The 144,179-nt window shown below is 35.2% G+C and overlaps 11 protein-coding genes, 1 long non-coding RNA gene and 1 pseudogene across 13 annotated transcripts; 6 read left to right on the forward strand and 7 right to left on the reverse strand.

Annotated features, from left to right (window-relative positions):
* Window positions 1-13,635: 13,635 nt before the first annotated feature.
* Window positions 13,636-17,867, reverse strand: LOC110794473 (serine/threonine-protein kinase AtPK2/AtPK19). The gene is made up of 6 exons (XM_021999456.2): window positions 16,832-17,867; window positions 15,635-15,717; window positions 15,424-15,544; window positions 15,134-15,307; window positions 14,459-14,566; window positions 13,636-14,355 (listed from the first exon to the last, which is right to left on the reverse strand). The coding sequence occupies exons 1-6, from the start codon at window positions 17,486-17,488 to the stop codon at window positions 14,071-14,073; spliced, it is 1,428 nt and encodes a 475-aa protein (XP_021855148.2). The 5' UTR covers window positions 17,489-17,867; the 3' UTR covers window positions 13,636-14,070.
* Window positions 17,868-18,452: 585 nt separating this feature from the next.
* Window positions 18,453-21,739, reverse strand: LOC130460655 (uncharacterized). Its single transcript, XR_008920583.1, has 3 exons — window positions 20,902-21,739; window positions 20,507-20,689; window positions 18,453-18,777 (listed from the first exon to the last, which is right to left on the reverse strand). It is a non-coding gene; the product is annotated as an uncharacterized lncRNA (long non-coding RNA).
* A 2,062-nt stretch (window positions 21,740-23,801) lies between these two features.
* On the reverse strand, window positions 23,802-47,604 carry LOC110794472 (transportin MOS14). The gene is made up of 27 exons (XM_021999455.2): window positions 47,197-47,604; window positions 45,252-45,329; window positions 45,056-45,118; window positions 43,299-43,346; window positions 43,042-43,188; window positions 41,044-41,175; window positions 40,523-40,563; window positions 40,322-40,413; window positions 39,652-39,779; window positions 38,152-38,227; window positions 37,563-37,683; window positions 37,372-37,471; window positions 36,801-36,882; window positions 36,311-36,393; window positions 35,750-35,869; window positions 32,499-32,550; window positions 30,096-30,251; window positions 28,906-29,032; window positions 28,750-28,831; window positions 28,567-28,655; window positions 28,409-28,483; window positions 28,269-28,323; window positions 27,319-27,438; window positions 27,148-27,240; window positions 26,926-27,071; window positions 25,236-25,413; window positions 23,802-24,384 (listed from the first exon to the last, which is right to left on the reverse strand). Exons 1-27 carry the CDS (start codon window positions 47,326-47,328, stop codon window positions 24,106-24,108), a joined length of 2,895 nt encoding a protein of 964 aa, XP_021855147.1. The 5' UTR covers window positions 47,329-47,604; the 3' UTR covers window positions 23,802-24,105.
* A 10,719-nt stretch (window positions 47,605-58,323) lies between these two features.
* LOC110794471 (polynucleotide 5'-hydroxyl-kinase NOL9) lies at window positions 58,324-66,995 on the forward strand. Of its 2 annotated transcripts, none has more exons than XM_056829217.1 (10): window positions 58,324-58,454; window positions 60,419-60,653; window positions 61,683-61,780; window positions 61,907-61,940; window positions 63,558-63,727; window positions 63,814-63,997; window positions 64,743-64,923; window positions 65,092-65,191; window positions 66,343-66,470; window positions 66,731-66,995. In XM_056829217.1, the coding sequence occupies exons 2-10, from the start codon at window positions 60,466-60,468 to the stop codon at window positions 66,782-66,784; spliced, it is 1,137 nt and encodes a 378-aa protein (XP_056685195.1). In that variant the 5' UTR covers window positions 58,324-58,454; window positions 60,419-60,465; the 3' UTR covers window positions 66,785-66,995. The 2 variants fall into 2 exon arrangements, with proteins under 2 accessions (XP_056685195.1, XP_021855146.1); XM_021999454.2 differs by having other exon boundaries at window positions 58,325-58,454; window positions 60,440-60,653.
* A 10,259-nt stretch (window positions 66,996-77,254) lies between these two features.
* Window positions 77,255-81,445, forward strand: LOC110794470 (wall-associated receptor kinase 2-like; annotated as a pseudogene).
* A 152-nt stretch (window positions 81,446-81,597) lies between these two features.
* LOC110794447 (probable myosin-binding protein 5) lies at window positions 81,598-86,819 on the forward strand. Its single transcript, XM_021999428.2, has 2 exons — window positions 81,598-85,073; window positions 85,603-86,819. The coding sequence occupies exons 1-2, from the start codon at window positions 84,287-84,289 to the stop codon at window positions 86,535-86,537; spliced, it is 1,722 nt and encodes a 573-aa protein (XP_021855120.1). The 5' UTR covers window positions 81,598-84,286; the 3' UTR covers window positions 86,538-86,819.
* A 1,589-nt stretch (window positions 86,820-88,408) lies between these two features.
* Window positions 88,409-93,893, reverse strand: LOC110794469 (uncharacterized). Its single transcript, XM_056827983.1, has 5 exons — window positions 93,615-93,893; window positions 93,396-93,528; window positions 89,518-89,642; window positions 89,240-89,386; window positions 88,409-88,771 (listed from the first exon to the last, which is right to left on the reverse strand). The coding sequence occupies exons 1-5, from the start codon at window positions 93,801-93,803 to the stop codon at window positions 88,637-88,639; spliced, it is 729 nt and encodes a 242-aa protein (XP_056683961.1). The 5' UTR covers window positions 93,804-93,893; the 3' UTR covers window positions 88,409-88,636.
* A 3,357-nt stretch (window positions 93,894-97,250) lies between these two features.
* LOC110794467 (5-formyltetrahydrofolate cyclo-ligase, mitochondrial) lies at window positions 97,251-103,085 on the forward strand. Its single transcript, XM_021999450.2, has 8 exons — window positions 97,251-97,605; window positions 100,379-100,519; window positions 100,894-101,058; window positions 101,626-101,667; window positions 101,760-101,805; window positions 102,131-102,201; window positions 102,680-102,806; window positions 102,887-103,085. Exons 1-8 carry the CDS (start codon window positions 97,266-97,268, stop codon window positions 102,903-102,905), a joined length of 951 nt encoding a protein of 316 aa, XP_021855142.2. The 5' UTR covers window positions 97,251-97,265; the 3' UTR covers window positions 102,906-103,085.
* Window positions 103,086-103,239: 154 nt separating this feature from the next.
* LOC110794468 (germin-like protein subfamily T member 2) lies at window positions 103,240-104,241 on the forward strand. The gene has a single exon (XM_021999451.2). It carries the CDS (start codon window positions 103,446-103,448, stop codon window positions 104,088-104,090), a length of 645 nt encoding a protein of 214 aa, XP_021855143.1. The 5' UTR covers window positions 103,240-103,445; the 3' UTR covers window positions 104,091-104,241.
* A 1,739-nt stretch (window positions 104,242-105,980) lies between these two features.
* On the forward strand, window positions 105,981-106,959 carry LOC110794505 (germin-like protein subfamily T member 2). Its single transcript, XM_021999481.2, has one exon. The coding sequence runs from the start codon at window positions 106,158-106,160 to the stop codon at window positions 106,800-106,802; it is 645 nt and encodes a 214-aa protein (XP_021855173.2). The 5' UTR covers window positions 105,981-106,157; the 3' UTR covers window positions 106,803-106,959.
* Window positions 106,960-107,821: 862 nt separating this feature from the next.
* On the reverse strand, window positions 107,822-113,458 carry LOC110794466 (transcription factor bHLH79). The gene is made up of 7 exons (XM_021999448.2): window positions 112,664-113,458; window positions 110,214-110,405; window positions 109,942-110,007; window positions 109,684-109,752; window positions 109,286-109,357; window positions 108,265-108,382; window positions 107,822-108,111 (listed from the first exon to the last, which is right to left on the reverse strand). The coding sequence occupies exons 1-7, from the start codon at window positions 113,009-113,011 to the stop codon at window positions 108,062-108,064; spliced, it is 915 nt and encodes a 304-aa protein (XP_021855140.1). The 5' UTR covers window positions 113,012-113,458; the 3' UTR covers window positions 107,822-108,061.
* A 17,072-nt stretch (window positions 113,459-130,530) lies between these two features.
* On the reverse strand, window positions 130,531-133,550 carry LOC110794465 (uncharacterized). The gene is made up of 2 exons (XM_021999447.2): window positions 132,679-133,550; window positions 130,531-130,916 (listed from the first exon to the last, which is right to left on the reverse strand). The coding sequence occupies exons 1-2, from the start codon at window positions 133,342-133,344 to the stop codon at window positions 130,761-130,763; spliced, it is 822 nt and encodes a 273-aa protein (XP_021855139.2). The 5' UTR covers window positions 133,345-133,550; the 3' UTR covers window positions 130,531-130,760.
* Window positions 133,551-137,093: 3,543 nt separating this feature from the next.
* LOC110794464 (uncharacterized) lies at window positions 137,094-142,085 on the reverse strand. The gene is made up of 4 exons (XM_021999446.2): window positions 141,545-142,085; window positions 140,111-140,224; window positions 139,330-139,611; window positions 137,094-137,658 (listed from the first exon to the last, which is right to left on the reverse strand). Exons 1-4 carry the CDS (start codon window positions 141,995-141,997, stop codon window positions 137,458-137,460), a joined length of 1,050 nt encoding a protein of 349 aa, XP_021855138.1. The 5' UTR covers window positions 141,998-142,085; the 3' UTR covers window positions 137,094-137,457.
* Between the last annotated feature and the right edge of the window lie 2,094 nt (window positions 142,086-144,179).

Genomic DNA, 144,179 nt, shown 5'->3' on the forward strand with positions numbered 1-144,179 from the left:
ATCTCATAGAGTAAAATTTGAACCAAGAGCAAATCCTTGTGTCTTCTTAGGCTATTCTCCGGGCCAAAAGGGCTACAAATTGTTCAATTTAGTGACAAACAAGATGGTCGTGTCTAGAGATGTCATTTTCTATGAAAAACATTTTCCATATCATCTTATTCATTCTTCTTCTACTACTACTTCGTCTTTATATCCCACAATTTTTTTTTCTTCCTACTTCTACCGAACTCACTGTTCTATCTGATATCGTTACTCCTGATTTTCTTAAACCATCTCCATCTCATTCTCATTCACATAATAATTCTGAGACTATTTCTACTTCTCACAATTTCCAAAATTCTCCTAATTCTCCAAATTCTTCTTTGGAATTGTTAGGTTATGATTCATATGACAGTTCATAAATCATGCGGAAAAACCATAAAGCCAGGAAACATATTATTTACACATAATCATTTAGCATAGTTTAGATGCATACTCTTTGTTGCGTGCCTTCCCTAGCTGCGCCCGAACCGAACAAGAACAAGTCTTTAGGACTCCAAGTGTCGTCCCTCCGTAGATAGTCCACAGCACGTCCGGATCCGCCTTAAGATTGACCAACTAGAATCGCCCTTAAGGTTCTAATATTTTCGGTTAGGTAGGCAAGAATATTGGCTGATTTTTCTGCTTAAAAATCTTAGTTTTGAATACTTAAAACTTGTGTATAAATAATGACCCCTAGGCCTTTATTTATAGAGTTATGGAAAAGGAATCGTAATCCTAGTAGGATACGAATTAATTGAAATTAGAATCCTACATGAATTCTATTTAATTAATTTATCCAATTAGGAATAGGAATTTAATCATACACTAACTCTTGTAGATTTAGGAATCACGCATGAGCACAAACTCACACACACACGGCAGCCACAAGGGCTGCCCATGCGCGTGCGAGCAGCAGCCCACGCAGCGCGGCCCACGCATCCGTGGCCTTGGCGCGCGCTGGGCCTGCCTTGCGGTAGGCCTGGGCGCTGCCTTGGCTGGGCTTGTGGCGCGCGTGCTTGCTGGGCGATGGCCCGGCTTCGTGCTGGGCCTTCGTCCGGCAGGCCTCGTCCGATGCTAATTCGTACGATACGCTTCCGATTAAATTTCCAGTTCCGGAATTTATTTCCGATACGAACAATATTTAATATTTCCGATTCCGGAATTAATTTCCGTTTCGAACAAATATTTAATATTTCCGTTTCCGGAATTATTTTCCGATTCCGGTAATATTTCCGATTCTGACAATATTTCCGTTTCCGGCAATATTTCCGATTCTGGTAATATTTCCATTTCCAATAATATTTTCCGATACGTACCATGTTTCCGTTTCCGGCAACATCTACGACTTGGATAATATTCATATTTCCGATACGATCCATATTTTCGTTTCCGGCAATATCATCGTTTCCGGAGTATTCATTTCTTGCCTGTGACGATCTTAGCTCCCACTGAAACCAAGATCCGTCGGTTCCGAATATTCATAGATGGAGTATTTAATGCCATTAAATACTTGATCCGTTTACGTACTATTTGTGTGACCCTACGGGTTCAGTCAAGAGTAAGCTGTGGATTAATATCATTAATTCCACTTGAACTGAAGCGGCCTCTAGCTAGGCATTCAGCTCACTTGATCTCACTGAATTATTAACTTGTTAATTAATACTGAACCGCATTTATTAGACTTAACATAGAATGCATACTTGGACCAAGGGCATTATTTCCTTCAGTCTCCCACTTGTCCTTAGGGACAAGTGTGCATTTCCTAATTCCTTTGTCGCTCGATGCTTGCTCTTGAACATAAGGTAAGAGTTGTCATCCTTATTATGTCCAGAGGTGTTCCTCGGTTTCAGAGTTCAACTGATCAAATAAACAGATAATCATAGCCTATGATTCATCCGAGCACGGCCATGCATTTCACAGTTTCTAGCTCTCCGAGTGGCCTTGTACAACTTTTAAGCATCTCATCCCGATTTATGGGAGGACAATCCCAATCTTGCGATCTTGAGATTAGACTTCGTTTGATAGGTGATTACCTGAGAGTTGCCTTTATAGCCTCCTTTTACGGTGCGACGGTTGGTCAACGTCAAAGCAACCAGTTCTCAAACAAGTAATCTCAAATCACTCAGGTATTGAGGATTTAGTGTCTAATAATTTAATGAAATTTACTTATGACAGATTTTCATCTCTTACAGTAAAGTTTCATAGGTCTTGTCCGATACTAGTCTTCCCAAAGTAAGTATCTATGCAAATGATTATGACATTGCCATGTCCACATAGTTCAAGAAACAGAACTACTAGTCATCTTGCATTCTAATCGTCTAACGTTTTCTATGCGTCCAATTTTATAGAAAACTCCGAATAGGGACCATTTTCAACCTTTGACTTTCAAGTTCACTTGATAGACATTTCTTAGTCACAGGACTGGTCCTGACAGTCTATCTTGAATATATCGTCAAATTTGAAGGGACTCATCATTTAATACTAAACCAAGATTAAATGGAATATGAAAATACATTTCATATATGATAAATGTTCAACCCCAATGTTTTATAACCATGGGCCTCAAACCCATCTTCTAAAACAATTCATGGAATTCAAAGCTATGCTTGATTTCCAGTGCTACAACGTGAGTGTTGCTTCTCACTTGTTGCATAGGTTTAGTTATCATGCTTTGCCAATCTTAATATCCTTTTCATCGAATGTTCTTCGAGATATGATGATAAGATCTTTTCGAGTTTGTTTATTATGTGATCTAGTCTTTCTTACTTCGATGGTGGTTTTACTCATTTTGCAATGAAGAACCATCAAGTTAGCAGACGTTTTTCTTGCTTCAAGAGTGGTTCTACGCATTTTTCAATGAAGAACCATCAAGCCAGCAGATAAGTGATCTACCCAAGTTCAGTGAAGAACTTTAAACACCCCTGTTTTATTGCTTCTTAGGCAATAATTACTTTTACTTCAACTGTATAGGTTGCTAGTGATGCTTTGTTTGGATTTACCTATCCAAGCAGTTCATAGATATGTGGAAGACTCTCCAACTATATCTTAGAACATAGAAATTAATATTTTAATTTCCCACGCAACAACTCATGGTCTCCAACCCATGTTGCCATTTCAAAACACGATGCTCTATAGCTCGTCCTTATCAATGGTTAACTCCAAAGGGTCTTGCTTGATCCTTTGCCAGTGTTTATGCGTGTAGCATCAATATTTAGCATATCTTTATTTCCTTGAATCAAGAACTATTCCTATGTACCTTTTCAAGTACCATAAGTATTCTTGATCTCAATCTAGTTGATCTTCACTTAGATCAATAGAGACTGGTATATGTTCGTCATGCCTAAAGTCATACGATACGTTTTTGGCGATCCTCATATTATATCATACATGATAAATTCTTTTGGAGAATAATTCCCAATTGAATTCTATTCATGTAACTTTAGCTTATCTAGTTTCAGTAGATACTAAATCCAGCTAAATTCTTTGACATATAATATAGGTTAAGAATCTTATTTAGATCCTTTGATGTTTAACTTAGTAAATGCTTATACATAGTTCAAACATCCTTTACTTAGATTTATTCACATGGGTCGAATATCTCCAATGGAGACTTTCGTGTTTGATTTAGTAAATGCCATTTACTTAATCCAAAACAATATCATAAGATCTTTGTGAATAGATCTTAATACCCAGTATGTACTAAGTTTCGCCTTGGTCCGTCATTGATGAATAATCTCAAATCTAAGTATTTAGCATTTGAATGTTATTTCACAATAGAGAGATATGTGTGTGATACACATAGGACCAAATAAGTTTTTATGTACTCCCACTAAACTTCTTATATATCTATAAGAATCATGTACATTTTATGAAACTAAAATACTTATTAGCTTCACTAAAATACATTTCTAATTCCCAATTGCTTGCTTAAATCTGTACTTTAGATTTCATAAGCTAGCTTTCTTTTTCAAGCATTTATTTGGATCCACAAATCCTATGACATACCATGTACATAGTTTATTCCAACATTTGATTGAGGAATACGTTTTGTCATCCAATTGCTATATGTACCAATATGCAATCATTGCTTGAATTATAGACTTGAGCATTACGATTATGCATGAGGTTTCAACACAATCCATGCCATGAATTTGCTTGTAACCTTTAGCAACTAATCTAGCTTTGTGTGTGAACACAATTCCATGTTTGATGGTTTTTATCCTTAAAACAAACTTGCAACCAATAGGTGTGAAACTATTCTTGCAAATCAACAAAATTTCAATTTTGTCATCAAAACATTGAGTATGTTTTATGGCCTCTAACCATTTAAAACATTTGAGTCTATATATGGCCTCTAACCATTTTAGGGAATCTGGGTTTCGTCATAGCTTTCTTACAAGTCACAAACTCATTAATCTACATGATAATAGTTTGACTGCAAGTTGTAGGTTTCTTCACTATTTAATAGAAGAATCTCATAGTTTCATTGACCTGATCTCTATGTTTCTTCACTATCTAATAGAAGAATCTCACAGTTTCAGTGACTTGAATTCTATGCCTACTTGGGTATAGAACATCAAACAATAGAATATCAATAGCCACTTGAAAGTCCTTTGAATATTCTGTTCTCCTTGAAGCGCTTGTAAAGTCTTCTAAGAGATATCTATTCTTTAAAGCCACTTCTAAAGTCCTTAAAGAATAAGTTCGGATTTTCTGAAGCACTTCGAAAAGCCTCCGGAATGTCCGTTTTATGTTTGTTGTTCGCCTCGAAGACTTTCGAGGTCTATTTTCTCCCACTTGTCATTTTGGAAACGAATCTCCAAAAGGACATTATTTCGAGCAAACAAACATTATGTTCTCAAAAATTCGTGGTAGAAACAATACCCTTGTGTCTCATTTGAATAAATCACAATGAAACATATATCTAGACTTGGGCCTTAGTTTGTTGAATAACAAACACTAAACTCCCACTGAGTTTAGCAACTCTTTAGATATATAATTATGAAAAGATATCCTGAAATTACTTTTCAATAGCTTTGACGAATTTGGTTTAGTTTGGTGGTAGTTGAGCATTTTGTTTTAGAAATTATAGGAAAAGTTTTTATGATTCATCATTAATCGAATCAAGTACCAATTGACTTCGATTATTCCAACTAAGATATGCCATATCTTATGGAGCTAGATTGTGAAATTACAACACACAATCATTGATAATCATATTTGGTCTCAAGTAATCATCAACATGATCTAACCTAGATCTTTATGATTTCTTGCCAAGTGGATTTTATACTTCTGAATCTTTGAACTAGCCAAACAGATTCAACTTATATCACATAAACCTATATTCACTCAAATCCATGCGAAATAATAAAGTCATAAAACCTTTCTTTAGCTTTGAACTCTATCGTCTAGGCGTTCTAACAATAGTTCATATTCTTTGTTACTTTCAACAAGTAAGACTAGCTTGTCTTAAGTTGATCTAGAAATCAACCAACTTTCAAAAGTCCATCAAAATAGAGCTTATGAATGTTAACTTGTTGATATGGTCTAAGCAACAATGCCAAAGATTTAATGGAACTCAAATCAAGGGTTTGATTTGAACCTAGTAAAGTTCTTTAAAGAGTTGTTTGTTTTAATCAAGCATATTGACTCAACCAGTAATTGACCATTTCATTCAAATAAACAAACAAACAAGCATTGTTTTTGTTCTTCTGAATGTGAGTCTTTCTGTGTTTGAAGCAGAAATTTAGGTATGCTGATTATGGAACAAAATAGCCATTAACTTCCAGCCTTTGAAAGGACTTAAACAAACTAGATGACCCTACAACTAATGTAGCATTGCCATGCTTCATTTCCCACTTGTAGGTCATTGGTGTATCCTAGCTTCCATTATTTGAGTTATTACCGAAGTAAGAACCTCAAGCGGTATATGATACCAAGGAAGTTTGATTGCTAGGTCACTTCTCTTTAAACATAAATTTATAGGTAGAAACGGAATCGTAAATTCCTTTCATTTGTTCCTCGTTTTCCTATTTCTTGTACCCTTTCTTATAGTCTTAAGAATTGAATTCTTTAGTGTTGACTTTTATACTTTGTTAGACATGTCCAATGTCACCAACAAGGTTCTTTACCATTTTAATTTATCTTGAATATTCTGTTTCAACTAGATGATCTTACCAGAAGCTTCTAAAGTTCTCTAAGCATCGATCTATTCGAATGTCTAGGAACTAGACTCATTCGAGAATTAAATGGAAAAAGGATTTTAGGTTGTTAACCATTGGTAAAGCTGAGCGTTTAAACTCAATGCTTTATGATCTCAAAACCACATTGTATTTTGAATTCACAAGCACCAATCGGTTTGCCATTCGACTTTGATACTCGAAAACAACCATAAAAGTCGATATAAGAAACGTACATTTTAAATTGCTCACTTTCTCTCATTTCCGTGAATCGTTCTTGGATTCACTACCAATCGAGGAAATTTACTGTTACCTTTCTAAAAGGATTTATTGCAGTGCAAGATATTTAATTATAAACAATAATTAAAACATACATTGAAGCATGCAAAGTCTAAACATTTATCATGAATAATAACTTGAAATTAAAGCAACCATGCAATTCAAACAAGTTATTAGCATTTTATTCGATTTTATTGTTCCGGCAGGTGTGAATAAAATGATTCCAAGACCCTAAAATCATTGAAGAACTAAGCACAGTTTGTCGACTTAATCCTAAAACATCTTAGGTAAGCAAAAGCCTTTTGCTAATAGTCTAGAAACTATTCTTGGTTGATAGGTACGTCTAAGAACTTATTAGGTAAACCTATCGATTTTGCCACGACATAAAAGGACTCCTTACTTATATCGTTGAGTTTCACCAAAACTAACATGTACTCACAATTATTTATGTACCTTGCCCCTTTAGGACCAATAAGTAACACCTCGCTGAGCGAAAACTATTACTAGATTGATGTAAAGGATATCCAAGCAAGTGTATATTTTGGCATGGCACCTTTTAACTCAATTTTTAAGTTTGGAACTTAAGGCTCTTACTATGTTGGTTAGATTTTAAGTGAACTAAAATCCTTAATCATGCAACATAATCAAGCTTTTGATCTCATGCATTTTAAGACATATTTAAAAGCAATAAATAACTTAAAACATGCATAAGATATTTGTGATCTAGTATGGCCCGACTTCATCTTGAAGCTTTGACTTCAAAGTCCGTCTTGAAAATCTCCGTGGGAGGCACCATTTTCTTCAAATAGGATAAGCTATAACTAATTACAACTATTTGATGGTTCGCAGACCATATTTGAATTGAAAAATAACTTTGGTACTTTAGACCAATTACATTCAAATTAATGGTACGCAGACCATATTTTCTATCCTATTTGGGCCATACTAGTCACTTTATAACCTGCAAAACAGTACATATACAATATATACCATTCACCCATTCATTATCATGAATGGCCCACGTAGCTGGTTAGTAAAACACATTATGCATCACGTAAACATTTGCAGCAATTAATCAAGGGCACCAATAATCTACCAATTATTCAGTCCTTATTAATTCTAATCAAGTTGTTTTAACCTTAAGGATTTGTAGACCTAATCAAGAGTTTATGACTAAAAAGCGCTCCCACTTAAACCAATAAATTCATATGCTTTACCAATTTTAAACATAAAAATGTATTTCTAGTCTAACCGGAAACATACAAATTTAATTAAAATTTAAAGCTCATATCAATTTATAATTGAATCCAAAAATTTAATTTAATTTCAGTCGTATTTAAATTAATTCATGATTTTAATTTTAGTAAAATAATTAGAATAAATAACATTTATTATAATTATAATATTCAAAATTAAAATCCAAGAAAATAATTCAAATTATTAATTTTAAAATTAATTAAAATTACGTGAACTGAAATTTTCAAATTAAACATTCAAAACGATCTAATCGTAACGCAAACACCCTACGCGTTGCACGCCCATGGACCGTACGCACACAGCCATTGCTGGCCATGTGCGCGCAGCCCATGCGCTCGTCGCATAGCTGCTGCTTCCCTATCGCAAGCCTCCGCACGCATTGGTGCTCGCTGCGCGCGCCAGCGCTCATCGCACGCGAGCTATCGCTCGCAGTGCGCGCGCGCGACATCGCTCGCTGGGCGCGCGACATCGCTCGCTGGGCGCGCGAGCCATCGCTCGCTGGGCGCGCGACATCGCTCGCTGGGCGCGCGACATCGCTCGCTGGGCGCGCGACATCGCTCGCTGTGCGCGCGAGCCATCGCTCGCTGGGGCGCGCGACATCGCTCGCTGGGCGCGCGACATCGCTCGCTGGGCGTGCGACATCGCTCGCTGGGCGCGCGACATCGCTCGCTGTGCGCGCGAGCCATCGCTCGCTGGGGCGCGACATCGCTCGCTGGGCGGGCGACATCGCGCGCTGTGCGCGCGAGTAATGCTGGGCGCAGCGCTCGTGGCACGCGAGCTTGCGCTCGCTGCGCGCGAGGCTGCGCGCTCTTGTGCGAGGCAGCGCGCGTTGTGGCGCAGCTCGCTTGCTGCCCACACGCGACTGCCTTGGCTCGCCCTTCGCCCATGCCCATTCGTCCATTGCTCGTGGCACACGACACAAGGCAGGGCTGCTGCCTTGTGCTCGTGCACTACGCCCTTGCTCATTGCATTCGTGCCGCACGGGCGACGAGCTCCCTTGCTCGTCGTCGCATGCCCGCATTATACAACACCCCTTAAGGGTAACACGAAGCGTCCATTGCTTCGTGCGTGCAAGTTTTATGAGCGAATCGCATAAAAATTTAAAATTTATATTTAAAATTAATGACAAATTAATAAATAATATTAATTTCATAATTTTAGGGCGAAAAATCGAAAATTTATTATCCAATTGATTTCCGATTGTTATGGATTCAAGTCTAGGTCATAAAAATTTAAAATTTATCGTAAATTTACAATTTTTATGGTGGTTTTTAATCATAGGTTTCTAATTAAATTACAATTAATTATGAAAATCAAATTAATTCTAAATTATTCTAATTTTCAACAAATTAATCATAATTAATAATTAGATTGCATAATTAACAAGACTAGGCATTCAAACTTGTTAAACATATGCAGTAGGTCAATCAAAAATTCAAGATTTATCAACAAGAATCGCAAATATTTAATTTAACATCTTAAATTTACGAAATTTTGCATTCGAAAAACTAAAACCTTCGAAAAGTCATAGTTAGGCTTCGAATTTGAGAATTCTGGGTTCGGCAGAAAAAATTATTTTTGTCAAAATTTTAGAATGCCTTTTACATGCGGAATTGACACAAAAATCACTCAATTCGGATGAGTAACGAAGAAACTGCCGAAAAACTGCGTACGTATAATTAAATAAACGCAATTTGCAATTAATTAACAATTACGAAAATTAATCACCCCTTTTAATTCTTGCAAATTTGTAATATTTAACCATGTTTATGCAAATTAGATTATGAAAATAATAAGGGGCTCGTGATACCACTGTTAGGTTATGATTCATATGACAGTTCATAAATCATGCGGAAAAACCATAAAGCCAGGAAACATATTATTTACACATAATCATTTAGCATAGTTTAGATGCATACTCTTTGTTGCGTGCCTTCCCTAGCTGCGCCCGAACCGAACAAGAACAAGTCTTTAGGACTCCAAGTGTCGTCCCTCCGTAGATAGTCCACAACACGTCCGGATCCGCCTTAAGATTGACCAACTAGAATCGCCCTTAAGGTTCTAATATTTTCGGTTAGGTAGGCAAGAATATTGGCTGATTTTTCTGCTTAAAAATCTTAGTTTTGAATACTTAAAACTTGTGTATAAATAATGACCCCTAGGCCTTTATTTATAGAGTTATGGAAAAGGAATCGTAATCCTAGTAGGATACGAATTAATTGAAATTAGAATCCTACATGAATTCTATTTAATTAATTTATCCAATTAGGAATAGGAATTTAATCATACACTAACTCTTGTAGATTTAGGAATCACGCATGAGCAGAAACTCACACACACACGGCAGCCACAAGGGCTGCCCATGCGCGTGCGAGCAGCAGCCCACGCAGCGCGGCCCACGCATCCGTGGCCTTGGCGCGCGCTGGGCCTGCCTTGCGGTAGGCCTGGGCGCTGCCTTGGCTGGGCTTGTGGCGCGCGTGCTTGCTGGGCGATGGCCCGGCTTCGTGCTGGGCCTTCGTCCGGCAGGCCTCGTCCGATGCTAATTCGTACAATACGCTTCCGATTAAATTTCCAGTTCCGGAATTTATTTCCGATACGAACAATATTTAATATTTCCGATTCCGGAATTAATTTCCGTTTCGAACAAATATTTAATATTTCCGTTTCCGGAATTATTTTCCGATTCCGGTAATATTTCCGATTCTGACAATATTTCCGTTTCCGGCAATATTTCCGATTCTGGTAATATTTCCATTTCCAATAATATTTTCCGATACGTACCATGTTTCCGTTTCCGGCAACATCTACGACTTGGATAATATTCATATTTCCGATACGATCCATATTTCCGTTTCCGGCAATATCATCGTTTCCGGAGTATTCATTTCTTGCCTGTGACGATCTTAGCTCCCACTGAAACCAAGATCCGTCGGTTCCGAATATTCATAGATGGAGTATTTAATGCCATTAAATACTTGATCCGTTTACGTACTATTTGTGTGACCCTACGGGTTCAGTCAAGAGTAAGCTGTGGATTAATATCATTAATTCCACTTGAACTGAAGCGGCCTCTAGCTAGGCATTCAGCTCACTTGATCTCACTGAATTATTAACTTGTTAATTAATACTGAACCGCATTTATTAGACTTAACATAGAATGCATACTTGGACCAAGGGCATTATTTCCTTCAGGAATTTCATTCTGAATCTTTTCCCCCTCCCTCCTCTCATACTCATTCTCCTTCTATTCAACCACATACTACCCCAGTTCAAGTTTTCACACCTGTCAGACGGTCTACAAGGCTAAGCAGGCCTCCAGGTTACTTAGACGCTTACCAATGCAATTATTCAGCTGTTGATTGTACTTCTCCTGCACATTGGTGTAATCTGATTTCATTTAATCATATTCCTGAGATTTTTCAAGCCTTTATTTCTCAACTTAGCACAACAGTTGAGCCGACATCTTATTCTGAAGCTTCTATTGATACTAATTGGGTTCAAGCTATGGAAAATGAATTAGCAGCTCTAGAGAAAAATGACACTTGGGATATTGTTCCATTACCTAAGGGTAAGAAACCAATTGGGTCCAAATGGATTTACAGAATCAAGAAGCATTATGATGGAAGCCTAGAAAGGTACAAGGCTAGGTTGGTAGCGAAGGGATTCACTAAAAAATTTGGTATTGACTACCAAGAAACTTTCTCTCCAGTTGTCAAAATGACAACTATCAGATGCATTTTGTCTCTCGCAGCAAATAGGGGTTGGGACTTGTACCAACTAGACATCAACAACGGTTTCCTTCATGGAGAGCTTCACGAAGAAGTGTACATGAAGATCCCAGAAGGTGTTTCTCATGAAGAAGGGCATGTTTTTAAGCTTAAAAAGTCCCTATATGGCCTAAAGCAAGCTAGTAGACAATGGTTTTCTAGGCTTCATGCTGAGTTGAAACTAAAAGGCTTCACACAGTCAAAGAATGACTATCCTCTTTTCTTGAAGAAAGAAGGTGCACATGAAACAGTTGTGGCTGTGTATGTTGATGACATTATTGTCACGGGAAACGATCTTGATGCAATCACTAAGTTAAAGCAGCACATGCATAAGGTTTTTAGCATAAAAGACCTGGGAAAACTTCATTATTTCCTAGGGATTGATGTTAGCTATTCTGCCCAGGGCATCATTCTGCCCAGGGCATCATTCTCACTCAACACAAGTTTACAAAAGAGTTACTTCAAGATTGTGATTTTGATGTTACAAAGCCTGTCTCAACTCCATTGCCTTTGAACCTTAAGTTGGTTGCTGATGAAGGTGCTTTGTACTCTGCACCAGACCAATATAGATGCATTGTTGGGAAACTTAACTTCCTTACCCACACAAGACCTGACTTGGCTTTTACAGTTCAAAGTCTCGGTCAGTTTATGCACGCACCTAGAGTATCTCATGTTCAAGCTCTTCATCATACTTTAAGTTACATTGCTGGTACCATTGGACAGGGAATCATCCTCAAAGCAGCAGATAAACTAACCTTACAAGCCTATTCTGATTCAGTCTGGGCGTCCTGTGCAGATAGCAGAAAATCGGTTACTGGTTATGTGTTGTTACTTGGTCAATCTCCGATCAGCTGGAAATCTAAAAAGCAAAGTACTCTCTCTAAAAGTTCTTCTGAAGCTGAATACAAAGCGATGTCTCACGCATCATCAGAGATTACTTGGGTGGTCAGACTTCTAGAAGAACTTGGCATGTCCGATTTGAAGCCTGTTACTCTTCATTGTGACAACCAGTCAGCGCTATATATTGCGAAAAACCCGGTATTTCATGAACGCTCAAAGCGTATCGAGATTGATTGCCACTTTACCAGAGATAAAGTACTTGAAGGTTTGATCCAACTAACTTATCTTCCTACTCAATCGCAACTTGCTGATCTGTTTACCAAAGTGCTGCCAAGACTTCAGCATCGATACTTGCTTTCCAAACTAGGAATAACTGATTCTCAGTCATCTCCTAGTTTGAGGGGGATGTTAGTGAGTGAATTCCAGCTGGAACCTAGTTGTCATAAGTTGACAACACAACTTAAGTCATAATTAATTTGTAATTGCTTTTTAGCATTTTTGTCTTATGCATATTAATGCATATGGGATTGCTACCAGCATTAGTATTGGACATCCCTTGTAAAAGAAACACTTTTTTCATTTCAAGAAATAAGATTGCTCTTATTTTCCCCTTTACCAAAAGCTAAGCCCTACGCTGATTTCATCTCAAATCCTAAATCTTTTAACATGAAAAGATCAAAGTTGACAAACGTGTTAAACGCTTGTGTAGAAATGAAAATAATAATAAAAAAAGCTGAGAAAGTATTCTATTGCAAAAATTGATGTAAATGATCTTAATTGTGGATACCTTTCTTTAAATAGACTCACCTATTAATTAACTCATGCTTCAAAATATGGTTTATGCACTCGGATGTACAATGTTTACTGTGCACCATATTTTTAAATGAGCATATAGTTCAAATACAAAGAACTATATTGTTCATACCCAAAGAACATATAGCAAATGAACATATAGTTCAAATATTCTACTTGTACATGTACATTAAAATCATTCTTCATGTTCATTAGATTCTTAATGAATGTTGGTGCACAAATGAGCATTCTGCACCCGGGTGTATAATCCAAATTGCGAAATTCTTGCCTCAACCTATCTGGCAATAAATTCCGGCTATCCCCACATCGGCAGGCACAACCTATGCCAGTCCGGCCATCAATCTAGTGAACCAAAATGGTGTTTGGTTTGTGCTCTTTCTGTGTAGGCACCAAACCATCTACCCAAGTTACACCACCATTCAAGACCAAGTTTCTACACTTCATATTGCATAATACTATTATTATCCAGAAATCAGATATTAAGCAAAAATTAAAATAGCCATTTCGGATACTAGGCCTCATACATCTGAAAGAATAATGATGAGAATTTCAATAATTTCTGTGTATATTCTTCAAAACCGTCTTTTTCTCTATTCTGAACTGGTTAGAGATAAAGTTTACATGCATAATTAACCTCCCTCGTCTTCCGACCTTTGCCAATGGCAGGATACAATCCTCCAAAGTTCGTATCCATTATTGACAAAATTTACAGTCTGTTTCAGTAGTGTTTCACCACCTTTGTCGACTGTAAAAATAGACCGCAATTTTCTCCTATTGCTATTATAGTACAATTATCACAATATCTGCATTCCATCCAGTGAGAATCTCCTCTCTTCTTTGTTAACTGTTGTGAGTTTGTCCTGCCATTTCCAACCTCGAGTTTATGTGGGCAAGGAATCATGTTCTTTGCTGTATCATTCAGATGAAAGCCACGGGTTGGGAGCAACATAACTATAACCTACAAAATGTTCATTACCGGTGGGTGTAGAAGCAGGTGAGTCGTTTGCTGGCATCGTTGTCCAGCATTTGTCAAAGTTGGCAGTGCATTCCTTTCCGTTCACATCTGGTTTGAACTTTGGCTGCAATTCTTTTGCCTCCAATTTCTTCCAGTTGATAGGACGGAACCATTTGTGGGTCTTCACTTCATCCGATCCACCGGGCCCACTACCAAGCCTCTTTGAAGGATCCTTTTGCAACAGCTGCAGAAATTTGTACATACAGGTGAAACTTGAGGATAGTAGACAGGGAAAATAAGCAAAACAAAATACGAAGTACTTCACAATTTTAGGAAGGTACACTTACTCCTCTTAGCAAAGAATGTGCTTCAGTGGATACCATTGATGGAAGCTTAACTTTCTCATTAATGATTTTCTGTTGGAGTTTCTGTCTGTTGGCATGTGAGAATGGAGGCTGCAGAAATAGAAAATAATATCTAAATGCCTCGATAAAACAAAGCTAATTCTAGACCTAAATGTTGATATATCCTGAAATCTGACATGCATTGTAAATCAGGAAGAGCAGCAATTTGCTACTCTATTGATATAACTTTCATTGAAAAATAACAGAACTAAGGTGCTACGAAATATACTCATAACACACACCGGAATTTACATAAACCACACAGAATGCGAGGATATGTTTTAGTCTAGAACATCACCTCATTCTAGTATTTTACTCATTTACTGATCGCTATTCTGTCAATATGTATCCTGTCTTGTGCCATACGTCTATTAATTATAATCTATGTTACGAAAATAAGCATCATGCTTTCCATCTTTAAACGGAACATTAGTGACAAAACCAAGGACACTTTTTCTGCCAGTAAACGATAAATATTGGAACTACTTGTGAACATCTATAATTTTTTTCACTATTAAATACCACTTCATGAAAAAATAAGTTTATCTGTAGTATTGATTGTATTTTCATACTTCTGAAGTGTCAATGGTTGAAACTCTTGAAAGTTATATACTTTACCTTCCCACTTAACATTTCATATAACAGGATTCCGATACTCCACCAATCAGCATTCTTGTTATGACCTTTGGCTTGTATGATTTCTGGAGCCATGTATTCCATGGTTCCACACAAAGAATTTGATCTGCTTGATTCATCAATTTCTTTGGCAAGTCCAAAATCAGTGAGTACAATCTGCACACAAACACCATTTTTAGCAGGAGGCATAATGTATTTTGGAAACGGAAAGATACCAAAAATAAATGCATGTAGTCTATCACAGTATCACAGATTCACAGCATCCAACTTACATGTCCATCAGCATCCATGAGAATATTTTCAGGTTTGAGATCTCGATGCACAATCCCGTTCTTGTGAAGATGCGACACAGCAGATACTATCTCAGCAGTGTAAAGTCTTGCCTGATCCTCACTATTCGAAAACAAATTCCAAAGCTAAAAATAAATCAAATGAACCGGCAGTAATTGCAGTTGGTTTATTAAAGCTCTAAACATGACATACCTGAAAATCCCCTGTCTGTAGAGATGAAAAAACAGGTGTCCTCCATTTAAAAAATCTAAAATTAGATAAAGCTTCGACTTTGTCTGCAAAAATGAATGAGGATTATGAACAAGAGCATACTACAAGAGTTTGAAACAAGTTACAACTTGGAATTTCCATTTTGCTAAACAATCTTGCTCCATCAACAACAAATGCATTATAGTATAAATCATACAAGCAACTGCGCAAGTACTTAGATCCTAGCATAGACAATCAGCTATGACTTCCTAATCACAAAATGATTAAATGAATAAGGTCTTCCAAACATCTATAGATTGCAGTAATCACCATACACCACAAAAATCGACATGCTACTTTCCCAGCAGCACCACAACACCAAACTGACCAAGATAACTCTTACAAGCTGGACTACATAATTTAAGCTCACAAAGTCCAAAGACACTAAACTTTAGAGATAAATGCCTCATGACATTCTTCTCAAAGATCGCATCCCAGATTCTATAATATAACTCTTGACATGATCTTACAAGCTGGACTACATGATCTAAGCTCAAAAAGTCTAAAAGACACTAAATTGATGAGATAGATGCCTCATGCCATTCCGCTCAAAGATCACATCCCGAATTCTACAATATTTAAGACTCTTAACATGATCAAGGATCCAATAGTCAGTCTAAAACGAAAGAAGATCCAAATGGGATAATGTTCTTGAACGGAAATCAAATAGTGGAACCGCCAAAGAGTGGAACCTACTGCACAAGCAAACTAAAACCAAATTCACCGCAAAACAACATGTCATTGCCTGTGGCCTGTAATGGTGCAGATCTCAAACTAAGCAGTAGTTCCACACAATGTTACCTAATTCCCTAACCACCCCACGAACAGAAAAAGCAAATCATAACATAAAAATGGTACCTTTTTGGTCTAATTTAGCTAATTAGGTAGCGAATTGCAAACCCGTACACAATCTCATACTAGCGAATCAGGTAACAATGGTTCCCCAACAAGAATAACACAGTTCTAAGTTCTCTAACTACATGCTTACAGTTTATAAATAGAAACGTAACACTAATTACTACTGGCTCCCTACGAGTTTAGTTGTCACGTTACGAGTTCAAATTACACTATCAAGTGACAATTACTAGTTCCCTTCCATAACATGAATTAAAAGAGAGAAGGGGGAAAGTGAGGGGTTACCTGAAAAGAGTACCTAAGCTGAACAATAAAAGGATGATCAACTTTGGTAAGAATATCCCTCTCAGCTTTCATATAATCAACATGATTCTTCTTAATAATGTTATCTTTCCTCATAACTTTCATGGCCAAAATACCATCGCCGCCGCTGCCATCACCACCACAACCCCCTTTCTTTCTAACCTGAAACACCTTCCCAAAAGCCCCTTTCCCAATTACCCTCAAAATCTCAAAATCCTCGGGACCCACTTTCGAAATAACCCCATCTTCTCTCTCCTCCTCCTCCTCCTCAATGCACACCAACTGTTCGATAAAAGTCCCATCATTCTCATCCCTTTTCACCTCGATTTCATCATCATCATCCGTGATCTGGGATATGATTTCTTCTGGGATTTGGTGAAAAGGTTGAGAATTAGGTATGTAACGAGGTGAGGGCCCCAGGAAAGAGTGAGTACGGTAGTGAATCACTGGTGGGTCCCTCGGTAATGGAGCTTGGGAAGAAGATGAAGGAGTTGGGTTGGGCCCAAAAACATCGGAGAAATCGAATTCTTCAGTAGGAGGTGAAGAAGATGATGATTTCGAAGGTGGGATTGTTAGGGTTAGCTTGGATGCTAGAATTTTGTGTAGAGGTTTGCTGGGAATTTGAGATGTAGATACCATATTTGTTGTTGGGTTAGAATTAAATACAAAACAAAATTGAGAAATTGAATGATTTGGGATGGGGAAAATCGATAGAATTGTGGGTTTGAAAATTGGTGAAGTCAGCCAAAAAAAATTGGATTGTTTCTGGCTGACGGGAATGAATGCAGGTTACATCTTACAGTGCGAGGGAAAGAGGAGAGTGTGGGGAAGAAGACAGCCGCAAAAGATACACTAACTGTAACAGCTTTCAATTATTGTGACTTGGGGAATGTATCATGAATTTATGAGTGATGGAGGAGAGAGAAAAGGGAGTATTGTTTGTAAAATTGTGAATAAAAAGGTCATAAGTTCATAACTTGAAGACGAGATTAAGGTGAGATTCCGTATAGATAAATTGCAATTAGGTTATGTCAATAAATTCTAATCAATTTGTATAAGTTTATTTTTTAAAGTTTACTCCGTTCTTGAATATTAATCCCTTTTGGAATCTTGACACTATTTACAATTGAAAAGAACTAATTTATTTCCAATATGTACGTCAAAACATGTTCATGTGAGATCTTATTTTGTTCGTCTATGTAGTTTAACAATATCAATTTTTATATTTTTCTAACATATGTATTTGGAAATATTTACGTTTAAATATTGAGTTGAAACGAGTTGAAAAGTAAAAAGTGACTAATATTTTTTTGGTTCTACTACGAGGAGTTCCCACCGCCATTGGCGAGGTAATCTCCCGTGGGAGTTTGCATGGGTACCTCGATGGGCCCAAATTTTTGGCTGCATGCATAGGTATACCTATGCATGCAATTCTGCATGCATATGAGCTACAAATATTTCGTTTTAGCAGTTTTGTGTGATTTCTCCTTTCTTTTTTTAGTCCATTATTCTGTGTCCTCTTTTTTTTTTTTTTTTTTGAATTTTTCTTTTAAAAAAACTTTTTTTATCACACTTGTTTTCCTAAAAAAAAATTTGAACATTTGAGTAAGATACAAGAAGCACACATAAAAAACACACAAATGAACATTCATGTTTAAAAAATGAACATTTCATTTATTTACTTCTACTTCCAATTTTCTCTTTCTATATGCTTCTAATTTTTCTGCTTCCTTCCTTTCGGCTTTCACTTTTTATGTACATCGGTCTCTTTTCTCTTTCTATCTGCGACCTTATTTCCAGATTCTTTTCTTGTTGCTTCTGCCTTCAATTCTTCTTCAATTCTTACAACATCTCTTCATACCATATCTTCCATTTCTAAATCAATTTTTTTTTCTTTCGTTGCCGCATTCTTATTAACATTTACCTTCCTGCAAGAAAATCATAATGTTTTTAGTTGAACATTATTCTGTTTAAGGTGAATATAAGACTTGAGAAACTGAACATCACACAAAAGTGTTTCTTATTTATGAATATATCATAGTTTTATAAGTTGAATTTAGTTGAACATGATTCTTTATAAATTGAACATGAGACTTGAGAAACTGAACATCACACAAAAATGTTCTTATTTGTGAACTATCATCTTCTATAAGTTGAACATGATGAATTATAAACTGAACATGGAAATTTTTAGACAATGCCACTTTTGATCTTTTAGTAAAGAATAATGAACATCTGCTTATAAAATCTGAACATTATTAAAGAATACTGAGCGCTTACATAAAAAATGCTTTTGAAAATATCATACTAGTTTTATAGGTTAAATTTAGTTGTACATAATTCTTTATAAGTTGAACATGAGACTTAAGAAACTGAACATCACACAAAAATATTGAACATATATTAATTTTATAAGTTAAATTTAGTTGAACATGATTTTGTGTAAATAAAACCTGATTCTTTATGAATTGAACACGACAGTTGAAAAACTGAACATCGCACAAAAGTGTTATTATTTGTGAACATCATCTTTTATAAGTTAAAGATGATAAATTATAAATTGAACACAACAAACTCATATTTAATATTCAGCAATAATTACCACAAGTACAACCACCAATAACAACAATCCTAACAAACTCATACTTAATTCTTTATAAGTTGAACATGAGACTTGAGAAACTGAATATCACACAACAGTATAGAAAATATATTAGTAAGTATTGAACATATCGTTTTATTAGTTGAACATGATTCTTTATAGGTTGAACAAGAGAGTTAAAAAACTGAACATCACTCAAAAGTGTTATTATTTATTTCATCGACAATATTAATTTGAACATGAAAATTTTAAATCAAATAAGATCTTAATTTGAAGAGTTAGCGATTAGCAGCATTCAATCGACAGTGTACAGAAAGCTATCTGCTCATTAAGTGCATTTCCCAGGCTATCAATAGATCAATAATATATCTATATGATTGTCACCACAAGCAAGGAGATGAAAGATACTGGAAACTAACAGGAATAGACCAAACCTAACTAAAATTACCCTCGAAAAATCAAATCAGAATTTATAAAAATAAGAGCTTAATTTAATCTTTAAAGGTTAAAATTGGGAGCAAGAGAATTACGCAAAAAAACAGCAACGATGACGATCGAAGAACTATTCGGTATCATATTTTGCGTAAAATTGAACATGATTCTTTATAAGTTGAACACGAGAGTTGAAAAACTGAACATCACACAAAAATGTTATTATTTGTGAACATGACTTTTATAAGTTGAATTTAGTCGAACGTGATTCTTTATAAGTTGAACACGAGAGTTGAGAAACTGAACATAACACAAAAATATTGAACATATATTAATTTTACAATTTGAATTTATTTGAACATGATTCTTTATAAGTTGAACATAAGTTCTGAGAAATTGAACATCACACAAAAAAGGTTCTTATTCGTGAACATTAACCGGGATATATTATGTTATTGTAACATTTGTTAATATCAAAATTCATAGAGTACATGACAATTACCATTCAACAATTTCTGACAGGCACAAACCATAAAAAAGGACAATCCACATTTTTTTTCTTCTATTAGCCACATTACAATAGTAATGAAAAGGAAATGAAAACACAAAGGGATGAAATGTACCATGTGTACTTGAGCACGAACCATAAAGCAACTGAACACAAAATTAGATCATTGCATCCTCTGCATCATCTTTTTTGGCTTCTTTACAAAACTAAAATTGTGCTTCCTGAGGTAATTCACGCATCTATGAGATTTATAAATCGCCGACGATGAATCAGCTCCAGAAGCTCAAGAACATCTGACCTAAATCAATATCAAATCATATTCGTTAGCTCAGCTCCGTCAATCTCGTGTTCCTTGCTCTCTGAAAAGATCGAGAGAGCAACAAATGTTCTAACCGGAACGGAAGAGATCCAAACTCCGACAAATAATTACAAAAACCACTAATTAATTTTAGCAAAAACTCAACAAATTGCAATCGCAGTTTCGGAGAAGGAGAGAGAAAGAGAGATTACAGATGAGGAGGATGAGCTAGCTGCGAGTGCGACCACGGTGAAGGAGGCGAGAAGGACGAGGAGCGAAAAAGGAAAGGACGAAGAAACATAGAAACATAACGCCGACGATGGAGGTAATTGCTGGGAGAAACCACCGAGAAAATCAATGTAGCTGATGATATTATGATGGAGGTGGTGGTGGCGCCGCCGGTGATTTGCCATATCAGTAAAAAAAATGGAGAAATAAAATGGAGTTAATGAGAGAGAAGATGGTGAGAGGTCAGAGGAGAGAGAAAATGGGTATATGCTGAATTTATGGGTGATATTATGATGGAGGTGGTCTTTAATCCAGAAACGACGTCGTTTTATCTAGTATGCACGCATAGATGCGTAGATAGGTATCTATATATTAATAATTCGATGGGCATCATCCCTCCCAGTTGAGATTTTTTCCATTCCCAAGGCTCGAACTCGAGACCTTTGTTAAGGAGCAAGAGACCCTTAACCACTCATGCCAACCTCAATTGGTAAAGTGACTAATATTTAAGAACAGAGGGAGTAGTTAATTTCAATAAGAGCAAATAAATTTCAATTTTCAAACGGTAAAAAGAATTTGACAATCCTAAAAACAAAAATATTGTCGTATTTTTTAGTGTGAAAGAGCTAGAAAAGCGATACTTTCGTATAAATTATCGACTGGTAAGGAGATAACTCTATTTAAAGACTTTTGTGTCATTTGCACGTTTGGGTCAAATTATGAGATAACTCTAATTTAAAGACTTTTGTATCATTTGCGTGCACAATAGACTAGAGAGGGGTTTGAGCATTTTATCCATAAAAAGAGTAAGGAATATACTTTACTTTGTAATGATCCTCTAGAGAGAAAGGTACAGAGTAATATACTTGGTAATCAACTTGATACTTTTACAATATTTCCTTTAAAAGTTATTGGCCATTTATTCCCCTTTTTCTCTCACTCACATGCCATTAACGACCCTTAGAATTAACATACACCAAAAAATAGGCTCCGTTTTCGCTTGGTATCGTTTTTTATTTCCAATTTTATACTTTTTTACAAAACTAAAAACTAAAATATGAAAATCACAAAAATATTTTTTTAGTTTTTTGTTATCAGCTTTCAAAATCAACATGATTATTATAAGTTGACTATTTTTCAGTTCATGATTCAATCTAAATCATATGAATTTTAAAACCAAAAAACCAAAAATATGAAACTGATAGTGATGTCGAACGAGCCCTTAAATAAAATCCAAAACGGTAAAATCTTTAATGACATATACGAACAAATATATTCATGTAAATCTTACTAGATTTGTCTCAATTTATATTTTCAAGAGTATCAAGACATCTAACTTTTACTTCTATTTTAATGATTTAAAAAAAATAAAAATTGCCCAAAAATAAAAAATAAAAAATAAAAATTTGCCCCAAAAAATAAAAACAATTTGTTTTTGCCCCAAATAGAATTTTTCTTTTTGCCCCAAATCGATTTTTTTTTCCCCAAATCATTTCCCCTACCTAGTGCGCTTATTTCTTTTTTACCATTTCTTAATATTAATTATAAACATTACCAAATTTAACTTATCAACATCAGTGTCTGTAGCTCAATGGATAGAGCATTTGTTGCCAGAGCAGAAGGTCCTAGGTTCAACTAAAGATGGCTGTGGGCCGGCCCGAAGCCCGACCCGACCCGACCCGGCACGAAAAAAGCACGGCCCGACACGAGCACGCAAAAGGCACGGCCCGGTACGGGCACGAAATCGTGGGCCGTGGGCCGGGGCCTGTACCTTAATTTTTAGGAAAAAGCACGACAAAGCACGGCACGAATCGACCCGGCACGACAAAGCGCGTTAAATTTAGTCAAATTAGCCTTAGGAAAGGCGGCCCGGCACGAAAGCACGTGGGCTTGGGTCGGGCCTTATTTTTAATTTTTCGGCCCGACCCGGCACGACACAAAACAACGTGGGCCTGGCGTGGGCCCGGCACGGTTAGGCCCACAGCCCGTGGGCTCGGCACGAAGCACGGCCCGGCCCGGCCCACAGCCATCTTTAGGTTCAACCCCTACTACCTGACACGCTTATTTTTTTTTACCATTTATAAATAGTGATTATAAACCACTATCTCAGATAGCGGTTTACTTAAGTCAACCGTTACCTCAGATAGCGGTTTAGTGCCGGTTCGTTAAAAAAAATACCAGTTTTAATGCTGACGTGGACGATATGGTGGGAATTAAGTTAAAAAGTGGCGCATTTTGGGAATTTGACGTTCTTTAAACAATATTGAATGAAATCGCTCAGCATAAAAGTCAAACTGATTACTAAAATACAAACTTTTAGGAAAGACGGTCTAACGGTTAGACCACTTTTATGCATGCACTTTAACTAATTAGTTAACTGCTGAAACCAATTAGTTAAGTTTGAAATTCAATTAGTTAAGCAACAAAACCAGATAGTTATGCAACCGAACCTATTAGTTAAGCACTGAACCAATTAGTTAAACAATAAAACTTACTAGTTAATCAATGAGATCAATTACTTAAGATTTTATGAATTTTAGTTATTAATAAGTTTGTTCGAAAATGATAACTATTCGACTCATAAATTTAACTATTTATTTTTATACCTTAACTATTTTGTTATTTAATTAGTTATGATTTTATTACTTATAGTTATGTTTTACACTAGTTTAGTTAGTACCAAAAAAAGTGGTCTAACCGTTAGACGGTCTTACACAAAAGCTTTTGTTACTAAAAACCCAGAGGGGATGGAGTAGTTAGTAATATCAGTATTCCCGGGAACGATTTCCCTAGTTCAAATATTACCAACAAAATTTTAACAAATTTCCAATAAAAGGAAAAAGTGGAAAAAGTGAACATTAAGTGAAAAATTGCACTATTAAAGTGAGAAATGTCTCTTTTGATTATAATTTACATACGTAAACCACAAAAAGATTACGGCAACAAATAATTAAAAGCACAAAATTTCAAAGTAATAGATACAAAAAAACCCTTCATTTCACCTCTTTCCCCAAGCCACAAACCACTAAAAATTGTGGGCTATATAACACGTATCAATGAAAATAACAATAGATACAAAATGAAGCATATCGAGCTGGTCTAAAAGGGCCTCCTGAAAACAGCCCCTCAATTTGTGTACTCTTATCAGCAACAAGCTGTGTAAAATCTGTCATATTTTGAACATTGTACTATACTCTATGCACCATATTTAACTCTAAGGGTTTCAAAGCATCTTGAACAATATCTTGCACCGTTCGATTACGCCGGCAAACATCTGAGAGTTCCTCAATTGGAACCATGATATCATTATTTTTAGCCCCAGATTTTGCTTCAGACAACGCTTGCAGGAATCTCGAGCTCTCAACTTCTGTTACTGCCGTTTTTGGAATCAATGAAACGCTTTCCCTGGCCCATTCCAGAGCTTTTATGTGATAAACTCGAACTAGTGACAGAAGTGTATAAGTTACCTGGAATATAAAAGGGTCAACTTAGCTTGTCAGAAAGTTTGGTGTATAGAATCCTTTAATGGGAAGAAGAATAGAAAGGGAACAAGGAGTGGGAATAAAAGTACTCTATTCTCACAGCAATACATTACCATAATAGAGTATATGACAACTTGGAAACCGAGTTTGGAGCTTAAAGTTGTATTTTTTTTTCACCTCAAATCTAAATTCTTATGTTCTGAGATACAAGTTTCATTTGGCTGTAGGTTGGAAAGCTTGAATGATCTAATCTAAACTCCGCTTTCTTCTACTTTTTCCTATTTTATATTTTATGTTAACCAAACAAGAACTTAGGCCTTGTCTTGTCTGAACCTAATTAAATTCATTAAACCTGAAACTTTTTGTTTAGGTGAAAAGAATACAGCCTAAAACGTGAGAATTTGTGGTCGGTGAATACCGTGTGGTTTTGGAACATTAAATTGTGTACTTTTCTGGTAAAGTACAACAACAGTAATAGTTAATCATGTCATTTTTCAAGTTTCTTAATTCCTGTGAAAAATGTCAAAGGGGCACTATATTATGGGACGGAGGGAGAATTAGACTTGGAAAATCAACAACATAAAGACCATATTTCTGTAAATGAAAATTTAAAAGCTGGAGCGTTAGAAGTGGGTGTTCTAGTTAATTTGTTATCTATTCGACTATTCCTTATTCTTATCACAAAACCAAATAAGGGAAAGTCAGTGAATTACTTGATGAATACCCAATCAGTAGTTCTCTCTCCCATTCCCAACTACACTCATTTCCATTTCCATTTAACAAATATACTGTGAAGGAAACATTACTGTACTTGGCCTCGTTCAGATGGAACTTACTGTATCGAAGCGGTTGTTTGGGAGAGCTCCTGTCAAGGACGCTATCAAAATTCTGGTTATAGTTGCTCCTCTGGGAACAATCACACTATCCCTGATCGACTGATATTGCAAACCCTCATGTGACTTTGTGAGATCAAAGACATCAGATAAGAATGACAATATGGAATTTGAAGCCTCCCTGCAAAAGTAGACAAAAATAAGCACAATTTATCAATTATATAGCTAATTGCAATTTGCAACTGAAATTTCCAATAGAATATTAGGATGAGATTGCACTCCATGACTTGTTAACCAACCCTAGTCAATACCAGTGAGGGGAATCATGATCGAAATTAGGGTGGTATGGGGTTACAACTTGATACCTACAATGTGGTCGATTCATTTGAAGATGAATATAATCACTGTCACTGATACCTGGAAGTATGGTATGAGCCAAAACCACCTTCCCCTTAAGGTATCTAAACCCCATACCTTTGGGGGTTTGAGGTATGGGTTTTAAATTTAAGAGTATAGTTTTGTCAACCAAACATATGGTATGGCTTTATCTACCAGAAAATCATGAACCAATCATCTCCCCTAAAGAAAGCTGGTTACACCAATAATCATCTCAAATGCAATGAAGCCAAAACCCTAACTAACCCAAACCCAAAGTCCGAGTACACCTAATCTAAAATGACCTGAAATTCAGATCATTGAAAAAGTTTCACTCGAAATAACCTATCAAACCGAATATAAAAATACTATTAAAATTATTTGTCTGAATTATGTTAATCTCCCCTTCAATTAATCCAAAAGCTAATTTTAGACCAACATACTTATTCAAAAAAAAAAAAACTATGAACTTTTAGGCTTTACTTTGCAGTTTGCACTAACAGTGTTTCAATCATCTAAACGTATGTCAATAAAACCAGAATTATCCAGCCTGATATGCAAAATTCTAACTTATCTAACTTGAGCTAGTCCGAAATCCAATTAAACCAAATTCAATTCAACTTGTATTCTTCAGCCAGATGTACGGCAATTAACAAGCTTTGGCAACAGACCGGTTCATGATAATGTCTCATAGAAAAATAAAATTAAGTATAATAATAAAAGGCCATGCAACTTTTGCTCACGTGATTAGTAGGACAAATTAAGTGTTTATGAAGCAAACAACTGAACAAGGTTCCTTAAGAAGAAAAGTGGAAGAAGAAATATCATGCACACATGACCAATAACATTTCACGCATTCCAGAATAAATATATGTTTCTAAGAGCCCTTCTCATCCTCTACTGGATGGGAAAAGGAAGGGGAGCAGTGAAGGAGAAGCAGTTTGAATATTACACCACTGTTCTCATCAAACTTGAGCTATGCGCACAAGAGAGCCTTTATAACTTTAAAAAACGAGCAGCCTCTCGGAAACTCATTTTCCCCTCAAACCCCAACTAAAGGCCCCAAAAGACAGACTGGAAGCTTTTGCTCAGAAACTCCTTCTGAGAAGGCTAGTGAGTAAACATTAAAATTTGCTACCCTCTCAAACCCCAACTAAAGGCCCCAAAAGACAGACTGGATGCTTTTGCTCAGAAACTCCTTCTGAGAAGCTAATATAGTGAGTAAACATTACAATTTGCTAAAACAGTACCATGTAAAAACGGTAATAGACAGAAGTAACCCTATGTCAACAGAGAATGACATATGAAAATATAATACCTGTGTTGGACTGTGATCCCAATCATAGCACAGTCTATTAGTGAGGGAAACACCGGTGACGGGATGAATATCTGAGGGCAATATCGGATGCACCTCGACGCCAATAAAAAACAATCATCAGCTATATCTGGTCTGGTGGTAAAATCCTGACAAATGCACAAATATGATTAACCGACAACACAGCTATCACAAAATTACAGAAGATCATACCGCAGAACATACACTAATTGTGGCAAGGAGGCAGGCTGTTCTTCTAAAGAGGGCTTCAACTAAGTTTCGCAGATAGTCCGAACAAGATTGGTCCGACCCAAAGATCTGCCACATAACAATTAGAAGGTAAGCTGAAATGAAGAACTCACAACCGCCTTGAATTCAAGAAAGAAATCAATATACCTTTATGACTTCACTGGAGAGATACAGAAAGCACGGTTGGTGCTGGTGCTGATAGAGTCCCTGAATCTCCTCTAGCATGGCGCCAATTGTGAGGCCCATGTAACTTCTAGAAGTTCTTACCTTCCAAAATGAAAAAAATGAAATCAAGTCAAATGCAATGAAAATTAAAAGAGCTAAACTATTCCTGAACTAACCAAAAACATCAGAACAAGTGGATAAGTATACAAGTATATTGTACTCTTCAAACTCAGTGGAGAAGAATTCCAGGACATTACATGAAGAAAGAATACAATTACATTAAAGACAGACAATGTATGGGACCAGGATGACACTCTTTAAGATGGTTGCTAGAAACAACCTCTCCACTTGGTTTTTTTGGCAATTAATCTCTTCACTTAGTTACAGGCCATCAAACCACTTGAATGAAAACTTTAAGTTATCCCATGAAATAAGTAAAAGATGGTTCATCACCCTCTCCTACTCACCGTGAGGAGTGTAAGGCTAGTGGATCTCAGATATGGCGACAATAAGAACTTGGTGCAACTGAATCAGATTGATGAATAAAGTGTTTCATAGAAGAAGGTAAGCCTCCAATCCTCTAAAGAAATAAATTAACAGAATTTGTTTTGCTTTCATCGGTTAACCACACGGCTCCAAAATCTTACATTGTGTCCTCATGACTTCTTGAGTAGTTGAGTGCAATTAAGAAACAAAGGAGAATAGAAGCTTTTCTTGAGCAGAATTAAGAAACAAAAGAGAAGGGAAGTTTTCAATTTACTCATTCTACTTTCGGAAATATTTAGGTGAATCTAAACCATAGATTTTAGCATTATACAAAGTTACAAACTGAAGACCTTATATAGCTAATATTTAAAATCTGAAATCCTTGAAATCTAAAATTCTAAATCCAGAACTCCAAGTACAGCCTTAACTTATTCAACAGAACTTACAGCATATTTGCATGCCTTGCAGAGAGCTTCCATAGTTCGCATGTCCCATGCACGGCTGTGGTCAAAGAAAATTCAGAAATGGAGAACATTGTCCTGTTACCAAATACCAACACAATCAAACATGTACTACCCATACTTACACGTCAAAGATGGCTTTAAAAATCGGCCAGAGCCTCTGAATAGCATCTGCTACAGCTTCAGGGTGATTTACATATCTAAAACAATTTTAGTTTCAAAATAAGAACCATTGTTTAGGGTCTAAAAGGTGTTTAGATCACTAGAAATATATCCATTTTACCTAAAAATATATGCCAATCTATCGATATGAATAGTAAGCTCACGGGCACCTTTCTGTCCCAGACTAACTGATCCTTGATTGATCATCTCCTGATTGGTCAGAATAAAAATGGCAATATGCATTAGATAAAGGATGAGCGAGCAAAAAATTTAGAATTGAATTTCAAATATAGGAAAAACAAACCTGAAGAGGAGTAACAACAGGCAGGCATAATGCTTCCAGGGCCTTCTTTGCATGATCTGGAGGAAGTTCTGTAATGACCATGCTGCATATCATAAATACTATCAGACTACATCAAACAGACAATCACTTCCATGACAGTTTATAACAAACAAATACCTTAATGCTTCAACTAAATGAAGAGAATCTTCAGCAGAAACTCTGAAGTTTCCACCTTCTGGATAGACAGCACTTTGGTAGATATGGAAGAGGCCGTCTAAAGATCCACAGAGCTTCTTCCGACAATCTACGTGGATATTATTTATTATTCAGAGACTCAGAAACCATGGAATGTAAACTGTAATGCAGATTTCATTATCTCAGCAGATGGGAAAAAAGAACATCAAAACTATTAACTTTCAAGACTAAAATTATAGGGGAGGAGCTTATGATACCAACAAGCTGCTTCTGTTTTAGGTATACAAACAGCAAATAGAAAGAAAATTACGATCGAATTTCCCAAGTAAGAGAGTCTGTAAGGATTTGAAAATTAGCGTCAAACAAGTAAAGTAGTCTTCCCTCAGATTATAAACGCTGCAAAAAAGGATGCTGTAATGATGCATGGCAGATATTCATCACCTAAGGAGGATTATTAAGCTGAGAAAATACAGGGGTGAAGATAGAGGCTAAACAGGATTCTAGCCCAACCAGGGTGCAACTTCAACAAGGAGAGCCCATCAGCCCACAACTAGTTCAAATGTTAACTCGATTAAACATTTAAAACTGCAAGCTACGAAAAGTCGAAAAGGTGTTATAACTGATGCGAGAAAGATTAAGAGAAATCAACATATTTGATGTGGTTCACTAACATGTTAGCTACGTCCACAGGCAAAAGAGAAGAAGTTTGTATTGATCTTGAGGATCATTCGAAGCAATATGCATATTAAAGGCATATCAAACAAAAGGGAGTGTATACTGCAGCACAAAAAGCTAATTCTTTTGTTTAATTTGTCCTTCCACCCCCCCACTCCACCCAAAAGTAAATAAAACAAAGAGATAATACTGCCAAAACAAAGTTGCACATAAGTATGGCGCTGCTAAGTCAGACACACAAAAACAAAACTTTTCTGATAAACATACAGATAGAGTGGCATGTCACTGGTTAAATAACATATTCAGAAACACGACATCTAAAACAGGATTGACTTGTTAAAAATTGCTCATGATTTTATATTAATCTCAAAATGCCTACACCTTCATCTTTGAATGACTAATGTAACAAGAAAGGGATGCCCTGAACAAAAATTAACATCTAATGAGAGAAGGAACAGAAGGAAAGAGTAAAATCAATACACGGCACAAGAACATACCATCACAAATGTGTCTAAACGCCAATGCAGCAGCTGCTGCAGTATCTTCAGATGTGCTCATTCCCCTCATAAGAACGTCAACCAGCGAAGGAAGAATTGAAAGTCCATTTGATGAAGCATCAAGCCATTTTGAATATGCTCCAATTGTCAAGCACACTGAAAACAAAAAGTTCACAATGATTACATGCATATCACCCAAACATTTTCAGTTTAAACATATATTCTTCATTATTATACATGTGATTGAAAAGAGAGAGCAATGTCAAAATTTTGATAATTAATTATATCAAACAATTCCTATCACACTGGAACTAACCCGAAGTATATGCAGAGGGGTGTTATTGGAGAAATATAACTTCATTTGGGGCATGAAGCCACCAGAATACCCAGTTTAAAAAAAGAAAAAGAGGGTTCCCCCCACACCATCTTTAACGGGAAAAAAAAAAGGTTCCCCAATGCCAATCACATACATCAGATCACATGTGGAAAATATCAACAAAGTTCAGTTTTATCTAAAAAGCTAGTGAGGGAGAAGCAGAAGGGAGCAATAACCAATTACATATTTACACCTCTTTTATTTTTCACATTTTTTTGCCTCATATGATACTAACAGTAAGCACAGCGTGCACACGCAAAGGATTCAAGTAAAATGGCATCTTCCCATATAACATGAAGTGACCTGTAAGGCAAATGCTGAAATCTGACCCTTGTTATTATAACAATAAGGTAATCATGGGACTTTTTTTATAGATAACCTATTAGGTGCTGCTAGCTGTAGTTGTGCAATTGTAAGGCAAATGCTGAAATCATGTTGATCTTTACTACATTTCCTCGAGCACTTCTATCTTTCTTTTGTGCAGGAATTTGAACCAATAAATTGTTTGAGACATATAATATATCGTTGCAAATACTTTCAAACAAGTACAAAATGAATATTGTTAGAACTGGTTAAGGTGAAAAAAAAGTAAAACCTAATTTTTAGAAACTGAATCAAGAAATTCAATGAACATTGCATATGTTTAGAGATGAATACACCAGTGACAAATCAAATAAACATGAAACTGAACATGAACATTTAACAAATGAACAATAATGGTCAGTATGAATTCAAAGAAACATCAAATCTTATCAAAATGAACAAAAAGAATAAACGAATATCAGCGAGGATAAGGATGAACATAGTACTCTTCACAAATTATGATTGGTAAAATGAATCATGCGGAGTGTTCATCATTACCATTACCCCATTGCCTCAAAGAGGCTCCCGCAAGAAGCGGGGTAAGGGGGGGTCGGACGTACGCAACCTTACCCCTGCAATTGCAGAGAGGTTATTTCTAATTGACCCAAAAGCAATAACGGGACGACAACGGGATGACCATCTTCTACTTCATGGAAAGTAAGCGAAGAGGTATTAAGAGCCATTTTGATTAAGTCCATTACATCCCACAACCAAAAGAACAAATTAATCTTTGGCTCCATCCGAAATGGCTCATGCGGAGTATATGGGAAATAAATGAACATCCGTGCAAAAGGAAATCTCTTCACAACATTTCAAAAAAAAAAAATGGCACAATTTTTCACAGATTGCTTATGAGTAATAGTCTAGGTTAAGTTGAATGTACATGTCCGTTTTACACCTTATTGGTTCTCATTAATTGTTATCACTAAACTACCCACAGATGCTCATTTAGTTGCACTCAATATTCACTTATACGATCTCAATTTTATTTAAATTACTTCAAGATGCTCTTACTCACTCTTGCACATTGATTAGCTATTACATCTGTATTTGAATGTAATTCTAATCAAAAACTTATTATGCCTCATTCGTTTTCTCTAATGTTCATTAAATTATCTTTAAATACTTATTTCTTAAAAAAAATCGTTTTGCAAGTTCCTTTTTTCATTCTAACTGTATTTGAGTTCTTGTTCATGTGTAAAAAAAAAAAAAAATCTGATCATCATACAAGAATTCATCAAAATTATTCAATGGTACACTCAACATGAAAGTACCTAAAGAAAGCTCCACAAAGATATAGTACAAGCCACAAACAAACTATTCCAAAGTAGTATACAGCCTTAAAAGCTCACATTCACAATTATAAGGAACTTCAAACACATTTCAGATATACATGTCAGCAATTTAATAAAACAGGCTCATAGGTCAACACTGTTAACCAGAACAAGAAAATACTTGGCATAAAAAAAGCAAATATTAAGATGAACAAACAATGCACAATACTATCCATATTTATGGTTGCGAACAAAAAACCAACAATTAATCCATCAATCCAGCAAAAAATGTGTATGAACGGGTAGCATGTTTAGAAAACAAATGAACTTATTAGTAAACTAATCCATCAATTTTATGAGCGGGTAGCATGTTTAGTTAGAATGCCGTACCAGTCTGAAGTAGTTGAGGATGATGGGGAAGCTTTGGAATCAATGACATAACCTGCAAAAATGTGTAATTCACCTCAGCAGATAACATTAAGTAAAAATGGATGTCAAATCCTAGAAAGAAGCAAAAATTAGTAACCTCGCCCTCCCAATTAACATTCACTTTGCCAAAAATTCAGTTCAAATCTATCTTCCCTTTCAGAAACTTATAATACAAAAGCAAGTTTGGACACTAAAAGCTGTTAAGACATTCTCTGGTACAAGAACACCTCATGAAGCAGACAACAGCTTTGACAATTGTTTTCCTAAAACATTTATTGCGCTTTGACATTCTTATCAACCCCTCAGGGAGGTTTATCATGAGCAATGGTTCACAAAATCTTAGCGACCAAAGAATGATGATTGGTCACACTTCAGAGAGAGAGGGGGGTGGAAGAAAAAGGGAAGCACAGGAGGAACAGAGTTGGTACTCTTCCAGCCATTATCTCCAAGCAATATATCTAAAACCCTTGGTGGCGAACAAAGAGAGGTAACTGTTAGCCCATCATTATGGCTTGGTTTACTCTTTCTTGTCATTGATACATACAGTAACAGATCTAAAACAAATTCAACAAAACACCATCAGTATAGCAGTTGGCATACTAGTTTCACAGGTGTGTATGATTTTCTATACTTACACAAACGAAAGATTTTTTACCAAGGACTATATAAACCATATTATATTAGTTTCTCAATAGAACCTTAGTTGTCTTCCCTTCGCCTAATGGAAAGGTTAAATGTGGACAGCAGAAGTTAAAAAAAAAAGAATTAGAAACTATTCCAAAAGTTTGGAGATGGAAGTATAGTTATAAAAGATAAAGTGAAGAGACAACAAAGTAAGAACAAAAAGTTCAATTTACTACAAAAATCAAATGCAACCAAAAACATATTTTTTATCATGACAAATATCAATTTTTGTCTTTTCTATCTATTTTTCTCTGACACAGCAAAACTAGGGATCCAATTAGGGTTCTGAAGGGGGCATGAGCCGCATGATTGCCAAATACATCACGCCTCTTTTAGCATGTTACAGAACTTCCTACCAGATGAAGTTCCTTTGCTGTCATTCAACCACACCATAGAATCATGATTTCTGGATGTATATAATTCCTGAAGATCATGGTCAAACCTAATAAAAACGAGAAAATTTGTTCAGCTTAGAGAAACTTTGTTTACGTCACAAGTTTGAGTGTTTTTATAGAATTTATGGCTAGACGCTTCTGTGCCTACTTCCTAACCCTCTTCTACACAGTGGTATTCTGTTGGTGTTTATGATATTGGCAGATACAGATTAGGAACCAAGCTGGTCATGCTTTATCAAAGCAGTTAACTTATACTATTTAAACACCAGAATGTCAAATATTATTCATCTGTAATTTTTCAATTTCCTCTTACTTCCATTTGTTATCCTTCTCATTAATCTTTTTCAAGATATTATTCTCCCCGCCATGCATGTACGCCGTTGCATGTAGATGAGCTAATGTGATGCCCAGTAAACCAGAAGGCACGGACGAGGAGCTGAGGTGCAAGGCTCAGAACATGATCTTTTCCAATTTGTACCGTCAAGGCTCTTCAGGCACGAGAAGTATGCCTGTTCAGATTATTGTCTATTGAAGTTTTAATTAAAAAAAGGAAACAATCAATTATATTGTCTTTGTTATGGAATACCATTTTGACGATATACTACAGTGAAATAAGTGATTTTGATAGCTCCTTTTATTACAGGAGTGAATGCACCTATTTCTAATGCAAATTCTTATGTATCCCAAAACATAATCAGCCAAGTATCTCGTCCCCCTTATTCCTCTTAACTCCATCACCATCCCCATCATCAATGCAACAAACCACATACCATGAATTACCTGAAATCATCCACTACAAAAGCCCAGAACCAACTGCCAATCACAGTCATGCCAGCTGCAGCAATCTACTTTGTGCAAGCTGCACAAGTAGACTAGCCTCCTTCCCAAGCTCGATGAAGAAGACTAGTCTATCCATCCAGAAAGCACGAAGTAAAATGATTTACTATTGGAAGAATAGACTGCAAAAAGTATAGGTCTAGCTTCTCCGTGTAGCTTACGTAATGTAGGTTGATTTACTTTGGGCATCCGGCAATTATGCAAAAGCATGCTCTTTTCCAGAAATTAAGTTTGACCTTTTGACTGTTAGTTACCCCAAATTCGCCATTTTATAGGTCACAACCATCCCCTGCTGTGATTTTGATACAGTGGCTTTCTCTTTAAATTTATTTGGTGAAAAAAGGAGAAGACTTTACCCTACAATTTGAGTGTAAAATGAAGGGTTAGGGTAAGAAGAGAAGGGATAGGGAAAAGGTTAAGTGAGAAATTTCAGTGACATATTTAGCGCCTCGCGTTGTCTAAAAGTCGTTACTAACTTACTGAGTACAGAACTTTTTATAAATAGCAGTTTTCAAATCAAGCAACAATATGCTTTGCTTGTAATCTCCATTTGACTTGTGCCTAGGCTCTAGAACCTCCACTACTCATCAATGTATTTCACACCTTTCAAAATACTGGATACATTTGAACTTTGTGTACTGAGCTTGATTTCTCTAGTTGAAACTGCATGCCACATACTCTCCTTTTCTTACAATTACATAACAATGGGAAAAATTAACAAGAGATAAAAAAAACCAAGGGGAAATCCTACTAAAAATGAGGGTTTTGAACTTTTGAAATAGCTCTTTGTCATCCTTACCATGGTTTTCTTAAGGCCCAATAGGTGATATACATTGGATAATAAGTATTGGCATAGCAACATGACGATAATGTTTTCTAAAGGGTCATACATATTGAGCAATAAAGCCGCAGCTAATACAAAGACTATGTGATTTCCGCCTTTATGCAACACCACATCTCAAATGAACAAAAATTACCTAGCATGGAATTGCTTGTTCAAAACTTGCAGATTACTTTTAGAATTTTATATCCTTATTTGAGATATCTTACCCAACCAAGGGTGGGAGTTTCTTTGGAAGCATTGGTGTAATGGTGATGTAGACGTTGATGACTATCTGGCGGTAAGTAATTGTGGGATCACTTTAAACTGATTAAAATGATATCAGGACCAACAAGTTTAACATTATTTTCAGGCAAAAAAATTTGAAAAAAGAAATTGATAAGCAAGAAAAATCTGAATAGTAGCTGAATCATCATATTCAAGTTCGAAATAAAAGCTAGGGAAATTTTTTGAACCTGAGGCATCACTTCTGCTTCGACACTGGAAACATAGTCTGCTACAGCCCGTATACAGTATAAAGCAGCCTCAGCTGGACGCCACTCACTACTTTGATCATTTACACAGCTGGCCGCAGCCTGGGATATTGATATCACAAAAGGTGGTGATTGTTAGTCCATGAACTTAAGATGCTTCAATATGAGCCAATCCATTAAAAAATCATACAGCATCATTCTACTTCAAACAAGTTCAAATAGAAGTATATTATATCACTATCAACAACAAGAAAGAAAGGATTCGATCATTGCCGGGTCTGGGTAAGTGAGCAACGACTGTGTTTAATAGAGAGGCTCTTTAACAAACAAACAAACAAACAAACAAACCACTAAGATATCATTTTCAAGCAATAAAATATTAAATTGAAGGTATCAATTTAAAAATAATCATAAGACTAAATATAAAAGCAGTCACAGCTTAGTTTGCAATTTATGTGATTATATAAATGCTGGTATGACATAAAAGAACTTATACATCAGCGGAAAAAGGAAACAGTTACAGAGAATACAGTGATATCACACCTGAACAAGTTTCATGTAAAGGATTTTCAACACTATATCACCGCCCAGAACCAGTGCTGCATCAACGAGAACATCTGCAACAGCTGGAAGCATCAAGAAAGAGGTCAATTCCAGTAGAAGAACAACCAGTCAGTAAATGGGGCAGAAATGCAGGAATCGGTGGTTAATCAAGTTGTGTTCCATTCTTTATAACTATCCAGCTGGCAAGCCACAAGCCCAGAAGCCCCATATATTCTTGCTTTTCCTTGAAAAATAAGTCTAAATTTAGAGCCAGTAGAAACAGCACCACCATAACAAATAATACTACAGGCCATAAGGATCAAACTACTTGTGAGGATTGGTGAGAAGTTAAAAACATATTGCATCAACAAAATTTATGACTTGTTTGTTGGAGCTGGCATTATGCTGTTGAAATTTAAGCCAAGCACTGATTAAGTTTATTTTTTCCGGAAAAAATAACGCATTAAAAAACTTAGATGATGGGTATTACCATATCTTGTTTGTTTAAAATCCTTGAGGTCCTCCCTTGAAAGCTCCATATAATCATCAGGGTATTGAACCCGAGAACTAACCTGGCAGTAGAAACATTAAAATGATGTAAGCCATTGACAAAAGGCTAAAAATTAAAGAACAAAACTAATATTGCTTCACCTAAAGCCCAACAGTCTTCAACCAAACATACATGGTTGAACCACACTGCCAAACATGTTACTACAACACATCAACATAACCATCAATATCAAAACAATTATGCTCAACAAAATTTATCTAGCCAGGCAAAATTACATGTTCTTAGAGAATTTATCAAGACATCACAGATAATTCTAAACATATGGAGTTTTATAAAGAAACTAAAGACCGCAATTTATAGTTTTAATATAAAACAAAAGAATATATTTCATGTTCTTTTATTAAAATGTCATGTTCTTTTACCTATGCACATATGTTCTTTGGGTGCACCATGCACACTAGCACCCTTGTCCACAGTCCACGAATTAAAGACCGGTAATCATATCAATGTTCACAACAGTTTTCACAAATTTTAGTACACTAAAACTCACCAAAGACACTAGAGAATCGTATGATGCACGAAAAATTAGCAATCTCCTGTTTCTCTCTGCCTCAATCAATGCTTCATTACCCAAAGATAGATATAGGTCCCTGGTATACACAACAACTGTTTAAGAGAAGCTCCACTCAAATACAACCCTAAAAAAAAAAATTAATGAAGTACTTGATGCAAGAATTCCACCTTTCAACCAAGTAAACCTGTAGATTGTGCCAGAAGTTAAAGGTCATTGAAGCAATATCAAACTCCGAGTGTGAAGCAACTTCAAGCAACACTTGCACTATCATCATTGACTCATCCGAACCTAGGAAAGTAATTAAGAGATAAATAAGCCGTAAGTTTTAGAAAATAGAACAGAGTAACCTGCAAGCAATAATGAGTCCATGTGACAAAAAATGCCTAGGTAAGGTTGTGATACATCACTTTCCTAGAAAAAGGTTGCGATACATCCATTACATTATATTTGTGGCACATTTTTTTCTCTTTTAGCCCCTCGTATGGCCTCCAATCAATCTAATTAAGCGAGACAATAGTTAAACGCTCCACCTCAATTCACCTCCCGCAAAGAGTGCAGGAAAAAAAATAGATAGTGGATAATATATGGGATGTGATGGAAGGAAGAAAAGAGAACCATGGTTTTTCAGAAAAACTTCATTTTCCCAAACTTTTCTGACTTGAAGCAAGGACTGGCTTTATGTTTCAAAAGGAATTAAACATCATGAAAACAGCCAATAGCTTAGCATAAAAGTCTAAACAAGAGTTGCATGCCTACCAGTTGCAATCAGTTGAACATAAGCATCGCCCATGTCAGCAAATAAACGGCCAATGGCCTTCACATCTTCTTCATCCTATAGACAGAAAACATTGACAAAAGTTTGAGATTCAATCCAAAATTGTACAGATATCAATAGCAGACCTTCGTCAGCTGTAAATAAACGAACAGAGAAATATCCCTCCTGTATTAACTTCAGCATCACTTGGCATAAAAATGACAAAATACATGTTCCATCCTATACAGCCTAAAAATCAGAAAGCTTCCAGCTCCGTAAACTGATAAGCACAACAATATCAGTTCTAACAAATGGTCAAGAACTAGTAAGACAATGGAGCCTTTGACACAATCATCGTCTAATAACGACCCACGGTTTCTTCCATTTAACTGAAGTATTTGTGCCAGATAACAGACAATCAAATGGGTATTAACATGCTATGAACCAGCCCAGATTAGAGAACGAAACAGAGGGAAGAGAGAAAAAAGAGATTAAGAGAGTTCAGATAATATAAGCTGAGACAAGATAAGTTGAATCGAGCAGAGCCAAATTGTCAAAAATGCACAATGGATACATACACCGATAGGCTATTCACATCCAGTATGATGCATGCACATATCCCTGATTCCTGTACCTTAAAAAATTTACACCACTTGTATTTTATTATAGGAATAGATTGTGGGTTATTCTATAGTGAAGGGGTATAACTTGTACAAGGACAAGAAAATATAAACATGGGGCCTGGAGGTACATTGTGCATTACCTAACAGTACCAAGGTACCTTAGTTTAAAAAAGCGCGCCTAGGCACAAGGCTCACCTAGGCTCAGCCTTCGGCGCCTTTGAGCTCTCCAGGCTCACTGATGTCAACCAGGCGCGCGCCTTCGTTCGCCTTTGTGCGCCTTAGGTAAGGCGCAAGGCGCAGCTCCTTGTGCGCCTTCAGTCTTCAGGCGCAATAAGATGGCGTGGATCTTTTATTTACATTTTTTTCATTTTTAATGATATAAACACACCCCATGTAACCTATCAACTGTCATATCTCTACAACCTTAGCTTTTTGGGTAGTGGAAGTAGCATAATATGAGTTAATTTTCATATTAACAACTTGTAATTACCATGGAAGGTTCTAATTTTGGCACTCCATCGACGGGATCACGCAATGCTTATGAACCGGCAAGAAAATATGGCACTCCAAAGAAATATGTTGTTTTGAGTATAAATTGTGTTAAACTTTTTCTATACTGAATTTTAAAGTTTATTAGAAAGTAATGTGCGCCTTGTATCCAAAAGGCGCGCGCCTGAGCCTTGCGCCTTGCGCCTAGGCTACATGACCCTTGTGCGCCTTAGTGCGCCTTGCGCCTTTTTAAACTAAGCAAGGTACATGGTGAAAACTCCCAAGAAAGAAAATAATTGAATACAATTGTTACAATAATCAACAAGTAAACTAAAAAAGTTATAACCAATTACAAGTTAGAATGTACAGAAAATGAAAAGTTAAAAGTACCTTTGACGGATCATTAAGATAAGGCCTGAGACTCATAACTCGAGGTACTATTACTTGGATTAATGGCATCTGGCACGAAACATCAGAAGAATTTCCCACTGCTGAACAATGTATCAACTCAGAAACAACTGTAAAATGACAAAGAGAATATTAAACTACAATACAAAAAAAAAAGAGTTCAACTATGAATCACAACAAAAATACTCTTCAACAAAACAAATAAATCCCTACTGCAACAAATCAGAAAATGATTAATTACTAAGAACTTAACTGTGAATTTACAAAGTGGTTAAAAGTAAAATCAAATTACTAACATTCTCCAGATCTTCCTTTGCGATCAAATGAATAAGAATTGTAGATACCGAGTACAACTAATCTCATGGTAAACACGACGTAAACATATGAGAAAAGTAATAACACGTGCATTATCAGGAACATACGTAGTTCAACGCATTGAAATTTAGAAAGAAATATAATAATTGTATCAGTAAAGGAAATCAACAAAGACACCAGAATAACAGGTGAAGGCCATATAACAAAGCTCAAATATTAGGAAAATAGAATTCTCAGGCACATAAAATGTCCTTGTAGACCATACATGATGCACCGTGATTTTTAGACATCACAAGCATGAATTCATTACATTCTGATATGCCTATGATGAAATTACCATTAACAGCAGCCTCAGAGAGTATATCAGAACACAAGCTAGACAGAGCTGTAAGAACCAAAGGGTGATTTGCAAGCACAGATGGAGAAAACCTGAAAGAAAAGCAAATAAAATTAGCCCATTAAAAGAACAATTTCAAATGCTGAAGCAACAACACACGTTAATCGTGACAAATTGGCTTTTTGGACCAGAACCACACACCCACGTCTCAAGCGAAGCCATGAAGCAAAGGCCTCAAGAACCTGAAATCAATCAGCCAACCACCATATCAACAGGGGAAATGAATGCACATCGACAGGAACCTTAAATATTTAATAATATATCTCAGTAGCTTCTATCTACAGTACCTAAATGTGACTTGTCTGTATAAGGGTTCGAGATCAGTTATTTTTCCACAAAGGCTAAAATCACTAAGTTTCTTTTAAGCCTCAATTTTAGAATGGATCTCAATATATATATATATGAAGTATCTCCCACCTAAACATACATATAGCATGCATCAAAATATCTTATAAGTTATAACATTATCACAAAAATTAGCTGCATTTCGCATTAGATGGCATATACTGAGCTAAAAGCAATCAATAAAACACTATTTGAAGGATGCTCGGATATTGAATGTGAAGCAGCCAAAAGAGCCCAGGAGAAAAGATATACATTCCTAAACCTCAGACAAGCCCTGATAAAACAGAACATATTAGATGCAAGATTGAAAATTCCACCTGTTCTTTGAGTTCACTGGCGTTCAGACAAGCAGTTAATAAACTTAGGGAAACCTCCATAGCAGAAGAAAGCTCCTTCTCAAATTGGCGCCGTCTTTCAGGCCGAGCTGATATTCTGTAATTAAACACCTCCTATTTCATGCATAAAGAATCCTCTGATCAACAATTGATGTTTCAGGTACAACTGATACACTCTAATATTACTGGATTTCCGGCACATCAACTGAAAAAGAAACTTCCGAAAGCTATCTTGCCCCCCATGTGTTTAACAGCAATAATAGAAAATGTAGGAAACATTGCAAGAAAAAATGAAACCAAAAGAAGATTACATTCTATGGAGTGAACAGAACATCTTACAACAAGCTCACTAACAAACACGTCTTCAGTTCATTTTTAGTTGATTTTTGACACTATTCATATAATCTATTTTGACTATCAATTGTGATTTATACAACAACAACAACAACAAAGCCTTAGTCCCAAAATGTTTTGGGGTCGGCTAACATGAATCGTCGTACGAGATCGTCATTGTGGCCAATCAAACCAGAATGGAGCGGTAAGTTAAAAGAATAAACAAGGAAGAGGGAGAAAGTGGAATTAATGAAAATAAGATAAGGGAATACATATATATATATATATAAAGATAAGGGAATACATATATATATATATATATATATATATATATATATATATATATATATATATATATATATATTTTACAGAAAAAGTATTACTCCCTCCGTCCCAGAATAGTCGTTACACTTACCTTTACACAAAGTTTTAGGTGAAAAGTGGTTGTTTGGTTATCAATTGTTATTTTATTGAAAAAGTAGATGTGATAGGAGTTAGTAGGGTATTTTTTTAATTGAATGAGAGAGGGTGTGGGGACAAAAAAAAAGTTAGTGGGAAGAGAGAGACAATAGAATAATTGTGGGGTCATTCTTAATTTAGAAGTGTAATAACTAATCTGGGACGGACGAAAAAGGAAAGTGTAACAACTAATCTGGGACGGAGGGAGTATAAGGGATAACAAAAATAAGTAAAGTTTTTTTAAAAAAAAGTAAAATAAGTACATTTCAAAAAAAATTAAAAAAAAAGAAAAAAAAAAAAGAAAATAATAATAATAATAATAATAATAAAATAATAATAATAATAATAATAATAATAATAAAACAATAACAATAACAATAACAATAACAATAACAATAACAGTAACAATAACAGTAACAATAACAATAACAATAACAATAACAATAACAATAACAATAAATAAATAAGTAAAAGTAAGAATAGTCAAAATGGAAGTTGTATAAGTCAAATGAAGTCATAAATGTATATTCTCTCCCTCCACTCTCCTATCTAACGTCATATTTTCCTCAATCCCAAGAAAGCTCATATCCTGCTCAATCACCTTCCTCCAAGTTTTCTTAGGTCTTACCCTAGCCCTTACAATTCTATCACTTTGCCACCCTTCTAGGCTTCTAGCCTCCTAACCGGTGCATCACTTGATCTTCTGCTTACATGCCCAAACCATCTTAAACGATTTTCCATCATCTTAAACTCAATCGGTGCAACCCCTACTTTCTCATTGTATAGATTTATAACATCAATTTTTTATAATTTTTACTCATTGGTAATTAAAGATAAATTATTGAAATATTGCATTGGCAAACGTGATAAAAGAAATGTGTCAACTAAAAAAGAACCGGGGAAGTATTTATAAACCCTTACTTCCTATTTTTACTCAATTTCCGGCCGTTAAACCAAGAGAATCACAAATAAGCATTTAAAAATTAATGTTTTCACCTAATAAGTTTCATGAAACGTAATTTCAGATCAAGACCAGTATGGTCATATAAGTTTAGATGAGGGCAAAAAGTCACATAAGTTCCAATAATTTCATAGAAGTGAAACTCAAGTGAAAGAACGAAGCCCAAGTCAACAAGAAAAAATATTTTCTTAACCAAGAGGAGACAGAAACAATGCGGATATGTATACCTCAGGCAGAACCTTCAGAAGCTCCAAAAAACTGGGTATGCATTCTGGACGAGAGTTCATCTGTACCTTGAGCCAATTCATAATTCCCCCATCTCCCCAATCTTCTACGGAGACATGAACAGCTAAAGCAGCCACAGCAAGGCTAATCTAGAATTTCAGATGAGCACAAAAACGGGTGTCAGAGAAAACAGCATATATTTAAAGAGGCTCTGTCCATTTCTGGTTCCTGGAACAACATTCCCACAAGGCCACAATACCTGTGTTCTAACTTTTGGTGGACCTTGGTGAAATCTATTTAACAAGCTCTGCAATAACACCACCACAATATAAATCCAATTGGATATATCAGTCCTATGCTGTACATGAAAGAATATTTATATACATTGTCCAAATAATTTAATAAACATTATTTTAAGCCAAGTATTATGCATAAGGTTTAATAACAAAAAAAAAAACTCGTGTAACAAAGCAACAAAAAGGCCAATAGGGTTTCCAACATAGTAGTTGGACTTAAGACTGTTATCTCTAGACTCGGTCAAAATCTAAAGTAGCTATATACTGGGGAAAAAGGCTAATAAAATCTTGCCAAGTAGATCCTTGTTTTGGAATAGGCAAATAGCATAGTTTCACAGCAGTAAAACTTGAAGGTAAAGTTTCTAGGATAAACCTAAGGTTAAGTGAAATGCTCAAAATCACCTTGTGTTTTTAGGAATACCTGATGTAAGGGGTTGCATTTTTTCCCTCAAAGTAATCTTACTAATTACGGAAGGCTAACATCTAATGCATTACTCTTTCTGTCCCGCTTTTATTCGCCACATTTCTATTTTGTAATATACTGATATTCCAAAATAAAGGCAACTTTTAAAAAATTTATGATTACCAAAATGCCCGGACAGTACAACTTACATACAAGCGAAGGTCATAAAGATGTCAAACAGACATCAGAGGCAAACAAAATAAGAAACTTGAGCACTAATCTAGCTAGCTGCTGCGTCTACAAACGCCTTGCATATATGTATCTGCTTCACAATGACAGTAGGGTCTTGATGCGTATTCTAAACTTTCTACTGGTCCTATAAATTAGATATATTGCTGTAGTTACAGGCATCCTAAGACCTGAAGAAGCCAAGGGCTTTTATTTAACTATCTGATCCTGATACCCAATTCAGTAACCCAGATGCCAGGCACTCTGTGGGATTCCAAGCCACTTTAACACTGCACTCCACACTTCAGAAGATAACGCACAAGCAAAAAAAAAGGCCAACTTTTGCGGATTCTTAATATTCTCATTTTCGCTGAAACAGAACTTAGTAACTTACAGCTTTGATCACACTAAAACCCAGTTGTCAATTTGTCATAGGTCACCAACAAACCAACCCTGCCCATAATAGACACCCAAGATATGAACGCACAATTTGGAGGAATTGAGTTGTCGCAAATGACTTTCCTACATGGGAATAATATACCAGTATACCACTTTCTTATTTAGTAAAATTGTGAAGCTTTGCATATTACTCTCTTTTTTTAGGATTTAACCTGTAGTATCTTCGTAAGATTCTTGTTATCTACAAGTTTATACAAGTTCAAGGATAATTATAATATTCCAAGCAAATTGCTTAAAAATAACCTCTAACCAAAAGTGGCCGATTTAAGATGGAAAAAGGGATATATAAATTGAGAATTAAAAACTTTGTCCTTCTAATCCATATTTGTCGAGGACATGTCAGAGCATCTAGCACAGCATATATGTGAAAACTAGAACTTTCTAAGCAATTGCAACTTCCAAATTCAATGGGGAATCAAAGTATCTAAGTCCAAGTCCCCCTAGGTACATTGCAACTCGCTAGATGCCAACTGAACTTGATATACACATCTCCTAGAGCATTCACATTAGAGATCAATCAACAGAATCTACAGCTTTCTGTGTCTTCCAAGTGATATCATAGACTTATAGCGGTTCAGATAAACCAACTTTCTAGTAGGTGAACAAAAAGAGGTCTAAGAAAATACTTACATTTAAAGAATCCCGTAATGGTCGAAATGCTTCAGAAGGAAGCTCTTCAAAATCCCGTGTTACCTGGGTTTTTAATAAACATGGTGTATCCAAGCTGAGAAAAATGGCCGGCAATGTCTTTTGACTGGGAATTACATACAGTCATACACTATAAAATATGTGGAGGAAACATGATACAACATCGTGACTACCATACCTTGCTTCTTAAAGTTTGTGAGCAAAAGATTAGAGTTTCCAGATTGCTACTTGCATCGTGAAGCAAATTATCTGCAACCTAAGAGAAACATAGCACGTCACAAGTTTCCTACATGTAAGATAGAATTCTACCAAGTCCATTAAACGAATCCATACAAAAGACGAAAAAAACTGATACGATTAGCATCGACGACAAAGCATGATGAAACACTTTTTTTTATAAGAACAAATATTTTTTTGAAGGAAATAAGTAAACAATTAAAACTAAGAATATCAAACATTTCTTTTTAGCCAAATACTCCACTTGATGAAACGCTTGGAAGGATAAAAAAGACAGCCTCTTCAAGAAATAAGTGTATCTCAAAGAAGTGCCACTTTTACCAAACTGTTTAATATAAAAGCTAATGCATCATCAAATAAGAAAAGTAGACAACTGAAACTAACAATAGCATCAGACAAGTAACAAGAAATATTTCTCAACAAAACAATCTCTTAATCCAATTAAATTCTCCATTCGAAACTTTATCAACAAATGCAGGGGAATTACGTGAAAGTTCCGTGGAAACGGTTACTTTGTAACAACAAAGCTAGCCCTAAAAGTGTGTTCATCACTTGGTTAGCTATTCTTCACAGGCTAGTGACAAAGGATAAATTAGCTTTTTGGAAATTCCCACTGATGGTGTTTGTGTTCTTTGTGACAGTAATGCAGAAACTGTAGCACACTTGTTTCTCGAGTGTTCTTTTTCTGCTAGTATTTGGAGCAAGCTTCTTTTTATTCTTCAGATCCACAGAAATGCTCTCCCCTTTGATGCAGAGATAACAGAAGCTGCTAAAGCTTGTAGGAAAACTAGCATTACAGATCAGCTTATGCTATGTGCTTTACTGCAGCTATTTATGCGATTTGGATTCAGAGAAATCGAATAATTTTTCAAGGAGTTCAAGATGATCAACATAGTGTTTTGCATAATATTGTTTATAGAGTTGCTTGTAGAAGCACTGAATCACTGATGCAATGAGAGATTTTCTAGTTGTTTGAGTTGTAAAACAGATGAAAGGGTTTCTCTTCAACCCTTCCTAGAAGGTGGGGAGAGTTAAACCTTGATTTTTTATTTTTTTATTTTTTGTTGTTGTAGTTTTTTTTTTTGGGCTTTTGCCTACCTTTTGGTTAGTAATAAAATTTCTTTTACTTGCCAAAAAAAAATCTGAACTACTGTATATATCTAGCTGGAACACCATTTCTTTTAACCAAAATTCATCTTCCTCTTATCTTTCACTTTTACTTTCAATTTGAGGGTTGTGGGGTACGGGTGACTTGCTCCAACATCATATTCTATTTACTTCACCGAAATTGACCTAATCCTAACATTGTGATTAAAAACAGGGTTAATGCTATGATTTCTACATGTTTTCCATCTCAATTGTTGAAACCCATGCAAGACTTTCCACATTGTTATAAACCAACCAAATGCAGCTAAAAATCAAACGATGATGAGTGCACAAGCTTGCAACCGATCGTACATTTCCCGGTAAACCCCAGGTATGTTTCCCATCTCAATTATCGAAACCCAAGTATGACTTCCCCCACAACAATAACCCAAGCTAGTACGGTTATTGCCGATCGGTTGCAAGCTGATGAGTGTACAAGCTTGCAACCGATCGAACATTTTCCAGTACCCCCGGGTAAGTATGTTCATTGTTCAATCATTCTTACACACGAACAGTAACAAAAACTTGAGCATTTAACTACATTTACCAGAAAGATATATCCTGTAACTACACTAACCGCAATAGTCCAACAATAAGTAGCTCCTACGTCACTAATTTAACCTAATCGAACTGAACTCAATCGAAGCTTCAACAAAAGAATGAAAATTGCTCAAATTTTGAATTCTGAAATTCAAAAACAACAACAAATAGATCGTTAAATTAATGGAAAAGCCAAAAACCTGCCAAGCATCAAGGGTACGCTGAAATTCTTGAAGCCATCGATCAGCTTGCATACGAACGGCGTCGTCTGGGTGGTGATAAAGAGCATTTAGGGCTTCCTTCACTGTGTTCTGCAGCTCCATTCCTGCCATTTTCTCTCTATCTCTCTTCGAATTCGATAACTTTAGAACCAAGGTTTTCGAATTTGTTGGGGTTTGTTTGAAATCTGGCGATTTGATTTGGGGATTTCTTATTTCAATTGTATGTTATCTACTGGGGGAAATTGATTTAAAAAATTGGGGCTTTTTTTGTTGTTTTTTGGGGTTTTTGGGGAGAGAGAAAAAAGGGAGAAGAGTGGGGGCGTTGTTTTGGCGCGGCGAAGCTGAATGTCAAGCTGTGTAAGGGTGGTCAGGTCAGTTGTGTGATCAAATCATTGGGAGGTGCTGGAGTGAGATGGCAAAGACCAAACTCTACTTTTCATGTTGTTTTTTCTTAAGATGTTTTTTGTGTTTTTTATAAATATAAATATAAATTATAGACGGAGGTCGGGAAATTGGAACAGACTTATCGTATGTATGTAATTAGTCTTATATGTACGCAATTAGTCTTATACGTACGCGATGCGTGCGAATATAAGAAACAGATTTGTTTTATTACGTTTAAACCTGAAATAACATGTAAAAGATATAATATAAACGGTTTTTTCATGAAATGCCCCCGAGGTTTGCAAAAACGCACCAAATACCCTCGCGTCTTTTGAATCACATAATATACCCCTATTTTTCCGTATTGTTCATGAGATGCACCTAACGTCTGCCGTTAGTTGCGTTTTACTATTTTACCCTTAATACATGTTTTTCGACATAAGTTCAAAAAAAAAAATTCAACTTCTTTCTCTTCCTCTCTCCTCTCGGATGTTCTTCCTCCTGCTCTCTCTGGTCGCCGCTGGATTTAGATATCGATCAGTGCATTAGTGGCTTGCCCAATTCTGTTTTGGTAAATTGATCACAACTAAAACCCTTGATTACAACTTCTACAAATCGTCAAAACCCCTCATTTCTCTCTCCTCAATTTTTTCTGGGTATTTCGCAAAGTTTGAAAAGAGATGGCAAAGAGGCTAATTCCCACATTCAATCGCATTTTGATTGAGAAAATCACTGCTCCCACCAAGACAAATGCTGGAATCTTGCTTCCAGAGTCTTCTAACAAGGTCCAATTAAACCCCCATTCTTTTCTTTTCAATCGAATTTATAAGCTGTTTTGTCATTGATTTTGTTTGTAAATTGCTTCGTTTAACTCTATTGCAAAATACCCACATCGTGATTTCAGTGATATAAGAGTAAATTTAATCTGGGGTTGTTGCATTTTTGCATATATTTTGTTGCTTTTGATCTAATTCCTATTGATATAGCTAGGTTAATTGCATTTTTGGTACATCTTTGTCCTAATCTATCTGAAAGAATGTTGTTCATAGTTGGTTGCAAATGCCCTAATTGTAACATTTGGAGGGTGTTCTTGATTAATTTTTAGTGTTAATTGAAAATTAAAAAGATAAGTTTTGCCTAAAATGGTTAATTTGATGCAGCTGAACTCTGGGAAAGTGGTTGATGTGGGTCCTGGAAGTGTTTTACTGTGGGAATAGTAGTTTCAGACTTTCAGATACTTGTAATTAAATGGGATTTATAGGAATTAATGTAATGTGCTTTGATAGGAATTGGTCTATTTTATTATTATCTAATGTCAGTTTCTGTTTTTGATCATTCAGAAGGAACTGCGCGTATTTTTAAGCCATCAGAGTTGTAGGCCCAATTATCAGCTGCACAAGATGATATGAAGAAGGCAAAAGATAAGTTAACTTTGGCTGAAAAAGAGAAGAATCATGCACTCAATGAGTTGAAAGAGGCAAAGAAACAAGCACATGAGGCTAATGAGAAACTTCAGGAGTCTTTGGTGGCTCAAAAGAGAGCCGAAGATACTTCAGAGATTGAAAATTTTCGAGTTGTTGAATTGGAGCAAGCAGGAATTGAGACCGCGCAGAATAAACAAGCAGAATGGAAAAAAGAGTTAGAAATTGTGAGGAGCCAACATGCCTTAGATATTACTTCTCTTCTCACAGCTAATGAAGAGCTTCAAAGAATCAAGCAAGAGCTGGTCATAGTTACAGATACTAAGAATCAGGTGGCTGCTGGATTTAGATGTAGTACTGCATTGACTAATGCACTGATCGATATGTATACCAACAGTATAATTCAATTCAATCAATTTCTTATTAGATTTGTTGTTTGAGCATTTCAATTTTCTTTGATTATTACTTCTATTTTTGTTTTAGGTTTAACTTTTAGGTTGATTAATTTGATTAATTAGGTGAACGATTTGTGGAAATCAAATTATGCAGTTTAAAAACAGTTTGAGTATTTGGTGCAACTTAGTTTCAAAATAGGTGTATATTGTGCAATAAGTTTATAAATAGGGGTATTCTGTGAATTATAAACATGACTTAACGGAGGACTAATGTAAGGTCGGTTTAGGGGTATTTGGTGCAAACTTGGGAAAAAATAAGAGTATATTATGTGATTCAAAAGACGCGAGGGTATTTGGTGCGTTTTTCCAAACCTCAGGGGTATTTCATGAAAAAATCGTAATATAAATGTGATCGCTTGCGAATATAAGAAACATACGAAGTATAAGTTAGATAGAGTCAAACGCATATAAACGGATTGATTAAAATGGTAAGAAATCATTTAAGGGGTTAGATTGATTAAAATATTTCTTTGGGCTTTTCCTATTGAGTAGGTTGTCATTATATTCTATATTCTATAAGTGTAGAGAGTAGTTTAATAATCTAAGGGGGACATCAAAAGTGGATTTACTAAAATAATCTCACATCTTCACTTATATAATAGAGATTAGATGTTATTTGGTTCGACTTGGTGGTATATGTTAAATGTTTGTAATACTCAGTGGTAGTTTTGACTAGCAGGTAGATGTTATATGTTAATTAGATATTACTTCCTCCGTCCCAAAATGTACTTTATGTATTCCATTTTGGGAGTCCCAAAAAGTTATTTACATTTCCTTTTATATTATCACATCAACTCTTTAATATTATATCAAAATTTGTGTCAATGATTATTTTAACCAATTAAATTCATTGACGTATTTAATCTCTCACATTTTTCTATTGGGCATCAACACTTTTCCATTATTCCAATGTCAGATTTTTATAATGAAAACATTATAAATAAACGTAATTTGTCGGTTTAAATAAAATATAGAAATCTCAATGCACGTTGATTATTTGTTAAATCGCGTGCAAGCTATCAAACGTAAAAAAAAATTTGGAACGGAGGGAGTAGTTGTCAGTGGTTTGATTTTTTTTTTTTTTTACACATGAGTGGTTTGATAAAATGACCAATTGAGACATTTAACATAAGTGATGTATGTTAGTAACCAGTTTGTAATTTTAGACAATATAACTCATTTATCATTTTATACCAACTTCTTTAAACCTGCAGTAAAGCTCATGGCCATGTTTGGCTATTAAGTGTTTGTTGTTAGCTGATTTGACTAATTGTTACTCTGTAGTTGTTACTCCTTAGTTGTTTGTAATAGTTGGTTGAATTAGATGTTTGTGTAGTTGTTAGTTATTTAGGTGAATTGTTAAATCAAGCTCTATGTTTACACAAAAATGCTCTAAAGTATTTCCTCTTTTCTATTATACCCTCGCTTATTCCCCTCCCTAGCTTACTCATTCACCTTCCTCCCACCTCTCTCCATGAATACCGGCAAGAACTTCAACTACGTGGTTGTGGTCTACTATAACCCTTAGCTTCCAACCCATCCACCTTCTTCTCTCTCCTCTCCTTACCACCCCTCCCCATAAACCAATTTAGTGTGATTATTTTTTAATTTTTTTTAAATTTGGATAGTATTTGGATTTTCTGATATTCAATCCGAGATATCCGATCCAAAAATTCGGATATCCGAAACTTTCGAGTCGGATTCGGAACACATTTTCCTGATCCGGAATTTTCGGATCGGATCTGATATCCGAAGTTGAACATATAAAGTTATGATACATATGAACAACATAAATCATGCGGATAAACCTTAATGCCAGGAATCATATTAATTGCACATAATCATATAATTAGTCTAGGATGCATACACTTTGTAGCGTGCCCTCCCTAGCTGCGCCCGAACCGAACAAGAACAAGTCTTTAGGACTCCAAGTGTCCTCCCTCCGTAGAAAATCCACAGCACGTCCGGATCCGCCTTAAGATTGACCAACTAGAATCGCCCTTAAGGTACTTAGAATTTTCGGCTAAATAGGTCAACAATATGACTGAAATTTTGCTCTCAAAATGTCACCCTGAATACTTGAAAAACTCTCGTCCATAAATTGTGAACCTAGGCACATATTTATAGGGCTATGGAAAGGGATTTAGAATCCTATTAGGATACTAATTAGTTTATTTAGAATTTCATTAAAACTCTTTTAAACTAATTCTATCTATTAGGATTAGGAATTAATCATAGAACGAATTCCATTATCTTTAGGATTCGTATCGAACACAAACGTTGCACGAGCACGAGCACCGCACAGCCCGCGCAAGCCTTGCGGCCCACACGAGCAGGCGCAGCTCGCAGCCCATGAGCGTCAGCCCACCCGCGCGCGCGCGCCTTGGCCTTGCTGGGCCTGGCCTTGCGCTAGGCCTGGCGTGGCCTTAGCAGCGTTGTGTTGGACGCTTGGCTTGCTGAATGCGGGCCTGGCTTCGTGCTGGGCCTTCGTCTAGCAAGTCTCGTCCGATGCTAATTCGTACGATGCGCTTCCGATTAATTTCCCGATTTCGGAATTCATTTCCGATACGAACAATATTTAACATTTCCGATTCCGGAATTAATTTCCATTTCGAACAAATATTCAATATTTCCGTTTCCGGAATTATTTTCCGATTCCAATAATATTTCCGATTCCGACAACATTTCCGTTTCCGGCAATATTTCAGATTCCGCAATATTTCCTTTTCCGATAATATTTTCCGATACGTACCATGTTTCCGTTTCCCGCAACATCTACGACTTGGATAATATTTATATTTCCGATACGATCCATATTTCCGTTTCCGTCAATATCATCGTTTCCGGAGTATTCATTGTTTGCCTTTGACGATCTTAGCTCCCACTGAAACCAAGATCCGTCGATTCCGAATATCCATAGTTGGAGTATTTAATGCCATTAAATACTTGATCCGTTTACGTACTATTTGTGTGACCCTACGGGTTCAGTCAAGAGTAAGCTGTGGATTAATATCATTAATTCCACTTGAACTGAAGCGGCCTCTAGCTAGGCATTCAGCTCACTTGATCTCACTGAATTTATTAACTTGTTAATTAATACTGAACCGCATTTATTAGACTTAACATTAAATGCATACTTGGACCAAGGGCATTATTTCCTTCAGAATATCCATATTCCCCATGATAGGACCGAATTAAATGTGGACCACCTGTTGGTATACACTCAACAAGATCTAGTCCCGACCTTTGTCACTGGAAAAAAAATAAGGTTTTAGTAGAAAATTTACTCCCTCTGTTCTTGAATATTAGTCTTGTTTTGACTTTTGAACTCGTTTCAACTCAATATTTAAACGTAAATATCTCAAAATATGTATGTTAGAAAAATATAAAATTTGATATTGTTAAACCACACATTAGGAAAAACAAAATAAGATCTCACATGAAAATGTTTTGAAGTACGTATTGGAAATAAATTAGAAGATTCTCTCCAATTGTGAATAGTGTCAAGATTCCAAAATGGACCAATACTTAACTTTTAATTGTTTTAGGTTGTCGTCGATCATTTTAGAGCACATGGTGAGTTTTCAAATAGTTCTCATACACGTTTGTGACCTGGTGGTGTGCTCTGGATGTATGGTGGGTGGTTAGTTGGGGAGGGAGGGGAAATATGCTAAAGGAGGAAGAGAAAGTCAAGGATAATGTAAAAAAAATGAGTGATAAAATAATAAGGGTAGTTTAGGAGGAAAAAATGGGTACTTTATGGCGTTTTTGTGGAATTGGAAGGCGTTATTTAATAACCCAATTTATAACTTATTTAGTGTGGCAAATGACCATCAAGGACATTACATAAAATAATTTCAAAACTCTTTCTACCGTCAACTTTTTGAAATTGTGAAACCTCTAATTCGCCTAAAAATATCTTTGTTTTTCAAATCTCTCAATTTTAGTTCAGAGAAATTTACATGCCATAATATATACTTCATAAACAATTGGTATTTCAAAATTTTATATTGAAATAAATCCATTTTTTTCTAACAAGATAATGTTACCTACAAATTATGGTTAAAGTTGTTCAATTTTGACGACATGAATAGTAAATGTGATGAATTTTATGAAACGAAGGAAATACTCTCTCCGATCCTTTTTATTCTTTATATATTCTTTTGGTACATGATTCATTTTATTATTTACGTTTGGAATATTTTCTTCTATACTAATACATAAATGCCCTTGATATTCTGTCAAAAATTATCTCAAGTGATTATTTTAATCAATTAAACTTATTGGGTTATTTAATATTTCACACTTTTCCATTGAGTTATTACATATTCCATACCTTTTCAATGACAGATTTTTTTTTATAAAAGTGAAAACATTATAAACAAACGTAATTAATTTTATTTGAATAAAAAATATAAGCAATCTCAATCCACATTAATTAGTCGTTAAATCGCGTGCATGACACCAAACGTACATAACAAAAAGGACGGAGTGATCATCATTCATGTATAAGTTATTTGATCTCATATTGCCATACTGGGTCCGTATTAGCTAGGCACACCTTCATTTTACGTACACACAAACTATTTATACTAATATATTAAAAGACGTCTCTAATAACGTATGCGTAGAACTCTCTAGTCACTAGAACATTCATATCATCTACTTAGTAAGGAATATAATGGGACATGTCACAAGAAAAGTTGATATCTACCATCTTTTTTATTTTATTTTTATAATTGGGGGGAGCATTTTATTTATAGAAAATGATGAGCAACAGTTAGTGAGCGATATCTTTCAATACTGTTTAAAGAACGTCAAATTTTTTAAAATGCGCCACTTTCTAACTTAATTTCCACCATACCGTCCACGTCAGCGTTAAAACCGGTCTATTTTTTTTAACAAAGCGGCACTAAACCGCTATCGCTATATGAGATAGCGGTTTATGTAAACCGCTTTCTCAGATAGCAGTTTATATATTCCCTGAATCAAAACTTACAGCGAGCTTCCAAAACAAAAAACTTACCGTACCCCCGTTATGTTTTAAAGCAAACCGCCATCTGAGATAGCAGTTTCGTTTTAAAGCAAACCGCTATCTCAGTTAGCAGTTATATAGCGGTTTATAACATTGAACCGCCATCTGATTTAAAACGAAACCTATCTCAGATGGCGGTTCAACGCTGAACCGAAAAAAAAAATTACTTCTCTTTCTCCCTTGCTGACGTGGACGATATGGTGGGAATTAACTTAAAAAGTAACGTGTTTTGGGAATTATCGAATCTTTATGCAATATTGAAGGAAATCGCTCGCAGTTAGTAGCGAAAGCCACCATATTACATCCCAGGCCACCACCAGTACAACTACAACATACATGAGTGCCATCAGCTATTGAGCAGTTGATATTTACCATCTTAGTCAACCATTATATATGATTTTTATTGTATATAAATACATATAATTTGGAACTCAAACATATGATATACACCAACTTTTTTCATAATACACATCGTATATTTGATGTTTAAAGTAGTAACTCGCGGATTGGGACATTACCGGCCGGGCCAAACACAAATTTAAGAAGTTACTTCGTATATATGATGTTTAAAGTAGTATAATTAGAGTGTGAAAACGTACACAAATTCAAAAATAATCTTGATTCCATATATATACTTGTATTAAACTCATGACTTATCTTTCACAAATTAAAGAGAGTTCTAATTAATATATCATTGACTTATACATGCAGTACAAGAACCTTTGATCTTGTTCTTTCAATTCTTCTCGGCACATATAATTTTTGCGAATCAATCTATTCTTGAGCTTGTTTATCCTTGTCTTAATAATTTGGCATTCATATTGAACATCGTTAATCACGTATATCACTAAAGGTTGTTTTGTTCGACTTATTTTGACTTATTTAAGTTTAGATAAGATAAATTCAGAAAAAACAAAATTTTTTCAAACATTTTCACACACAAATAAGTTTATTTTAGACAAAATAAGTTATTTTTGGAAAACAAGTTCAGATAGGATTCACAAATTCTTATTTACAAGGGTGTACAATAAATATTGTACACTGAAGTAAAAGTTGACTCAAAATACATAAAAGTTACTCTTATATATATAAAAGTTATCTATTTTATATTTTTAAACTTTTCTTATTTTAATAACAAAATTTCTTCAAAATCATTAATAATGTATAAAAATTAATCATTTAATCTTTTAAAAAGTTAATTTATCAATTTCTTTTCAAAATATAGTAAAAGTTAACCAAAATATAGTAAAAGTTACAAAAAAGCTAGGCAAAAGTTACTTTGGTGTACGATAAATTTATTGTACATCTTGTGCGCGCAAGACCTTTTGGATAAGATTATACTCCATATTACATAGTTTAGATAAGATATGTCGAATAGAACGGAGTCTAATATATTAAAAAAAAAAAAAGTAATTAAAACATTGATTACATCAGATCACCAAGATCATTAAGTGTTTGTTCTGTTCAGATCGACTGATTTCAAACAGAATAAGTTCAAATAAGAAGTAACTTAAAAAAAAAATCAATCATTTTCACACACAAATAAGTTTATTTCTAATCGACTAGTATTTACAGAAGAACTTATTTCTCTTAGCTCAACTTTATGTTTTCCTATTTGGTTAAGGAAAGTTTAGGGAAGCTTAGGAAAGCTCAACTTCCTATTCTCCTGCTTGGGTAAGGAAACTCTAGGAAAGTTTAGGAAATTAATTAATGTATACTCCCATAATTAATCTCCCATAATTAATCTATCACGCGGTCTAATGTTTTTCAATGGATCCGAACATAACCTGACCAAGCCATACTCTAACATGAACGATTCTTTGCTCGAACATGATAGACCTGATCCAAAATCCTAATCCAATCCAAACGACTCGGATATATATCCCCTCTACTATTACGCAATATGTTTAAAATGTATTGATCGATGAAATTTTTGTTTTATTTGTCGTGGATATACCTTTCTCAATCACTAATTTATACGAAATATTTCGTTATCAACACAAACTATACATGCATACTATATTTGATACTTGTACCAGTTTGACTAGCATATCAAAAAGTGGGTACGTTTTGGATGCGCATAAATTTATTATACATCAGATACGAGCAAAACTTTTTGAATAAGTTTTTGTGGGCCGAAAGAGACATCATCAAAACAAGGAATCGTTATTAGTAGCGCTGTCAAATAGGGTCATTGGTCGGTTACGAGTCGAGTATAATCTGCTCGGATATAATCCGATAACATTTTGTGCGGGATCTAATTTTTTTTCGCGTTACTTGATTTTATCAGATGTCGATCGGATCAGATCAGATCAGTTTTTGACAACCTAGTAATGATTAACTAGTTTAGGGCCCGTGCAACGCACGACTACTACTAAAACAATTTATTATTTTAATAGTAACTAAAAGACTTGTGATATTAGGAAAACATGAAACTAAAAAGGATACATGAAAAAGTATAAATTCAAAGTTGTGTAAAAAAAATATTCAAATAAACTAAATTTGCATATTATTATACAAAGTTAAAAATTATAGTCGTTTACTTGTATGTACAATGATCTAACAACGTTAACCAAACCCGAATGACTCAAGACTAATTATCGAAAAGACCCGAGCATAACCGAGTTAGTCAAATAACATATTTTGAATTGAGTAAAATCTTGATAAATAAACTTATATGTTAGTCTACTTACATTGTATTATTATTTTAATTAACATTCTTACTTACCAGCTACCATGTATTATATTATTAATAGTAGACTAACATTAGAAGTTCATTTATCAATATTTTTTAGATTTCTTATCAGATTAAAAAGTTATAATAATACATAAATAAAATTATATCATAAAGGAAAAAATAATACCTCATCCGTTTAGAAACAGTTGCATCACTTTCACTTCATGCACTATTCATATATTAGCTTTGACTCTCTTTTTACACATATATAAAATATAAATGTTATTATATAAAAAAATGGTTGAATTAGTCTCAAGGTCTACTTTTCAAATTATCAAAAAAAAAAATATTTTTTACTAATGGATAACTAGAGATATTAACGGTCAAAGTTGTGCGTTGGCAAACGTCAAAGTCAAAGTGATGTAACTATTTCTAAACGGAGGAAGTATTGATTTAGATTTCCTCCAATAATATATTATGCAGTACACATCTATGGTAATTAAAATATATTTTTATCTTATTAGTTTCATAAAAAACGTAATATAATTTATTTATTTTAAAATAAAAAAATAAAAAAACATTTTGGCGGGAAAAAATCGCACCAGGAAATGATACGTGTCATTCCTGGTGTCTCTTTTAGTATATACTCCGTAGTAAGTACTCCGTAATAGATAGATAGATGAGACAAGCCCAAAGGCCCAAACCCAAAGCAGCAAGTTCCCCGTGATGTATTTCCCCGCAATTTAGAAGGTGGACCATGGTGCACATAGAGCATGTTGCACCTTAAGAACATTAGTATATAATTAAAAGAACATCTGATTACGTAAAAAGAACATGGACATATATTTTTTATATTTTTAATAAATTGTGATTTTTTATAACAAAAAGTAAAATATTATATTACATGTTCTTTTGTCGTAATGTCATGTTCTTTTGTTTATGCACATGTGTTCTTTTAGTGCACCATGCTGCATCATGATCCATAGTCCACGAATTGGTATTTCCCTCCTATTTTCTTCACAAAAAATGAGACATGTCAAAATCTGGGCTCTTAAAACCAGAATATCCGACTACTACACTCTTCTCCTTCTTCCTTCTCCTTCTCCTTCTCCTTCACCTTCACCTTCACCTTCACCTTCACCTTCATTCATTATACCTGGGGCATATACACAGCAAATAACCTTTGAACTTCACTCTCAAACCTCCTCGGAATTCGCAAACTATTGTCACTCATACAGAGACTCATCACTCGTCGTCAGTAGCAGGTAAAACTTCCGAGTATATTTGTCAATTGCTAATTTTGTTAATTGTAAATAGTAATCCAAATTATTGATTGAATTTCTTTAATATGCGTACTCTTGTTGCTGTAATTTGCATGTATCACAATTATTCGCTCCGACTTCACTCCCATCTTCATCAATTATCTTCTTCCTACCCTTCTCTGGAATCTGCTATCCCCTTTCCCACTCCCATTGTTCTCCTGCCATTCTTGTTGCCATTTTCTCTGAAGCATTTTCACAAACACCTTCAGTGCATTTCGATTTGTCCCGAAACCCAGCACTTTCTGAACCAATACTCAACAACCCTTCTTCAACATCCACTTTCCCGGAAAAACCCACACCACATTCATCCATATCCCCTTTCTTCATGAGTGTTCTTCAAAAAGTAAACATAGTTTTTTAGCTCTGAATTTGTAGGTTTGCTGCATTTTTTTTTTTAAAATAACAAATTCGTTGTGGTGGGTGGTTGTAGGATGTGAATATGTGATTGATTGTTACTCCCTCCGTCTCTTTTTTTTCTTTACGTTTGGTATTTTGCACACGTTTTAACGATTAATTAATGTTTATTGAGATTCCTCTATTTTTTTATTTAAACAAGCCAAATTACGTTTATTTATAATGTTTTTACTTTTATCAAAATGCTCAAAATGCTGATATTAGAAAAATGAGAAAAATTTAATGTCCCAATGGAAAAGCGTGAGAGATTAAATGACCCAATGAATTTAATTGGTTAAAATAATCATTGGACACAAATTTTGATAGAATATTAAAGCATTTATGTGATAATATAAAAGGAAATGTAAAGAACATTTTGCTACACACAAAAAGTAAAACGTAAAGAACAAAAAGAGACAGAGGGAGTACTAGACAAGGAGAAGACGAAAACTGGGTAGCATATTCGCCTTTCGAGGTTGTTAATAAATACAAGTAATAACTTAGTATGGTGTAATTGATGCATGTAGCTGTATTTCTTGCATAACTTTTGGGGCTACATTGTTGTATAGATTACGGAGTATAATCTTGACTTTGGAGAGTTGGTGTGTAGGTAACACTTTATGAGTATCCTGTTACACTCCCAGTTCTATTGTTGATTTATGAATATACCAACTAGCAAGTTCATTAGCAGGCAACTATTGAATCTTGATATTTGATTCTCAATGTAGATTACCTATAATTGGTATCATTTGTAGTTTAATTGTTAGTGTGGTAGTTAGGTGGGATGCTTTGATGGTAACTAGTTAATTGGGTGAAGGCTTTGGCATTTGGTAGAAATGTGGAATGATCAGCTTTTCTTGTTCAATGTTCAGTAATCAATACAGTTAGTGGTCTGCTTCTCCCTCTGTTAAAGACTTAAAGTTCGTGGTAAATTGGTAGAACTGATGATTGTTAAGGGCTAACCTATTAAAGAGATAGGTAGTGCAGGAGGCGGCCACCACCAGTCTAGGCGCCTCTCCTCTTACTCCTTTATTCTTGAAATTAAGCTTCATGGGATAGGATGAGACATAAAGGATTAACAATTTATGGGATGATTCAAGCTTTCTGATTAATTCCATTAAAAATATAATTCAGATTCATTTGAATGGCTTTAAGAAATACTGCCAAATTAAATTTACTATAACTGTAAAGCTATAATTTGAAATATTATTTTGAAGTTACAAATAATTTGAGTCCTAGGCTCCTAGTTGTATTGTCATTTCATTCTATGTTTTCCTTTCCATGTCATTGTTATCAGGTATTCATGTGTAGTATTTCTAATTTGAGCTATATTGCTTTGGCCTTTGTAGTCTATTAAATCTGTTGTATGAGTAGTATTTTTGTACTGTAACTACCATTGCTTTTGGGATAATAGGAAAAAAGAACTAAAACTAGATGTTGGTTTTTTTATATTTTTTATTTGTAATCAATTAGTTTGATTTTATATTCGTCTGAATCGTCTCCCCCTTCTCAAGTTTCTGGCTCTGTCACTGCAGACACACAGAAAGGATAGAGGCGAAAAATGGCGGGTTTTGCTCCACTGAGAGAGACTTCATCACCAGGCATAGAAATTTCTGAAGAATGGTCAGTTGCTGCAGACAACATATCAAAAAGTTTCACATCACTAGCTCCTATTGTCTTCATATGCGGCGCTAAAAACAGTGGCAAGACCACTTTCTCTCGTTACCTCCTCAACACTTTCCTTCCTAGGTAGCTTTCTCCCTACCTTGTCATTAGACCAATATTTTCACGTGACTAGCCATAAGTTTCCCGTTTCCCTCTTCAATTTATGTGGAATTTTTGTGAAGTTGATATTTTGTACACCTCTGATTTGAGTTGGGTATATGGAAGGGTAATATTGGGAGTGCAGCATAACAAGTCTATCTTGGAGAGAAAGCAAGTGAGTCATCTCTGTAAATAAAAGAGATCACGTGAGGGAAAACATGAGGAATCCTATAGAGAGTCTCAGTTGTTTTGGTTGTATTTGGGAGATAATCAAGCCTCTCGAAAGCTTGAATGTCATTTACATTTTCTGTAATTCTCGTATTATCAATCAAATTCATCTTCTTCTTCCTTTATTTTCTGCTCAAAATTCCAGTTCATTTCAACCTTTTCTGTTTTACTCCGTATTTTATCTGCTAAATTGCCGGTTTTGCTAAAGAGTATTATTCGTTTCGGTTTAAACTTAAATTCTTTGTTGGTAAGACTAGATATAAAATTGGTAAGGGCCTTTTTTTTATGACAAACTTTTCAGGGCTTAATTACACTAAACATTAATGTTCTTGTTTTTGATAGTTCACTTTTATTGCTGATTGATTTGGTCGATCAAATTGTTAACTAAATTTGCGTTTGTATCTGTTGTTCTTCCAGTAGAATCTCCTTGAGGATTTATTTTATAATTAAAAAAAAAATTAGATTGGTTTGTCTCCCCTTGGACTTGAGCATGCTTACTGATAAAAGTAGACATTGTTCCTTCACATAGTTTGTAGGTTAAACAAGGCATTCTGTTATGTTTGTTGGTGAACTAAGTGAACTTTTAAGTAGGTGTCTGTTTGGCCTGCTCGGTAGACTTTTGGAACAACTAGTAGTTACATACTTACTTTTGCAATGACAGTCTTTTATGTCAGATGTGTAATGATAATGGGAACTTTTACAATTTATTTAACTTATTTTGTATCCGGTGATTTTTCTTCTACATCTGCCAGTTTTTTGTATTGAGTTATTAATTCTTGTTGGCAGATACAAAAGAGTAGCTTACTTGGATACAGATGTTGGACAGCCAGAGTTCACCCCTCCGGGATGTCTATCACTTACCATAATTGATGAAGCAACTCCAGGTGCTTGATTATGGGGAATTTTTCTTCTTTTTCATATGTTTTTTTAAGTAACTTGTAGGTTGCATTTCATCAAAAGACACTTATTATGTTTTCCTATTTCTAATAAATTTTGTTTCGTTCCTCCAGACTTAACTATCCCTTGTCTGAAAACTCCTCTAAGGTACAAACACCTTTGGCTTATTCGAATGTCTCTTTTCAAGTTCTTTAAGAGATTGTTATTTAACAGTTGAATGATTATGCTTATCCTTCGATATTGCGGTGAAAATAATATAAGAAGCATCTGCAACATCTGTTAACCATTATGCTTTGGTTTGAAGTATGACATAGCCTTTTACTTCTTTGGAGCCCTGTTATCTTAAGCTCTGATTTTCCTGTATGCAGTAAATGAATTTTTTCTGTCTATATGCTTTAAGTTAGTGTGTTTGGTATCTTTTGGCTGTATTGCCTAATAAACCTGTCACAATAAAATGATAAATATCTAAACCTCTTTATGTGTTAATGCCTTCGCACACCTTTATTGATTTGATATATGCGGGTTTTTAAGCATCATCTGGAATTTAGGGACTTTTTCAATTTTGCTTCAAAGACTTTACAAATTAGGATACATGGTTATTGTTGTAGACTTGTAGGCAACTACATCATTTGACTCTTTTTTTCCTTTTCAATCCCTGCTTAATGCCAGATAACTATGTAATGTTGTAGTTTGAGCAATCCAGTTGAGTTCCTTTCAACTTAACCACCAGGATGCTTTTCAGTTTTCACAGGGTTTTCCCTAATTCAATTTCTCTTTCGAGGTTGCTTAAAATATGTGTTGTTTCAAAGTCCGATAATTCTGTTTTGTTTTGTTGAATGTGATCACTATATATGGGACTGAGGATAATTAATTAATGGAAATATCTAAGGAAGGTAAAGATGAAATTACCATCGTATCACAACTCACAAGGCTCCAACATTTGTTCATCGTTATTTTTTTATAAATAAAATCGATCTCTGAGTTGTATGACTTGTACCAGCTGATGTCAAGTAGAATATGAAGTTTAAACCTTTTGATTTCTTGGAATAATGAATTCATTTTCAACTAGCCTTCTGTATGAATTTTGAATATTGAGGGAGATGAAGGATGGATAGGGAAATAGAAATAGAGGAAGAGGGAAATAGAAAGATCATGAACATGTTGATTATTTGGAAAATTTGTGGAAGTTGGGAGTTGCTTGAGCTTGGTTTCGTTTCTTCCTTGTTTCTGTCAATCATGTTTGAACCAAGTGCAAGAAACTGAAAAGTACTGCCGTTGTAACCTTTTCTTGTTAAAATTTTTGGTCAATATACAATCATATGTTACCGGTCTCTATCCTAGGTTGCTTTAGGATTTTTTTTCTTTTCTATGTGCTGTGAGGATCTCTCTGTAGGCTGGGTTGAGGGAGGTCATGGACGCAGCTTTACATGCAGCGTTAGCAAGTAGAGGCCTTTTGTAAACCATTTAAGCAAGTTTTCCCGTCAAATATTTTAGTTTCATACTTATATGAGAAATTGAGAAGCCTATTAATGCTTATTATCAGTTATCATTCTGTATAATGACACCACTCTCTAGGTTCTTCCTGATTGTTCCCTAACTGCTTCCTCCTTCCCTTTTGTATCCATAAATATGTCAGCATCACATTTGGTAGATCAGTACCGAACCTTTTTTTTCCTTCTCGTGGTTCTGTTTTTAAGTATTGTGCTTATCTTGAGATATAAGTATTGTGCTTATATAGTTGTTTCTTTGCATGGGTGTCTTCAGATGCTATTTCTTTGGAGATGTTTCTTCAAAAAGGGATCCTGAAACCTACTTGAATTGTATATTTGCACTGTATGATCACTACAGCAAGGACCTACAGGTTTCAAGTAAGAATGCGAGCACTGGTGCAGCTGACCTTCCTCTTATTATTAACACGCCTGGCTGGGTGAAAGGTAGGTCGTAAAAGTATCTCCAACTTTTCCTCATGTATGTACTTCTCTTTCTTCCTTTGGCATACAGCTAACCTGTTACTTAACAGGTCTTGGTTTTGATATACTGGTTGATATGTTGAAACACATGGCTGCAACACATGTGGTCAAGATAAATATATCTTCTGTGCGTAAGAATTTACCTGATGGGGCATTCTGGTTGGATGAGCTTGATGAAAGTTCCGTTAAGTTGGTGGAGATGACTTCTGCTCGCAAGGATTCTTACAACCGATCGTAAGTTTCCTGAAATTTTGTTATTTTCTACAATTTCTGTTGTGAACTTTGGACTGCTTTCACAAAATCTAGTTATAGGCATCTAGCGCTTACAAGTTTGAACAAGATGACCGATATTATGTGGTTAGGAAGAAGAAATTGTTGTTAGGTGTTTGTTAACTAAACCTGTTGTAGACATGACATCAGTTTGATACCTGGTTCGGTTAGGTTTTGTATGCCTTAATAATGCTTAAACTTAATCCACATCAACCTAGTCTTTTTTTTTCCTGGAATACTGTCATTGAGTCCACAAGTTATCTGGACCCTGGTTCAACCTAACCAAGTTTGACAAAGGAATGTCTCACTACTGGGTTAGGTTGAAAATTTTGGGTAATTGATTGATTGAACCTGCTTTAATCGATCTGAAGTTGACATACAACAGAAATTACCTGGGTAGTAACTGTGTTTGATTGCATATTCTTTCACTGCCCACACACTATTGTCTGAGCATTCGGTCAATGATCATGTATTATCACTTTACCTCATTTACTCCTTGCAGGGCGTTTGGATTTTAGGAATAAATGTTTCTTGTTTCTATCCGTGCATAGATTTCTTTTCAATACAAAAGTCACTATTTGAAGCCTTTTTATATCTTCTTGTTCTGAACATTACATATTTGCTTTACTAGTTTACCTTTCTGCTTTGCTTCCAATAACTTTAAGAGAATCTAATTTGTTTCTCATGTGTTGATTGAACTGTCTCCCAGGGTGTTGGTGCAAAAGGAAGCACGTCTTATAAGAGAGCTACGATTGATGGCTTACTTTAGGCAGTGCTTTCCGAGTAATATGGGTATCACCACCATCAAAGAACTCTCCCTTGCATTAGCCTCTCTCACCCCTTACCAAGTCCCAATATCAAGTATCAAAATTAGGCATCTTCATTGTGAGGTCTGTTCAGTAAACTAATAACGTACCTTTCTGTAACAAACTAATTGTATGCTTTTGAACTATTACTACTCTGCTAACACATGATTTCCTATTTGATATCATTCTTTTTGGACCATTGTTATTCGTGTTCTAATTATCAAGGTCATTTTTATGTAATATTTATGCTAGGTACCAAATTCTGAAGTCTTCTATAGTTTGAATGCAACCATAGTTGGATTGGCTGTTAGCTGTGCAGACTCACAATCTCTGCCTGTCTGCGTTGGCCTTGGTATGTACTACATATATATGTACCTTTTTTTTTGGAGGCATGGTATGTCCTATATTTCTATAATACAAAACCAATACATCTTATTAGATTTAAAATGTTATATCAATGTTGTTTTGTATTTTGTTTTCTATTCCAATTAGAACACGCTTCAGGTTCAAAAGAAAATATTTGATCATTTTCTTTTTGTAAAGCACACTGTTCATTGGCATTTGGATACTGTTGTCTGATTGTATGTAGTCTATATGAAATTAAGCATCTTTTCCCCATTTATATGCGTGATATAGAAAATGTATTCTAAATTCATGATAGCAAGAACTGTAAGTAGGCGATACCTGTGCACTAACCCATATTATCCCAAAGAAATATATGTAGGCAATACCTGTACACTAACCCATATTAGCTCATAGTGAATACACTTTGAAAATTCCCTAAGGTCCATTACTTCTGAGTTCTGAGTGCTTTGATTCTTTGTACTACAAAGTACAAACCACAAAGCTATATGAGAAAGAGATTTGAATGTTCCCAGCACTTGCTTTGGCATATTACTACTTTTAGCGGAAATTTTAAATAAATTTCCATTTAGGTGAATGAGTTATACGTGAGAGAAATATTGAGGTCCAATTCCATGCTTGGAAGTTTTATCTGGTGTGTGGAGACTGGACTATAGCTTAGCTTTCAACTGTGGCACTTGGCAGCCGACTCTACGTCTAGTTCATATTGGTATCTGGGATTTTAACTGTGGCACTTGGCAGCTGACTCTACCTCTAGTTAATATTGGTATTGGGGCAGGCTAGAGGAACCACCTACCAATTGTTAAAATAGGGAAGTGAAGCTGTTTTGGTCTTTGTTGTTCATTGAGGGTTGCTTGTTTGTCAAATTCTGATGTTGTTGTGCATACTACATGTGATTAGTTGATATTTTATGATAAACTTGAACTTTTAAACATGTGAAAGTGTGTACTTGTCGTTGTTAACGGTACCTGAACTCCTGATCTCAAATTCTCAAGCCAGGAACTAATGCTAATAGTTTAACATATTACATGAATGTAGTTATTTTTCCACATTGGTCTAATCATACTTGCACATGTTTGCCTGATACAAGTGTAATGTTTCTCAGAAGACTTGATGTTTTCACGTTATTCTGTTGTCCAGGTATCGTGAGAGGCATTGATACATTGAAGAACGTGATCTATTTGATCACACCTGTTCCACAGAAAATTCTAACTGGTGTAGATATTCTCCTGCAAGGATATATTCAGATCCCTACTGGTTTGTTGCAGGTATGGTTATAAGTTAAACTTCTCTTGATGATTTTTTTCCTCCATAGTCTATCGATGTTTCTAATTTTCTTTTATAGTTTTATCCTTTACACGTCCTTGGATATTAGTGAAATTTAGTTAACAGTTTCACTATTAATTGGATGATTATCGGGGCAGGATGACTGATTAATTATTGTTGATTTACTTTTGGATACTAGTTAGTTACTGATTGCGGGAGCCTATATGATTCTTAACTTATTGTGAATGATCTTCCTTTTCAGGTACAAGGTTGTGTATCTCCTTACATGTCTGCAAACGTCGTCCAAACAAACTAGCTGATAAAGAGCCAAGTGACCGTAGGCACGGAAAATTTGTTAACGTACCACGTTGGATATTGTTCGGGTCAAAATATTGACTCGAATATATATTTGACGATCAATTAAACTTGATTAATTTGGGTGAATAAAATAATTTAGCCCATTTAGTTATTTTAATTGAATTCATTTATTTTAATGGTAAATACCCAACAAAAACGGGTTAAAACTATTTAACGGATCATAATTGTTAAGTCTAACTTAAAAGACCCAAAGAGCACATTAAAAACCCTAGAGGTCCCCTAACTCTATAAAAAGAGTGCTTTAATTTATTCGATAGGGGAGGAGAAACAAACGGCAAGACCTAAAACTCTCAAATCTCTCCCTGCCAGTCAAACATCAAATATTCAAATCGGCGTGCCGCTCCATTCTAGAAGATCAACCTTGGACGAGATTAAGCTCGGAGGCCCTTATTCAAGAAGATCAAACTAGTCCGTGAGCAACACCAAATCAACATCAAATAATCAAGTGGAAGAAGAACAACAAGCATATAAAACTGACGTGTAGTTCTATTTCTACATCAACATTCTTGAACGAAATCAAGCCCGAAGGGTCATTCGAGTACAAATAAAATTAGTCCGTGAACCAAGTTAAATTCAAAGTGGAGATCGAATCAGAGGAGCAAAATTTAAAGATTGTACCCAGAAACTTCAAAAATCAATAAAATGTATTTTGTTCACATATTTTGATTCTTTTATTTTGCAGACTTTAAATTTGTGTTTACAGATTTGGCACGGTCGGTGGGACGATTTCTACCTCTCATCTCTTTCTCCGCAATCAAATACTGAAGCACTTTCGAGCCGTAAAAGCATGATGATGAAGAAACAAGATCCAATCATGGCGGCCAAGAAAAGATATATTCACTTTGATGCAACCTTACCGTCGCTAATAAACCCTCAGAAGGTGGCTGCAAAAGCAACAAGTTCTTCCCTCCAACATCAATCCAGGGCCCGCCACAGGATCCAAGAAATCGAGCGGTCCATAGTCCGTCACAGGAGCCAATCAATGGAGCAATAAACGTCGTCGTTGCAAATGTCATGGCGATTGAAGCAAGCATGATTGAGGAAGAATTGGTGAATAGGTAGCAACTCATTGAAAAACTTGTCCAGGACGGCGAAGAAAAATGAGCCCAAATCAACCGACAAGAAGAAATAATTGCCAATTTGATCAAGAAGCTTGAAAAACGTCCCATTGGCGAATCATATAGAAATGGTGAAATCGAAAGTGAAGGCAAAAGCAATGGATCTAAATCGATTGCGAAGTCCAAACCAAGAAGGAAAAGAAAGACCCATGGTGATTCGTTCTGTTTCCAACAAATTCCAGATATGATAGACAAAGCTATCAAACACCAACTTGATGGAAATCCTAACGAAAGTGGCTATTACATCACACCTTACACAAAAGGATTGATGCATGCCTTGGAGATGCCTAACGCTTCTCAACCTCCAAAATTCATGCAGTTTGATGGAAAAGGCAATCCGAAGCAACATGTTGTACTTTTTATCGAAACGTGTACAATGCAGGCACTAAGAGAGACTTGCTCGTGAAATAGTTTGTTCGATAGCTAAAAGAAGTTGCCTTCGATTGGTACTCTGATGAATTAGAATCTAGATCGATTGATAGCTGGGACCAGATGGAAGAATTGTTCCTGAATCGCTTCATAAGCACTCGTCGTATTGTCGGCATGATGGAGTTGATACAAATAAACCAGTTGGAAGATGAACCGGTCGTGGAATACATCAATACTAAGTCTTCAATGCAAGGATCATTTGCACAAAACCTCTGCATTTGACATGTGCATTCAAGGCATGCATTGGGACTTGGTTTATATCTTGCCAAGAATCAAGCCCAAAACATTCCAGGATTTGGCAACTCGAGCTCACGAAATAGAGGTTGCGATAGCCAATCATAAAGAAAAGTCCAATTAGTCGGGCATTTGTTGAGACCTTGACGATTTGGGTCCACAAGTCTGCAAGAAGTTTCAACAATGATCCTGGGAAAAAGGTAAAAAAGATTGTCCTCAAAGCTCCTAAGCAGGAGCATAAACTGCATAACAAAAAAAAAGAAGACATTTTGAACTACATTTGGCTTGATCCAAAAAGGTGAAAAAGTAATCACTATATTTGGTACGTAGGCATCTTGGACAATCAAAAAATTCAAGAGCAGCCACATAAAAAAATGGAAAATAATTAATTTTGTAGTATAAGTTGATTTTGAAATTGTATTCCTTAAAAAAGATTAAATGAGAACATATGTTTTGAAAAACACCAAATGTTTTAGTAAACAAATGCTTTTAAAAATGAAGTACGAAATCGGGGGGCATTGGTAAAAAAAAATTCAAATTTTGTTACTTTATCTTCAAAAATTATTTTGTAAAATGATGACCATGAAAGTTTGTTGTCATTTACTCAAAGTTTGGAGAAAGCTCAAAAGCAAACACCTCGAACCAGCGATCTGGATAAAGCTTCCAAGCACCAGGGGTTCAACTACATTGAGATCTGGAGAAAGCTTCCAAGACCCTGAAATTTGTAAAAGCGATAGATTGAAGGATGGAGAAAGCTTCCAAGCACCATCACGTAACAAATCTCAAAAGGACCAAACTTCACCAAATTTTCTTGAAGACCTAGAAGAAGTCGTCGAATTTTCTGGAGAAATCCACCAAGCACTAGGAATCCAAATGTTGAACATGAAGATTGGAGAAAGCTACATGCACACATGAGGTGGGTTTTATTCGACTTCCTTGTTCGCTAAAAACTCCCGCGTATTTATGGTGAGAGGACGATATTGCCATTTGAAAGAAAATCTACCCCTCCCCCTTGACCCCACCGTCAACGGCGAATCCCGAATTTTTGTATGGGGTTGGCCAAAACAAAATGTATTTTTTCTCTTTATAGTTTGCACTACATATGTTTTTCTCTTTCTCTTCTAGTTCTGTAGGAGATTTTTGTGATATGTTCTCAGAAGTTGAACTTTTTAGAGAATTGACCTCAACCAACTAATATTACTATTCATCGGGTTTTTTAGGTTCAAAAATATTGCATTCAATCAAACACAATTGAGTAGGCAACAAAACTTGAGATTACCTCCATGTCAGAAAACAAAAATCAAAATAACCCATATCATGAAAAAATAATTCCCAACAAAATTAGTATTAGTATACTCGTGAGAAAAAAAATCAAATAATTACAAAGAAATCGATCTGATAAAAAGATCCTATAATTAATCATAAATTGCAAATAACAAAAAAAAAAAAAAAAGCGACACACTGAATTTGCAAGAAACTCCTCTAGTCCTTCTCTGTTGACGTTGAAAAATAATGGGGAACAATCTATCTTTGAATTTTTCACAAACAAATTTAAAACCAAAATCAATCATCGAGAATCATAACAATTTACTACAACAAAATTATCAAACACAAATTGAAGTACCAAAACCATATCAATAACCTTACCTTAGATATGAAAAGCAAGTCAAATTCGACAATCTTGGTTCAACCGTATGTAACTAGTATTCTATGCACGCGATGCATGCGGATATGTTTCAAAAATCTGATTAAATATATACACATGTAAATATGTAATGTTCCAACGTTTTATAATTTTTTTTACAATTTTTGTAAGGGTATTATCGATATATTACGTGGATACCTAATTGCTAGGTTACTAAATTACCTGAACTAAAATAATACTTCAATGACATTTTCCCCTAATTTTTCCTATATACACGCTACACGTGCTTAAAAGCATGCACATTTGATAAAACATGTAAGAAAATTTATTTAAAATAAAAGAAAAAATAAACATATTTATATGTAACAAAATCTAGTTATTAATTAATTTAATAACAAATTAACTACAATAAACGTAAAATATTGTGTTTTATACTCCCTCCGTATTTATTTAAAAGATACACTATCTATAATCGGCCGTTTTTAATTAAAAGATACACTTTTCCTCTTTTTTTTGGCATGTCATATTTCCCAATTTCAATTATATTAATATTTCTCTCCTTCTTGTGATCCCACACTTACTCACATCATTTTTTTACAACACTAAATAATTCACCCACTATATCCCATTTTCATCTTAATTTAGTGTCGGTCAAAGTGTATCTTTTAATGAAATGAGTACTTTTTTTATTTACTTTTTGCGTTTTTTGCCGCAAGAGTGAAAGGAAGGCGAAAAGAAGAAGAAGGCGAAGAAGAGGAAGGTGTTTCTTGTAGTAATAAGGGCATGTTTGGCCAAATTTCTGGAAAGTAACTTTTGTTTGGCCAAGTTTCTTGTAGTAATAAGGGCATGTTTGGCCAAGTTTCTGGAAAGTAACTTCTGTTTCATAGAAGAAGTTATACATAAACTATTTCTAGAGAAATAGTTGTGAGAAATAGAATCGTTTGGCCACCAAATTCAAAAGTACTTTTAAGACTTAAAACCAAATTTACATTGTTTGGCCCATGATATATTCTTATAGTTATTTCATCTTTTTTTTCTTATAAATAAAATTAATAATAATAATTTGTTGACATATAAAGGTAAGAATTTGTTGTTCTTGTTTTTATATTTATCATCTTTAAACTTGCTCTTAAAATTTTCTTTTGAAACTAACTTGAGATTTTGGTCGGTTGTAGCAATTTTATTAATTTAGTGAGTTAATTTAAAGTGTAATTATTAAACTATTATTTGAAATTAAATTCTCGAATTTCACCCGAGATTCAAAATTCTGAAAAATAATTCGTTTAAGGATTAAAGATTATGTTATTCTAAAAATTAGTTTAAACTCAAAGATTAATTATGAAATTACGAATTATGTTTTAAAATCGAATTAGTCATAAGATATTATTTTCGTTAATTGATTCTCTTTAAATCAACATTTTCTAAATCAAAGTGTTAAAGAGTTTATTTAATTGATTAAAGTTAATTATATTTAAGGTTTAAAATTCGAATTTACTTTTATTTGAGTAAATGACCCAATCGCCTCATTACTTTGAAAGTATGAGACATCTTTCTACACTTATATTTGACAAATGCCTAGAAGTAGAAGGTATAAGAAGATGAAAAAACAAAAAACTAATGCAGTCTTATATAGAAATAGAAGGTAGAAGGTAGAAGAAGATGAAGAGACTCGTCGGAAATATAATGCATTCGGAGGTTTGTAGACACTAAAAATTTATAGTGTATTACAAATAAATTAAATTAATTAATTTGGACCGATATCATAATATTAATCCATTTTAATTATTTTTGGCCCACCTAAATTAAATACCCAAGTTAATCAAATACAATTTGGGTCATAAATATTTGGGCTAGGTCGTATTGTCAGCCTGAAATAAACAAATCAAGTAGGCCAGATCGAAGACATTAGAAATAACTTCACAATTATTTATTGTTTTTCTCTTTATAGTAACAAAAGTTTGGTCACTTACCCTTTCTCATCAATTATATATAAAAGAAAAATTTGGTAATATTAATCCAACTTTTGGCCGGTTTTCTTTTATTAATCCCACCTACGATATACTTTTTAATAATCCCACATTTACTACCCAACGACTTTTATTGGACTTAAGTGACCTGTAATTGGTGAAAAAGTCATCGAGATGGTGATGAGTTGATGATGATGACTGAATATATCGAGAGAGAGTACTGCCACGTAGGGACATATTACCGCCTACAATAGGTTTATGACGTGTTGGGCCCAATAAAAGTCGTTGGGTAGTAAAGTTGGGATTATTAAAAAATATTTCGTAGATGGGCTTAATAAAAGAAAATCGGCCAAAAGTTGGATTAATATTACCAAACTTTCCTATATAAAATACATGTGGATAAAAATGTTGTTAGTTGCAAGTTACGGGTTGTAAATTGGAAGGAATGGGTTGGTCGCCCCACACTAGAACCTTCCATTTCAGTAAACACTAGCAACTTACAGGTTGTAAAACAAGGTTAAGTAAATTGAAAGCAGAAGACCCTACCCAACCCATTAATTTTTGAACCCGATCTACTCCAACCCGTTAGCCAAATGAACCTACTGATTAATCCAACTCAAAACCCGATCCGTTGTCCATATTGACACCCCTAGTTTTTCTTCATTTGGTGATAAGATATGGTATCTAAATCCATCTTTAAACCCATTGCTAATTGCACCCCTTTGTACAAACAATAGTGTAGTAGGCGTGTGTGTAGCCATGTATGTCATGTTTTAGGATATTCAATAATTTTAACAGGAACATACCAAGTGTATGAAGAATTCAATCTTGAACTTTACTAATTCAATGAAATACGTAGTAGGACATAAGAAGAGAAAAGATGTAGCACTTAGACTCCACTAATTAATTCCCACATAGTACATATATAGTTACATACCAAAGAATGCAAAGACCTTGACAAATTCCGACATGGCCACATCCCATGTAAATTGAACTACGTACTACACACCATGCATCAATTTACAAACAAGACCGACGCTCTACCACTAAGCTATAGCTAGCTCAATTATTTTAATAAATTTGTAGTAAATCATCAATATCTATCAATTATACCTATCAACTCTGTTTTTTAATACTCGCAACGTTTGTTACTTTTGTGCATGCCAATGCACAACTTTAATTATTAATATCTTAAATTCTCTTTATGAAAAATTATAAAATTTTTATATTTTGAAAATAAACATTGAGACGAATCTAACCAGATCTCACATGACTATGTTTTATCTTATATACAAAACACCAAGAACAGTCAAATTAAACTATATGAATAGTGTAAAAAGTTCAAACTTGCGAGTATTAACAAAACGGAGGAAGTACTTGGCAAGTTAAGCCATAATTAGGGGATATAATTATGTAAATTGTAAGAAAGAATCACCCACCCCTCACAAATATCCCGCTTAACATCCATACTACAAAAGCACAACCTCTATTCTAAGTTTGAAGGTTATATGCTAATTAAGATCCACATAAAGAATAAATTAATTTTAAAACGAAGCAATATCAATTTTTTTTACGCATAGCACACCCGGTTCACCGGAGCTTAGCTCCGACTACATCCGGATCCGACCCGGGTCGCACACCTTGCTTGTGGTGGGTGAGTCTCCCAACAAGAGTTTCTGCATACGAAGCAATATCAATTAACCAACGCATTTTATACCTCCCAAAAGTTTAATAATATAGTTATTAATAATTGCCTAAGCTTGCACGATGAGTATCATATATTCATATCTACACTGCATCTTGATTCTTAACAAAGTAACAAACACATTTTTGCTCAAAGGGAACTGACTCACTGAGTGGTGGATTTACAGATGATTCTGGTGGGTCACGTGACCCAGCAAAATGTTGAAAGAAAAAAAAGAAAATATTTCGCCCAAAATAGGACATTTTTCACCCAAACACAAAATGTCGCTATTTCTCTCCTCCCCATCTGACCGCAGCGCCGCCCAGCCCTCACCGAGTGTACAAGGTCACCGACTTACCGACAAACACAGGCGAAAGCTCCGGCCCACAGGTCCACCACCGTCAGTTTTCCGTCACCGCGCGCCCACGACGAGAAGCTGAAGCTCCGCCCCTCACCGTTCACCAACTCCGTCGCCGAGTCGCCGTACTACTCTACAGGGAGACGAGCGGTTCAGGTACGTTTTTATTGGTTTTAAATTTGAATTTGAATTTGTTGTTCATGATTAATTGTGTGCTTAGACTAGTTTACCTGTTTTTATTGATTAGTTGTGATCAAAATTGTCTGGTATACTTTGGTTAATTGCTTAATTGATTCTTAAGTTTGTGTTTATGAACAAGGTCTGTGTGTGATTGCTGCTGAATTTTCTCTTGCTTCACAGAATATAAGTTTTGTATAATTTTCATCGCAAATATGATGGTGCAGGGGTGTGCACAGTGCTCTTGGTGCACTGGTGTTCAAACGACATGCAATAAATATAAAACGCGGATATCTTGTTGAATTCGGAGAAGAAAAGAACAAAAGTTGTTTTTTTGATAAAAAAAGAACAAACGTTGTTCTTTTGTTAAAAAAAGAACAATGACTGTTCTGTCCCTTTTTTTTCGTTCTTTTGTTTTTCACTCCATTTTTCTGGTATATATACCTTCTTTTTTATAATTTTCGAATCAGAATTTGTGAAGAGGAGAGAGAAAAACTATGGAAAGGAGAGAGAAACTGTGAAGAGGAGAGAGAAAGTAATGGAAAATTCTCAGATATTGGTTGATTTTTCTACTTCAATATCAAATCTATTGATTCTTCTTCTTCAAATTTGAATTCCTCTGCTGATAATCCGATTTGTGAAGGTAATTTTTTAATTTTTTAAAACGAATTACTTATTTATGATGATTTTGATTTCCATGTTCATTATTTTCATCATTTCAATTTATTTTGATTTTTTTGATCATTTCGATTTCTGCATTTCTCAATAACCTTGATTAATGTATTTTGATTCTATATTTTGATAATTTTGATGATTAATGTATCTTGATTATATATTTATGACGATTTTGATTTCTGTTCTTTTTTCGATTTTATATGTTCTTTTAGTCTATCTTTTGTTCTTTTATATATTGGTTCTCATATATGTATTAAGAGATCGTAATAATACAGAAAATAATTATTGAACATGTTGTTCTTTTTTGCTTTAGCTTGTTGTTCTTTTTTGCTTTAGCTTGTTGTTCTTTGTTCTTTTTTGCTTTAACTTGTTGTTCTTTTGATATTACACACTTCAGATCAAATTGTTCTTTTACCATTTTTGTTGTTCTTTTATCTTTTTTGTTGTTCTTTTTTCACATGGTTAAAATAAGTGTTCTACATGATATGTTTTTTTCTGCAATTTTTAATGTTCTTTTTCTTTACTTTATTATGTTCTTTTATGCTCTATTGTTGTTCGTTTTTTTATTGGTAATGTTGTTTTACATGGTTAAAATAAGTGTTCTACATGATATGTTCTTTTCTGTATTTATAATGTTTTTTTTCTTTATTTATAATGTTCTTTTAGGTTCATCCTCTTTTTGTTCTTTTGAGGAATTGCTCTGTTTATTCAGCCTCTCTTCTTGTTCTTTCAGCTGTTTTTGAAGATTTAACATCATTTGTTGATGGTCAAGTAAAAGCTTCCTTTGCTCTTCAATACTGTACTTTTTGAAAAAAGAACAAACATAAAAGAACATTAAGATTTATATCTAATAAACATAAAAGAACAGAACAACAAAACCCAAAAAAAAAAAACAAGTGCACCGTTCTTATCATGAACATGGCTTGTATTTCTTCTCCTTCCCCCTCTTTTTTTATTTTTTTTTATTTTTCATTTTCTATATATATAATATTTCTCCTATTGGATTCATAACTTCTCATTTTAGAAACACATTCTTGAGAGAGAAAGAGGAGAGCTTTTAGTTTCTCCCAACAAAAGAGAGATTTTATGAGAGAGAAAGTTCAAAACAAATTTTCTCCTCCTTTTTTCTCTGAAATGTGATTTTAATTGAATTACGTTTACAAAAAAACTAGTTTATTAAGCGAAATACTATTTCAATTTCGCTATTTTTTGAATTTTTTTTATTCATTCAAAGAGGTTTATGCTGTTGATGAAGGTGCATCGGGTGATTAAGGTAAACTTTCTCGTTCTTAATTCTATGTTCTTTTTAAATTTTAATGTTCTTTTCTTATAACTTTCTATTTCTGTGGCATCAAAACAGTGTGTTCTTTTTTAGAATCAGCAATTGTTCTTTTTACATATTTATAGTGTTGTTTTCAGATATCTTTTGATAAATAAAATAACAGAATTAGAACATAAATTGGTTGAAAAAGAACATTTTCAGAACTTAAAAGAACAAGAAAAAATATAGATCTGGTTTTAAAGTTCATCAAAGGTTCGTCGTTTTATTTTTTAATTAGAACATAAATTGGTTGGAAAAGAACATTTCCAGAACTTAAAAGAACAAGAAAAATTATAAATCTGGTTTTAAAGTTCATCAAAGGTTCGTCGTTTTATTTTTTAATTAGAACATACTGTAAATTGGTTGGAAAAGAACATTTCCAGAACTTAAAAGAACAAGAAAAAATATAACTGTTTTTTATATTTGTACCTTTTGTCTGATTTGTCAATATTAGTGTTCTTTTTGTTAGTGTTTTTTTGTTAATGTTCTTTTTGTTAATGTTCTTTTGTTAATGTTCTTTTTTTTTGCGGTTTTTATTTTTGTTGCATTTTATTGTTATTTATGTGCGTTTTGGGACAGGTGCACCAAAAGCACCATGCACACCCCTGCACAATCTGAGCGTTGAATTTTCATGGAAAATAATTAAATTTTGGTATTTTCATACTTAATTTTTACAAGCATATATTAGCTAAGAACAGTCGAAGATGCATCAGGCAGAAATAATACTTTGAACAATAGTAAACCTGAGGGAAAGAGGTTATCACGAATCTAAGTGTCATTGATCTTCAAGTAAGTAATCTAAGCAAGTTAACCGAGGGAAATAGGTTCTCACATATTTAAGCAAGTAATCTTCACAGATCAGTAATGGTATTGAAATTCATTGAACTAATGCGATTACATCATCACACAATCATAATTTCATACTTGTAATTCATTACGTTATACCAAAAACTCAAAAAGTGTATGATTGAATACTACAGATGCACTAGATACTCTAAACATAGGCCGGGTAAAAAGATTCCGGATCATTATAGAAGTGCAACAGTTAATGGCGTTTACCTTTATAGACTTTGTTATCCTCGGATTATTAGTTCATGAGTGCTTAATTTAAATCTTTAATTAACATGTTAATTTATGAGTTTGTTTTGATTTTTCGATTTCTTATGTAGAGAGAGATTTGTTTTTAGATGTTCCCATGGATGAGTTATAGATAGATATCAAAATATTAAAACTTTTAAAGAGCAATTGTAATAATTTTGTTGGTATTTGATGGTGATATATATATGATATGAATCTTTCTCATAGATATGATATGAATATATGGTGCTCTATTAATTTCCTAAAAGATGACATACATAGACTCTTAATTGACTAAAGCTCAAGTCATGGTAATATGATCGACTTTAATTTGTGAGTGTTAAAGAGAAAGAGACCAGGAATTGAAGCTAGGGGGAGAATGAAACGAAATTGGTTTTAATGAAGCATATATACAGTACCTAATTGAGATTTTGAAGGAAAAATAAAATAAAATGAATTAAGGGGAGGAAACATGGCACTTTTAAATCCTCTTTATTAAATACTCCGTACGCAGTAGTAGTATTGATGACAAGAAGAAAAATGGGGGCAGTTCTGTCTTTCCACTATTATGTGAATAGTGCTATTTAAAGGTTGTTAGAAATGTAGAAAAGAAACCATCACATACAAATACGTACAATTCTTCCATTCTATTTCTACTACAAAAGTAAAAACCCCTAATTTCAAGTTTCAACTATGGGTATGGGTTTGGGTTTGGGTTTGGGTTTGGGTTTGGGTTTGGGTTCTTCAAGTTATGCTCTTCTTCTAACCTTTTTCGTGTGTTGGGTCATGTTGATACCACTCATCACCGGAGACGGAGTAGCATCACCCCAAGTAATCGCCCCACATTGTTCACCTAAGTGCGGAAACATCACCATTCCTTACCCGTTTGGTGTTGAAGATGGTTGTTACTTTGATGAACACAATAACGAAACCGCTTCTTCATTCAAAATCAATTGTACTAGTAACAATGATAGTTCTTCCACACCAATACCAATTTTTGGTGAAAATATTCAAGTAGTAAACATTTCAATAGAAGAGGGTGAACTCCGCATTTACACATGCATTATTTCTTACCGGTGTTATAATAACAACCAAAGTGAGTTTTCTTTTCGAGGCTGGGAATGGGGTATTGTCAACCTAGTAACGTTTACCTTGTCTAGCACAAAAAACATATTAGTTGGAATAGGTTGTGACACCTATACTTGGTTTAGCGGGGGTTCGAAATCACAAGACCCATCTCTCGGGATGCATGGCTCAATGCACTGAACCAACCGATGCAATGGATGGTGAGTGTTCTGGGTTTGGTTGCTGTCAGGCCTCGATTCCTAGTGGAATTTTGGATGCCAATGTTTCTACTAACACTTTTCGAAATCGATCATTGGTTCGTCATTTTAATCCATGTACTGCTGCGTTTGTTGTGGCTAAAGATGCATTTAAATTCTATCGAGCTAATTTAAGTGATGACATCAACCACTACAACGCATTGCAGCTTCCACTAGTACTCGATTGGGGTATTGGACAACAGAATTGTTCATCAGATGATGGAAGCTACTTGTGTAAAGATAACTCAGAATGCAATGATCCGGAGCATGCATTAGGATATCGTTGCAAGTGCAAACATGGTTACTCTGGTAACCCTTACCTTCCTCAAGGCTGCAAAGGTAATATTAATTAATTAATTTATTCCATTTACTTACTTTACATTTCATCAACGTACTACTCCGTATTAGTATTAATTTACTTTTGATAATCTTTCATTAGATGTTAATGAGTGCTTGGGGGGAAATCATTGCGAAAAGTCGATATATTGTAACAACATTGATGGAGGTTATTATTGTAAATGTCCGAGTGGTTATCACGGGAACGGCACCAAAACTGATCCTTGCATTTCTAGTAGACGGCTCGCACCAGTTTTGGTGGGTACAGGTAACGACAAATTCAAACTCGATTTTATTTCTCATACGGAGTAGTAGTTTCACAAAAAAAATTCTAATTATTTATATTGGGAGTGCATGAAATAATGAAAAAATAATAAAAAAAAAGGATAAAACCATACCAAAAATAGAAAGTGTAACTCATATTTCAATATGGAGGAAATATGTAAGTTACCATTACGAAACTACAATATCAATTTGAATAAAAAATAATTTAATACTCATAGTGATAGTGACATTCAACAATCAACAATCAACAATCAACCTATTAATCTTAATAATATTTTTTAAATCTTAATTCTAAAAAATGATATCACACCGATCATATAAAAGAAAAAAAGCAATTTCAGAGTGGATCATAAAAATAAGTTGGAAAAATTAAAGTGAACCTTGGTCTCTTGAATACTCCCTCCGTCCCTTAATACTCGCACCGGTTTGACCGGTGCGGAGTTTAAGACATTTAAATTGACTTATTAATTTAATGGGTGTTAGTTGATAGTGGGGTATTTTTTTAATATAGGTAGTGGGAAATGAGTATGAGGTGGAGAGTGGTGAGTGGGGGTGTGAATTTTTAAATGATTTTTGGTAGGGAATAGGGGTGTAGGTGGGGTTAGTAAGTAAGTGTGAGAAATAATATAATATTGGTATAAATTTCCATTTATAGAAGCGGTGCAAGTATTAATGGACGGCCCGAAAAGGAAAGCGGTGCGAGTATTAAGGGACGGAGGGAGTATATACTGATTTAAACCATGCACCAATATTAATGTGTTTCAGGAGTTGGTGTATCTTTGGGAACAACGTTGTTGTTACTTATTGGATGGTGGTTATATTCAGTGACGAAAAACAAACAAGTTAAGAAGCAAACTTTGAGAGAAATGGTGGTATGTTGCTAAAACAAGAAATGTGTTGTGATGAAGGAGTTGTAGAAAGAATGAAGATATTCACAGTGGATGAGCTAGATAAAGCCACTAACCAGTTCCATAAAGATAGAATAGTTGTGTATAAAGGAATGTTGAGTGAAGGGAGAATTGTAGCTGTGAAAAAGTCTAATAAATTGGAGGAAAGCCAACGAGAGGAATTCATCAATGAAGTGGTTATTTTATCACAAATTAACCACAGGAACATAATGAAATTGTTGGGATGTTGTTTGGAGACAGAGGTACCGTTATTAGTTTACGAGTTTATTCTCAACGGAACACTTTACCATCAGTCCATCATATTCATAATCCAAGTAAAGAGTTCCCAATTACCTGGAAAATGAGGTTGCAAATTGCTTCTGATTCAGCTGGAGCTCTTGCATATTTGCATTCCTCAACTTCAACCCTTATTTTTCACAGGGATATCAAATCCTCAAATATACTTTTAGATGACAAATATAGGGCTAAGTTGTCGGATTTTGGGACTTGAAGATCTGTGGCCATCGATCAGACTCATGTAGTTACTCGTGTCATGGGAACGTTTGGTTATATGGATCCCGAATACTTCCATTCACACCAGTTTACAGAAAAGAGTGATGTTTATAGTTTCGGTGTGGTCCTTGTTGAGCTTTTAACAAGCCAAAAGGCAGTACGTCCAGAACTCTTGTTTGGCATCGTTATGGAAAAGAAAAACTTCTTAATTGTTTGGCATCTTGGTTCCTTTCCCATATGGAAAACTCTTGTTTGCTTGATATTGTAGATTCCCAAGTTCTACTAGAATGCTCAAATGATGAGTTTCTGAGTATTGCAAATGTTGCAGAACGATGTTTAAACTTGGATGGAAGGAGAAGGCTGGAATAAGCAAAGCTGGTGAGACCTCAACCGAACCACATTTTCTTTGGAAAGTACGTAGATCGAGCTTCATATTCTGCTCACTTGTCTCTGCTATTCAATTCCATATGACGTGGCAATGATATTTAATCCTTTATTTATTTTATCTTGTCTTTTATTTCATGTAAAATGCAAACATTTACAAACTCATCAACATGCATGGTTTTTGCAAGATTGGATTCCGCAACCTTAAGCTTTAACATTAAATGGATTCAGATCCTACACGCGGATCCGTTTGGATCCGCATGGATCTGGATCCAAAATTTTTGAAACCGCCGATCTGGATCCGGATCCATGTGTGGAAAGTGGATCCGGATCTGGATCTAGTAGGATTTGGTCCATATCTACCCATTGCCATTCCTACCCTTTGCTCGAGCCTACAAACTATCAAAGATAATAATGAATTCATACTTCTCACCAATTGTTGTCGTCGCTTTATTGCTTGTGTTTTGTTGTAGACCTTTATAGATATTGTGCCGCCACTTGACTACTACAAATCGCGTCATTTATCGACGCTTTTTAGCCGTTTATTCGACGAGAATTAATTCTCGACGCTGTAGTCGAGCGTCGAGAATTAATCGACGCTCTTTTGCGTCGATAATCTCGACGAAATTAGGCGTCCACCTTCATTTCTCTACCCTTTCCACTGTCGACATTCTCGACCAAATTTGTGGTCAAACATAATTTTGTCGACGCTTGTTTATGACAAGAATTTTCTTTGCGCGTTATTAAATTTTGCGGGAATTTGATATTGACATATAGCATCGAGAGTTAAGTTATGTAAAAAGAAAAAAAACGTAAACATTTTTCTTCGCTTCACAACCACATTGAACTTACAAAATTGTAAAATTGTATTAAAAGGTTAAATAACTAAGGTAAACCCAACCAAACATGGTCAGAACGTTGTAACTTATTCATATAATATAACGTATAAAGTACAAAATTATGAGGCTTACACGGATTTGTTTAAAATTGACATGCTAACTAATACCAGATATTGTAAAAACTAATATTCTGCTTATTTTGTAAGCCTGACCGGTCACAATAACCTCCATGCGAAACGTGTTGCAATAGTTTCCATCTCCCTATTGTGCAGCTAGGATACCCGGGTCTTGATTCACACATCCACACGATCAGGTACTTCACATACAAGGAAGTACCTCCATCTGATACACTTCTGAAGTGGATAGACAAACAGAACTTGTTGTCTCCAAGTTTAACGCCTGAAGTAAAATAATGCAAAGGTCCAGAATGAGTAAAATCCAAGGAAACAGTAACTACAAGAAAATCAAATGCCATCATATGCTTAATTTTCATCGTCAAATTCAAATGTTAGTTCACAAATAAAACACACAAGAGCAGACTAACGACATCACCAAAAGTAGCAGATATGAGAAAAAAATGTCACAAAGAAAATCAAATACATGCAATTATACATTATACGAGTGCATCAGTTGACAGATTCAGGGCAATGCATTTTCCAATATAATAACAAAAAAATTGATAAAAGGAGGACAAAGGAGTAAGACTTGGACATTCCAGGAAACTAACCAATACTGAAAATAGTATATCAAAACAGAGCATAATTCAGCTCTCTATAAAAGCAAAAGGAAGCATAGGGCTATGCTTAAAGTTAAATCAGCGGCTTCTAGTAATTCTATGCATATCACAGACTAGAAAGAGAAGAACAAGGTGTAAGGAGGTGGAATGCTCAAAATAGCAGTCACTTAATATAATTCAGTGGAGTTCTTCTAAATCCTACAACTGGAGGAACAGTCTTATAGAGCGGCTGATATGCCTGAAATTTTGTACAGAGAGAGTATTATTTACATTACCAGAACACGGGTAGTAAATGCAGAACTCATAGATGTCAGAGTATGACCTCACACTGCTCTTTACATTACCAGAACACAGGTGTAAATGCATAACTCATAGATGTCAGAACATTTGCTAGTAGAGTATTACTTCCTCCATTCTTTATTAAATGACACAATTTTTTTGTCACGTTTGCCAATGCAATATTTCAACCATTAATACATTTTATTATCAATGGTTAAAAATTATAAAAATTTGATATTATAAAACTATAGGATGAGACGATTATAACAAGACCCCACATGACTATATTTTTTGTTAAGTATAAATCACAATTGATGGTCAAAGTATATTATATGAATAGTGCTAAAACTACAATTGTGTCATTTAAAAAAGAATGGAGGAAGTATTTTGGACGGAGGGAGTACTATTTTTGAAATTAAAAAAAAAAAAAAAAAATCCAGAAATACTGAGTATAAGTGAAGAAAATTACCAGAACATAGGTAGTAACTATTCGACTCATCAATTTAACTATTTGTCTTTATACCTTAACTATTTTGTTATTCAATTAGTTATGATTTTATAACTTTTAGTTATGTTTCACACTAGTTTAATTAGTATCACAAAAGTGGTCTAACCGTTAGACGGTCTTACACAAAAGTTTTGATACAGTATTTACTTTCACCTTGAAATAAGTGGCAAACTACACGATTGAGCGTCATCTTAGGCGTATTGTCCGCCAAAACCTTCATTTTTCCAGCAAAGCTAAAGGGATTAATTCCCAATTATAGTAAACAATAACATCATTACCCTAAATGATAAACAAAACTATCCTTACCACCTTAAAAATTCCCCTTGCCAGAAAACAAGCAAAATTATTAATTTTTTTTTTTTTTACAAAAAACAATTCAAATTGATGAAAAATTAGCCACTCCCTCATAACAGATCTCGAATTTTTATTTTTTCTCTTTTACCAAGAACATTATCTAATTGTCATAAATTTCCATTTACATCCCATTACAATTTCAAATAATTATAAGAACAAAAAGTTCCAAAATTGAAGAAATTTGTGAATTTGTTTTACAAAATTACAAGGCGATAAATGGTGTAGACGGGATTGGATCTGAGGTGTTGGGTACGGCCCCTCAAGTAAGTTGTGATCTTGAATCTCCTATATATGCCTAAAAGATAAAAGAACATGTCTTATTCAGGGCGTTCTGTAAGGAATTTTGTGGAACAAGAGCTAGGACCTTTACCACATTTTGTACTTTACGCAATCCTGGAATGGACCCTAATAGGATTGCTCTTCCTTGATGGTTTCCTATCATTTGTATCAACTGAATTCGCAGATTTCTTCGACTTGCAATCCCCATGTGTGTTGTGTACCAGGATTGATCATATCCTAGCACGTAACAAACCGCGTTATTGTTGCAATCAAACCATTTGTGACGGTCACAAGAAGGATTTATCCTCCCTTGCATATTGTCATGTTCATAGGAAACTCTCTGATATCAGAACAATGTGTAAGGGATGCCTCCTTTCCTTTGCTTCTACTGATAACAATAATAATAATAATAACAATAAATCTGAATGTTCGTCGTTGGAATTGTTGTTTGATGATGAGATGAAGGCTAGGGTTCGGTTGCAACCTCAATGGATGGATGATACCGCGAATGGAGGAGGAGGAGGAGGAGGAGGGAAGTTGATGTATTGCTCATGTTGTGGGGAGGCTATGAAGGTTAAGTATCATAATAATAATATTACTAGTAATTCTGGGATTCTTAGTAGGGTTCCTAGTAGGCTTTCTCAGGCTCAGACTCAGGCTCAGGCTCCTGCTCCTTCCCCTCGATCTCCTTTTGGTACGTGGAGGGCAGATGATGTTCGGACCACCTTGGAGTTGTCCCACATTCGTTGTCAGGAGCTTAAGTCGTCTGAAACTACCATTCGCGGTGAGGAGGATGCATGCAATGTTGTCATCCCAACAGGTAAGGGCTCGTTCGGTATCACTATCAGTTTTCAGTTTTTGGTTTTAAAAGTCATATGGTTTAGATTTGAATCATGAACTAAAAATAGACCTCACATTTCTATGGTAATCATGTTGATTTTGAAAACTAACAAAAAAAACCGGAAATTACATTTTGTATATAAAAAAAAAAACAATACCGAACGGGTCCTCAATAAATGATCATGTGCTATTTTGCTTGGTTTTGTATTTGTTGCAATCATCAAAATGATCATTCTAAATACTTATTCTTTTGCATTTACACCAATGTCACCAGTGGAGAATCCAGAAACTTTTACCCTTACAATAACAAAGGTGAAATTGAAACATTCGAAATAAACATAGCTTTAGAAGTTCATTCTTAATAAAGAATGTGAAATCGGGAACCACTTCCAGTCACCTTAAATGATTGATATAGTAAAGTACTACATATGCAGTATCTTAAATTCATAGGATAATCTCTGAAACAGAGAACTAACAACATACTGTTTGATCTATTTGTTTCGTTGCAGCCGGCAAGGAAGAAACCAAACTCACAACAACAACAACAACAACAACAACAGATTTCGACGATTTCATGGAAGAATTTGGCAGTAGTAAATCATTTGGCAGGAATTCATCATTTGGTGGGAACACATCATTTGGCAGAAACACATCATTTGGCACAAGTACATCATTTGGCAGGAACCCGTCTTTTGGGCGGAATACATCCTTTGGTCGCGGTATTAGTAGTAGTAGTAGTAACAGGTTTCTCGGCATTAATACTGATTCAACAGCCGCAAGCCCAAGGCTAACCAACAGGGTTCCAAGGAAATCACTCCTGGAGAAAGTCGAGCTAGGGTCAGACCCTGTCGAGACAATCATAGGAAATGAGACGGACATTGAAGTTATCATGACCCGTTTGAAGAATCAAATCCGTTTAGATAGGAAATCACTTGTAGCTCTTTACATGGAGTTAGATGAAGAGAGAAGTGCTTCTGCAGTTGCAGCTAACAATGCAATGGCTATGATCACGCGTTTACAGGCAGAAAAGGCGTCTGTTCAAATGGAGGCGTTGCAGTATCAGAGGATGATGGAGGAACAAGCTGAGTATGATAAAGAAGATATTCAGATGTTGAAGGATTTTCTGAACAAGAAAGAGGATGAGATTAGAGATTTAGAGGCAGAGTTAGATCTTTATCGAGATAGATGTGGTTTCCCTGATGTTAACCGTGCTGATGCTTTGGAAAAATCTTTGTCATATTCTTCTATTTCTGAGCATGGAAGCCCGTTGTTTAGCATTGGTGGTTCCTTTTATGAAGAAGGTGAGAATAGTGGACGGAAAACTGATGATTATGAGGTTGGCGATGAATCATCACATGAAGAAGATGATGAAGAAGAAGGTGAGAATATTGATGGTGAACGCGATCAACACTTAGATGATGATGATGATAATAACAGATCATAAAATTTAAAAAAAATACAGAGAAAGACAGTTAAGAATCTTCAAAAACTTCAGAAAATGGACTACCACAGCGATAATATATGGCACGGACTCAAGAAGGAAAGATGATGATAATACAGAAAGTCGGCCATAGATCGAAAGCATAACAAAAAAACCTTAGATTAAATGCTGACAAGAATGTCGTGTTTTATGTGAATTGAACATGTAGAATGTAGTAGTCATAAAACTGATAAAGTGATGCAGATGATGATTTTCTTTAACTGCAGCTAGCAGATGTTGGGCAAACATGATTGTATTTTATCAAGGATGTTTTATATTACAGTGACATTAGTTCATTGCTGTGTGTTGACTCTGGGGATAATTTACAGTTTTACACTATTGTGTTCTGTGACACTGAACAACCTCTCTGGTTTTGAAGTTTTACACAAATATATGGACCTCCAGATAAGGCTCCTTTATATCCGACTTGTTTTGTCTTAATTTATTATATCTGAAATACACTCATTTGCGAGTGATAATATATGAAAATAACTTATTTTCTAAATTATCTCAACTTATTGCTAACGATATTAAAATGGCAGGCCACGACACTGGAGCACTTGACATAGCTGAAAGGAGGTTACACCCGTTTTACCGCAATTTAGAAGGTGGACCAGTGAGCATGGTTCACCTTAAGAACACTAGTATATAATTAAAAGAACATTTGGTTACGTGAAAAGAACATAATGTGTTTATTATTTATATTTTTAATAAATAGTGAAAAAATATACTTTATAACAAAAAGTGAAATAATATACGAAGTATTTTATAACAAAAAGTGAAATATTACAATGCATGTTCTTTTGTCGTAACGTCATGTTCTTTTGCTTATGCACATATCTTTTGGTGCACCATACTCACTATGCACCATGATCCATAGTCCACGGATTGCTGTTTTACAATAATGGGGATAACACAAGATCCTCCTACGATTATCCATCCATTGTGGTTTTCCACGGCACCTTTAACGCACAATGTTTGTCATCAATATCTTAAAGGAAAAAATGATTCCAATAATCCAACCTTTGGGAATTTAGGCACCATTCCCTTGTTTAGTTGGAAATGTTGTAGGGGGTGAGAATCGTTATCCCAATCTAGTTCAATTCCCTTGTTTGTTTAGTGGGAATGGAAAATGGTGTGGGTTTGGGAATGGGAAATAAAGCCATCAATTTCTTGGTTTTATTACCGGGGGGAGAGGAATGCTAAACCTCAAGTGGCTTGTGTCCATATGGACACAAGTGACCCAAATACAACTATTTTTAGTACCAACACAACATATGTTAGTACCAAAAACACAAAATAATTTGCATTGGTACTTCTTAGCAATGTATTGGTATACCAATACCATACAAGCCTTAGACTTCCTCGGGGGGTGGGAATTGTGAAAATTGTAAAATGTCAATATTGTCATTAATGAAAAGGGAGGAGAAGATGATTAAACAAGGATATTTTCGTAAAATTATATTTATTCCCAACTTATTCCCTCCAACATACCAAACAAAGAATTATCAATGTTTCTACGAACTCCCCAATAACAATTCTCAATCCATTTCCCACTCTTAATTCTCCTATTTTCTATTCCCACATACCAAACGCCCCGTTATAGTGGGAAATCGTTCTACAAGAGTTGAGACCCTTCTGAATTCTGTGTCTTCTCACACTAATTAGAAGAAGGAGAAACTTAATGTTTTATAATCAATCAAGAACTTCGACTTCTGTAAGATTTTGAGGCTCCATTTTCATTAAGAAAAAGCTTACTCTTGATTAAACTTCAAGTCGATTTAACAATGCTTGAAGATGTCAAACTATTAAGACCTGACAAAACTACTGTACCCTTCTGTATTTCTGTAAGATTAAGATGTAAAATTGCCAACAGGATCTGCTGATAAAAGTGAAGCATAACTTGTTAAGATGTTCCTCAAAGCTAAGATAATCACAACATTTGGAAATGTTAAAACTGGATGTGGATATCTAACGTCATTCATACGAAGTATTTAGGCTCAACAAGGCAGATATGAACATACTTGTAGTTGTATGACCTAAGACTGTACGTCAATCTTAGTTTAGCCTTCCATCATGGCTTTTGCAGCATCAATAATACTGTCTCTAAGATCCTTTGGAGCGCGGCCTAAGACTGTATAGCCTTCTTTGTCTTCAATATCTACATCTGCTCCGTGTCTCACTAGAAGAAGTGCAACCTGTCACCAAATCAATTCCAGAAATTAGAATATGAAGCCTAATTCATATAGCCGACAGTAATGAACTCTTGTTTTTGCAACTGGTAAACGGAGTAAAATGGTGTGATTGAGTTTTAGGTGTGGCAATAGCAGGGAAAAAAAGAAAAAAAAGAAATGAACATATTGGCCATTTTCAATAGCTCAATTGGTGAGCGTTTGCAAATCTAACTGATGTAATACCAGATACGACTCCAGTCTGAAGAGGTTTTTGTCAACTGATATTCATTTCAGCAAACTCCACACAAGTACAGAAACAGGGCCACTTATCAAAGTTTCAGCAGACGAAGAAGGCAATAAAACCCAACTTCACCCTTCTTTTTCTTCAATGTGAAATTATTAGTGAAGTTTGAGGGAAGACAAAAGAAAGTTATCACATAGCTAAGCCCATTAAGAAGATAACATAAAAAGTTATCTCTATCTAATATTTACCTGTTTGTTTTCACATATGACAGCAGTCATTAGAGGCGTCTGATTAGCTTTGTCAAGGGCATCGATCTCAGCTCCTTCTTCAATGAGGAATTCACACAGCTCTGAGTGTCCTGTGCTAGCTGCACGATGCAGTGGTGTGCATCCAACCTAAAACAAATGCTTGAGCTTCAGCCGCTATGTAGCATCATGAGTACTTTTACAAAAAGAACGACGAAACGCAAAAAAAAAATAAAAAAATGTTGTTTTCACTATAAAAAATCTAGTGATAAATACTGAACCTTATCCTTAACATTGATGTTTGCACCGTGAACAAGCAACATGTCAGCAATCTTCACCCATCCCTTGCTAGCAGCATAGTGAAGAGCAGCTCGACCACCATCATTTTTCAAGTTAACATCAGCTCCTGTCCATAATAATATAACTCATGTAATATAAGAAATAAATTTTTGAAGTAAAATATACATCCAATAACAAAAACATTGAGCAGCAAGAAGGTATAGAAGGAGGTTGATTAGCAAAATCATTCCCAAATAAACAGATCAGCAACTCAGCACAAGGTGCAACAACTAATAAGCCGTCTCTGAGAATTGCAGTCACGTCACCAAAAAATGTATTACGAATTTCACCACAGATGGGGTTTTCGGACGTTGAGAAGTGAGAAGATTAACCTCTAACCACCGTAAAATAGTAGAGATGCTATTTCCAAAAGACCCAAAGGGGAATAATTTTCTAATGGAAGCACAAAATACGAGAAAAAGGGAGTCAAATACTTTTTAACCCATCCCTTTAAATGGCACATTAGAACTAGTTGCTTGAAATTATATTGAAGTAGAAATCATGGTAAAGCAAAAATACTATTGACAAACAGGATTTTTCTAGGCGGTAGTAATAACAATTGAAATAATAGTGATACTATGAAACAGCAACAACAGTGATAAAACAAATAAAAAAAAAAGGTAGATATATTCCTAAAGGAGAAAAGAAAGGGGTGGGGAAGGCCAGGAACATAAGCTTCTTGTCTTACTACCCCATGAGTCCAGCATAGTGGGTGCTTAGAATTTAGAACATCTATTTCTCCTGTTAAATGATATTTTAGCCGATTTTCTTAAAAGTGCATGTTATTGAATCAATGTCATTCCGAGCCTTTAAGTGACTGATTAGTGGGTTTTAAGATTCCAAACTTCCTTATATGGCCATCGGAAACATTCCCCCAAAGTTTAGAAATTTCAGAGACCGGGTCCCGGAACCTCCAAATTTGATTAAAAAAATAACCCATTGTGTTCCTACATTTTTGGCAAATTTGAACATTTTCAGACCCAGAAAAGTTAGAGGTCCAGATGATTCTCATATTACCCCATGGGTCCCCGGGAGGCATGTTCGGTGCTTAGAACCATTTATTGCGACTTTAAATGACAATTTAGCCGATTTTCTTCAAAACGGATGTTGTTGGATCAAGGCCATTATGTGGCTTTAGGTGACCAACTACTGGGTTTTTTATTCTAAACCTTCTTATATAGTTATATGACCATAAGAAACATTCCCCAAAATCTTAGGAGCTTCGGAGACCGGATCCCAGAACCTCCAAACTTGGTAAAAAACCGTGTATTATCACTAGGAATGACCGAATGACATTTCTTTAAACGCCAAAAAGCAAAAACGGAGAGAATATTACTGAAGCAATAACAAATTCAGAGAGCATCGAAGTTGCAAATTTATGTCAATGCATGATGTCTGAATCCTAGATTCCAATGAATCCAAATTAGGTTAAAAAGACACAAGGTGAGATAGGAGAAATATGTGTAACATCCTCAAATTCTCCTGTCTTTTTTAGATCAATAAAGTCTATAAATTAGGGATCTGTGGTCTTATACACATCTCTACACTAACGGTGGCAGCAGCAAGAGAGAACTCTTCAGTAAATTCAAGACATCTGCTACTTTCCCACAGCTGGGGAAGACCTTCATGAATGTGCCCATCTTTCTTTCTATTCAAGTTAACAAATTAACACCAATTTTCCAGCTAAACTTAGTAGACTTGCTTATGTCAAAACATACTACGGTTTGGCCGCATGTTAATTGGAATAAGTACATTACAGCAACAGCTGCAGGAAATTCTCACCATAGCAAAATGGTAATACTGTCTCAACGTCACTATTCTGGACACTTCATCTACTCTTGTCTAGCCTTGACTATCCAACATTTCTTCTTTTTTAATATTTCAAATTTATAGTCTCACATGCTTAAATGCCATTATGTCCAATTAACGTATAACCCAGCTAAATTATGCTACTATTGGTAAATTTTAGCACTCCTAAACTTGTGCGTTTTGTTGATTGGGACAGTCAAGGTGAAACAAAGGGACTCCTAATACAATAAAGTTACAAACTCTGGGAGCGGAGGTGCATTTAGAAGACAAAAAACGACGCATGATATCTGAACCTTACATTGTAAATAAGAAGTCACAAAACATATAGAACACCACATTGCACATCATACACGTAGTTTACCGTAGGCATAGTCATGTACTTTACAAGTGTGAGGAGATATTTGCAAATAGAATCGGCGGTCCACATCATGTAAAAACCTCCTCCTACACTCACACTATGACCAATAAGAATGACCTTAGGCACATTAGCAATTAAGCCCTCACAGCAGTGTATAAAAAGGCGCGCCTAGGCTCTGAGGCGCAAGGCGATTGGAGCCAGCGCCTTTTATTGTCTAGGCGAGGCGATTTCGATGAGGCGCAAAAAGGTGCACAAAGGCGCACTTTGAGGCGCAAAAACGCGCACCTGCCAAGGCACACACCATTTTCACTTTTTTTTTTACTTTTTATTAGGGCGCCTCACTTCAATGAGGCGCGCCTCGGGCGCTGGGAACTCCAAATCGCCTTGTTGCGCCTTGAGCCTTTATTATACATTGCCTCGCAGTAAAAACTCATAACCAATTTGGAAAAAGAAGATCAAAATTAATATTGTGGATAGGCTTCTAGAGACCGTTTCAACTAAATTCAACGTGAAATTGAAGTCCATGTCAACTTGCCTAATGGGCGTCTGAAGTCTAAAGAGTTACGGAGTACAAACAAACTAGGACTAGAGTGAAAGTCATCATGCTTGAGGTCTAAATTAGATCATTTCTTGTAACCCCAATAGACCCTCCAGAAAGAAAGCCCTTACAACTGGAATAGGCAATTATTCTTTGTGCACTGCGAAATATTTCCTTCCTACCACAAACGAAAAGAAATTGACACGCTACCAGGAAAAGGAGTGAGAAGTTAGTATATAGTTTCTTTTACTGCCCATTAACAACCTCTGCATTTTCCCACAAGCTGTTCCTATTATTTAAACCAAGGGAAGTTTAAACTTCTTTTTTGTTCGCCCATCAGCAACTCTCATTTTTCCACTTGATTGACCCTATCGCCACCTTTTTTTCCTATGGACAACCATGGACATAGGAACAAGTGAAACTAAAGAAACTCTCTCACCTGTTGCATCTCCCCAAGAATTCCCACTTAGAGTAAGACTGACACAGCACCCCCATCGTTATCGAAAATTTCCTTAAAGGCTTCTCTAATTTATGACAATGCCCTCTATACTAAAGTTGGAAAGGCGATGTCCTGACTCCTGAGACCTGTGACACATTGATTTTACATCATACTTTGAATGAATTTCTAACATCTATTTCATGGTTGTGAACTTGTGATCGCAGTGTAGTTGATGTGAATCCTATAGTAAATTTATATGATAAAATGGGTCATTAAATTATGTCTCCCAAAACCATGTGCACAAAACTGGGAGTCTGGAACAAACCAATGTCTCAAACAAATCCATAATGCCAAACACATCGAGCCTCGGGAATCAACTCAACATAACATGACAAATTCTTATAAAAGCATAATCACAAGCCAATCGTAATCCTAAAATGTATGAAAAGATCATGGCAAGTACTTTCAAACCAATCAAAAGTTCAGCACTAAACCATTTGTGCCCATCTTCCTCACTTTACCCCGAAAACCAATAATCATTCAATTGCAGCAGTTTGATGGGGCAATTAAGTAAACACAAACCCATTAACCCAAATTTGAAGCTTGAACGACAAGATTCTTAAATTTACAGTAATCCCTGATAAATTATACTAAAACCACAAAAGAAATGACATACCTTTAGTGAGGAGAATTTGGAGAATGTCAAGATTCCCAATGCTGGAAGCAGAATGAATTGGGGCCCACCCTTCTTCATCCTTGCTATTAATCACCTTCCCTAGTGAATCAGCTTCTGCTAGAATCCCCACCAACTAAACAAAACCCAGAAAAATTAACCAGCAAAAAAAAAAAATGAACCCTAGAAAAAGAAATCAAAAGCAAAAAAATCGAATGGAACCTTGGAGTGAGCTGAGGAAGTGGCGACGTGGAGGAGAGAGCGGCCATCTTCGTTGCGAAGAGAGAGAAAGTTGGAGAGCTGGTCACTGGAGAAGGTGTGGAAGAGTGAAGCGTCACCGGACTCGGCGGCTTTGAAGAGGTCGGTTGCGGTGGTTTCTGTCTCCTTTGAAGCGTCAATTTCCATCTCCATTAACGTCAACACGAATGAATAATTTTTATTAACCTCTCCGTTTCGGGCTCATGCGTTAATCGCAACGTTTCGACCTTATGCTCGCTCTTGCCGATACACAATTTTGACTATTATCAATACCGTTTTTAATAACTTTCTAGTAAAATATAACGAATAACGCGATTAATTTGAAATAAAATGAGTAGCAAATAAGAGTTACAGAGTATTTATTATCAAATTGTATGTCATTAGGTTTTATGATAGTAAATCGTGATCTGAGTGAGTTTCGAGAATGTATTTTGATGTTTGCGATTTAGTAGAGTTGCTAGACGACTGTGGTATATGTAACCAAATTAAGAGTTTATCATCGTTTAGGAATTGGGGCTAGTTAATTCATGTTACACTATATAATCGATGTGGGGTCAATGTGTGCATATATTGATCGTGTAAAAATAAATCAAGTCCATTTGACGGTTGAGTGTCAAAATGTTGTCAGGTCGGTTTAGTTGTTAATCGTTTGGGACTTGGGGATGGAGTATGATACAAACGAGTTGAGCCGAGCCTAGCCGAGCCGATTTTAGTTTGTTCGAGCAAAGCTTGATAAAGTGTAATAATGTTCGAGCTAAATCGGGATTGCGCTTGGATGAGATCTAAAATCTCTTGTTCGAGCTTGACTCTTTTATTTAACGATCTTAAAATTTTGTTCAAATTTGTTTATTATCTTTAAAATCGACTTTTGACCAGACTTTAACCAAACTCGTGCGCGACTAGTTCACGAATATACCATCTCACTTTTATTCTTACAAATCTACCGTAGACATCTCTACTCTCTAGGGCCTAAAACGCAAATTTGATGGTGCAGGCGTGTGCACCGTGCTTTAGGTGCACCGGAAACAAAACGACATAAAAAACACATAAAACACGCTTGTTTCATTAAATCCTGGGAACAAAAGAACATTTTCCTTGAACAAAAGAACATTAAAGTCTCTGTTCTTTTCAGCTCTATATTTCGCGTTTTTTATTCGTTTTGCTTTTTTCTTGCGATATATATTCTTCTAGATTTTATGTTTTGAACTCAAATTGTGAAGAGGAAAGAAAAAGTATGAACTAGGTTTTCTAAAATGGTTCTTAGAGAGAGAAAGTAGTGAAAATTCCCAAAAATTCATTGATTTTTCTGCTTCAACATCAAATTAAATCGATTCTTCTTCTTCAAATCTGAATTCTACAGCTGATAATCAGATTTCGGGAGGTAATTTTTCAATTTTGAAATAATAAATTCTAGGTTTTGATGATTTTGATTTTGTAATAATCGTGTGTTTGATGATTTTGATGATTTTGTTTTTGTAATAATCGATTTTTGATGGTTTTGATGATTTTATTATGTAACAACACGCTGATTTCGTTGAAATCGCTGATTTTGAAGATTTGGATTATGTAATTACGATTTTTTTCCAGAAAAGAACATTTTTACATATTAAAAGAACATATGCTCGTATTAAAAGAACAGATTCTTTATGCTCGTATTAAAAGAACAGTTTCATTATAGTAGAAAAATAGACCATTTGCGTTTCATAATTTGTTCTTTCATTCTATTGTGTTCTTCTTTTTTATTATTTTCAATTTCATTTGCATTTCATAACTTGTTCTTTTTATTTTATTGTGTCATTTTTCTTCTTACTTTTTATTTGTCCTTTGTTCTTTTGGTTGCGTTCTTTTTCTTGGTTTTATACATGTTAACCTATTATTTTTTTCAGATATTATGAATAATGTGCTTCATAATTCATAACAGAATGATGAAAATGATGATTCCGAATCATATATTATTGTTGGACAAGGTACTTAACTTGTTCTTTTAGTCTCTCTATTTGTTCTTTTAGTCTTTTCATTTGTTCTTTTTATAATATTCTGCTAAAAGAACAAAATAAAAACACGTGCATAGTTCTCATGCATTATGCACTCTTTTTTCCTTTCTCCTTCTCTGTTATTCTTTGATTCTAATTCCTATTTTTTCATTTTCTATTTTTCAGCAACTATATATAATAATTGTACTTATGAATCATAACCATTAGTCATTTTATAAATACATTTTAGAGAGAGAAAGAGGAGAGGATTTATATGCTCTCAACATAAGAGAGATTTTTTGAGAGAGAAAGAGTGAGATGGTGAGTGAAAGAGTAAAAATGTATTTTCTCCGTATTCTCTCTCTAAAATTCCTTCTGAATGTTTCTCCTTTGTTGAAAAATGAGTGAATTAAGAAAAACACTAGTTCAATTTGGCTAGTTTTCGAAGCAAGAGAATATCGGGAGAGCGTGATATTTTCCGAGGATTGAGATCAGTTTTTGAAGATTTATTAAAAGATATTGATGATCCTGATAAATGTTGATCAAGTGTTTAAGGTACGTTTCCTTGTTCTTTCTTCTAATGTTCTTTTCAAATTGTAATGTTCTTTTCACAACTTTACTTTTACCGTGACATCAACATAGTTTGTTCTTTTAAATCAACATAGTTTGTTCTTTTATATCAACGTACATAGATTGTTAAAAAAAGAACATATAATGGTTTGAAAAGAACACATAACATTTCAAAAAGAACATAGTCTGATTCGTGGTAAAAGAACAAAAATACTTTTAAAAAAAATATAGATTTAGTTTTAAGTGCATCAAAAAATCGTCGTTTTTGTCTTTTTTTAATTATAACATAAAATCGTTTGAATAGAACAAATAACACTTAATAAAAGAACATAGATCTGGTGCGTTGGATAAGAACAAAAATACATTTAAATAAAAATATAGATCTAGTTGTAAGTGAATCAAAATATCGTCGTTTTTGTCTTTTTAATTAGAACACTAAGTAGTTTGAAAAGAACAAATACAACTAATAAAAGAACATAGATTCGTTGTTCTTTTCGTCCCTTTCATTCTGTTCTTTTGTTCTATAAGGAAAAAGAAAATGTTGTTCTTTTTCATGTGTTTTGTTCTCTTGTTCTTTTTTTTGTTTTTTTCTTAAATTTTTTTTGAGTTTTTGTTATTTTATTTTTCTTTTGATTTTGTTCTTTGTGTTTTCTAAAAAAGTTGTTCTCTTTTTAATTATTTTGTGTTCTTTTTAACTTTTTTACTGTTTTTAAATTTTTTATAATATTATCGATAATATGTTTTTTTTTTCTGTTGCATTTTTCACATGATGTTCTTTTTGTAAAATAGTTGTTCTTTTTATAGTGTATCAGGAGAGAGAATATGGTAATTTCAATTTTGTACATTTTCATTAGTTTTTTAACATTAGTGTTCTTTTCAGCTGTTGGTTAATGTTCTTTTCGTTTACTCTATTATGTTCTTTCTGTTTAGTTTCTTATGTTCTTTTTGTATTTTTTTATTTTTTGCATTTTGGTGCAGGTGCACGTAGATCTACGTGCAGGCCCCTGCACCATCCGCGCGTTGGGCCTAAAATAGTGTAGTAAATGGGTATAGGGCTTAAGACTTAAAGATAATGAACACATTTGGGAGACTTTCAAGGCAAAAGGCCAAAGAAGCAAAGAAACTTATGACACAGTCCTTTTCCCTCCACCATCCGTGCACGTTAGCATCGCCACCCTTTTCCACCACCAATTTCCGCTTTCTTAACCCCCGCCAAAACTGTCCGCCACCTCACTCCGCCTCTCTCTCCTCCCTCAGGATGAGCTCCACCACTGTTGACGGTAGCAATATTAACAGTCCCGGTGATGTTGCCGCTACTGAGTTGGACCACATTTTCAAGCAGAAACGCACCATTCGATCCAAAGTCCGCAAATCCCTTAAGGAGATGGACCCTTCTCAGCGCGCAATTGAAGGTATAAGAAAATTTCTTTCTTCAATTCTAGTACTCCATTATTTTGATTATATTTGTGAACTGGGGTTTTGCCGTTTTGGCAGCATTGCTTAGTTTGTTGGTATTTTGATTAAATTGGATAATTTGAGTAGATTTGTATTTTGATTTGATTAGATTAGCAATTTGAATAGATTGGATGAATTGAGTGGAGTAAACATTTGGGCAGCAATTGGGCATTTTGGTAGTTTGATCAAGTAGGTATTCAAATGAGGATGGAACTTGCCCTTGTTTCCTGAATGTTGGATCAAATTGTGAAGTGCCTTGTGTAGAGGTAATAATTTGATCTTGAAATAGTGAAAGAATGGGGACATTGATGATTCAAGTACTCCCTTCTTCCAGACCTGTTGTCTGGACTTTCTTAAGGTGAAAATGGGATAAATTAAGCTTTGAAACAGGTAGCCATTTTTCCCTTACATCCATTACTCATAAGTTATAGAGTTTGAAACAAAATGCTGCATACAATCTGCTTTATACTAATCAATACAGTAATTGCGGGGAAAGGGAAAAGGGACTAGTAAAGTTCGTGCAATCTGCAAAAGTCCTACACTTTGTTACCAACTTGTCAGCAAGCTGGGCTCCTCCTCTTTTGACAAAGATCATGCACATAATATGGAGTTATTGGCATGAGAACCTTGCAATCAGACGCCACATGAAATAGTAATCGCTACTTAACATAGGTTTTTGAAGCAGCTGAATAGCATCAGAACAATCCGAGCAGAGGATCAAGTCATCAATATTGAGACTAATAGCTAATTAGAGCCCCTCTTGTATACTATTCACCGCTGCTAGCAAAGGATCATGTCTGTGAAAATCTTGAATCCAATTCCTCTTCAATATCTGAAAACACCCGCTGATCCCAACATGAGATCTACTATTTATAAAGGATGCAGCCACTTGTAACATGACCATGTACTATTATGAACAATTCCACTACGAGAAAAAATGTCTGTAGATAAGGTTGGAATTTGTCCTAATGTGATTAGTGGAGATGAAATCCCAGCTGTTAGAAGAACCTAAGTGCAGAATAAAACTCTGGTTTCACTTGAAAGTTGGACTCAGTTTTTTATTTTCTGTACCTTTCCAGATTTCAAAAGCAAGGAAGGGAATATGCTCCAGTTAATTCCCTCCACCTAAAGATTCCCAGTCAAATTCATCCTTAACCAACCACGTGATGCAATCACCTTGGAGGAGGGAAGGCGGAATTGGAAGTGCGGTCCAAGTGACATGGGAATGGGCAAAGTCAGCGATAGCATGAAGGGAGTCTTCCAAGACGAGAAAAAATGGAGATTATGATCGGTTACGATTAAGCGATAAAAAGGAGACTTATGAGGTAGCCTGTTTATCCTTAGAAGCTAGAAGAAAAAAAATGAATTTTGAGCTTAACTTTTGCCTTCCTTAACCGGACAAGGTCATCCACAAGCTCTTTCCCTCCAATATCCTTATCATAGGCAAGACCTATGGAGAAATCCTTATAAGAATGAAAACAAGAGCGTGGGTATCTGGTTGAGGGGATATGCTTTTAATTCGACTAATAAGATCATGGTGGAGGTCGTACGGGGAGGGTAAGGTCCCATTGTCCATTAAGGACGAAGTCCTTAAGTGGTCTATCAACTTCACCTTGCTCGTGGGGACCCTGAATCATTTGTCGTGAAGGGCCTATCTCAAGCCGATATTCTTTCCTAAAAGATATTGCTTCCCCATTCCCAGAACCAAAGTATTGTTAGTAGAAAGCAAATCCCAATCCTTACAAAACTTTCCACATCGGAGACCTGTAGACGAACTTTGTGACATGAGTTTGTGAACATACTTGGGGAGTTGGGGGTGATGCATTCTTGTGCTAGGTTACTATCCCCTTGAGATAACCTCCATCGTAGCTCATGTGGGAATTGTTGATGGAGATTTGACTTCTTATTCCTAGTCCCCACTACATGCTTTGGTTTGAAGTTTTGAAAGTCATTTCCCTTGATACCATCAGTTTTTTGTGGCTTCCCTCCTCATCCGCCCATAGGAAGTTGTTGCTAATCCTATCTAGCTCCTTCGAAGTAGCAATTGGGAGAAAAGACGTTTGCATATAGTAGAGGAATGGTGAACAGGGTGTAATTATTTAGGCACAAGCAACCCCTTAGGAGAGGAACTTAGTTTTATAATACTCTAGGAGGTTTCTTACTTTGTCCATGGCAAATTGAACTTGAGCTATAGTGGACCTTTTGTGGGAGACATGCAACCATGGTCCAACCCTAGGTTATCTGACTCATGGATGCTGAGAGTATTTTGGAACAGAACACGTTGACCTTCAACAGTGTTATTTGAGAAAGTTAGACGGCTTTTCCTCTCATATTATCTTTTAGGATAATATATTTATATAAAGTTCTCAAATATATTATTATCCTCGTGTACAACACAAACTTGAATCTCATTGATCACTGCAACAATTCTTGAATTTTACCTATAACCTGCAAAACGTGGACATTCAATAGTCTGGTAATGTTAAACTCATTGTATTTTTACAGGAAAAATAATTGAATTTCTGGTGGACTGTTCCATTCTGATATAATTGACGTATTTTAAGACAAAAAATAGCTGAAGTGGTGGAGCTTGATAACAGCATATTCCACCACTATTTGCTTGTGATCTGCCGGCTGCCTTCTCTGAATTCCACAACTATAGAATGTCATCATTCTAATAGGTCACTGTTACCTTACTTATGTAACTTGTATCATTTTCTTTCTATTCAGATGATACAATTCAGCGTTTGGTTTTGGATGCTCCATGGTTTAAATCAAGCAGAAGACTATGTGCATATATAAGCTGCCGTGCCTTACGAGAAGTTGATACATCTAAAGTTTTGGCAGATACCCTACAGACTTCAGACAAAGGTTTGACTCAGTGCCTGAGCGTATGAATCTTTATTTCAAGGGTGCTAGTCTATGGGCAGTAAAATGATTTTTAACTTAGGTCACTGATGTATAGTTAATCAAGAAAGTTCTCTTGCATTAGATCAACTTGGTCTGTCTTATTAAACCTTGAAGTAACAACAGTCTTAAAATTCACCATTGGCATCAATGAAGATTACTAATGTGGAACTTTAACATGGGAGTTTATCATTTATTGGTGAATCTGCCCCTCTAGGCTTTGCCGAAGCTAGTAAAAAAAGTTTCCCGTATGGGAATTTGGGTTGACAACCTTCTTGAAAGAACTGGTCATGTACCTTCCTTTTCTTTAATTGTAAACTTTTAGTTTTGGCTTGCAGACAAACAGAATTTCGAAGAGAAAACCCTTTATGTGCCAAGGGTGGAGGACAAGAACAGTTATATGCGGATGCTTAACATCTCAAGCATGGATGATTTAATCGCAAACTCAATGGACATCCTGGAACCTGCTCCAGTAGATAGTGGAGGGAACCAACGTGAAAATGGTAGCTCATATTTCTAGTCAATTTTTCTGTATGGCATATGTTGTTTAGGTGACTTCTTTTTCGCAGTTAACAGAATGTGCTTATTGAATTTTTCTCATGAACCTTACTGAAACTTTGCTTACTAGACAGTAGACACGCTAGGGGTTTAACTGCTACTCGGTATCTTTTCGACAGTCCTGTATCGGAAATGTGTAAAATTGGTCTCTTATCACAACATAATTGTCCCTCTTGCTCATTTGTGTCAGCACTCAGTCCAAGTATGTTGTCACATTTACTTGGTTTCCTCATGTCTCAACTCCACTCTTTACTAAATATTCTGCTTTAAACTTGGTAGCAAGAAGTCAAATTTCCATTTATTGCATGTTTGGTTTATTTGAATAGGATTAATCGAGGGTTTTTCAAGTTATAGAATGTTGTAAAGGGGCAGGTGTCTGTATATTGTGTAGTATAAGTATGTCCGTTAAAAATTTTCTTTTTGTTTGGCTGTAGTTAGTAGACCATTTAGCATCCTACTTCTTGATTTTCTTGGATATGAATCTTGTTATGATGATTCGTCTCTTGTTGCAGTTATGCATGCTACTGAAGCAGTTGATCTCTTGCTCTTACCTGGTAATATAGCTTATCACCTGCTCAGTTCATGTCCACATTGCTGAAATAGAAAGTGTTATCTTTAGGTTGATTCATATTATCCCCTTCTCCAGGACTTGCGTTTGACAAATCTGGTAGACGCTTAGGCCGTGGCGGAGGGTATGTTCAAAAACTTTTAAGTCCTTACAGTTATATTTCTTGATTGGTGTATATTACAAATCAAATGACTGGGCATGGTTCCATAAGGTGTATCCCTCCATCACATGTCTGTCTGAGTATGCTCGCCTGTTAAACGTTCTTCCCCCTTCCTTACCTATTAAGGGAAAATATAAATAGAAAACAAACTAGCAGGTCTGTCTCTGCATAGCATGTATCAAGTTTAAAAGGCATTGGTTATCACCCAAAAAAAATAAAATTGCCCTATCTTTAAGTGGTGTTGTTGCTTTACTGATCTCCTAATCTTATATTTTGAAACATTTTGAAGTTACTATGACACTTTCCTGAGGAACTATCGACAGCTTGCTAACGAGAAAAACTGGAAACAACCACTGCTTGGTATGTTTTACATCCCTCCCCATATCAGTTATCTGTTTTTTTTTGGGACCAAACTCCCCATATCAGAATTATTAAAGATGGCCGGGCTCACGGGCTGGGGGCTAAACGTGGCGGGCCCATACCAAGCACACCTCTGTGACGGGCCGGGCTGGGTCGAAAAGTTCAAAACATGCCAATGGGTGTCGTGTTGGACCAGACCAGGCCGGGTTGTCGTGACTAAGCCTAAATTTACTGTATTTAGCGTGTTTTGTCGTGCCAGGTCGAGCCATGTCGTGCTTTTTCCGAAAAAAAATGTGGGTCAGGCCCAGCCCACTACTTCGTGCTCGTTCCGGACCGACGGGCCGTGCTTTTTTCGTGCCGGGTCGGGTTGGGTCTTGGACCGGCCTGGCCCACAGCCATCTTTAATATTATCAGTTATCTTATTTGTCAGAGATTTGGGTAAAATCAGATTTATTGATTGATTAATCTTGTTGTGTAGTTGCTCTGTCATATTCTGTACAAATCTTGGACGATGGAGTGATTCCAATCACCCCCAATGATGTCTTTGTGGATGCTTTAGTATCCCCAGCTGGTGTTATTCCCATAAACCCAGCTGCAATTCAAAGGTATCTGATTTAAAACTATCGCCACATTGCTGCTTCTTTATGGTAGCTATACATATATATAATTTTGTCCAATGTTTCAGGATGGAGCATGGAATATGACTTTTCATACCCCTGTATCTCTTTTATCTGTTCTTCCTGTAGCAGTGTCTGACGTAATCGACGCTGCTTAATATCTGAGACTGATGATTTCATTTCATTTCATTCTATTCGTTTTGTTCATGAACATTGTGCTTTCATCAGAAAATACTATAAAGCTTTAAGGTTTCGGGTCCTAGTGAAGAGGTTGTGTTCATAAGTTGAATAATCTACGATTTGAAGTTAACCCTAGTTTCTTTTTTTCTGATTAACTGAGTTTAGCGCGTAAATGCCATATTAATCTTAAAGCAAAACATGAGCTTCTTCCATATTCAACAAGTTGAATGAGTCTTTAAACATCCAAGTCTCCAACCACTATAACTTACCATATTGAAAATCAGTAATTAAATCTATATTCTTCCCTCAGCAATACACAAATTTCTTTGTAAACATCATATATTTCATGTCCCTGACTAAGTCACTTGTTAATTCCCTATATAAACACCTTAATCTAAGTCATTAGACATATACAAAACACTCTCCTAACTTCCTAAGTACATAGTAATGGCAGCTATTCTTTGCATGGTAGTTTTCTTGCTTGCTCCTTTTGTCTCCCACGCCGCTGATCCCGATCCGTTGCTGGACTTCTGCGTAGCAGACCTCGACTCCTCTCCCACGTTCGCTAATTTCCCTTGCAAACCAGCCTCAAATGTGACCTCCGAAGACTTCTTCTTCGATGGGTTAATGAACGAGGGCAACACGTCAAACCTCTTTGGTTCAAGGGTCACCCCCGGTAATGTTCTGACATTCCCGGCCCTGAATATGCTTGGAATCTCAATGAACCGGGTCGATCTTGCCCCTAACGGGTTGAACCCGCCCCATTCCCACCCACGAGCGAGCGAGAGCGGGGTGGTGATTAAGGGACGAGTCCTAGTCGGGTTCGTGACCACGGGGAACGTGTTCTACTCTAAGGTGTTGGGTCCCGGGCAGATGTTTGTGATCCCTAGAGGGTTGGTTCATTTTCAGAAGAATGTGGGGGGGAAAAAGGCGGTAATTTTAACAGCATTCAACAGCCAGAATGCAGGGGCAGTGGTTTTATCCACAACTCTGTTTGGTACAAACCCTTCGATTCCGGATCATGTTTTGACCCAAACTTTTCAAGTGGATTCAAGCGTTATCAATGGAATACAATCCAATTTCGGATCTTAAATTTACTACGAAGACCATGTCATAAAAATACTTCTACATGTTATTATGAAGATTCCCTTTATTCTTTTTATAATATTTTGTGAATAAGGAAAGAAGCTTTATGCATTTTGTAGTTATGACTTTATTCAATAATAATGCAGTTTCTGAGTTACATACATAGTACTTGTTTGTTCGTTGGTAAGAAACGTCAAAAATTGTGTTTATGGAACTTACTGAGAGGTAGTGTTATACTCTTACACAAGAGTTTGCCTCTTTTATGTTTAGTCGATTTCTAATCATGTTTAAGAGTTCGGGATCAAATTCAATACAACGATGTAGAAGAAACCCACTTGGGTACCCAATTTTCTTGGTCGTAGAATTTGAAATCTACGATCTTTCTTATTAAAATTAAAAAAAACTTATCTTTCAAAAAAAAAAAATGTAGAAGAATGTTCATTTTGCAAGGTCTTGTACTTGTTTATAAGTCAGAACTCTCAGAATCATAATTGTATTACTGTCAGCAATCAAGGACACTTTAGTCTTTGGGTACTACGCTGAAGGTTACTATGAATACTTTCTGCAGACGACGGTATTCTTGTATAATCAATGAAACTAACAGTAGAATACTAGAAGACGGTATTCCCTGAAATAAATTACTAAGAGGTCTTTCTTCAGGAATCATGTTGTTCATTCAAACCTATTTGCATCTGTAATTTAACCACTCTGATTGCAGTCCTTCTGTTGCTGATGGTTATGTTATTACTCAGGGAACTGGTTTTTTTGGGATTTACGTATATTAACAATTTATCGGCAGTAACACATATTCTTCACAGAAGATTCAACCAATTTCAGAAGTAAAAACATTATCATCACATTGATATAATGATATGTTACTTGTGGATCTTGTATTATTGTCTCTCTATTTAGCTTATGTGCATATATAATTAACCATGCCTTGTTGAAAGTTGATACATTTACTGCTTTGGCAGAGACTCTACAGACTTCAGATAAAGGTATGACTGCACTCTCAGTATTGACAGTACTACTTAAAACTCACCCCTTTGCATCATTCATTTTGAAGCTTAACGTCAGAATTAATTGATTAAAGGTGAATCTCTTCTTCTGGAATTTTCTGAAGCTGGAGCCAAAGATTCATTTGTTCTTTTGGCTGTGGGATGTAATGGACTAAATCAAAATGACTCTTAAAACCTCTTCGCTTCCTTTCCATGAAGTAGAAAATGGTCGTCCCGTTGTGATTTGTTATTGATTTTGGGTCAATTGGAAATAACCTCTCTGCAATTGCAGGGGTAAGGTTGCGTGCATCCGACCCCCTCTTACCCCGCTTCTTGCGGAAGCCTCTTTGAGGCAATGGGGTAATGATAATGAAATGATAATGAATGGTAGACTAAGATCGTTAAGGTTGAATACATCATAGAAGTAACATTTTTCAGCAATCTTCCTACTTCTGCTGTTTTGCAATTGTGATCATTGTGTTTAACTTGCAAATAAACAGAAACTGGGTGGGATAAATAACATCTAAACTGATGTTTGCTCTATGGGGTAATCTTTTAGGGACAAGAAAGGATAAGATGTATAGATTGATTAGCTATATTTGCATAGTTTTACCTGTCATATTCTCTTGAATGACAGTTATTTTCATTCACTCCCAATTATATTGACTTAGGATAACCTGTTCTGTTCTTGCATCACCTTCTGCTAAAGCCTAACAGGAATTCAACTTGTATTTTTGCGATTAATTTAATTGCGCCTTGAAGATTGCAGGAAGATTTTGGTGTGTGAAATCCAGATTAATCTCAGCCAAAACATGAGTTCAACACATTGAATCAGTCTTTTACCTCCTAACTAACTCTACAATTCTCCAACCACTAACTTGAAATTTACTCCATTAATTCTTCCCTCAGCATTGCTATATTTTCTTCTTCATAAACATCATTCTCAGCTCGAATAAAATATACTACATATTTTTGCATGTCTTTGACAAAGTCACATGTTAATGGCCTATATAACACCCTAATCTAAATCTTTAGACAGATAAAAACACTCTCCTAACTTCCTAAGTACATAGTCATGGCAGCTCTTCTTTGCATGGTAGTTTTCTTGCTTGCTCCTTTTCTCTCCCACGCCGCTGATCCTGACCCGTTGATGGACTTCTGCGTAGCAGACCTCGGCTCCTCTCCCACGTTCGCCAACTTCCCTTGCAAACCAGCCTCAAATGTGACCTCCGAAGACTTCTTCTTCGATGGGTTAATGAACGAGGGCAACACGTCCAACCTCTTTGGTTCAAGGGTCACCCCCGGTAATGTTCTGACATTCCCGGCTCTGAATATGCTTGGAATCTCAATGAACCGGGTTGATCTTGCCCCTAACGGATTGAACCCGCCCCATTCCCACCCACGAGCGAGCGAGAGCGGGGTGGTGATTAAGGGAAGAGTCCTAGTCGGGTTCGTGACCACGGGAAACGTGTTCTACTCTAAGGTGTTGGGTCCCGGGCAAATGTTTGTGATCCCTAGAGGTTTGGTTCATTTTCAGAAGAATGTGGGGGAAAATAAGGTGGTAATTTTAACAGCATTCAACAGCCAGAATGCAGGGGCGGTGGTTTTATCCACAACTCTGTTTGATACCAATCCTTCAATTCCGGGTCATGTTTTGACCCAGAATTTCCAAGTGGATTCAAGCATTATCAATGGAATACAATCTAATTTGGGATCTTAAATTTACTATGAAGATCATGTCATAGAAATGGTACTTCATGTTTTACTATGAAGATTCCCTTTATTCTTTTTATGTGTGAATAAGGAAAGAAGCTTATGCATTTTGTATTTATGATTTTATTCAATAATAAATGCAGTTTCTGAGTTACATTCTTACATTTTTTGAAAAGGAAAGGTACACGAAAGTTAGGATAGTCTCCTCTCAAGACTGTTGAGTTACATTCTTACATAGTAAATACGTACTTGTTTGTTCATTGGTAAGATACATCAAAAATTTGTGTGTTTATGGAACTTACTGCGAGTTCGTCTTATACAAGACGTTGCCTTTGTTGAGGTTAGTCGATTCCTAATCATGTTTAAGAGTTATCTTTACGTATTCTAGCTCCTAGAAAACATGTTTGATGTTAGAATAATCTATGATTTAATAAAAACAAATCATTACTTTTGTGATTAATCGAATTGGGTATCGATGATTGCAGGAAGAATATAATTTGGGGTGTGAAATTCAGGTTAATCTTAAGAAAAACATGAGCTAGCTTCTTCCGTGTTCAACAAATTGAATCAGTCTTTTACCTCCTAACTGAACAATTCTCCAACCACTAACTTGAAATTTACTCACTCTATTCTTCCCTCAGCCATCCTATATTTTCTTCTCCATAAACATCATTCCCGGCTCTCTTGCTGAATAAAATATACTCCCTCCGTCCCTTAATACTCGACCTATTTTGATCGGACACGCTTGCCAATGTACAACTTTAACTACCAATTTCTTTGTAAAAATATTAATATTTTAAAAATGTATATTAAGTGCAAAAAGTCAAACCAGGTCGAGTATTAAGGGACAAAGGGAGTTATATTTTGCATGTCTTTGACAAAGTCACATGTTAATGGCCTATATAAACACCTTCATCTAAAACTTTAGACAAATACATACTCATGGCTGCCCTACAGCCCGAACCCGAAGACTCTGGGTCGTGAACAAGCATTTGTAAGTCGGACTCAAAAGTGACCGACGCAAAATAACCTAAAAACGAAAGTAATTTATTATAATCCGACCCGAGCAACCCATTTTACAGGTCTAGTTCTCATACATTGATACAATATTTCTCTTTTTTCGAGATCAACTCCGATACATACAGTTAAGAGGATCAAATCTTACAATAAAGTCTGATTATAATAGAAGAATTTTCGTTGAAGCATAATTGTCTTTGGTTATACAGATATTCAGCAACCTAAGACACTTCAGTCTTTAGGTACTAGTTAGAGGGTCATACAACAGGGCTGACGGTTACAATGACCCGACCCGAAACCTGTTACAAATCAAGGAAAGCTAAATACAGTAATAAATATACCGCCTAAACAGTAGAATCATATAGGCAGAGTGACCTGATTATGTGAAATAAATGGTGAATATCAAAGAGATCTTTTAAAAGGAAATCATGTTGTTCGTTCGAAATTTCCACCTAATTGCATATGTAACCACTCTGGTTGCGGTCCTCCTCCTGCTGCTGCTGCCAATTCTCTTGCAGCTTGTGCTAACATCATACTTGGATCAAATGAGGGCATCCCTAGCTGATTAACCTGCTTAGATCCATCATATTTCATTATATTAGTAGCTAAATTAAGTTCCAAGTAATCATCTAGACACAAAATTAGGCTCCATTTGGTTTGGTGTAAAATGTTTTCAGTGCAAAATGATTTTCCATGGAAAAAACATTTTCCAAAGGAAAACACAATTCCAAACTAGTTTTCCTTTATTTGGTTTCCTAAAAGAAAATGGGAGAAGATGGTGAAGATTAAGGGGGAAAAGGGGAGAGGAGGATAGGTGCAAAAGTGGTTTTCCTCCATTTCAAATTGAAAAGGTTTTTCCGCCTTTAAGGGAGCTATGGAAAATTGTTTTCCATCCCTTGCCAAACCAAACAACGTAAAATAATTAAAAAGGGAAAATCATTTTTCATGAAAACGTTTTACGCCCTACTAAACGGAGCCTTAAGGCTTTAGGTTTCAGCATTACAAATCGACCCAAACAGAAGAAGTCGAAATAAATAGCCAAATTCACTCTTTTGCAAACTTAAGGTTTTATGCACGTAGTAGTATGTTTTTTTTGTTTTTCTTTTTTATAGGAATCACGTAGTAGTATGTTTCAGAACATGTAGCATATAGATTAGGACTTCCTTGGGTATCAGAGAAGGAAAAAGAATAAGGTTCCCGAAAGGGGAACTTCTTCAAATAGTATAGTGGTGTACCTTCTATTATTCACCAGACATAAATTAGCTTCATTTGCTCATATTTTCGTACAGCAGTACTATTAAGCCTTAACCAAAGTCAAATGTCCAGTTTCTTAAAGGTTTGAGTTGATCACTTAATTAAGTACGAGAGTAAATCCAAGGAATAACAGATATAGATTGTTATTACAATTCTTACTAGCAGAAAATTGCAAATGCAGTAATATCAGGTCAGGGATTGATAAGTTTTCAAACTTACTTCTTTTGAGTGGAACCCCCCGATAGAAGGGATCATCCCAGAATTGACTGCTTCAAGCTTCATAGATAAGAACTGTAACGCAAAGAAGATAAAGTGGGAAATAAGCAAATAAGATGGTAAGGTTTAGTTAACAATACATGAAAGAACCATAGCAATGAGACATCCGGAAATTTTAAGGGCTGGAATTTTATGAGAACCATAACAAACCTAATTTTCAGAAGATCTAAGAAATGACGGGCAATGGCCAAATGAAGGAAGAAATACGCAGGTAGAATTACAATTTTAACAATACATAACAAACAGTCTATTTCCAAATTGATGAGAGATATTGATTGACTAAGGAAGCTCGCAATGAATAGGTTTTCTTCAGACTTCCTAAAAATCTAAATATAACTCACCTCAACCTGTCGTTGTAAGGATTGTACATAGTTGATAATCTCATCTAGGACAAGTGCTTTTCCAATAACCTGTCCAAACAAGTAAAACTCAATCAGCTAGAAAATGATACATGTGTAACATTTTTAGAATTTAGGGCTAAACAGCTGACCACCAAGAAATTAGAAAACAGGACATATTTCGAGCTCAAAGGTCAACAAAATAACACATGGTGATCTAAACGACTTATTCATACCCATTTATCGATCCCTAATACCAACCTTGTTGCATCCAGGAACCAAATCTTGTAAAATTTTCATTCTCTCGCTTATCTTTTCTCTCCTGGCCTGCCAGAAGCACAAAGAAATTTTAAAAACTGCTGCAGAAGCCACCCAAATCTTCCACAGATCAAGGGAAGAGGAATCAAATGCAGAAAAATTAGAACATAGGAATATCATGTTGTTTGATGGTTTATAATTGTGTTAATCTGCTCACTACAAGATGAACCTAAAACAAGGAAAAAAAATGTTTCCAGAATCAAGAAGAAAATTACTCTTTCTGCGAGACTGTGGCTATCTGTAGCTTGACCCCTTCTTGCTCTGACATGGATGTAGTCTTTTAGCTGTTCAGCTGATTTATCAGCATTCTTGTTACCTCCAGCTGAACCTGTTTCACCTCCAACCTTTGAACAGCCATTTTCATCCTCAGAACCCGGTGTTTTAGTGCGTTTACCATTTGATTCCTTCTGCATAACAAAAACGGAGACAAAAAGTAAGGCGACAAATTAAATTTTAAGAACATCAAAGCTAAAGCTACAACGCCTACAAGCACTATGTAATCCACAGTTCTTATCAGCTGTAATACTAGTATTCAACATAAATTCCCAATGTTCATACCCGAGAGACAATTTCATTCAAATTACCAAGTGCATGATAGGCACTACCAGAATAAGTGATTAGCCCCTTCCCTTATTTAAGGAGTGGATTAATTGCATACAAGTAAATTCTTCGAGATGGATGCATAGTTACACTCTTCCATCCGCGGTGTAAGTCGCTTAAGGGAAAGTCTAATCTTCTGATAAGTTTTAATGTGGTCTTAAGAACGAGATGTGGATTAAACAGCCATTCACAGAGCTAAGAGTTATCCCATCCTCACTCGCAAGCACAAATAGCAGTAACATAATATAACCTGCCTGTGGTTATGCTAGCTTCTCATTTAGATTTTAGACGTCCAAAAACTGTGTCTCTTTCGTTGGCATATCTAGAACTAGCTATGAATGTATCCCTAGGGTTAAGAAGTTTCAATTCACAATTTATCCATGTCTTCCAACCTCACAAAATAGTTTTCATCAACATCTTCCTTGCCCCTCCTTTTCCTTGCTAACAACCAGAAAGGGTTAGTCTTGTTACAGAGGTCTTCCATTTCACTTCAAGTACCCATGTTTGATGCTTGACATTGACAATAGTATAACACTTCCATTGGACATAAAGCATGAATGCATGATATAACTATGTCGGATATTAGGAGTCACGTATAACTAACATAGGGGTATATACGGACTTGGGAGTTACAAATGACAGAAGCATACAGGGTGTATATATTTGGGCAAAGGGAGAATATCATTGGAGGATTACACATCCCTTTACTAAATTCAAATGATAGCTAGAGAGAATGGTAGAGTGAGATAAATGGACATACATATTGCAAGGCAGAACCGCAGAAAACACTTATTATATGCAGTCATTATCATTCATTATCATTACCCCATTGCCTCAAAGAGGCTATCGCAAGAAGCGGGGTAAGGGGGGTCGGACGTACGCAACCTTAACCCTGTAATTGCAGAGAGGTTGTTTCCAATTGACCCAAAAGCGATAACGGGACGACAACCGAACGACCATCTTCTACTTCATGGAAATAAAGCGAAGAGGTTTAAGAGCCATTTTGATTTAGTTCATTACATCCCACAGCCAAAAGAACAAATGAATCTTTGGCTCCATCGGAAATGGACAAACTTATTATACGCAGTACCTTAACAAAATCTTCATGTTATAAATTTACAGTATGAAATTAACAATCAGTAAGGGGGATTAATAAATTTTATCACAACCTTATTGCATTCTATCTAGTTGCTGGCTAATATCACCCCCTTCTCTCTTCCTCTCTTCATCCACTGATTTTTGGCCAATTTTGGCAAGAAACAGATCAACTTTTTCAGGAACTCAACTTTTCTGACCCCATTGCTTTGTTTATTTTAGTCTTTTGATATTTCATCAAATCAATCAACATGCCATGTAAAATTTGTATGTTTCTCTAGTTGTCTTCCCAGTATGTGGGTGTTCATTTTGCCTCACTTAGCGAGTTAGCGGTAATTTTTATTGGTGGTGCACAAGTGGTCTAGATTGTCAAGATTATACCACGGACATAAGTTCAATGTGAATCTCGTATGAAGTGAGTTTTTCTTTCACGAAACAAGACGACAATGGAACAACGTAGATATCAACCGGATTTTTATATAGTGAGTTCTTGATCACAGATAGTGTATGGCTTCTTGTTAATGAGTATTTCCCTTTCGCAATTGAAGCAAAAGAGATTAATGATCAATACCAAGCTTTAACAACAAAGCTAAAGTCAGCCTTCTTGAAACTTATGAGGCAAATGAGTTTCATGTGTTCTTCTATCTAATTCGGTTTCAAGAGGGGGTTAGCTACATAGAACTCCCAATGGTAATTTGACTAAACCAATGACAATAAGGTTTGTTACAGCCTAAAAGGGAAGCTGAATTATGATCATAGCCAAAGCTCCAAGAACACACATGGTTACAAAAAAAATACCATAAATCAAAGTCCAAATTTTCAAATTTTAAACACTACGCAAAATGACAAAACAGCAATTCAACGTTCAAACATCTCAAAGAAGCATCAAAACAATTAAAACCTAATACTATTTGAGCTAAAAATGAGCTAATATTTGCAATAGGAAACCAACAAGAAAAGAGAGAATTACCAATTCATTGCCACTACTAGTAGTGGAAACAATCTTAGAAGACTCATCCTCTGAGATAATCTCTCTCCTCTTTCTCCCACCACCGCCGCCACGGCCGCCACCAAGACTTCCACTTTGATCAGTGACAGTCGATTCTTCAATTGATCCATCCCTATTCATTGCCCCCACAACACCATTACTCAACAACCCATCAAGCAAACTACTCATAAACCCACCACCACTCCCCATTCTCAACCCCAACATCCCGTCACCGTCAGAATCACCTCCACCACCATTAAACGGCCAAATCTCGGCCAATGAAGGGTTTGCTGTTGAGAATGAACCTTCACTTATCAATGGAGGATCCATCAAATTACTTATCTTTTTACCACATCTAAAATTGTCAGTTAGCTTGACCTAAACTCCTAATTGAGCAAAAATTGAGCAAATTTTCGAGAAATTAAGATGTGGGTATTGGAATTGGCTGTTGAAACTCAAATGGGTATTGCTTAATTTGCTGAACTTTGCTCCAAATTGTTGCTAAATTGTTCTGAAACTTTTGAGGGAAAATGAAGTTAAGAGTGTGCTTGATTATATAATAAAGTGCAGAGAGGGAGGAGAGAGAAGGGAGATCTGTTTGGTTTTGGTTTGGGGTTTTGCCAGTAGTGCTGAGAAAGGAGGGTAAGTGTACACTGCGCACACTGCGCACGTTAAGCTAAGTGAGGTCAGAGAGAAGAGAGAGACGGGAGAGGCTTTGTTTTGTTGAAGGATCAGTGATTCAGTTCATTAGATCGGACATGAAAGAATTGTCCTACGCGCAGGGACGAAGGTTGTATTGTTGCACTCTCAATTTAATTTTAGAAAGTCCCGTGCAGTTATTGGCGCTTGCATTACACGTGCCGACATATCAGAATCACGTGCTTAAGGAACGTTCTTTTCATCGGATGAAACATGAACTTATCTGAACTGATTAAACCTGATTAATCTGATAAGACATGAGTAAGCCTGATTGGTCTGATAGGATCCAATTAGACCTTATGGTGGTAAGAGAGGAGGAAGTCTTGGCCTCAAGTAACTTGTGTCCATATGGACACAGGTGGCTTGTAATTGGTACTTGCTAATTTGGTATTGGTACTAAGACTAGTATGGTATTGGTATACCAATACATTGCTAAGAAGTACCAATACAAATTATTTGTGTTATTGGTACTCACATATGCTGTGTTGGTACTAAAAATAATTGTATTTGAGTCACTTGTGTCCATATGGACACAAGCCACTTGAGGTTTAGCAATCCTCGGAAGAGAGTCCACTTATATGACATGGTTGGAACTTACAGGACCTTATTCTAACTTTTAACTGAATTTATTAGACTTAAAACTGTTTTTTTTAAGGTGAAGAGAATACACCCTCACTTGAGATATAAAATGAGTTAATTAGACTATTGTTTTTACCTTATATGATGAGCATGTGTGAACGCGTGTTCATTGTGTTGCATGTAGGTTTATACATGTGTAGTAATCGTATTATTTTACTACACCGTGCATTTGCATAGGTGCACTCGTCGGCATATGTGATGCATACATTAATTGAAACACACTATTTTGTTGTTGGACAAACTTATTAACGACCTACTCCACCGATAGTGAGAAATATGGACAAATGCTCTCATTAAAATGTAAGCATAGTGTATTATCCTTTGGGTTTTATTATGAAGGAAGTAGTCATTGAAGCCTGAAATGATAGTTAACTTGTCTAGCATCAGTAACACCACATGACTACCCAATCCTCTCATAATTCATAACAATATTAATATACTACTCTCTCTGTCCCTAAAAGATTGTTCAATATATTATATATGAATTTGTATGTAACCTGGGAGTTGCCCCGGGTTTTTGACTTTTATTCGGGGTTTTTTTTAAAAAAATATGTGTACGTATAGATGATGTCATCATCAAATTACGGTGGTGACATAAGATTAGTGACCGATCAACAACCTTCCAGATTAAATTCCACATCCAAAAATCTAAACAAAGTCGGATCCATTTCTTCAAAGTAATAATTGTACATTTATGAATTAAGTAATCATTCCTTTTTTTACATTCACTTTTATTCAATGTATTTGTTTATTGTAAAAAGAATATATAGGCTTATATGGAAAGATATTACATAAGTTGTAGTTGGTTAAGATGGTAAGAAGTGTAACTTTTAACAAATAGGTTTGGTGTTCAATCCTTGTTAGATGTTTTTTTGTTGTAATAACGTGTCATGATGCTAATTAGTGGTGATGTGGCTTAATAAGGAGAAGTCTACGTGACACGTATACGTTCTTCAAAACGTCTTTTAATATATTAGTATAGATGTCCATATTTGTTTGTCTCATGCTTTATTTGGTTTATAGTCTCTGTATGTTTTTACCCACATACGATTATTTAATCTAACTAAAAGACAAGTTTACCTATCAATTTATTTTTGAGTAAACTCAATTCTAAATAAAGTGAGAAAAGCACTTGAGAATTTGAGACAATCTTTTGAGACGGAGGGAGAGGGAGTACATCATCCAGAAAAAACAAGGCAAACTAAAGAATGACATTTCAAGTTGTAAGTCAAATAGTACAAGCTAAAAAAGTTATTGTTACTTGTAAATTAAACATCTTTATTTTATCGGGGTAGATTTTATATGGCTGATTGTTAATAATATTATTCTGAGAATTTTGCTGGTAACTCTTTTTTACAGTGATCGCCAAATGAAACAAATAGTTAAAATGTCTCCTAACAAATCATTAGGAAATGGTTCCACAAATAAAATAAAAGAAAAAGAAAAAACAAAAGAGGAAAAAAAATTGGGGAAATTAGCAAATACGAAGGCGACACGTAGCGTCTGCCACACTTATATTTGAGACTTCAATTATTTTGAAGGACTTATGGGATCACGCACTCTCCCCCTTCTGGTTGCTGCAATTCTCAGACTTTCAAATTAATTAACTAATTATAATTAAAAAAAAGTATTAATTAATTAGGATGCTTAAATCTTTGTAGACACAAGCCAAGACTAGATAGCTTGCTCCCACGAGCTAACCTTATTTTTATAATAATTAAGTTCACAAATAATTATTAATTTGTTTTGTGTTGTGTTGTTTTGTTAAGGTACTATACTCCATATTTTATTAATTAATCCATGATTTATGACACTCTTCTGCTATTTCATAATTGCCTATTATTAAATATTGATTAGATTAGATGTGTACTATTATTTCTTAATTTCTTTAACCTAAAATATTCCTTGATCCCCATCCTTAGTTATTAGGGGTTTTCTCGTTGATTGGTTATGTTTCTTTGACCTGACTACTTATCGTACTATTAGGTCAATTTGACATGATAATTGAGTTCTGGGTTGATCTTGAATGTTTTGGGGGGGGGGGGGGGGGGTTTAAGTTAAAGTCTTGATCAATTGTTCTATTTGTTTAAAGGGAGAATGTTTCGCAACTTTTTGTATTGTGTCTTTCGATCAAAGGATGCATGGATATTGTTGTAACATATCAATATGAATATCGATTTCTGTAGTTATTTAGTTTGAAATTTTGTTGTCTTGTTAAGAAATTACCGATTAGAATTTTACACATTTTTATTGTCTTGTTAAGTATTACCCGATTAGAATTTTACACATTTTAATTGTCTTATTAAGTATTGACCGATTAGAACTTTACACATTTTAAGAGGGGGATAGGTCATAGGTTAAGGTCTTGATCAATTGTTCTATTTGTTTGGGAGGATGATTTGCAACTTTGTGTATTGTGTCTTTAGATCAAATGATGCATGGATATTGTTGTAAAAAATCAATATGAATATCGATTTCTGTATTAATTTAGTTTGAAATTTTTATTGTCTTATTAAGTATTAGCCGATTAGAATTTTACACATTTTAATTGTCTTATTAAGTATTAAGTATTAACCGATTAGAATCTTACACATTTTAACGGACTCAAACACCAATATCTTACTTAAGTTACTTCTACTAGCTCTTGGTGCGCGCAATGTGCACAAACGTTTTAAAAACTTTGCTTTTATACGTAAGCAACATTTCAACACTTTAAAATTATTTTAACCATTTAAACTTAACACTAAAAGTGGAATTATATAATAAAGATAATATCAAAATATATTACTTCTAATACGTTACATACTTACATTATCAATCATTTGTGGTTTTCATATTAGCAATAATTCTTTGTAATTGTAAACAAAGATCTTATGGATTTCCCTCTTTCACGACCCAACCTATAGGCCCAGCTACATTACCAGCCCATTACCAGCTATTAAATTTGAACTTTGTCCCTCAACTTGAGTCTTGGTACGCGAAGGTATTACCACCTCATTTCCTTTTTATGTATTGTTCGTTTTACTCGAATTTCATTTATCTTATCAAAATATTCAGAACGTCTTTCAATCACAAGGTGTAAAATAATTTATTATACAATAAGATAATTTTTAGAGCGATTTCTTTCAATATTGCATAAAGATCTAATAATTCCCTAAATACGTTACTTTCTAAGTTATTTCCTACCATACCGTCCACGTAAGCAAGGGAGAAAGAGAAGTAATTTTTTTTTCCGGTTCAGCATTGAACCGCCATATGAGATAGCGGTTTCGTTTTAAAGAAAACCGCCATCTGAGATGGCGGTTTAATGTTATAAACCGCTATCTGAGATAGCGGTTTGCTTAGTTGTAAATTATTTTTAACATGAATTACAGTTTAAATAGAAATATAACTTAGAAGTAACCTCTTGTGACATCAATTGCGTTTGTAGCTTAGTGGTTAGAGCGTGTTGTTTCTAAGCAAAAGGTTGTGGGTTCAAACCCTTCCTGACGCACTTATTTCTTTTTAACCATTTCTTAATATTATTTATAAACATTACCAAATTTAACTTATCAACATTAGTGTCTGTAGCTCAGTGGATAGAGCGTTTGCTTCCTACGCAGAAGGTCGTAGGTTCGACCCACACCTCACGCGGTTATTTTATTTTTTACCATTTATAAATAGTGATTATAAACCGCTATCTCATGTAGCGGTTTAGTGCCGCTTCGTTTAAAAAAAAGACCTGTTTTAATGCTGACGTGGACGGTATGGTGGGATTAAGTTAAAAAGTGGCGCATTTTGGGAATTTGGCGTTCTTTAAACAATATTGAAGGAAATCGCTCTAATTTTTATCCAACTTTGTAACTTATCAAATATTTTTTTTGTAACTTTACTATTTTTGATTAACTTTTATATTATAAAAAAAGATGATAGACATTTTAAAGGTTATATGATTAATTTATACGAAGTACGTTATTACTGGTTTGGGAATTTTTTTTATTAAAATGAATTTTTTTATCACTACAAATAGATAACTTTTACATATATAGGGAAAACTTTTAAGCGTTTTGAATTTACTTTTTATCCAGTGTACAATGTTTATTGTACATTACTTGTAAATAAGAATATGTGAAAATTGTTAATCCTAAATTTATATTACGGAAATTTCATGAAATACCCTCGAGTTTTGCTAAAATTCACCAAACGCCCATCAAGTTTCAACAATTCATAAAATACCCCTCACCATCCGTACAAATGCCCACCATACCCTTACTGTTAACAGACGTTAAGTCTCCGTTACGGGTAGTTTACCATTCTGCCCTTATTTTCCTTTTGGGCGCCATATCCCTTCCCTACCCTTGTTACCCATTCCAAAGTTCAAAAAAATCGCGACCCTGTAACTGCTTTGCTTCTCTCTCTCTCTCTCTCCCCTGTTCTTCTTCCTTCTTCCACCATAACTGCATCATCAATCTCACAAAAAGGTTCTGAATTTTGGTGCGCATTTAGTTGGTGAAGTAGTTTTCTGGGTTTTGAACCACACACGCTTTCTCAGAAAGGGAATTTTGGCGAATTGGGCAAGGAAGCTGTAGAAGTTCAAGTGTTGAATTTCGTGTTCGAAGGTTACCCACGCATCGTTTAAGGTATGTAATGTCAATCGCTGAACTTTTTATTCGCTTTTTTAAACTTGTGTTGCGCAAAATTAGGGTTTAGGGTTTCTGGAAAATTTGATGTTGGATGATGACTTGTTTGTTTGTGTTCATGAAAAAAAGTAGGAATTGAGTAATTAAATGACATGCATGTCAAGTTGTTAATGGAAATTACTGTTTTTTTGTTGATTTGCTGTTGTGTGTTAGGATGTCTGCTGTTTGGTTGTTGCTGCACTATAAGTCTCATGACTTTGATGTGAGGGTTGTAGACACTGATAAATGTCAGTTGATAGACATATTCATAGATATTTTTGAGGAATCGACTAAGCAAAATGTGTTTTTGCCTGAAAAGTTTAGGTTATACACTAACTCACCCACTGGGAGGGTAGAATTGGTTGATGATAGTGTAATGCTGAGAATGTGGGGGTGGAATATGGGGACTGACACCATAGAGTTGTGGGTAGAGGAATCAGACAGTCCTGGGGTAGCATTTAGGTCTGCTGTAGCTCTGCTTGAAAGGCAAAGGAAGGAGGATGAAAGGAAAATGAGGGAGAGACAGGAAGAGGTTTTGAGGATGCAAAAAAGAGGCTGAAGAACAGAGGAGGGTAGAGGAGGAAAAGGAGAGGGTTAGGAAGGAAATGGAGGAACAAATGAGGTTCACAGTTGCCATGGAGGTCCCAGTGGTGGATGTGGAGAATGATGGGGTTGAGTATGTGAGGATAATTACCTCAGATGATGCTGATGAAGTGTTTCCTGGCCTATCTCAACCAGAACCAGAACCACAAACACAAGAATCCCCCTCTAAGAAACCTACCAAATCAAAATCTAAGAAGAAACTTACCCCAAAAAAGAGGAAACAAAAACCTGCCCCCCCACAACCTACTGAAACTGACCCACAATCACCCCAGCCCACACAACCTGAAACAACACAACCTACACAAGAAGCACCCCAACCCACACAACCTGAAACTTCCCCCCACCTCCATCACAACAAGCAACACCTGAAACTGCCCCCCCACCTCCATCACAGCAAGCAGGACCTGAACCAGTGGTCCCAACCAAACCCAAAAAATCAGGAAGGGCTAGACCTAAGGGGTTTAGGGTGGGGAAAAAAACACAAGTCAAAATGGGAACATATGTTCCTAAATATGGTAGGGGAAACACAAGGGCTGCTAGGAATGGGAAGGGTAAGGGTAGTGATGTGATATCTGATGTTGAGGATGATGAGGACAGTGAAGATGTTGACTTTGAGGAAACTGGCAGTGATGGGAGTGATGATGACAGTGAGGATGAAACAGACATTGGTGACTTCATTGTTGAAGAGGAGGGGTTGGAGGATTTGATGGATGAAATCCATGAGAAGTCATTTGAGGATTGTTTAGACGGGAGCTCAAAAATGGACAAAAATTACAAGAATGGGAAAGTGTATGTTGAGCAGGAATGGGGTTCAATTAAGCTTGAGCCTTGGTTGATATTTAAAGATAGGGAGGCTTTTCTTGATGTTCTTAAGGACTATTTTATACAAGAGAGGTTTGGGTTAAGTGTTGAGAAGGCAGACAGTAGAAGATACACTGCTGTTTGTGCAATTGAGGGGTGTGATTGGAGGATTCATGCTTCAAAGATGGTTGATAAGATGAGTTGGGCTATAAAATCACTGACTGGGGAGCATAAACAGTGTGGTAGACTAGAGGTGAACCCCATAGTGACCACCAAATGGTTAGTGAAGAAGTTGTTGCCAGAGATTGAAGCAAACCTAGATGTTCCTGTAGAAACATTGCAGAATGTGACTCAAAAAATGTTTAGGCTACAAGTTAACAAGAGGCTATTCTACAAGGTTAAGGCAGTGGCTAAGGAGATTATCCATGGGAGTTTTAGTGAGTCATATGCCCTTCTACCTAGGTATGCAGAGATGATCAAAGAGACTAATCCTGGTAGTTATGCATTGATCACATGGCATAATGATGGTGGGAATGTGGACCCAAGGTTTAAGGCTTGCTTCTTCTCATTTGGTGCACAAGTAAGGGGGTTCCTGAAGGGGTGTAGGCCCATTATTGGAATTGATGGAGCTCACCTTAGTGGGTATTTCAAGGGGATTCTGCTGTCAGCCTTGGGGATTGATGGCAACAATGAGATATTCTTGCTTGCTTATGGGGTTGTTGACACTGAAAGCCAAGAGAGCTGGACCTATTTCATGAGGAACCTCAGGGCACTGTTTCAGAGAGAAGGCTGCAACAAGGATGACTGGACATTCATCAGTGACAGAATGAGGGTAAATTCTGAACTTTTATCTCTTATATTCAAGTTTTTATAAATTCACCAAATACCCCAAAGTTAAAACTTAATTCACCAAATACCCCAAAGTTAAAACTTAATTCACCAAATACCCCAAAGTTAAAACTTAATTCACCAAATACCCCAAAGTTAAAACTTAATTCACCAAATACCCCAAAATTAAAACTTATTCACCAATAATCCCACAGTTTAATATTGTTTGCCTTGTCATTGTTTAATCTTAGGGGGTGGATTTAGCTGTACATGAGAACTTCCCTAAGGCCACTAGAAGGTGTTGCAGTCAGCACTTGTACATGAACTGCAAGAATGGTGGTTGGAGTGGAGAATTGTTCCACAAACTATTCTGGATAGCTGCTAATGCTTACAACCCCTATGTGTACAACAAGGCCATGGAGAAGATCACTGACTTTGATCCCAGGGCTACACAGTACTTGGATACATGTACTGAGCAGTGGTCCAGACATCAGTTTGAGCCAGAAGTGTGTTGTGATCATAACACAACAAACTTTGTGGAATCATTCAATGCTGTCACCAAGCCCTACAGGGATTTACCAGTGTTGAGACTGTTTGAAGGTATTGTGTTCTGTTTTTTTCCCCATTTTCTATTTCTGTCAGATTTTCAGTGATTATGTTCTTATGTTTACTTGGTTATTGTGTTAAAATGCAGCTATTAGGGAGTGGTCTATGCAGAGAATTGGGGTCAGATTTGACAAAGCAGCAGACATGGAGCCTCAACACTTAACTGAGCATGCCAAAGTTGAACTGGAGTTGAGAACAGCTGAATCCAGGTTTTGCTACTCTACTCCATGTGGTGGTGGGGAGTATGAGGTGAGGGAAGGCCATGTGAAATTCCCAGTCAACATTGACAGGAGAACCTGTGGGTGTGGAGTTTGGCAGGTGTCTGGTATTCCCTGCAAACATGGTTTGAGGGTCATTTACAACCAGAGACTAGACCCTCTGGACTTTGTGTCCCATTTCTTCAAGGGTGCTGCTTATAAGCTGGCATATGCAGAACATATGCACCCTATGCCTGACCCTACTCAGTGGCCTGAGTTCAACCTTCCCACCATTAACCCTCCTGGAATTAAGAGGACTGCTGGAAGACCCCCTAAACAAAGAAAGAGGGGTGCTATGGAAGCTAAGAAGAGGAAGAGGCACACTTCAGTAAAGTGTAGCAAATGCAAGGAGATGGGCCACAATGCAAGGACTTGCAAGTCTGGCACTGGCAGTTCCAAGGCACCACCAAAACAGAGGGTTACAACAAGGAAGAGGAAAACTGGTGATGATGGAGCAAGCACATCCAAGGCAGCACCAAAAGGGAAGAAATCAAAGCAAGCATGAGGTGGGGACTGTTTAAGGAGCACAGTGGGTGTTTTGGGTAGTTTTTGATCTTGCACATATTCATTAAGTAGAAAACAGATGTAGTTAGTGCAAAGATGTGTTGTAAGTGAAGCTAAAAAACAGATATGCTTCCCATTTTGGTATTTTGTGGAATTTATGCAACAACAATTATGAAATGTGATTTTATTTCTTATTCATTGTGTCTACTTCATGATTACAAATAGTAGGGTTACAAACATCAATATCCCCATTTGAATTACAAGTTTAACTACGTTTTGTTGTTGTTTGAGCTTTTTCTTCATTTGCTTCAATTCCTCTTGCATATTATTGCTTCCCCTGTTTTCAGCACTTTCTCCTTCGTCTAAGCTTCCCCTGTGTTGTCCTTCGAGCTGCTGCCCCCTGTTTTCTTGCTCAACTACTCCCTTGCACCATCTTAGATTGTTGCAAGGATCACACTTGTAGTACAACCTTTGTGGATTGAGCGTTGTATCGGAGCTTCGGATGGCAAATTTCCTACCACAATAACAAAATTTGTTAGGTACTCTAATATATGTGGACTCATTGTGTGTGGAAGATGATTTTGAAACAAAACTCATGATAGAAATCTTATAAGATTAGAAAACCAAAGCAAAACAACAACAAAAGTACATGAACAACCCAGCAAGGGGGCTTTTATAGCCTACCAGAACCAACGGCTACTTTTCATACAAAAAAACTAGCCGTTGGAACAACAAAACTAGCTAAATTTTATGTTAGGGCATTTGGTGAAATAAGTTTGAGATTAGGGGCATTTGGTGAAATAAGTTTGAATTTAGGGGCATTTGGTGAATTAGAAACTTAGCTAACGGCGGACTAACGGCACGTTATTAGTAAGGGTATGGTGGGCATTTGTACGGATGGTGAGGGGTATTTTATGAATTGTTGAAACTTGATGGGCGTTTGGTGAATTTCAGCAAAACTCGAGAGCATTTCATGAAATAACCGTTTATATTACTTCAATCGTTACTCATAAATTTCCTCCCCTCAACGTATTGGGGGGAAATAACATATGCTCCATATGAAGTAGGAACTTATTAAGCTAGCCATTAACTCAAATTATCATAACGTCTTAGCGCTAAACACTATTGAATCAAAAAAAATAAGTAATCTCGAAAATAAAAACAATAATAATTTCACAATTGTTGATCTAAATAATGGTAACCGTCCATTTCTTTTAGGAAATGTAAAGGATCCCGACTCATCTATATGACGACAAAGATCTAGGTGGGGAAGAAGCCTAGATAATTTGACCACAACCTTGATATTTTGTTAGATAGAAGTAATAATCACCAATTAAAAATATTTTGCATAATCATTTGCAATCATCAATTATGAGGACAAACAAAAGGTTTGGTAATTGAAGGTGACAAAAAAATATCCAAAAAAATAAAAATCACAAGTTATATATTGTACTTTGTACATAATTGATTGCCTAACTTCTTTCTATTTTGTCATGAATTTTGACATTTGCCTAACTTTGCCTTAGCAATTACTCTTGGAATTAATTAAGATGAGTTAAACATCATCTTAATCCCTAAAAAGCCTTTTATTTTATGATCCTAATTTGGGCAATAAAATCATGTGACTATAATTATTTGCCTACCCCATTATTATTATCAAAGGGTTATTAACTAAACTTTATTTTGTTATAATTGTGTTCATTTTTGTGGAGAGTAGTTGAGATATATCGACTTCGTTGGATTGCAATTGCATTGATACAATGATACGTAATACTCCGTAGTTGTAATATTGTACGATTGCCTTATATTTGATAAGCAACTTCGTTATACAAAATGAGCAATTGGGTTTGTTAGTTTATTGTGTATATCTTATGGATTATTGTACACAACTCATACGCTTATAATAAGTTTGTATAAGTAATTATGTAGACGAGACTTGATCTCTTTCTTTTTTAGTATCAAATGAACAAATTACCGAAAAGAATACCTCATATCGCTTGTATAGTAAAATAAAAAGCTCGGTAAGATACAATCTCTTGTATACGGACTAAGAAGCATAGAATTAAAAACTCATTATTGCTTATCATACCATATCAAACATTCAGTGACAACTGACAAGTACTTTTTATGAAACAACTCGTAATTATAAAAAAAAAAATTAGGGGCTCGTAAATAATTATAGAATTACAATATTAAAAAGAAGATAAACTTGGCCTGATTTTTTTTTTTAATTTTTTTTAATTTTTTTTAATTTTAAAATTTAGTAAATACGAAGTATATATTTTAGGTTACCTTAAATCAAATTGGGCTTGATCCATTAGAAGGTTTAAGGTTGGGGTTGATAAAAGTTAAGGCCTGGTCAGAATTGCAAGTTGCAACAAAAGTAAGGTAAGGTTAAGTGTTAAACAAGAGAAGTCATAAATGCTTTATTTAGTGTCTATTCCTTGGAAATTCTCAGGGTTCAACTTATTTTCCTGGAAATCTATACCTAGTATTTAAAAAGGAACATCTATACTATATATTAAAAGGCGTCTACAAGAAATAATACGTGATACGTGGCACTCTGCTTATGGATCGTTCGCTCCATGTAATTTTTGTATACATTAAAAAAAAAGTCTAACATGGGTTTGCGTAAGGTTTGAACCCCTGACCTCAAGTTTAAACAATAAAGCTTTTAGCACTAAGCTATTAAATGTCTTACGTTATCATTGCAAAAAAAATAATATTTAAGCATCCCTCAAAAAAAAAAAAAAGTAAATGAGAATGTTATTAATGTAGTAACCCGGGGCATCGCTCGGGCCCAATAACTAGTTATAGATTATTAGAAGTCATGTGGCATCTCATCAATACCTAGTATTTAAAAAGCATAACCATCACAATTTCAATGACACATAGGCAATACTATTTTGATGACACGTGTCTCAATCTTATTAATATTTCTATTTACTTTTTGTTATAAAAAAAAAATATGGTCATTCATTATTCTACTTTATTGTCATTAGTTATTACGTAGTATACTACTAATCTCCGTCTCTTTAATTTACTAGAATTGTACTGCATCCATCCCATATTTATAGTATTATTCGACTAAAAACACGGATTTTAAGAAAAGTGTAATATAGTACACGGAAATTTAGAATATAGTACATTGATAATCGATTTGTATGAGAAAGTGAAATATACTACATGGATAAAGGAATATAGTACATGAAGAAGTTGTGTTGGGTTTTCAGTGTATTTTTAATTAATATAGTACATGGGAAAATGGAAAACTTAATGGCCAGAAATAGAAACATGATTATAATTTTGGGGCGCTTAAAATAGAATCAGGACTACAAAAACGGGATGGAGGAATTACCAAAAATTAGGATCGATACTCAACTTGATTATGCCTAAACTACCGTCCCCTACTTCATTTTCCCCATTCTTCACCTTCCTTTTAACTCTCCAAGCTTAATTATTTTCAATGTCAATTTAATTCAATCCCCAAATCTTCTCCCCTTCTCTTGTAGCATTAATTCAAAATTTAACCTCACTAATAGACTTTTTGACTAATCCGTTTTGAAACGGTACGAGATTATAGGGTGTTTTGATTCAACATTTCTATTGTTTATTTTCATGCATGCAATTCAAGCTGTAATACCACCTCCCCCCCCCCCCCCCCCTCGCCCTATCTCTCTCTAAGCACGTTGTTCTTGATTTTTCTTAAGCACATTGGAAGTATGTTGTTTATTTTTCTTGCTTAATTAGTTGCAATTCATTTTGCAGAGAAGGATAATCTTATAATGTATGGTTTCCACGCAAATGATTAAAGGTGGGTAAATCGTCATCGACATTTTGAGACTTTTAGGTGGGTTTTATTTGTATATTTTTGTTGTTGGGGGGAACTTACAATTAGTTTTAGTTCTCCTATAAGAAAAGTTTTGTCAGTATAGTTCAATAGTTAGACTTTGTTAAGTCTTTCCCTTAATTGGATAACATGAGTATAGTCGTAAACTGTAACAGTTGCAAATTTGTTTGGTCTTTGTACAAATGATATGTTATTGGTGGTAATAAGTGATTTAAAGTGGATCTATTTTTTCAGGGAAGATGAACATAAGCAGAAAAATGTAATGATTAAAAAGACAAGACTTCATATGTTAAAGTTTTAATTATTATCATTTGGTTTAAACACCTTCTAACACCTACTTAAGAACAACATAACTTCTAAATTCCATTACTCGACCAACATATAACCAGTCCATTCGTCGAACGGGCCCAAAAACTAGTTATTAGAAGTCATGTGGCATCTCATTATTAGAAGCCATCATTTTGTTTTGTTTTTTTTGCAATTTTTCTTTATTGTTTCTATGATTTACAACTTCTAATGCCTCTTCCACTTCATTTTCCTTATTCAACATCAAGTTATTAATAGTCTAATATACTCATTAGTCTCTTCCACTCCAAACCCCTTTAACATCCAATATTTATTCAACATATAATTTTTATATTTTTCCAACCTTCAAAATTACACATCTATTTAATTCATATATTACCAAAAATAAGAAGTACTCACATTAAAACTTCAAAAGACATCTGAACAACCACTATACAACCGCCCCTTCTATGAACGGGCTCAAAAGTTAGTTTATTTTAATTTATCTGAAATTATACGGAGTATGAGCTTATCCTAAAAATAAAAAAAAAAAAAAACTTTATTTTGTCCGAAATTGTTTAATTTGGGTATGAAATTGCCTAAAACAACTTAATTATCTAAACTAATTTTTTCATTCTAACGTATTTTATCTTTGCCTTAACTTAACTAAACTTATTTGAATTTATTTTGCATATCGATGAGAAGCACTTCAACTTGGTTATCAAAAAATTAATGAAAAGCTTGTCAATAGAACCTCCTAAAACTCTTAAATAGTAAATACCCCCGTTGAAAAGTTTCTGAATGCAGTTTAAAGTTTAAACAACTAGTTTGCCACCTCTAACGAAATACGTATTTTGTAACTACGAAGCGTAGACGTATCTATGGGATAATTCATGAGGCCAAATCTTGAGACTAATCCACTTGTAAAGATGTTGGTCCCAAGTGGGTCACATCCCTTGGTACCGTGGGCCTTTTGATAAATTTTTCAACATTAGTAGTCAGCTGGACTCAAGCCCAGTTAAGGGTAAGCCCTTAACTGCTAAGAGTGTTAAGCTGCTAACAATTCAACAAGACAATCAACTAAAAAGATCCATTTAATTTGTTTCAAAAGATATTTGGGAAGAAAAAAGTTATACACGCACTAGGTGTATAATAAATTTGTTATAAATCAGGGTAAGTTTAATTCAGTTTTTTATTATATTTAACATGTTTTTATTAACTTTGATATTATAAAAAATTTTATGGCCAAATATTTTACAGGATTACATAGTTACCTTTATACATAGCGATCTTTTTATTTTTATTTTTTTGACGGGGAAGAACAATTTCATTAATAATCCGCCATACGGCATCTACAATAATAAAATAGATCTGTATACCACAGATTCAAAGAAAATACATAACTGTTACAATCAAAATAATTACTATTCTGCATTCTAAAGCACATCTCGTACTCCACCGCTTCTAGCTTAACGCGAGCAGTGATTTTCGATGTTTTCGCATCTTTTCAAGTAGAGCCCTTCGCAATATGCGCACGAATTGTTCTGATTGGCGAGTTGATGATAAACCCTAAACCTGTATGAATCCAAATCTCCTTCCAAATTATTGAAACCCTAAAAACCCTATCAAGAACCTAGAAAACTCTAGGAAAAACCCAAATAAATTGGGAACAACCCAAGAATAAATTGGGAACAAAACAACGGAAAAAACAAAACAAGACAATACATAAAGAGAAAACAATGAAAAAACAAGAATAAGGGTCGGAAATAGTCTAATTTCCGAAGAAATTAGACTATTTCCGATCTAAACGGCAAAGAAAACTGAAACCCTAAAAGATGAGAGAGAAGAGGAAAAAGGGAGAGAGGAGCGACGTAACATGTTCGAACTCTAACATACGAATTTCATTAATATGTTTCTAGTGGATATACATAGCGATCTTTATATGCACGTGATACGTGCAAAAATAATTTAAAAAAAACAAAAAGTAATTAAAGAGGGAGATGATTAATTATTGGACGTAAATCATAAAGTTAATATAGAGCTTACCATAATATTGTGTTTCATTTGTCAACGTTAATTTTAAGTTGTCAATTATTTCAAATTTATCCAAGTTATTACTGTGGGTATTTTAGGATATTCTATAAGGAGAAATCAAAAAGTCATTTACGCTGATGAACTCTGGAGTTTCCTTATCGAAAACGTTAGTGATTTTAAAAGGATATTTTTATTATACGAAAAAATTTATCACTAAAAATAGACAAATTTCTGAATTATACGGAGTAACTATAAACTTTAATTTACCCCGATCTGCAATATTTATTGTACACCATCTTTAAATAAGTGTATATTTTTTTTTAGTAAATCAAGGCATTGCTTGAGCAAATGCAAAAAATGTTCCATAAATTTAATTTTGGTTGCGTACTGTCCTATTCTCTGGTTGATTGGAATGATCTCTGGATTGATTTTTGAAAATGACCTCTCAAATTGAAGCTGTTCATGTCCTTTTTTTTTCTAAGGACATTTCTTACTCAACAGTAAATCAAGGAGATTGGTACACTTTCAATAAGTCGTGAATCAAATTACATAAATATCTCGCAAAAAAAATATAATAAAAGTTCATTATTGGTCAAAGTTCTTCAGCTAATAATTTTGATCATAAAGATGGTTAAAGAAAAACGAAAAATGATGAGTAGTTTGATATCTCTTTCGATTTCAAAAAGATGGTGATTCTACAAACGTCTACATTCAGAAATATGGTTTGCGAAGTCTAATACTTTGCGACCTCTAGTTTCAACATTAGAGCATTGTCCAATTGAGCTAGTTTTTACATGTTATTTTTGCAAAATTAGTATTAATATAATATAGAATGATTATTTTTTGTAATTCAAAAATAATTTCATTAAAGAAAATAATACTTAATTATTTACATAATAATCCGAGACATCAATCGAATCCAAAAACTAATTTTATACTAGAAAAAGGAATCGACTATCCAACAATTAACTAAGGTTGGTTCTATTTGCCATTTTCAACTTATCCACGGAAAATACTAAATGAAAATTAGGTGAATAAAACAAACTCTAAATTTATCATTCGCAAAGAAGGCTACAAAGGCTTTGGCACTTAAACTAGACGGTAACGAGTCTTCTAAATACTCAAAAACACACTACTCCCTTTGTCTAGAACTAAGAATCATTTTTAGTATCTTCGAAAATACTCTGTAAAATTTTAACAACTTTCATAAAATCACACTATCTCCGTAATTACAAGGGGTTGTAAGAACGAAGAAAGTAACAGCTAATTATGAACAATTGAACATAGGTAGGAAATTAGGAATCCATAAACCAAAACGTACAAAGTAAAAACATCTATACAACAAAAGAACCCAGTAACTACAATAATTGTATTTACATTCCGAAGTACTGTAGCAAGAAAGTGACAACTAATTCCGAACAGACGAATGAATTCATAAATCAAAGCTTACATCATAAAAGCATTTAGACAACACAAAGAAACAAGTAACTACAACAATTGTATTTACATTCTTAAGTAGCAAGAAAGTGACAACTAATTCCGAACAGACGAATGAATTCATAAATCAAAGCTTACATCATAAAAGCATTTAGACAACACAAAGAAACCAATAACTACAACAATTGTATTTACATTCTTAAGTAGCAAGAAAGTGACAACTAATTCCGAACAGACGAATGAATTCATAAATCAAAGCTTACATCATAAAAGCATTTAGACAACACAAAGAAACAAGTAACTACAACAATTGTATTTACATTCTTAAGTAGCAAGAAAGTGACAACTAATTCCGAACAGACGAATGAATTCATAAATCAAAGCTTACATCATAAAAGCATTTAGACAACACAAAGAAACCAATAACTACAACAATTGTATTTACATTCTTAAGTAGCAAGAAAGTGACAACTAATTCCGAACAGACGAATGAATTCATAAATCAAAGCTTACATCATAAAAGCATTTAGACAACACAAAGAAACCTGTAACTACAACAATTGTATTTACATTCTTAAGTAGCAAGAAAGTGACAACTAATTCCGAATAGAATGAATTCATAAATCAAAGCATCTAGACAACACAAAGAAACCTGTAACTACATCACTTGTATTTATATTTTAAAGTAGCAAGAAACATGTACATCAGTACAAAGTTTGGTATACATAAGACTACAAAATTTGTTTTCACTATTTACTCCCTAAGAAGCCTTTTTTTTTTTCATCATTCATCAAATCAAAGCATCTTCCTAATTACTTCGAGTAACTCCGTTTCAAAATAATTGCACCGTATTCCTTTATCGGAATGTTTTTGTAGCTTCAATCGGCTCTTTGTACAGTAGTTTTAAACAACAAGACATACAACTTCTGATCCAAAGAAAAATAGAGAAATCCACCAACAGAGTGAGTCACAAATGACCCAAAACTGCTCCCTACAATACAATGCCAAGCAGGTCCATAAACTCCATCAAGTTCCTGCATTCATTCATTCAAAGGTAGAGTTGTCAAAACAGACCTAATCCGACCAACATCCGACAAAAACGAAATGATACGGAAAAAAAAAAATCACATATACAATCCGCATGAGATTAATGATTCCGTACAAAACATTATCCAATTACCCGAACCGATGTTACCCGACTCATAGGCCGTAGCCGACCATGACCCAATTTGACATCCCTTAGTCAAGGTAATCAAATTACCGACGAATTTGACCAACCAATCCCTAAAAATGGAGTATTTTATAAGACCAACAACAATATACTATCAAATGGGTCCCAATGTGGACAAGTTTGAACAAGTTTGGAAATATATGCAAATCTTATTTGCCACCTTTTCATTAATGATATAATTTGGTTTATTAAAATTGGTCACACTTACATTGACTGTTCAAATAAGGTATTGAATGACTGAATGAGTGATCAAAGGTCGATTGGAAACGACCTCTATCCATTACGAAATTATGACCATTAATAGGCTTACTACCACGAGTAAGGTTGTGTTACTTGTGTAGTTGTGTATATCCGAATAGCCGATCCCCTCGATAAAAGGGAAAACGGCAATTTAAGGACATTGGCATGATGTTGATGTTCAATATCTAGAACTCTAGTAGTATGATTTTTCATCAATGGTTTTCAACTCTAGTCCTACTTTTAATTTCAACAAGTATGATTTTCTAAATTTTAGAAGTCGAGAACTCGAGGGAGGCCAAAGATGACTAGGGTGGACGGAGCATATAACACCAGATAGAAGGGGACGGACGGGGTCACGGAGTGATCATGGTTGACATATTGCATCATATACCGCGTCATTGGGATTAAGGCTTCGATATGGTTGTATTAGTATATAATTAATCTTCTAATGTCATCATCATCTACAGTAATACTCATTCTATTTTTCAACTTCAAAGTTCAAATCAAATGCAAAAGGGGTAGAGGATGGACCCCAACCCATTGTCATATCATTTCTCCTAGCATGAGTAGACCAATTAACAGTAGTTAGTTCAGAAATTGGCCATGTTTCTCTTTGTTTTGGGATCATCAAATATTATTGAAAGGAAATAACTTTAACAAACTACACCAACTACGCTATACGGAAACTGATTTTTGCACGCCTTTAGACTTTCGGATTTTTGCACACCTTTAGACTTTCGGCAGTAGATGTGACAAAATCACTCCCCAAACTATACCCATCAATTCAAAAATTTATACTTCGTATTTTCAATCATGTCCAATAAACCATTAAGCTGAAAAAAACTTAAATGGCCGCATTACTAGTTCAAATTACACTATAAACACGAGTAATCCCTCAAGTGGCATAATATGTTGATTTTGGCAAACCACTATACAAGTATAGTCCCACGAGTGACCTATTATGTTAGATTTTGGCACACCTCTATGCGAGTAATGCAAGTATATACTACGTAGTATGTTTGATTTTGGCACACCTCTGTGCGATTAATGCAAGTATATACTATGTTTGATTTTGGCATAACTTTGTGCTAGTAGAAGCTTAGCTTTCAAGGCAGTGTGCCAAAATCACTTCCGAAACAATACATAATAATTCAAAAAAAAAAAAAAATCATATTTTCAATCATATTCAATAAACCATCAAGCTAATAAAACCTTGTTAAAACTTAAACTGTGTCATTACTAGTTTAAATTACACTATCAACGCGAAATGATCATAAACAACCATGAATAAAGGAAACAAAGATGAGGGAAATAGTAGGGCGTACCTTTTTCAATGACAAGGCAAGATTCTTAGAAGTGAATTTCTCAAGACTATCTTTAATCTTCCTTGCAAAACCAACAACATGAATCTGCATAAATGGTGGCATATCAGCAGAAACCACTTTAGCACAATTGGTTAGCAAGAAATTAGCTAACTCCACTTGAACATCACAAAATGACCTTCTCTTCCCCATCCCATTATTAGCCACTAATGTTGGTTTAACCACCATAACCTTATTATTATTATTACTATTAAGATTATTACTATTATTAAGTATTTCTCCTAATTTCTTAGATTCTCTACCCACTTTCTTCAATTCTTTCTCCTCAACAACCACCAAAGACTTGTTTTTGCCACTTTCTAAAACCACCCTTTTCTCCCTTTTCCCATTATTTTGACCAAAACTTGGATTTGAAGGCTCAAAATTGACTGATTGTGATAAGGCTTTGGCTTGTAATTGGGTGTCCATGTGTTTTTGGGGAAGTGGGTTTTGGGTTTTAGTGGGCTTTGGATTGGGATGTAGCCTTGAGAAGTGGTTTGTGAGGTTGTAGACGGTGGAAGTTGTGGTGGTTGATGGCTTGGTGTGTCTTTTCCCGGTGATGGGTTGTGAAATGGGAGGTGTTTCTGGAGTTGCTAACTTGCGCCGGTGGTGGGTGGGGTTGTGGGCCATCTTATTTGTGGGTTAGGGGGAGAGAAAATAGATTGATTTCAAGGCAAAAATGGGTAGGGTTTTTGGCCTTTTGGGTGGTGATTTTGATTTTGATTTTGATGGGGTTGAGTAGTGGCTTTTTGTTGCTAACTTGCGCCGATTGAGGTTTCAAAAATTGACTAGTTTTTGGTTGTGGAAAAATGTGAGAAGGGAGGAAGAGAATGGGGAAATGGTAAAGTGGGGTCCTTTAGTAACATGCTTTTCCATGCGTTTAGTGCAGAAAGTGTGAGAGTTTGGGGACCACTTTACGTGAGTTTTGACAAATTGTCCCCATTAACCTAAGATTAATCACTAATTAATAATGTAGAAAGCTAAATGTGCAACGGATTATATTCTAACTATTGGTTACGAGACTCACCTCATAATACTCTGTATTATCTAAATTTACCTTAACTTATTTTTTAATGAAATGAATTTACTCTGTATTTGTCTGTGAAGGTTTAAAACTTATTTTTTCTGAAATATATGAATTTAAATATTTAATTGAACTATCGAACTTATGTGAGTTCATATTTATTTTGACTTATTTTGTCTGGTATAAGTCAAAATAAGTCCAATAGAACTGAGCTTAAGATCTACCAAGATATTTACTAATATCAAATTTGCTTATTTTGTTTTTTCGGATAAGTTAGGATATACTCCCTCCGTATTTATTTAAGAGATTCACTTGTCTTTTCCGACCGTATTTATTTAAGAGATACACTTGCCATTTTTAGTAACTTATCAACCACACCATCTAATTAAATAATACATCTAATTTACCCACCCCACCTCCCACCCCTTAAAATGACATGGTCTCCACTTATTTACTTATTAAAATATCTACCCAACCCCACTTGCTTTATTATTTTATTCATTCAATTTTTCTTCTTAATACACGTGCTCGATCAAATGTATCTCTTAAATAAATACGGAGGGAGTAATCTGTGTTCTTGAGAGAATACTACATATTATACACAACATATGTTCACTTTTATTTTATATAAAAAAAATCACTAATTAACAATGATTGTACTTAATCCTCTCAATTAGCTACTCCCTTCGTCCCTTAATACTCGCACCGTTTCTACTTGACACGCTTGCCAATGCACAACTTTGACCACCAATATCTTTAACTACATATTATAAAAACTTGTAAAAATATTAATATTTTGAAAATATATATTAAGATGAATCCAACAATATATTATATATTAACATTTGTTTTCATATACTAGAAATAAAATAGGGTCAAAGTGAATTATGTGAATAGTGCGAAAAGTCAAAACGGTGCGAGTATTAAGGGACAGAGGGAGTAGCTTTTTACTTTAAAATGTCAATAAATGGCTTAATGCTACGTATAGGGCAATTAGATCATGAGCCAAGATCTAGCTCTTCCTTCGAGCACTAGCCGTTCTTGGTTTCTTGGTACGGAGTACTTAATTTACTTAAAATAGTGTTCTCTTCGTTTAGTTTCTCGATAATAATAGAAATAAGGGGTTGTTTGGTTGATTGTGAGAAGTAGAATAGCCTGTAAGAAATTTTTCTCATGTATAAATATTTCCTATGAATTAGGTGATATTATTTAGTTAAACATCACGTGAAGTTCCACTTATTTAGGGGAACCTAAGTAAACAAATTCCTCAAATAAGTATGTCTTTTCATATTTTTGTCAACCTAATAATCCTACGATCTTCCACTTTATAGAAAATCATAATTCCCATCGTATTTCATATCAATCAAACATCACCTATACCTCAGGTTTTCATTAGAGGGAGGCAACTCATATGTATAAGACAAAGTTATCAACAACGCTTATGCCGTACTTAGAATTAATCAGTTTGAGTTCTGACATTCATTCTAGCTTTTAGATTCTAATTATTTGGTGTGTCTCGTGCTCTAATTGCGATGATTAACATTTGAACATATATAATTATTCTAATTAGATTAATGTCCCCACTTACTAATTTGGGTGGGAAGTATATTTGACTGTAACCCAGAACAAAAACAAAACGTCCAAAGAGGAACATCACTCATCACATTCAACAGTGATTTCAAAATCTAGGGGTAGTTTGGTTGATCGTGGGAAGTAGAATTTTCTAGGAAAAGTTTTTCTAATGTATTATCATTTTTTATGAAGTAGAGTATATTATTATTTGGTTAAACATGGAAAATAAATTCTCATGAGAAGTTCCGCTTACCTAAGGGAACCTAGGTAAGCAACTTCCTCCATTTTGTAGGAAGTGGAACTTCGTAGAAGTGTGACTTCCATGTTTTTGTCAAACAAACAACCCTACAATCTTTCATTTCCTAGAAAATCATAATTCCCATTGTATTTCATGTCAACCAAACATCACTCTAGTTGAACATAGTCGTAAAGGTAATACTTTTCCCCCAGATTAATGCACAATTAAGCTCCGTTTGGATCAAAGGACAAATAGACATTTAGACTCTACTTGGTTTAGCGTAAAAAGAAACTTAGAATAACCAAGAACATGCAAACAAAGGATGTAACATGTTCATACAAAGATGTTAGAGTTTAACGTGTAAAAATTGTGGTCCTGTTTGCAAGTGAAATGTTACTCCGTAGTTCATTAATACTGTTGGGGGCCTTGACAATGAGCGGTTGTAGACTTGTAGGCCTATACCCACAGAATAACATGGAAAATAACCTGTTCAAAACATCCACGAAAGCTGAATTTTAAAATCCAGGCAACCCATCAACACAGGAAAGTCTCATGCCCCTTAAAAGCTACAAGCATTAGGGTGAGTTTATCCCTAGTCTTGAAGGGAGTCTTGAGGTGAGTCTCAAGCCTAAATCTTGGGATAATGTGGTAAAAGACTACACAAGTCTTGAAGTGAGTTTGAAAATCCAAGACTCACTCAAGATTCACTTAAAACTCCACTTTTTTCTTCCTCCAATCAAATCATGCCACAACATCAAACTTAATTTATCTTATTTCACCCAATTAAATTATTGATGATTTATGTATTATTTTGTTTCATTTGCCTTTAAATTTATGTTCTAGATCTTTTGAATTTAATATGTTGTATTATTGTTTCTAATTTGTACGGAATATATGCAATGTCAATTTTTTCATTTTTTTCTCGAATTATAGATTACTTTGTTTTAGAGCCGATCAACATGGACCCGGCCCGACCCGGTCCGAAATTACCGGGTTTTGGGCAGAAGATTCCGGCCCGAATTTTTTAAAAACTTTGCGGGCTTTGGACAACGCAAAACAACAATTTTAGTTATAAATTCGGCATGGTCTGAAATTGGTCCAAAAAGCCCGCTATTTTTTGCCCGAAATAGCGGGTTTTGGGCATAAAAAATTGGCCCGAAACTTGGCCCGGCCCGGCCGAACAACATAATGGACAATTTTTTTTGCCCTCGGCCCGACCCGAACCCGGCCTGCATGTTGATCAGGTCTACTTTGTTTGTATATAAGAAAACATAGTTTCAATATTATTTAGAAAATGTACAAAAAGAAAAGATATATCCATAAAATATTATTTTAAGAATTAGGCGAGTCTGAGGATAATGTGTAAAAATAGGGTGAGTTTTATGTGAGTCTGGATAATGAAAAAGTTAGTGGAAAGCTGATGTGGCAGAATCTGAAGATTGAAAGTGAGTCTGGGGATAAACTCACCCTTACTTCTACAGTTCTTCGGATTAAAAGTTCAGCAAAATAAGAAACTACGATATGATGAATATAATTACAACGGGGTGGTGCTAAATCAAAATGGAATTTACACAACCATCCACACCGCTTAACATTCTAATTTTCTATTTAATACATTTACATTCACTAATAAAAAGCACCTCCATATACAACCCCAAAATGAAAACCAACAACTGCGCTACCAAAAATGTATTCCCATACAGGAGAGAAACTACATTACATAAGTACTACTCCGTATCTATGTCTGCCTATTCGCAACTTTAGATTATACGACCCAGGATATACCACACTTTATTACAAGCAATCGATAAGAACGAGCCTTGTCCGATTACAAATGGAGCATCAAGCCTTGGTCGAATTAATAATATGCCTAGTACGTCTGAAGAGAAGAAGACGGAGAATTTGAGGTTTAATTCCATGGGCTTGGGTGTCGAGCTTCTCTGAAACCTGAAGTGCCCCCCGAAGCAGCTGGGGAAGGTGAAGATGCAAAATAGTTTGTTCCAGAAACAGACACGCTTGGCAAGTTTGAAGGGTGACCTTGATTCCCTGATGGGGCAAAACGTGACGGACTGCCGGCAGCCACCAATGCGGCTCGAGAAGGATGAGAAGCCTGCACAGCCAACTACATTAATACACCACTCTTTCTATCTATTACAACTATATAGAATGTTACCCCTCAAAAAAAATACTATATAGAATGTTAGAAACAAAACAAACATATTTTGGAAAATTGGGGTTATAGTTATCTAGTCAGTGGTCACCATATAAGAATCTAATAATTCAAGGAAACACTTGTAAGAAAACACACAAAAAAAATCCCAAATAAATCATTTGGCAAGTGCTTACTAGTACTCCTATTTGGGAGTTAAGAGATTAAGACCCCAGTCCCCAATATTCAACAATAGCATGCTCTAATTTTGATACACACTCCCTTGACGGCCCGTTTGGTAGCCGGCCATAAATGGTGTCAATGGGAATGAATTTGTATATAAATTTGTACAGAAAATCAATATCCATTCCCATGGTAATGCTAATTCACTCAAAATTATCTCTTTTTCTTTATAAATTTCCATTACCATTTGGAGAGTGGTATTAGATGGGAATGCAAATCTATGAAGAAAAACACCAAGCTTGAGACAAAATTTCATTACCGTGCACATCATGATGTTAATTTCTTGCCAAATAACACTAGGATTTATTCCCATTCACACCGTTTATTACCGGCTACCAAACGGGCCGTCATCCCTTCCCCGAGGGTGTCAATGGGTTAGTATCATCTTCTCACAAGTTCATAAGCTTCCACAAGTGCTAGTCTTCTTTCTTTTTCCACAATCCGTGCCCCTTTCTATGGGTAATCTCTTTCAAATTTTAGTAAATTATGTAAACCATATAATCCCCTAAGGATCAACAACAAATTCTGCAACCTCAATTTCTTTCCTGTATAAAGCTTCAACCCTTTTCTAACAGTCTTATATCTCCTCTTCAGGTTAATTTACCTATTTTCCTTCTCCATTATTATTTCAAAGTCAAATATAGGTCATCCCACTATTCTAAATTGTAACAGCACCATAAGCCAATGATATGTTATTATCTCTGCCTCAGTAATTGACTTCTTTCATAATCAAACAACAAGCATTTACCAAATGGTCGCCACAAAAGGAAAAGGGCTAAAGCAATACGCTAATAGTCATATCCAAAGCAAAAGACTTTAAAAAAAATAAGTGACTCCTACAGAAAATCTCGTTCTGATAATCTCCCCTCATTCCCATTTTACAGTCTTTACTTACTCTCTTCAGATACACAAGCGATAAGAGAAGGCTTCTTCTCATGGGGAGCGTACAAGTCAATTCGAACAGGTAGTCAGGTTACTCAGGTATACAATGATTATGATAAAATGAGATTGAAAAAAAAAATATAGCAATATATTCTGAAGATAGAGCATTAACAATAAACAACAAAGTTTACTCTACTTTGACATAATGAGCAATTAAGGATAAACAGTGAAATAACTGGATAGAAATTAAGAAGATCTTCAAGGATTATTCAGTTGGAAAGATTCAAAGGAATTTGTTAATTTGTAATTTGTTTACTCCGTGAGAAACCTTTGTCCTCTTGCTGTAATAATTTTCTTTCACATTTTTCTTAAATAAAACTGAGACCACCATGAGAACAGATAATTTTTTGCACATCTGGCAGCTTCCACACGTCACATGACTCACATCCTCAAAAAATTATAACACCACAGGAAGAAAGTGAGATAAGAAGAATGATGAAGATTTACCGTATTATGCTGGAAATATGGTGCCCTTCTGAGAGCAGACTCCGCAGAGGGTGAAGTACTGCTCATGCGGAGCAATTGTTTAGATTGTTGGTTATTATTAACAGCGTCGTCACCTTCTCCTCCTTCAACATCAACAGTAAGATTTGCCTCTGACCCTGTTCTAGGTGTAGCATGGTGCGTCATAGACCCAGAGTCATTTGAAGCATCCACTTGAAGGGGAAGAGGAGGTCGACTTCCTTGCATACTACTTCGTCTCTTAAGTTCCTCTTCTGCATTCAAAATCTTTAACAAGCCACAAAACAAAGACAGGTTAGGTATGAAAGAAAGAAAGGGAACGTATGAGAGAAGTTAGTGTCTATACTTTATACAACAAAAAGTCCGAAAGATGTTGTGGTGGCATGAACCTGTACTACTCATGACTCATAAGCAATGAACTAAATACACCAGAAACGAATCCCAAAGATACACAAAGCAGCAGTCATTCACCTCACACAAGACAACTAAAAACAAAAAGAACTTGAATAAAATCACAAGATCAATAACAAGGAAAAAGAATCACAAGACCAATAACAAGATGCAGCGAATTTCTTTAAGCTGAAGTGCAAACTTCCACAAGCAGCTGACGTTAGGCAAAGCATACATATGAGTGATATGACATATCTAAATCAATTAAGAGACCCATACATAACTAATACTTCGTATAAGAATACAGAGCAATCTAAAGTTACCATTAGCAACTAGCAAGTCATCGATAATAACTGCAATGAATGAAACCATTTACCTGCTTAAGTGCTTGTACTAAATTATGTTTCTTTTCATTTAAAATATGCAGCTTTTCCTCAACCTCTCTTTTCCGCCTTTCATTTTCATCAACTGTATCAACTTTGTCACTGCCCTGTGTACAATGATGAAAAGTTTTAGTTTATAAATCATTGTATGCTTGATGAAGATCAATACAAAGTAATACTTGAAACTAAAACTTCAAACAGCAAGAGGAAGAAACTTAGCTAAATGTCCTTTTATGTGGTTCTTAGGTCTTGACCATACTTCTAGCAATCAACAAGAATGTTTCACTTGAGCAAAAATTCAATGAAAATAACACACCTACTACATTCTGAATGTATTCCATCATAAAGTAACATTCTATTAAGAAAACATATCATATTCTCTTAGCTAATCTTTGACATGTATAAAATACTATATTTGCACAATTTTTTTATTTGGTGCAAACTAAACTTAGCAAGCCTTTAATATTCAGTAAGGCCTCTAGCATTTGAAGACCAACAGGTACGAGTATCGGATATGGGAACGGAATCTGAATATATTCCATCACAAAGTAACATTCTAATAAGGAAACATACTTCATATCATATTCTCTTAGCTAATCTTTAACATGCAAAAATTACTATATTTGCAAAATTATTTCATTTGGTGCAAACTAAACTTAGCAAGCCTCTAATATTCAGTGTCGCCCCTAGCATTTGAAGATCAACGGCTCACACACAAAGAACATAGTAAAGCGCAACAACTTCAAAACCATAATGAAATCTTATAAATCAAAATGCTCTCCTTTAAGCGACCACTCCATAAACTTTGTTCATTCCATATTTTATTTCAATTTAAATATCAGTGAACTATTGCTTGCCGTTTCAAAAATCAATGAAAAATGACAATACAATTTATAGCCAATAACTTAAAAAATTGCACCTTACCTTAATTCATAAATGACCAAAATATGGTTTATGCACCCGGGTGCACAATGCTTACTGTGCACCCTGTTTTTCAATGAACATATAGTTCAAATACAAAGAACATATTGTTCATAACTAAAGAACATATAGTCAATGAACATATAGTTCAAATCTATAGAACATATAGTTTAAATAATTCACTAGTATATGTACATTGAAATCATTATCAATGTTTTTTAGATTTTCAATAAATGTTCAACGGGGTGCACAATGAGCACTGTGCACCCGAGTGTATAATCCAAATTGCGATAAACGACCCTACTAGAAAATCTACAAATTACAATTGCTCCCCACAATTCAGAAAACATCAGTCAATTTCCAAATGTATTCATAAACCACATGCATTGGCAATTCAGCATGAAATTAAAGCAGCAACAACAATAAAAACAGAAAAAAAAAAAAAAATCAATCAAATCAAATAAATTGAAATAAATTAATCAGAAATCAAAGAAGAAGAAAGAAACCTCTAAAGCAGAAGGAATTGGATTATCTACAACCGGAGCAATCTCCTTCTCCTCCACCAGCTTATTAACATCGGCATCAGTCAACAATGGCGGACGATCCAACAGTAAATAATCTCCAGCATCCTCCACTGTAATTTCAACATTATTAGAAGGTTCGGGACAAGAATTAGGGTTTTCAGGTCCATTGAAGTCCGATTGATTAGGCGGTGGTGGAGAATTGACAAGGTTTAAATTAGGGTTAGGGATTGTGACGGAGGAGGCGGTGAAGGTGGTTGGAAGGGCAGGGAAGACGGAAGAGGAGGTGGAAGGGAGGTGAGAGATAGCTTTTGAACGGCGGAAGAGGAGAGAGCGGAAATCCTTGATAGAGATACCAGGCGTCGGCATTAGCCATCGTCTTGCTACGTCGGGTGATACTCTGTGAAGATTTCCTCTGTACAGTGATATAGCCACCATTGTTGTGACTCTCTCTCTATCTCTCCTATCTCTGACTCTCTGTGCTTTGCTGTTTGTTTTTCTGTTGTTCGTTTTTGTAGCTTTCTCGTTTAATTTTCGTTTGTGTAATTAGATTGTTGGAAGCCGGTTAGCCACCCGAGTCCACCTCGAGGATTGCTAAATCTCAAGTGGCTTGTGTCCATATGAACACAATTGACTCAAATACAATTATTTTTAGTACCAACACAGCATGGGTCAGTACCAATAACATAAATAATTTGTATTGGTACTTCTTAATAATGTATTGGTATACCAATATCATACTAGTCTTAGTACCAATACCAAATTAGCGGGTACCAATTACAAGCCACTTGTGTCCATATGGACACAAGTCACTTGAGGCCAAGACTTCCTCAGTCCACCTCAGACTATAAACTATAAAAATCATATCATATTAGGCGAAAAAAATAAGGTACTCCTTTCGTTTCTTTTTGTTCTTTATATTTGATTTTTTACACATTTATTAGATTGTTGGAAGCCGGTTAGCTACCAGAGTCCACCTCAAACCATGAACTATAAAAATTAAATCATATTAGGCAAAGAAAATAAGGTATTCCTTCCATTTCTTTCTGTTCTTTACGTTTGACTCTTTAGACGTTTATTAACTATAACTAGCTTTTGAGCCCGTTCAAAGAACGGACGGTTATGTAGTGGTTGTTTAGTCTATTTTTTAAAGTTCTAATTTTATTGAGCTTTTGATTTTAGAGGTAATTTTGAAAGTTGAAAGAATACATAAATTAAATAGTGTATTAATATTGACTGTTAATCGGGAAGATGGAATGAAAAATGTTGAATGAATAGATTTGGTGAATTGATGTTGTATGAGGAAGATGGAGTGAAAGAGGCGATTGGAGTTGTATAATATATCAAACAACAAAGAAAAAATAAAATAAATAACCAAATTGACGGTGGAAAGAATGGATGACACGTGTCATCTAATCAAATGTGTTGACACATGTCATCTAATCAAATGTGGTTTTCCTTTTTAAATACTAGGTATAGACTAGGTATAGATTAATGTAAATTGAGATTCTTTTTTTTTAATTACGTTTATTTATAATGTTTTCACTTTTATATCTGATATTTGAAAAATAAGAAAAATTTAATGTCCTAATTGAAAAGTGTGAAAAAATAAATGACCCAAGTATAAGTCAATGATTGATGGCTAACGATTCGTATGGAGTATCAAAGGCTTAAATCAATTTATGTCTACGTTTTCTGTGAATAGTTTTTGCTTTTTTTTAGTATGGTCTATTAAAGAATAAGAATAAGATAAAGAGAATACAGTCTTATTGTAATAAATTACTTTCCTTTCAAAAAAAAAACACCACTTTGACCCTAGGAGCATCAGTCTCTTTTTTTTTTTTTTTTGGTGTTAATGAGGATATATTCCATTAATAAAAAAGGAAAAAAACACCACTTTGACCCTAGGAGCATCAGTCTGTTAATTGTGCTTTTGAACTCTAGAAAAAATAACATAATAAATAAAAGAAATGACTTTAAAAATTACTAAGTACTCCGTACTAGACTAGCTACTAGCTAGTTTTGAAAAAAGTGATATACCCTACGTGGAATAACAAATTACCCGTCTAATTGATGAACGGCGCATGAGCGATATCTAATTATATAGATATGTATGACTTGAGATCGAATCTCGTTTACATGATTTTTCCTTGATAGCTCTCTAGGCTTGAAAAAAGCTTTTATAATAATACCAAGGAATGTTGTGTGTTGAGGTTTAATGGTTGATCTTCTAAAGGTCACGCCCTATTCTCTACTCTTTCACATTCACCAACACCGTGAGAGATTCATCAAACAATCAAGGCCCCCACATAAGTAGCTACGTACTAATCCTCATGTTATTGCTTTACTTTTAACTAGGTTAGGTCCCGTGCAACGCACGGTTATTACTAAAATATTTAATTATTTCAATAGTATTTAAATAAAAGACATGTGATATTAGAAAAACGTGAAAGTAAAAAGAATGTATGCAAAAGTATGAATTCATAGTGTATAAAATAAATATCCAAATAAGCTAAATATGCATATTAGTACAATACGGAGTACAAAATTAAGGATTATATAGTTGTATACTTACCACTTATTATTATTTTAATTAACATCCGTATTCACAGTGTATTAT

Source organism: Spinacia oleracea, chromosome 5, assembly GCF_020520425.1.
Source record: "Spinacia oleracea cultivar Varoflay chromosome 5, BTI_SOV_V1, whole genome shotgun sequence".
In the NCBI taxonomy this organism is placed as follows: Eukaryota; Viridiplantae; Streptophyta; class Magnoliopsida; order Caryophyllales; family Amaranthaceae; genus Spinacia; species Spinacia oleracea.

What these genes read in the sequence shown, in the direction of transcription:
- LOC110794468 (XM_021999451.2), top strand. Translation starts at nt 103,446, where the DNA reads ATGGCAGCTATTCTTTGCATGGTAGTTTTCTTGCTTGCTCCTTTTGTC.
- LOC110794467 (XM_021999450.2), top strand. Translation starts at nt 97,266, where the DNA reads ATGAACACATTTGGGAGACTTTCAAGGCAAAAGGCCAAAGAAGCAAAG. An exon ending in TTCTCAGCGCGCAATTGAAG is followed by an intron (nt 97,606 to 100,378) that starts GTATAAGAAAAT and finishes CTTTCTATTCAG; the next exon opens with ATGATACAATTCAGCGTTTG. An exon ending in CGCTTAGGCCGTGGCGGAGG is followed by an intron (nt 101,806 to 102,130) that starts GTATGTTCAAAA and finishes AACATTTTGAAG; the next exon opens with TTACTATGACACTTTCCTGA.
- LOC110794464 (XM_021999446.2), bottom strand. Translation starts at nt 141,997, where the DNA reads ATGGTGGCTATATCACTGTACAGAGGAAATCTTCACAGAGTATCACCC. An exon ending in TAGTACAAGCACTTAAGCAG is followed by an intron (nt 139,612 to 140,110) that starts GTAAATGGTTTC and finishes GGCTTGTTAAAG; the next exon opens with ATTTTGAATGCAGAAGAGGA. An exon ending in CATATTTCCAGCATAATACG is followed by an intron (nt 137,659 to 139,329) that starts GTAAATCTTCAT and finishes TTGGCTGTGCAG; the next exon opens with GCTTCTCATCCTTCTCGAGC.
- LOC110794466 (XM_021999448.2), bottom strand. Translation starts at nt 113,011, where the DNA reads ATGGATCCTCCATTGATAAGTGAAGGTTCATTCTCAACAGCAAACCCT. An exon ending in GGGGGTTCCACTCAAAAGAA is followed by an intron (nt 108,383 to 109,285) that starts GTAAGTTTGAAA and finishes GGATCTAAGCAG; the next exon opens with GTTAATCAGCTAGGGATGCC. An exon ending in GTGGTTACATATGCAATTAG is followed by an intron (nt 108,112 to 108,264) that starts GTGGAAATTTCG and finishes GATTTGTAACAG; the next exon opens with GTTTCGGGTCGGGTCATTGT.
- LOC110794465 (XM_021999447.2), bottom strand. Translation starts at nt 133,344, where the DNA reads ATGGCCCACAACCCCACCCACCACCGGCGCAAGTTAGCAACTCCAGAA. An exon ending in TTGCCTTGTCATTGAAAAAG is followed by an intron (nt 130,917 to 132,678) that starts GTACGCCCTACT and finishes GAATGAATGCAG; the next exon opens with GAACTTGATGGAGTTTATGG.
- LOC110794469 (XM_056827983.1), bottom strand. Translation starts at nt 93,803, where the DNA reads ATGGAGATGGAAATTGACGCTTCAAAGGAGACAGAAACCACCGCAACC. An exon ending in ACATCAATGTTAAGGATAAG is followed by an intron (nt 89,387 to 89,517) that starts GTTCAGTATTTA and finishes CATTTGTTTTAG; the next exon opens with GTTGGATGCACACCACTGCA. An exon ending in TCATATGTGAAAACAAACAG is followed by an intron (nt 88,772 to 89,239) that starts GTAAATATTAGA and finishes ATTTGGTGACAG; the next exon opens with GTTGCACTTCTTCTAGTGAG.
- LOC110794471 (XM_056829217.1), top strand. Translation starts at nt 60,466, where the DNA reads ATGGCGGGTTTTGCTCCACTGAGAGAGACTTCATCACCAGGCATAGAA. An exon ending in CACGCCTGGCTGGGTGAAAG is followed by an intron (nt 63,728 to 63,813) that starts GTAGGTCGTAAA and finishes GTTACTTAACAG; the next exon opens with GTCTTGGTTTTGATATACTG. An exon ending in TCCCTACTGGTTTGTTGCAG is followed by an intron (nt 66,471 to 66,730) that starts GTATGGTTATAA and finishes CTTCCTTTTCAG; the next exon opens with GTACAAGGTTGTGTATCTCC.
- LOC110794473 (XM_021999456.2), bottom strand. Translation starts at nt 17,488, where the DNA reads ATGGTATCTACATCTCAAATTCCCAGCAAACCTCTACACAAAATTCTA. An exon ending in AGCTTAGGTACTCTTTTCAG is followed by an intron (nt 15,718 to 16,831) that starts GTAACCCCTCAC and finishes TCATTTTTGCAG; the next exon opens with ACAAAGTCGAAGCTTTATCT. An exon ending in ATGAAATGTTAAGTGGGAAG is followed by an intron (nt 14,567 to 15,133) that starts GTAAAGTATATA and finishes CTATTTCTGCAG; the next exon opens with CCTCCATTCTCACATGCCAA.
- LOC110794472 (XM_021999455.2), bottom strand. Translation starts at nt 47,328, where the DNA reads ATGGCAGGAATGGAGCTGCAGAACACAGTGAAGGAAGCCCTAAATGCT. An exon ending in TTCTGAAGGTTCTGCCTGAG is followed by an intron (nt 41,176 to 43,041) that starts GTATACATATCC and finishes TGCATGAAATAG; the next exon opens with GAGGTGTTTAATTACAGAAT. An exon ending in CTCTGAGGCTGCTGTTAATG is followed by an intron (nt 39,780 to 40,321) that starts GTAATTTCATCA and finishes GTCATTTTACAG; the next exon opens with TTGTTTCTGAGTTGATACAT.
- LOC110794447 (XM_021999428.2), top strand. Translation starts at nt 84,287, where the DNA reads ATGTCTTATTCAGGGCGTTCTGTAAGGAATTTTGTGGAACAAGAGCTA. An exon ending in CAATGTTGTCATCCCAACAG is followed by an intron (nt 85,074 to 85,602) that starts GTAAGGGCTCGT and finishes GTTTCGTTGCAG; the next exon opens with CCGGCAAGGAAGAAACCAAA.
- LOC110794505 (XM_021999481.2), top strand. Translation starts at nt 106,158, where the DNA reads ATGGCAGCTCTTCTTTGCATGGTAGTTTTCTTGCTTGCTCCTTTTCTC.